General features: G+C 33.3%; 21 protein-coding genes and 1 non-coding gene across 30 annotated transcripts in view; 9 read left to right on the forward strand and 13 right to left on the reverse strand.

Annotated features, from left to right (window-relative positions):
* The window catches only part of LOC107010468 (heavy metal-associated isoprenylated plant protein 26), a 3,877-nt gene extending 2,833 nt beyond the window's left edge, over nt 1-1,044 (forward strand). The window contains exons 2-3 of one of the 2 annotated variants that reach the window (XM_027914508.1): nt 293-372; nt 440-1,044. In XM_027914508.1, the coding sequence (XP_027770309.1) occupies nt 461-826 (366 nt within the window). In that variant the 5' untranslated portion in view covers nt 293-372; nt 440-460 and the 3' untranslated portion in view covers nt 827-1,044. Of the gene's footprint in view, nt 1-138; nt 373-439 lie in introns of those variants that run through there. The other variant, XM_015209753.2, reaches the window with a different exon arrangement.
* Nucleotides 1,045-2,601: 1,557 nt separating this feature from the next.
* LOC107010560 lies at nt 2,602-4,671 on the forward strand. The gene is made up of 5 exons (XM_015209848.2): nt 2,602-2,686; nt 2,920-3,273; nt 3,809-3,881; nt 3,983-4,113; nt 4,238-4,671. Exons 2-5 carry the CDS (start codon nt 3,106-3,108, stop codon nt 4,355-4,357), a joined length of 492 nt encoding a protein of 163 aa, XP_015065334.1. The 5' UTR covers nt 2,602-2,686; nt 2,920-3,105; the 3' UTR covers nt 4,358-4,671.
* A 1,323-nt stretch (nt 4,672-5,994) lies between these two features.
* LOC107011362 (vacuolar protein sorting-associated protein 35A-like) lies at nt 5,995-15,426 on the forward strand. The gene is made up of 22 exons (XM_015210829.2): nt 5,995-6,259; nt 6,343-6,439; nt 6,539-6,662; nt 8,386-8,571; nt 8,716-8,803; nt 9,002-9,058; nt 9,157-9,246; nt 9,350-9,472; nt 10,258-10,332; nt 10,409-10,468; nt 11,086-11,202; nt 11,470-11,709; nt 11,795-11,860; nt 11,981-12,070; nt 12,978-13,067; nt 13,339-13,428; nt 13,701-13,769; nt 13,849-13,929; nt 14,038-14,145; nt 14,235-14,338; nt 14,475-14,588; nt 14,680-15,426. The coding sequence occupies exons 1-22, from the start codon at nt 6,167-6,169 to the stop codon at nt 14,888-14,890; spliced, it is 2,373 nt and encodes a 790-aa protein (XP_015066315.1). The 5' UTR covers nt 5,995-6,166; the 3' UTR covers nt 14,891-15,426.
* A 137-nt stretch (nt 15,427-15,563) lies between these two features.
* On the reverse strand, nt 15,564-17,036 carry LOC107011363 (ubiquitin-conjugating enzyme E2 10-like). The gene is made up of 4 exons (XM_015210830.2): nt 16,671-17,036; nt 16,449-16,576; nt 16,277-16,381; nt 15,564-15,998 (listed from the first exon to the last, which is right to left on the reverse strand). The coding sequence occupies exons 1-4, from the start codon at nt 16,738-16,740 to the stop codon at nt 15,855-15,857; spliced, it is 447 nt and encodes a 148-aa protein (XP_015066316.1). The 5' UTR covers nt 16,741-17,036; the 3' UTR covers nt 15,564-15,854.
* A 1,408-nt stretch (nt 17,037-18,444) lies between these two features.
* LOC107011022 (rac-like GTP-binding protein RHO1) lies at nt 18,445-21,801 on the reverse strand. Its single transcript, XM_015210335.2, has 7 exons — nt 21,203-21,801; nt 20,367-20,454; nt 20,138-20,247; nt 19,993-20,056; nt 19,143-19,207; nt 18,974-19,039; nt 18,445-18,881 (listed from the first exon to the last, which is right to left on the reverse strand). Exons 1-7 carry the CDS (start codon nt 21,299-21,301, stop codon nt 18,780-18,782), a joined length of 594 nt encoding a protein of 197 aa, XP_015065821.1. The 5' UTR covers nt 21,302-21,801; the 3' UTR covers nt 18,445-18,779.
* A 1,659-nt stretch (nt 21,802-23,460) lies between these two features.
* LOC107011021 (3-dehydroquinate synthase, chloroplastic) lies at nt 23,461-28,629 on the reverse strand. Its single transcript, XM_015210334.2, has 8 exons — nt 28,117-28,629; nt 25,984-26,134; nt 25,727-25,894; nt 25,361-25,587; nt 24,791-24,914; nt 24,317-24,379; nt 24,014-24,157; nt 23,461-23,931 (listed from the first exon to the last, which is right to left on the reverse strand). The coding sequence occupies exons 1-8, from the start codon at nt 28,434-28,436 to the stop codon at nt 23,800-23,802; spliced, it is 1,329 nt and encodes a 442-aa protein (XP_015065820.1). The 5' UTR covers nt 28,437-28,629; the 3' UTR covers nt 23,461-23,799.
* Nucleotides 28,630-32,954: 4,325 nt separating this feature from the next.
* Nucleotides 32,955-39,968, forward strand: LOC107011020 (cell cycle checkpoint protein RAD17). Of its 2 annotated transcripts, none has more exons than XM_015210331.2 (12): nt 32,955-33,475; nt 34,305-34,362; nt 34,716-34,795; nt 34,876-34,923; nt 35,646-35,699; nt 35,814-35,916; nt 36,023-36,330; nt 36,690-37,020; nt 37,980-38,105; nt 38,621-38,819; nt 38,905-38,965; nt 39,550-39,968. In XM_015210331.2, exons 1-12 carry the CDS (start codon nt 33,260-33,262, stop codon nt 39,763-39,765), a joined length of 1,800 nt encoding a protein of 599 aa, XP_015065817.1. In that variant the 5' UTR covers nt 32,955-33,259; the 3' UTR covers nt 39,766-39,968. The 2 variants fall into 2 exon arrangements, with proteins under 2 accessions (XP_015065817.1, XP_015065819.1); XM_015210333.2 differs by having other exon boundaries at nt 32,956-33,475; nt 34,305-34,352.
* Nucleotides 39,969-40,975: 1,007 nt separating this feature from the next.
* Nucleotides 40,976-44,396, reverse strand: LOC107011019 (nitrate regulatory gene2 protein). Its single transcript, XM_015210330.1, has 4 exons — nt 43,308-44,396; nt 43,040-43,224; nt 42,729-42,952; nt 40,976-42,124 (listed from the first exon to the last, which is right to left on the reverse strand). Exons 1-4 carry the CDS (start codon nt 44,023-44,025, stop codon nt 41,338-41,340), a joined length of 1,914 nt encoding a protein of 637 aa, XP_015065816.1. The 5' UTR covers nt 44,026-44,396; the 3' UTR covers nt 40,976-41,337.
* A 6,349-nt stretch (nt 44,397-50,745) lies between these two features.
* Nucleotides 50,746-54,757, forward strand: LOC107009391 (L-ascorbate peroxidase 3). Its single transcript, XM_015208717.2, has 9 exons — nt 50,746-51,160; nt 51,238-51,362; nt 52,062-52,111; nt 52,264-52,329; nt 52,428-52,476; nt 53,269-53,351; nt 53,451-53,530; nt 53,627-53,729; nt 54,271-54,757. The coding sequence occupies exons 1-9, from the start codon at nt 51,048-51,050 to the stop codon at nt 54,469-54,471; spliced, it is 870 nt and encodes a 289-aa protein (XP_015064203.1). The 5' UTR covers nt 50,746-51,047; the 3' UTR covers nt 54,472-54,757.
* A 2,103-nt stretch (nt 54,758-56,860) lies between these two features.
* LOC107008867 (L-ascorbate peroxidase 3-like) lies at nt 56,861-59,259 on the forward strand. Its single transcript, XM_015208070.2, has 8 exons — nt 56,861-57,233; nt 57,365-57,414; nt 57,526-57,591; nt 58,131-58,179; nt 58,280-58,365; nt 58,470-58,522; nt 58,615-58,708; nt 58,860-59,259. The coding sequence occupies exons 1-8, from the start codon at nt 56,996-56,998 to the stop codon at nt 59,100-59,102; spliced, it is 879 nt and encodes a 292-aa protein (XP_015063556.1). The 5' UTR covers nt 56,861-56,995; the 3' UTR covers nt 59,103-59,259.
* Nucleotides 59,260-59,285: 26 nt separating this feature from the next.
* On the reverse strand, nt 59,286-61,641 carry LOC107008866 (protein POLLENLESS 3-LIKE 2). The gene is made up of 4 exons (XM_015208069.2): nt 61,334-61,641; nt 60,796-61,008; nt 60,518-60,673; nt 59,286-60,422 (listed from the first exon to the last, which is right to left on the reverse strand). The coding sequence occupies exons 1-4, from the start codon at nt 61,499-61,501 to the stop codon at nt 59,529-59,531; spliced, it is 1,431 nt and encodes a 476-aa protein (XP_015063555.1). The 5' UTR covers nt 61,502-61,641; the 3' UTR covers nt 59,286-59,528.
* A 1,279-nt stretch (nt 61,642-62,920) lies between these two features.
* On the reverse strand, nt 62,921-65,391 carry LOC107010797 (ATP-dependent DNA helicase PIF1-like). Its single transcript, XM_027915090.1, has 4 exons — nt 65,193-65,391; nt 63,657-65,106; nt 63,130-63,578; nt 62,921-63,030 (listed from the first exon to the last, which is right to left on the reverse strand). The coding sequence occupies exons 1-4, from the start codon at nt 65,341-65,343 to the stop codon at nt 62,996-62,998; spliced, it is 2,085 nt and encodes a 694-aa protein (XP_027770891.1). The 5' UTR covers nt 65,344-65,391; the 3' UTR covers nt 62,921-62,995.
* A 74-nt stretch (nt 65,392-65,465) lies between these two features.
* Nucleotides 65,466-68,381, reverse strand: LOC114076013. The gene is made up of 5 exons (XM_027914219.1): nt 68,360-68,381; nt 68,164-68,286; nt 67,879-68,034; nt 66,887-67,780; nt 65,466-66,676 (listed from the first exon to the last, which is right to left on the reverse strand). Exons 1-5 carry the CDS (start codon nt 68,379-68,381, stop codon nt 65,466-65,468), a joined length of 2,406 nt encoding a protein of 801 aa, XP_027770020.1.
* On the reverse strand, nt 68,153-72,664 carry LOC107009584 (replication protein A 70 kDa DNA-binding subunit D-like). Of its 5 annotated transcripts, none has more exons than XM_027914489.1 (13): nt 72,445-72,664; nt 71,424-71,452; nt 71,020-71,216; nt 70,669-70,933; nt 70,509-70,593; nt 70,299-70,423; nt 70,132-70,213; nt 69,925-70,042; nt 69,685-69,842; nt 69,430-69,550; nt 68,562-69,336; nt 68,360-68,468; nt 68,153-68,286 (listed from the first exon to the last, which is right to left on the reverse strand). In XM_027914489.1, exons 3-11 carry the CDS (start codon nt 71,188-71,190, stop codon nt 68,803-68,805), a joined length of 1,659 nt encoding a protein of 552 aa, XP_027770290.1. In that variant the 5' UTR covers nt 71,191-71,216; nt 71,424-71,452; nt 72,445-72,664; the 3' UTR covers nt 68,153-68,286; nt 68,360-68,468; nt 68,562-68,802. The 5 variants fall into 5 exon arrangements, with proteins under 5 accessions (XP_027770290.1, XP_027770293.1, XP_027770289.1 ...); XM_027914492.1 differs by having other exon boundaries at nt 71,424-71,455; XM_027914488.1 differs by having other exon boundaries at nt 71,020-71,452.
* A 668-nt stretch (nt 72,665-73,332) lies between these two features.
* Nucleotides 73,333-76,728, reverse strand: LOC107009329. Its single transcript, XM_015208643.2, has 3 exons — nt 76,620-76,728; nt 74,827-74,940; nt 73,333-73,729 (listed from the first exon to the last, which is right to left on the reverse strand). The coding sequence occupies exons 1-3, from the start codon at nt 76,635-76,637 to the stop codon at nt 73,601-73,603; spliced, it is 261 nt and encodes an 86-aa protein (XP_015064129.1). The 5' UTR covers nt 76,638-76,728; the 3' UTR covers nt 73,333-73,600.
* A 55-nt stretch (nt 76,729-76,783) lies between these two features.
* TRNAI-AAU lies at nt 76,784-76,857 on the forward strand. Its single transcript has one exon. It is a non-coding gene; the product is annotated as a tRNA-Ile (tRNA).
* A 4,246-nt stretch (nt 76,858-81,103) lies between these two features.
* On the forward strand, nt 81,104-81,886 carry LOC107011349 (E3 ubiquitin-protein ligase RHA2B-like). The gene has a single exon (XM_015210814.2). It carries the CDS (start codon nt 81,176-81,178, stop codon nt 81,674-81,676), a length of 501 nt encoding a protein of 166 aa, XP_015066300.1. The 5' UTR covers nt 81,104-81,175; the 3' UTR covers nt 81,677-81,886.
* On the reverse strand, nt 81,687-87,354 carry LOC107011348 (histidine kinase 1). Of its 2 annotated transcripts, none has more exons than XM_015210813.2 (13): nt 86,946-87,354; nt 86,574-86,816; nt 85,705-86,496; nt 85,366-85,613; nt 85,067-85,226; nt 84,729-84,855; nt 84,550-84,639; nt 84,187-84,369; nt 84,008-84,077; nt 83,825-83,867; nt 83,450-83,590; nt 82,236-83,303; nt 81,687-82,165 (listed from the first exon to the last, which is right to left on the reverse strand). In XM_015210813.2, exons 1-13 carry the CDS (start codon nt 87,210-87,212, stop codon nt 81,950-81,952), a joined length of 3,648 nt encoding a protein of 1,215 aa, XP_015066299.1. In that variant the 5' UTR covers nt 87,213-87,354; the 3' UTR covers nt 81,687-81,949. The 2 variants fall into 2 exon arrangements, with proteins under 2 accessions (XP_015066299.1, XP_015066298.1); XM_015210812.2 differs by having other exon boundaries at nt 85,705-86,499.
* Nucleotides 87,355-95,062: 7,708 nt separating this feature from the next.
* On the reverse strand, nt 95,063-97,853 carry LOC107009315 (protein EARLY-RESPONSIVE TO DEHYDRATION 7, chloroplastic). The gene is made up of 4 exons (XM_015208625.2): nt 96,756-97,853; nt 96,164-96,330; nt 95,799-95,883; nt 95,063-95,584 (listed from the first exon to the last, which is right to left on the reverse strand). The coding sequence occupies exons 1-4, from the start codon at nt 97,694-97,696 to the stop codon at nt 95,395-95,397; spliced, it is 1,383 nt and encodes a 460-aa protein (XP_015064111.1). The 5' UTR covers nt 97,697-97,853; the 3' UTR covers nt 95,063-95,394.
* A 232-nt stretch (nt 97,854-98,085) lies between these two features.
* LOC107009314 (alpha-mannosidase) lies at nt 98,086-106,488 on the reverse strand. Its single transcript, XM_015208624.2, has 29 exons — nt 106,200-106,488; nt 106,036-106,119; nt 105,820-105,908; nt 105,565-105,739; nt 105,296-105,415; nt 105,122-105,211; nt 104,956-105,027; nt 104,724-104,837; nt 104,328-104,428; nt 104,150-104,243; nt 103,285-103,452; nt 103,094-103,180; nt 102,777-102,842; nt 102,636-102,692; nt 102,207-102,426; nt 101,925-102,058; nt 101,305-101,364; nt 101,148-101,207; nt 100,897-100,968; nt 100,728-100,775; nt 100,528-100,647; nt 99,946-100,011; nt 99,751-99,863; nt 99,566-99,650; nt 99,294-99,404; nt 99,066-99,161; nt 98,932-98,979; nt 98,624-98,692; nt 98,086-98,488 (listed from the first exon to the last, which is right to left on the reverse strand). Exons 1-29 carry the CDS (start codon nt 106,419-106,421, stop codon nt 98,300-98,302), a joined length of 3,030 nt encoding a protein of 1,009 aa, XP_015064110.1. The 5' UTR covers nt 106,422-106,488; the 3' UTR covers nt 98,086-98,299.
* Nucleotides 106,489-110,186: 3,698 nt separating this feature from the next.
* Nucleotides 110,187-116,516, reverse strand: LOC107011568 (26S proteasome non-ATPase regulatory subunit 4 homolog). 2 transcript variants are annotated; one of them, XM_015211119.2, is made up of 11 exons: nt 116,340-116,516; nt 116,129-116,242; nt 115,896-116,001; nt 114,069-114,183; nt 113,779-113,988; nt 113,345-113,654; nt 112,769-112,892; nt 111,798-111,901; nt 111,614-111,682; nt 110,691-110,768; nt 110,187-110,589 (listed from the first exon to the last, which is right to left on the reverse strand). In XM_015211119.2, the coding sequence occupies exons 1-10, from the start codon at nt 116,349-116,351 to the stop codon at nt 110,718-110,720; spliced, it is 1,215 nt and encodes a 404-aa protein (XP_015066605.1). In that variant the 5' UTR covers nt 116,352-116,516; the 3' UTR covers nt 110,187-110,589; nt 110,691-110,717. The 2 variants fall into 2 exon arrangements, with proteins under 2 accessions (XP_015066605.1, XP_015066606.1); XM_015211120.2 differs by having other exon boundaries at nt 110,224-110,589; nt 110,691-110,765; nt 116,340-116,514.
* Nucleotides 116,517-116,689: 173 nt separating this feature from the next.
* Nucleotides 116,690-119,900, forward strand: LOC107010129. The gene is made up of 4 exons (XM_015209382.2): nt 116,690-117,680; nt 118,031-118,581; nt 118,688-119,298; nt 119,400-119,900. Exons 1-4 carry the CDS (start codon nt 117,097-117,099, stop codon nt 119,838-119,840), a joined length of 2,187 nt encoding a protein of 728 aa, XP_015064868.2. The 5' UTR covers nt 116,690-117,096; the 3' UTR covers nt 119,841-119,900.
* The last annotated feature ends 3,457 nt before the right edge of the window (nt 119,901-123,357 follow it).

A 123,357-nucleotide genomic window follows, 5' to 3' on the forward strand; every position in this document is an offset into this window, starting at 1 on the left:
TGACATAAACCATTTTTTATTTGGGAGGGCCATTGCAAAACATGCAATAAGAGGATAAGACTAAGATTCCCACTAGATGAAGTTGTAGGGACCCCAGAATTGCCACATATAGTTCCGTCTGGCACCACCCGTGGCTTATTTGTACAAGCTGCACGTACAAATCAACTATTTGATAAGCTGCTGCCCCTACTAATTATATATATACTCTTACACCGTCTTGGTTACTGTCTATATATATATATATTGGTATTTTGTTGCTGATTTGTGTGCACCACGGAAATGGGTTTTCTAGATCATCTTTCTGAGCTCTGTGAATTCCATCGAGGCACCAGCAGAAGGAAGCTCAGTAAACTTTGGAGAAATCAACTTGAGGTACGTGCATGCTTCAATTTAAACCAAACATGCTGTATGCATCTGATAATATATTAAAAATGTGTAGACAGTGGAGATACGAGTGAAAATGGACTGCGAAGGGTGCGAAAGGAGGGTGAGGAAGTCTGTAGCAGGGATGAGAGGGGTGACGAAAGTAGAAGTGGAGCCAAAGAAGCACAAGCTGACAGTTATTGGTTATGTTGATCCAGATAAAGTATTGCGACGAGTAAGACATCGTACGGGAAAGAAGGCTGAGTTTTGGCCATACGTTCCTTACGATCTGGTGGATCATCCCTACGTGCGAGGCGTCTATGATAAGAAGGCTCCGGCAGGATACGTCCGCAACGTCTATGATAACCCGCAGCTTTCGAACCTGGCGAGGGCCACTTCTACTGAAGTCAACTATATTACTGCTTTTAGTGATGAAAATCCTCAAGCCTGCATTATCATGTGAGAGAGAGCAAAAGGAGCTAGTCATATATTATATACTTTCTTACTGTAGAGTAGGGACTTTTATGGATTTCTTACTGCAAGTGATGCGTGCAATAAATTAACTAGTCTTATTAAACTTGTATTAATAAGGTTTACTTGTCTTGTATGTAGTATGTTAAATAGTATGACAGTTGTATAATATTAATCTAATTTCATGAATATTGATATTATTTTCATGAATCTCTCTGGTCTGGTTTCTTTTTACAATGTTTCATTTTTACTATGTATACATGTAATGGATAGTACCCTTAGATAATAGGACTTCATCGTTGAACGACTTGGAAGGACATGTATATAAGTAGAGCAAGTTATTAATTATTAAATTTATCATGCGATCTAATATATTTGATTTCCTTTTTCATGTCAATAACTAAATTGAATACAAATATATTCTTTTTCATTTTATTTTTAAACATAGAACTTCCTTCTAATTTGACTACCTATCTGATATTTAATTATGAGATGAAACATAAAACATGTTTTTTTAATGATATATGCATAAAAATGAGGGAGCAAGTGATACTATGCTTTTTAATTCACAATACATGAAGAACAATATTTATATTTATATATATATATATATATATATATATATATATATATTTCTCCGAAGCAGAAAAACATTTATAGAACAGAAGATAATAACTAGAGGGACGAAGGTGGATAAAATATGAGTGTTCATACTTTAATTTAAAGTATTTAAATTACATAAGAACAAGGGAAGAAAAAACATTCAAACATCGTGGAAAAATTAAAAGCAATAAAGTTACCATTTAATTTTCTATCACGTTCTATTAGATATTATATTCTTTACGTATTAATTTATATCCAATGACATTTACCTTAGTTTTGCATCTCTGAGTCCTGATCACCATCGTCATAGATATTTGACAATTTTGGATCACTCATTTTCATAGTTTCAAAATATAATTGACTCATTATGTCAAAGTCTATTTAATTTCTAAATATTCACATTCAACCAAAAATGCAAATGTTACTGAGGAAACACTGCTAGGACAATATGATATTTTCTGTTTTGCAAATTTTAATGATCTTTATTTTAGAAAGTAGTTGTAATAGTTTATGCTACTTTGATTTTAAGGTTATTTCTTAAAAAATACTATATACTAGCACTAAAATAAAGGAATACCTCACTGGAAAATGTCCAATAGCTACTCCTTCATATATATTTTGATTGAATTAATAAAAAAAGAAAAAAGAAAAAATATCAATAATTTTATATGAAAAATTTGGAAATTTCCTTCTATTTTCATTAAGAATTTATATTCATCACGTATTTTTTAAGTGAACTACTTTTTTATGAAAGATAAATGAAACATTTTTATTTTAAGATATATATATTTTTTCATTTATTTGCAATGATAAAAATATTTATTTCAAGTATGTATATATTTTGATTGAATTGATGAAAAAAGGAAAAAGTTAACACTAAGGGATCGTTTGGTAGAGTGTATTAGGAAAAATAATACATGCATTAGGTGTGTGTATTAGTAATACATTGTTTGTTACATTTTTTTTTGGTCATGTATAACTAATGCAAGCATTAGTTATACACAATATTGTGTATTAAGTTGTGTATTACTAATACCAAGAAATTTTAGGTATTAGTAATACATAGCATTTTTACACTTGCATTAGATTATGCAATTACAAAAATACCCTCAAAGCCCTTTAAAAAAACATTTTCCATAGTACTTGTTTCATCTTCTCTTTCATCTTCTCTGTACTTTGTCAATGAAAATTCAAGAGTAGGTTTTTCTTCCTTTTGCTCAATCAAACATTGTTTGCTCATCTTCATAAGGTTAGTACTCTTATCTTTCATTAAAATCTGTATTTTTCAACATCTCTTTCTTCATTTTTATTTTCTCTCTCTTTGCTCATAGTTTTGAGCTTTAGTAAGGGCGATCCAAGCTTTAACATTCCAGAATAATCTGAATTATCATTTTTTTTGAATCTGTATCATTTGTTTTTTATTGATTTAATCATTTTTGTTGTTGGATTTTGATTAATTTAATTTAATTTTTGTTGATAAAGGTCAGCTGATGTTGGTGAATTTGTGCTGTTTTTCTGCGATCTCGATTGGTGAAGTTGAGAAAATTTGGAACATTGGTGAATAGGTGGGGAATTTGTGTGAAGTTTTGTAGAGGTTTTTGGGTGTGTGAAAAGTGAAAAATCTTTGAATTTTTAATTTTTTTTTGTTGGATTGGAGTATTTATTTGAATGATTTCTGGTTGGAGTAGAGATGGAAGGAAGGGGATAGGTTTAGGGTTTGATGGTGGAGTAGAAATGATGGAGGAAACTGAGCTTGAAGAAGGAGAGGCTTACAGTTATGATAATTATAAGAAGAATGATTCAACCATTGACCCTGATGTTTCTCTATCTTACCTTGTGAGTTTTCTTATTTATTTATTTTCTGTTTAGTTGTGTTGATTATCACTGTTATGGATTTACAATTGAGATTGAACCATTTTTCTTTTAAGTTCAATTGCAATTGGTTCATTTTGTGTATTTTTTGATTTTCTAGTTTGCTAGCATGTAGCTTATGTTGTTTGATCAATCTATATACTGTTTGTTGTGTATGTCTCCGTTTGCTTGATATAATTGACTGTATAAAACCAAATCTTAATAAGAGGCCTTATCATGTCGAGAGAAACTTGATAACGAGAAACCCTGCGTTTTCTCATTCTATAAAACCAAATCTTAATAAGAGGCCTTATCAAGTATACTGTGATGTTAGAGAAACCCTGCGTTTTCTCATTCTATTTTTTGCTTATAACTTCTCTATCTAGAGTTGGTTTAGGGGCTAGTTAGTGAGTCGGTGTAAGTATTCTGGCAGGTGTTGTGTATTAGTGATAACTGCATTACGACCTCTGATAGCAACTCTCTTCCAGTTTCTCATATATCTATCTCTTACTCTGTCAAGGATGAGAAACTTTACAATGTTTTGGGACATTTTCAAAGCGATTTTGAAGGTGAAGTTTCAGCTGAGAATCTGGGTATGTAATACTGGAAATAGGGTATTCCCAGAAGCACAAGTTTAACAGTGACAAGGCTTATGCCATGAGCTGATGATTGTTGACTTTGCATATATTGACAGGGTCGAGATTTGGCGGGTATGGTTCATTTTTACCTACTTATCAGATTTCTCCTTCTTGGTCTCATCCGAGGACTCCACAAGAGGCCAACAAAAATAGCAGACAAGTATCACCAAACAATCTGCTCCCTGAGGTACGCAAACTTTGAATGACTCCTTATGATTTCTTTTATGATAGTTTACTGCAGCAAAGAAGTAATATGATTTTACATTGATATTCTACTTTTACCTAGCAATATGCATCTTCCAATTATACAGGGTGGTCGACAAACCACGTTAGGATCTTCAAGCACTTCTCTGTCAGGAAGGTTTGCAGCATCTTCTGCCCGTTCAGCAGCAGTATCTGCACTTATCCCCCCTCTCAAACGAGTTGATTAGCTCGTACGTGTGTCTTAAGATTATGTGTTCTGCGAAAATACAGCTTCTTGGATGAAAACTAAGGATCCCTACCTTTGCATATGAATAAGTTGAACTTTTGGACTTATGGTGGCAAAATTGTGAAGATGTTTGACATCTTCTTCTTCTTTTTCTTTTTTAATCTTATTTCAATGTAGTAACAACTTTTTAATTTTATATTTGAAAAAGAAGAAGAATAGGAAGAAATAATGTTTTAGCAAAGAAATCTTTTTTTGATGTTTTAGCAAAGAACCTTGTTGCAAAGAAAGTATATAAAGAAATAAAGTGTAAAGGGTATTTTTGTAAACATACACTTTTTAAATAGAAATTATGCAAGATTTGTTTTTTCTAATACATCAAACCAAACAGTATATAAGAAATAATGCAGACATAACTAATGCAAGTATTACTAATGCAAGCACTAGTAATGCAAGTATTACTAATACACCCTATTTTGCATTGTTCTTATACACTCTACCAAACGACCCCTAATATTTTTATATGAAATAATTGGAAATTTCCCACTATTTTCATTAAGAATATATATCCACTTCTTCGAGTGAACTCATTCAATGAAAAATTTATGTTTTTAAATGGTAAAAATATTTGTTTTAAGTATATATTTTGATTTAGTTGATGAAAAAGAAAACACTCATGTTTTTTGTATGGAAAAATTAGAAAATTTCCTACTATTTTCATTAGTATTTATATATATTCTATAATTTTTCAAGTGTACTCGTTTGATGAAAAATAAACAAATTTTTTTTCTGAAATAAGTTTTCACTTATTTGCAACGACAAAAATGTTTGTTTCAAGTAGTGTGTATATCAATCTTTTTTTATTTCTGAACTTTATCGATCCTTCCCCATATTTAAGAAAAAAAAATAATTACTCTGATTAAATAAGGAGGAAATTTCAAAAATAGCTAATACTAGAAATATTATCCTATAAAATAGTTATATTTTGGTTAAATTACGAGTTGTAGCTACATGTTAGATCAGGGGAGAGAGGTGAGCGAGATTAAGAAAGAAAAAAGAGAGATGAGGGAGAAGAGAAAGACGAAATGTACTTGTACATCTGTTACATAATTATATATGCATAACTAGTATGTATATGTATCAATTATATTGCATTTGTATATTTCATGAATAATTGTATACATGTAATTAGTATCTGTATGCATTAACGAAATGCAATTTATATAAAAAAATAAATAGATAATATCAGTGAAAACAACTGTATCAATTTAACATTTTCTATCACTCAAAATACTTTATATATTTGAGAGAGAAGAGAGAAAATAATTACAAAATCCTTAACTAGAGCTATACTTGTGATTCTTTTAAAGTATAATAGTGTATTATAAGTATATATTAGATGTTTGCTTAATTAGATAATTTTGTTATTATTATACCCCTACAATACAATTAATATGATCTTTTTGAAGTTTAAACAAATATAAGATGTAGTTTTATTTTTCAAGAGTCTAATTTATATGATAAAAGGGTAAAATAATAAAATAAAGTAATTTATTAATTATTTCTTAATTACCATGTGTAAAATAGAAAGCCATCTAATATGAGAGGGGGTGAGTAATAATATAAACAAAAAGAAAAGTAAATTTGACTCCTGACAAGAAGAAGGAAAAATTAGAAATCGGTCTTAACGTTTAACAGAGTTCACAATCAATCTTGGAATTGCACGACCACTCCAATACAGAGAAGGATCCTCACTAGCAGTTGCAGCAAAAGCAAACTCCAAATCTCCCAAATTTACCAGGAACGATCCAATATGATAACTAATGGAGTCGAAGACGAAGAGAAGTGGCTTGCCGCTGGGATCGCCGGCCTTCAGCAGAACGCATTTTACATGCATCGCGCTCTTGTATATCCTCAAAGCCTCTAATTCAATTTTTCATGTTAAATTGAGATTTTTGGTGTTCAAAACCCCTAATTTTGAGTTTTCAGGACTCGAACAATCTGAAAGATGCATTGAAATACTCGGCTCAGATGCTCTCGGAGCTCCGAACTTCCAAGCTTTCTCCTCACAAATACTATGAACTATGTAAGTTGTTTTCACTGATCCGATCTGCTCGTACTGTATAAGTTGGAACTCGAAGATCCTTTAACTGCAGTATTGGAATTGTGCTCTTTGATTTGTTAGATATGCGCGCATTTGATGAATTGAGGAAATTAGAGATCTTCTTCAGAGAGGAGACAAATCGTGGCTGCTCCATCGTTGAGTTGTATGAGCTCGTGCAGCACGCTGGCAATATTTTGCCTAGATTGTAAGTTGTTATGGTGATTCACTTGTATGTTCCTATGTTACTCCTATTTCTGAAAGCTTAATTATGGAAGGATAGGAACTCAAGATGTTCTGTAGGGAGTTCTAATCCAGTTTGGAATGTAAACCCTGTATAATTTTGTTTTCCAATTGGTATGAAGTGAAGTATGCAAATTAGGCTGAAGCTTTGTGAGACACTACATAGTCTTCACAAGGACAGATTCAAACATATAGTTTTTTCTTTTTAATCCTATTTTAAGTATTCCATACTGCTGTTCGGTCATCAATGGAATCTTATTTTACTGGTAAAAAATAATTTGCTTAAACTTGTAGTCTTAATATAAATATTTAATCTGCTAACACCATAGATTTAGAACCAGAATGGGTTAGTCAATTGGGTTTCAACCTACATTGGTGAAGGAAGAGGCGACCAGTTGGACATTTCGGTCCTTACAACTCAGAGTATCATTAGACTAGCTGGAAAACCAAATTCCACAAACAACACTTCCACATTAAGCAAAGAAGTAACTACATTTGACTAAACCTCATAAGGTGTTCACCACGAGGAGGACCTGGTCGAGTAATGACTTCACCACAACTTGGGAAGCAAGAGACATTGGTCTTACTACCAATCACATGATTGTATTCTGGTCCATTTGACTCGTAACACTAAAGTGCTTTTGACCTTCTGGTTGTTTTCTTTTAAACTGTTCACTGACATCTGTCTCTATGTTTTGTTTAGCACTAAAGTTGACTGCAAGTTTCACTGCCCTAGAAGCTCAGGAACTGAGTATCTGCTTGAAGTTGCATTTAGAGTATTTCTAACTGGAAAACGTCCATTATAGATATGAATTTTTAGGAAAGCAAGCATATGGTAATTAGCAATAGGCCAGTATCTTTTTACAAAGTAAACTTAGCAAATCTTTTGTGAATTGGTGATTGCTTTTCATACTGGGAAGAATTTGTAGGTATTATGCTTGCTTTGCAGTACTTATAGATGGCAACTGGAACAGGAGGTTGTTACAAGTATAGCTGAAGACCTCAAGTTTCCTGTCCAGGGACGCTGAGATACTGTCCCAAATTTGCGTTATACATTTTCTTTTCTTGATAAAGTAACATTTTGTTGATATCCTGGGGAAATGAAACCTTGTTCCACGTAGTATACCAAAAAGTAGGGAACCTATATCATTACTAGTATAATAGGACTGGTTGCTTTCAAGATGATGATACAAAATGGTGGAATGCTTATAAGGACACTTGATACCTTTGTACCTTTACTTTTTCGGTTACGTACCTTGAATAAAACGAAATGCTAATACTGTTATAAGGAACTTGATTTCATTATTCCTGTGATCTTGAGTTAAGAGAATTGAAATGCACTCAGATTGGTGTTACTAGTATACAAGTCACTGGCACCCAAGGGTGTGGCCTAGTGGTCAATGAAGTGGATCAAGAACCATGAGGTCTCGGGTTCAAATCCCAGAAAGACAAAAAACTAGGTGATTTATTTCTAGCCTTGGTGGACAAACTCCGGTACCTATCGTGGGTGGTAGGTAGCAACTATCCCGCGGAATTAGTCAAGATGGGCGCAAGCTGCCCGAATACCACAGTTATCAAGAAAAAAAGTATAGAAGACACTGGTTGCCTTCTAAATCTTATGCTAATTCTGTTCTTATATCATTTGCATGTCTGTATTCAGGTTTTCATACCTGCTTTTTCTTCCTTAGGTATCTCCTTTGTACAGTGGGTTCAGTGTACATTAAATCAAAGGAGGCTCCTGCCAAGGATATTCTCAAAGATCTGGTGGAAATGTGCCGTAGCATACAACATCCATTACGTGGTCTCTTCCTAAGGAGTTACCTTTCACAAGTCAGTAGGGATAAATTGCCTGATATAGGATCTGAATATGAAGGGTAAGGGCATCACCAAGCTACTTTATCATTGGCTTTAATTATTAGATGGGTCACCTAGCAATGGTCAAGTTGCAAAAGGTGCTCTGTAAAAAAATTCACAAAATGAACATTTAGTTGGATACCCCTGACATGCTGTATCCACAGGGATGCTGACACTGTCATGGATGCAGTAGAATTCGTGCTCCAAAATTTCACAGAAATGAACAAACTTTGGGTGCGAATGCAACATCAGGTTGGTTCAAATGTCTGTGAATGCTGTAATTTCTCTCATACTTTGACATGAATAATGCCACAACGCCTGCATGTCATGAAGGTAAAAGAAAATTATGAAGGGATACTTTGTGGTCATGCAGGTGTTTTAATGCTTCTGAATGATAATACTCTTTGCTGATCATGAGTTGAGGGTTGCATCGGGCTTTCTGGTCTGCAGGGACATGCACGGGAAAAGGAAAAACGTGAAAAAGAAAGGAGCGAGCTTCGCGATCTTGTAATGAGCTGTTATTTAAGCATCATTACTAGCAACTGAAATTAGCAACGGATGTGCGCACTTATGTGAGGATTTCGTTTTGCTCTTATATTTGGTAGGTGGGGAAGAACCTGCATGTTCTAGGTCAAATTGAGGGCATTGACCTTGATTTGTACAAAGATATGGTGCTTCCAAGAGTTTTAGAGCAGGTATTTGCCTCTGGTGGCTGACTGGCCCGTTCAGTTTATTGTACTTGAGCCAAGAACAAATAATCGATATTCTAATTTGTGGTGTACCTCATGTTATCTCCAGGTTGTCAATTGTAAAGATGAGATTGCACAGGGATATTTGATGGATTGCATCATTCAAGTCTTCCCTGATGAGTACCACTTACAAACTCTTGAAACATTACTTGGTGCTTGCCCCCAGTTTCAGGTATGCCAGCTTGTTCAATCATAAAATGGGATTTTCCTCAACTTCAATATCAAACAGTAGAAGCAAAAATGTCATGCCTGGTGGGATCCCAGGGGCGTGACAATGGTTTACCGTCTGCAAGAATGTTTAAGATACTATTAAACCAAAATATTGGTTACGGAGGCATGACATAATGCACTTCTTTTCTAATGCTAGAAGATAGGCTGTCAACTTAAGAGATTAGGTATGCAAAAGTTTGATATTCTTTTATCTATTGAAAAAAAAATTTAAGACCAGATCTGCATCACTTATGTTCAATCATAAAATGGGATTTTCCTCAACTGCAATATCAAACAGTAGAAGAAAATGTCATGCCTGGTGGGATCCCAGGGGTGTGACAATGGTTTACCGTCTGCAAGAATGTTTAAGATTCTAGTAAACCAAAATATTGGTTACAGAGGCATGAAATAATGCACTTCTTTTCTAATGCTAGAAGATAGGCTGTCAACTTAAGAGGATTAGGTATGCAAAAGTTTGATATTCTTTTGAACTGTTTTTTTTTTTTTTTTTTGAACTGGAAAAGTTTGATATTCTTTTATCTATTAAAAGAAGATCTAAGACAGATCTGCATCACTTATGTACCCATATTAAAGCGAACTCTTGCTACTTGTAAACTATATCTGTGACAGTTCTAAATAGTAGACAATCAATGGTTCTTTATTGTCGGAACTTACATTTGCTATGTCAATTGTGTTATCAGATCAATCCTATGTCTTTATTAAAAAGTTATGTCTTTTTGTTTTCAGCCATCTGTTGATATCAAGACAGTGCTTGCTCGTCTGATGGAAAGGCTTTCGAACTATGCTGCTTTAAGTGCAGAAGTTAGTTACAAATTCAAACTTCTCTGGAATAAGAGATTTTTATGCCTTCCGGTTTCTGAATAATTTCTTCCTGCAGGTTTTACCTGAGTTCTTCCAGGTTGAAGCTTTCGCAAAACTTAATAGTGCCATAGGCAAGGTAATTGAGATTAATATTCTTAAATATATTAAAACTGCTTTATGGGTTCTGGAATGCTTTGAGAAGAAACTTTTTTTGTATCGTGGATTTTCTACCTCCACCTTATAGGGATTAGTGGATATTGCTTGAAGTTTTAGAATTTCAATAAGAGATACTTACTGACCAGCAACTATTGCATTCTCCCTTGTAGGAGATTTAGATAAATCTATGAAACAAGTATTTTCATAGCTTCGTAGCAGAAAGTTCCATTCAGAAAGATTATTGTTTGTCACGGTAAAGATTGATCATACTTTATTCATGACCAGATGATTTCTGATCTGTTCTCCATTTGGGATATTTGACCAGAAAGTGTTCCAAGACATTCTTGATTGTTTCATCTTTGCTTGAATAAAGAACAATACTGTTGCTTTCTGAAGGAATTATCTGGTTCTCATAAAACAAAAACTTAACGTAAAAGCTGTTTGAAGTGCACGGTAAACAGATTCTTAAATCATATTAAATTACAGAATTGAAGTCATTGCACCAAGGTTTTTCCTACTGATCGTAATGAACTTTAGCTATGTATTTCTTTGATTATGATGATGTGCTCCATTATGCCTGTCTCTCTGTTGGTGCAGGTGATAGAGGCTCAAGAAGACATGCCTATTGCCGGAGTGGTGACATTGTATTCATCCCTTTTGACATTTTCTCTTCATGTCCACCCTGATCGCCTTGATTATGTAGATCAGATTCTGGTAGGATTCTCTCTTTCTCAATAACTAGTTGCTATACGCTCTATGGTTTTACGTTTTGTGTTTTCCAAATAAGTGTATCACACTTATTAGTCTGATGCTTTTTTTGGATCCAAAGTGAATATGTGAAATTTATAAGACGGTACACTAAAACAAGATATGTTGAAGTTGAAACTTTTCATCCTTTGAAATCTATGTCTATTTAGACGATTTTCTGGCCTGCCTGGTTCATGTGGAACCTGTAACGATCACACTCTTATTCACTTGCAGGGTGCATGTGTACAGAAACTTTCTGGAAAAGGAAAGCTCAAAGACAACAAAGCAACAAAACAGATAGTGGCCCTACTAAGTGCTCCTCTGGAGAAGTATAAGGATATAGATACTGCACTAAAGCTGTCAAATTATCCTCGTCTTATGGAGAATCTTGACGATTCAACTAGTAAAGAGATGGCTAATGTTTTAGTACAAAATATTTTGAAAAATAAGACTTGCATTTCAACTGCTGAAAAGGTTTGATTCTAGTTAATTTTGTGTACTTCAATTTATTGCTTACAAATGTTACCCATTTGTTTCTACGAATTACTTGTCTTATCAGGTTGAGGCACTTTTTGAGTTAATGAAAGCACTAATTCGAGATTTGGATGAGGGTGTTGATGATGAGGTGGACTGGAAACTCTGTGCTTGCATAAAAGTTCCTTAGTTCTTTCTTATATTTTCCTTTCATCACATATTTAAAATTAGTTTGTGCTGTGCCTTCAATTCTTTATCCTCCAATTTTCAGCTTGATGAAGATGATTTCCAGGAAGAGCAGAATTCTGTTGCGCAGCTTATTCAAATGCTTCACAATGACGATCCTGAAGAGATGCTGAAGGTAATTATGATTTACTTTCTTTTGAATTACTTGTATACTCCTTTTATGGATTAATTACTAGCTCTTGCAAGAGAAGACAGTAATATTCCCTATTACCCTCTAAGTTTATCAGAGAGATAAATAGGAATGAGCTCTTGAGTTTTGACATTAGTTGCAACTTGTATGTGATGAATTGGATGTATGTATAATGATCTACTGTAGTGTTAAGTTTTCACTTTATTGTGAAGGAGGAAAAACAAAATAAGAAAATGATGAAAAGTCACTGCCAACACTAGGGAAGAACTTTAAGATGATCATGATTTGCTAGTCTTATCTTTTCAATTGGTGGATGATTTTACAGAAATTAGAAAGAAAAAAGACGTCAAACACATAATAGTCTTGACTATGTGTCCCAGATTAGTCTGTATTGTAAACATATAAAAGTAAGTATAAGAAATAATTAAATAAAAACATTGGCATTTCCATTTGATTAAAATTTGAAGGTAACATTATTAGAAGTGTGAATCTCCAGCATATCCTTAATGCTAAGGAATACAACAATTGCAGTTTCCAAAAAAAAAAAAAAAAACAATATATGAAGTGTGAATCAGTTGCTGTAACATGTGCTTTCTGTGTGAGCTATCTTCAGGACAGTATGCAGGGTCCATCTTTTGTGGACTCTGCAACTTCTCAGCCTTGTATCACAAACTGAGCTTGTAACCAAAGTGAACAGCTCCTGCCTCTTGGCTCTGGAGTTATCCCCATTTTCTTTTATATGATTGTTTTTGCTCAAGCAAAGCATGCATCTGGTGATAATGTTGTATGGTTTGTTTCTATGTGGCTACAGTGTTTGTTTTTGTAGTTGTATAAAAAAGGTGTTGTTTTCTTGCTTCAAGTTCATATAGTTTGCTATTTCATTGAATTGCAGATTATTTGTGCTGTGAAGAAGCACATTTTGACAGGAGGGCCAAAGAGACTTCCTTTTACCGTCCCTCCCCTTATTTTCAACTCACTAAAGGTTTGAATCTGCAACTTAAGGGCTAGAAGAGGAGGCTGGTGCTCAAATTCCTTTATTTTTCTTAGTGCAAAGCTGATGAAGGGGACTTGTTCATATGTAGCATGTCGGGATGATCCTTCACCTATGGAACTACTCACTCTAAGAACAATAAATATTATATATTATCCCCCGTTGGTCCCCATTAAAGAGAATAAAGAGAGGATTGAGTTTCTTCGCAAATAAAATTTTCCTACTTTTGTTGCACTGCTGATGTATTTTCTTTTGTTTCTAGTTTGTTAGGCGACTACATAGTCATGATGAAAATGTTCCTGAGGAAGAGTCATCTGCTATGCCTAAGAAATTCTTTCAGATTCTGAATCAGGTATGCTAACATAACGAGGATGCTACGTTATCAGTGTAAATCTTGTTATGTGAGTTGCGTTGTCAAGACTGGTAACTCATTGCAGTTGAACCTGTTAAGACACACCTCTATTATCTGCAGAAGAAGAAGAGAAAAAGTTTCAGCTTTTCTTATTCTTCTATTCCTTCCATTATTTAGCTTCCCTTCCTTCATTTGCAGTAATTCGTACAATTCTATAATACTCGTGAATGTTCTGAGGTATTTCCGTTACTTATAAGCTACCCTTGGTTTAGATTATTGAGGCGCTCTCAATTGTTCCTGTACCTGAACTAGCACTGAAGCTGTACCTGGAGTGTGCTGAGGTACTGGATTTTCCTTCAAACTGTGGAAGATAATTTGTGTTTTTTTTTTTACTGACAAGCAGTTGTCTGTGTTGCTCAGGCTGCCAATGACTCTGACATAGAGCCTGTTGCCTATGAATTTTTCACTCAAGCTTATATACTATATGAAGAAGAAATTTCGGTATTATTTTATTGTGTCTCGATTTATATTATGGAATTCCTGGCCTGCTACATGTTTGCCTGAAAGCTTTAGTTGATTTTTCTAATGTTAATTCAATTTTTTTGGCAGGACTCCAAAGCACAGGTGACTGCAATACACTTGATAATAGGAACTCTTCAGAGAATGCACATCTTTGGTGTTGAGAACAGGGACACGTTAACGCACAAGGCTACAGGGGTAATTATCTTAGCATCTCCTATTTCCTTTTGCTGAGTTTAATCTATTACAAATTAATTATAATCACTGTTGCCCTTTTCACCCTCCAGTACTCTGCAAAGCTCTTGAAGAAACCTGATCAATGTAGAGCTGTGTATGCTTGTTCGCATCTTTTCTGGGTTGACGATCAGGACAACATCAAGGATGGAGAAAGGTTCATAGCTGTGCCTTGCGTATTTAGGGGATAAAATATACATTCAAATATGCTATGTCTCTTTGGAGTTCCTTTTAGTTTCATGCTTTTCTGCGGCCATCTTCTTATGTGTTACTTATTTCCCCTATTGATTCAGGGTTTTGCTTTGCTTAAAGCGGGCCTTAAGAATTGCAAATGCTGCTCAACAAATGTCCAATGCAACCCGAGGCAGCAGTGGATCTGTCTTGCTCTTTATAGAAATTCTAAACAAGTAAAACCAACTCTTCATTCCTGTTTTTTTTACCTTCTCAACTACTGTTCTTTTGGAAGTCAATTTTACAAGAGAATCGTTTGTACAACAGGTATCTGTATTTCTTTGAGAAGGGGGTCTCACAAATTAATGTTGCCTCCGTCCAGAGCCTGATTGAGCTAATCACAACTGAAATGCAAAGTGAAAATACAACAGCAGATCCTGCAGCAGATGCCTTCTTCGCAAGCACCTTGCGATACATCCAGTTCCAGAAGGATAAAGGTGGTGCAGTTGGGGAGAAATTCGAGTCCATCAACTCATAATCAAATAGCATTTCTCAAAGGAATTACGTTCTTGGTGTCACAGAAGCAGAACATTTTTCTTACAAAGTACAAAATTGATTCCTTTTCAACTTGCTCTAGAGAAAAATGCATTTGACAACGGACTAGCAGAAGCAGCTGAAAAGATGCATATATCCTGACTACACCCCTACGCGGTATATCCTAATAAAGATTGTTATTGTTGTAACAATTTGCTCTCCAGCTATGACTTCCGAGTGCCTGCCACTGTTACTTTTTTTTTTTTTTTTTGGTGGAGAGTAGGTTTTCTTTTGAGGTGGAAGAGACAAGGAGTGGAGAAGTAGTTCATTAATTTGTAGTTCAGAAATGTGATTATGACGAGTACTAGAATAATTTGTCCTTCAGTTTTGTATAACATGTTCTGTCCCATTTAACCTTTTGCTTAAACATTTCGCAGACTACCAATAACTTTTAAACAGATATTGCTCTAATGGTTATTGGAGCAATCTTTTGGTGGAAAATATGATATCATAAGGAACCAAGGAAGTCATTCATTTGAACCAATCAGTTCTGTTTACATATTTTCTATATGAACATGTTTGTCTAGAAAAACATCACACGCATTTCTCTCTATAAGACCTTAAGATTATTCAGTGGTCAATAAGAAATTATTTTGAAGCAGAAAGAAGAAACAGTGTAGTTCAACAACTATTTAGACTTTAATTTAAGAAGGAATTCTTGTGAGAGAATCCTACTTCCAAACTCAATCATGTACATATGACTTGAAGGAAAGGATTATATGCATCATCAAGTTGAGTACAATTCTCTTGTTGAATAACAGAAAAAATAAAATCACCCTTTTTATTTAAAACGAATCCCGATAATATAAATACATCCAACCGTCACTGAATTCTCATTTTCATAGAGCAAAAGTTCTCCTGAACATATTATACATTGCTTGTAGCAATAATTTTGTGTTTGTTGAGACTCAGTTCATGGCATACTTTTGAGTCCAACTACGAGCCATTGACTCGTACTTGGTTTTATCAGTCTTGCACATATGAGCAATTTCTGGAACCAGTGGATCATCTGGATTTGGATCTGTTAGCAGTGAACATATGGACAGCAAAACCTGCATCCACAAAACCAACAGCAAATTTAGAAGTTTATACTATATTGTTTTTGCAAGTTACTGGTCTTATTTTCAGGTAACTAGTTCCGTTTATATATGAACAGTTACTTATAGTTATCCTTTATGCGACTTGGATTTTATTTTTATGTTAGCCGGCAACCAAACACTAACTAATGTGTATTCCAACTTTTTATTGTAAAGAAAGTGAACATTTCACCCTTTTGATTCATGAAATAGTAAATCATTGAGGAAAAGGAAGAGCTAGAAAGCAGTAGCACCTTGGATATGGTGAGGGCAGGACTCCATTGATCCTTCAGTATGTCCAAACAAATATTTCCATTATTGTTTATATTTGGATGAAAAACTCTGGTCCTGAAAGCCACCTGTCAATGTTTATGAAAACTTAATATCACCAGTCCCTTTGTGGAAAGTGATCAATTGAAAACATACCTTGGGAGGTTTGAAAGGGTAATCAGGAGGAAAATGGATGGTGACTTGGAAAACACCACCAGCATAAGGGCTATCATTTGGACCAATAATAGTTGCTTGCCAATGAAACATATCCTGAGCTACTGGACCTGAAAAATATTAGTATAACAAATCTTCAAAACGATCTTCTACTTTAAATTTGGGAGAATTCCTCAAATTACTAGTTGTAATATTGGTGTGTACCTGCACTGCATGAAGTGGGAGGGTCTCTTTGCAAGTCTTTTAGCTCCTTTTGAATTCTCCTTGATGCCATTAATAATGAGAGGACTTTAAAAGTTAAAGGAGAGAAAAGATGTTGGTTTTATGAGTTATAGATATCCTCAATAAGTGGTGAAATGGAAGGGTACATATAAAGAAAGGGAAGCTAAGAGAAGAAAAAGAACTTTGTTAAGTGGTCACAAACATTGACATTGTGGTATTAGATTCTGTAGCAGAAAACAGTCTACTCTACAACTTTAAAAAAGAAGAATAGATGATTTTTAGCCTAGTGAAAAAACACAAAAAGATTATTCTTCAGCATAACTTTATTAGGTTTTCCAAACAGACGAAATCCAATTTCAAAACAATTTAAATTTTCCTTGCTAGTTTCCACTTTCCTCATTTTGCATCATTATTGTATATAATATATATTCCTATTTAGTCATCCATTTCTCAAGAAATACTCCGTGCCCACTAATTTTTAACCTAGATTTTTATATTGTTTTCAAATCAAGAAAACTTTAAGTGAAAAAAATCAAATTTAATTATGTCTGTTTTTTTTTTTGGAATCCGAAGAAAACCTAAAATCGCTGCCACAAAGAGCATTCTCACTGAAAACTGGATAAACTCTCACTATATAATAGCCTGTAAACAACACATGAAATCACTCCGTCCAAGTTATTGATGGATATTTACAAGATTTTGTCCGCTTATTGTTGATTGGATGCTTAAAATCGTTATATAAAATATACTCTAGATAAGAGATTTTAATTGATATTGTTTTTAGAAAGGGAGTGGGTGGGGGAGGCATAATTTTATTTAATGGACGCTATAAGTTATTCAAATATTGTGAGGCTACAGAATTTCACTCCATTTTTTTGAGTGAATATACACCTTTCATCCCCACCTTTCTGTACCATTTGCCTAATTTGAATAAAAAAAAAAAAAGACCATACAAGTGCCTGAATCAAACAACTTTAGCTTTATCATTTGGCACCATTACAAGTTACAGGATTACAGCACCCATATATTCCACTATATATATGATTTGCACTATATAAATGGACGTAGAAAAATCACTTGTAATTACTTTACGAGATTTATATGTGTGTAGCAGTTTTTTACGCTGCCAATACCTAAACAAGTTATATTCTTTATCATATATTAGCAGAATCTCGTAATCCAAATATTACTACTACTAAGTCACAGGATCGACACATTTTATTCTCGATTAAAATAGGAATTGTACCTCGCCAGCTAAGAAGAATCTAATCAAACTGTATAATTTGGTATCTGGCAATCAAGTTGCCATGTTTGTAGAGTCAACATTCCCTATTTCATTTAAATTATGTAATGACAATATCATAGGATCTTGGTCAACTAACGTATTTGTTGTCCACGACCATATTATGCAAGTAGTGGATCACCTCGAATTAATTCTGTCCTTTAAGATTTTTACAACTTCACAAACTTATATTCCTTTTCCCTTCTAACATAGAAAAATAGAAATCAAATGAAAGGCAGAAAGGTAGCTTCATGATCAGGCCAAGAAAATAAACAGAATCTACTTCAACCGATATGCCTTTAGGCACACGGCCATACATAACATAGCAAACGATCTTTTTTCCCTTTCTCGTACCATTTACAATAAGAACTTAAGGAAGAAACTGAAAAATTTACGTAGAAGCAAGAGCAGAATGATACTTGAAAGAAGGTAGTAATATATTTGAATGCAATATCTAAAAAGAAATGTTTAATATGTTCAGAGAAATATGATGTCAACATTGCCGGGAAAATTTCCTCTTTTTTTTTCTAATTGGATCATTAGGTCATTAAAATACATATAAAGCAAATCAGAACAGAGAGGGCACAATACAGTGGCCTACGACAAAGGTGCTGTGTGACTAAACAATTAGAGATCACACAGCATTACACAGAAAACCGAGCCACCTGACAATTCAAGAGATCACTAGTAATTTTAAATGAGACATACAACATGGACCTCCTACTTCCTCCGAGACAAATGACAAAGGAATACGAGAGAGAGGTTACAAGGAGAAGTGTGACCAGTAATAACATTGGACCTACTGTTGATCACAAAATAGAACATGCCTTTTGGGACTTCCCCTTCTTTTTCTTCTGCTTGGGTGGCTGGAGCACGACCTTGATAGCGGCATCAAAGACTGCTTTCACGTTCTGCATCAAGGACATTCCAACCACACACTTACCAAGATGCATCTAAAAAGTTACTTCAGCACAAAAATAAGATGCTGCCATAGAAAACATACCTGCTGTGTTTTTGAACTACATTCAATGTAAGCAGGTGCACCAATTGTTTTCCTCAGCTCTTCACCCTAAAAATTGAAACAGGGCTGAGTCAAAATAATAGGGAAAAAAAAGCAAGGTAAAAAAAATTCCAGCAAAGCATCAAAATGAGGAAGAGTAAGTGATCCTTACCTGAGCAGTGGTAATTGGCACAGCACCAGGATGGTCTACGAAGAATTGCTTATCATCCCGAAGATCTGCATCCAAAACAGGTAGAAAGTAGGATAATTAGGCTTTGAGATGCTTGAAAATCGTCAGCAGATAAAAAGAGAAACAAAATAACAACAAATGAAACACAAGTTAGACACAAGTCACACAACACAAGTCATATCTTTCCAGTTCACGCTTGCCCAGTATAGTGAGCAGGGATTGCACTACTCCACACAAGGTGGCGGTTGCATTCAGATTCAAATTCAACTGCCATGCTCCTCCTTGATTTAACTTTAACTTTTAAAAAGAGAGATTAATTCCTATATATCAATTAAGCATTGCATTGATACCTATAGGGAGGAGTTAATTCCTTCAACTCAATCATAAATGAGTACATTGAGCAAAAGCAAAAAGATTACCACATCTACTACCCACAAACCATTCACCAGCTATACCAGATAGAAAGCCCGCCATTCTCTTTATTCTCTCTTCAGCAGTTACCATAAATTTTGTATGAATTACTAAAACCACTTAGATCAATCAATCAATCAATGAACTACACCTTAATCCCAAATCGGTTGGGATCGGGCTATATGAGACATTTAATTTCCATTCTATTTACGCTCACACAACTATAGGTTTCAAAGTTCACTCAACCAAGCAAGTTAGGTCATATGTGCTGAAACATCCTTATATTTCTATCGGACTTGGTTCTTTTTACCACTCAGAATTGAAGAACCAAGAAAAAAGCTTATAGAGACCAATTTGATCATCATCATACGCAGATATATGAAACAAAATAAGATCAGATCACGCTTAACGGAATTCTCACCTAGTTTTGTTCCAACAAGCACTATTGGAACACCGGGGGCATAATGCTTCAATTCAGGAATCCACTGTAAATATATAAACAAAACAAGCTTAGTATAGGAAATAAAAAACTCATCAATGCAATTGAAACAGAATGAGAAGCTCACCTTCTTGGCAACGTTTTCATAGCTGGCTTTACTAATGAGAGAGAATGCCAAAATGAAAACATCAGCTCCACGGTAACTCAGAGGTCTTAACCTGTTGTAATCCTCCTGTCCTGCAATCCATATAAAACTCATCAGGCTCAATAAAATGTGGGAACAGAACTTTTAACATTAGATATATGTATCAAATCAGAAGCTCAGGAGCAAACAAAATGGTGTCTAAAATAGTTACCAGCAGTATCCCACAACCCTAGGTTGACAGTGCTCCCATTGACGACCACATTTGCACTGAAATTGTCGAACACGGTGGGCACATAATCCTGTCAAACATTTCAATTAACAAGAGGAAAACAATTGATGTCGAGTCTTAAAGAACATGACCGAAAACCTTCTCACAGTAAACAAACATATGAAATACTCGAAATGATAACACCACAACTTTCTCCAAATCCACAATGAAGTATAGGCACCAACCAAAGAGGAAAATTAATTTAATGTTCCAAAAATCATCAATTTAACGTAAGAGAGAATTATAATCCTTGGTTTCCTCATACATAGCACAAATTATCACAGATAGGTTGAAAAAAGGCATGTAATAACTTTGCAATAATGGAATAACTCAGCATATAATTACAAAAGGTGGCACAAAGCAGACAAATTTTGAGAACTAAGAAACTTTCTCCAAGAGAACAAAGAAGATGCAATTTTTATCACCTAATAAATTTATAATAAGACATAAATTATGCATAGGTTAAAAAGTGGTCTGAAGCAAACAAACTTGTGAACCTATAAATTTCTCCACGATACCTTCTTTATACCCCATATAGAACTTGAACAACAAAAGAACAAAACCCCACAACCTTGCAAATAAACAAACAACGATTAACTCCCAATGCTCCACTTGGGCTCATTTCAATTCCATTACTCAATAGTTGAAAAAAGAAACAAGAGGCACCAATTTCTTTACAATGAATACCGTCAGAAAATCAATCAATTATTTAATCAAGAACCACATAAACTAAAAAAGATGCATAAGGGAAGAAACTGAGTAAAGAAAAAAATACAAACCGTGGGGAAGGTATTGCTGGTGTAAGAAATCAAGAGACACGTCTTTCCAACGGCACCATCGCCGACGGTAACACATTTGATAAACCTTGAAGCACTCATTTTTCCCGGCTATACAGAAACCAACAATAACCCTCCTCTTTTCAGATCTTCTTGAGAAGACCTGATCCCAGAAAAAATTTAAAAACAAACAAAAAAAGAGATTAAAATGTGGTATGTTGGAGCTTCTTGTTTCCGTTTCTTTTAACCTCTCCAATTCCTTTCAATGTCGTTTCTTCAGAATGGCTTGAAAACCCAGCAGAGAAGAAAATCGAGACATGCCAATGGTGTTCGCTTTGGTTCTCTTGGTGAAACCCTAACCCTAATTCTACGAAAGGGAAAGTTCAGAGAGAATTGTAGAAGAGGGGAAAGGGAGTAAGGTGAATGAAAATGAGAATAGAGAAATGGTAAAGAGAAAATGAGGAGAAATTTAGGGATCCCAGATCTAGAAAGAGAAAGTTTGAGGTAGAGAGAGAAAGGATGAAAATAAATGGGTGTTCATCTCTGTATTTTTTTTCCTTTCTGAGTCAGTATTATAAGTAACCCTTTGTTTTAGCCGGGAAATAATGCCGTTGAAGTTTTCATTCAATTATGTTTCTTTTTGTGGCTATTATTTTCCCTTATTCAAATTCAATTATTTTTTAAATGCCTCGACCATTAAATTTAGCTTTATATGTTAATTAAATGTGGATTTAGCATCTCTTGATTATATGCAAAGATAATTTTTATACCATTATTATAATATTGAATTTTCGTATAATCAAATATAAATTTACTGGCTGTCTTTTCTATTATATATTTATATATTGTCTTATCATTGCTATGATAAATGAGAAAATATTTATCAATTATGAACATAATAAAATTGTCATTTTCAATTCTAAGTATTGAAATAACTGTAGCAACATACTAGGGACATAATTTAAATTCAATAGTCTTTTATGTAAGTAAAGAAAATAGTCAAAATACTTTGTGTCTAATCTTGCCAAGGCCTCTTTTAATTTTCAAATTAAGGCGCGCTCTCACTTTAAACAGAAATCATGATTTTTGTGAGAAAATATAATTTTTGATCCTTTTTTTAAAAAAATAACATCTAATTTATCGTATTAGAATCTAACTTTACATCAGGTAAAGTCTTATATGAAATAACACTTTCTATTAAAAAAAAAATTACATAATTTATATTCAAAATCTATTAATATTTTAGATTCAACCTCATCCATTACACTATATTCTTTCAATGGTAATTCTTCTTTTTATTGCGAAAGGTCCCACAATATCTTTTCTAAAAACAAAAGTAATGGTGAGAGTGTTGTAATTAATTCCCACCAACTAGTTAGTGCCTTGTATCAAAGTAAAAGTAGCTGAAATTCCAAATAATCATTTAAACATTATGAAATTGATTTGCGCTACCTAATCATAGTACTGCTACAAATTGGAGCTTAGTGGGTAGCATTTCAATGAAAGATGTGCACCTACCCTTTTCTTTTTCATTTTTTTTTCCTCACATGCCATTCTTCCATTGAAAATCGAAAATTAAGTAATATTATATATTTTAAAAGTTTAAACTATAAAATGACAGAGCTTTAAATACGAGTGTGACCACCGCAATAATATACAAATTTGATACTACAAGTTTTATCGTTTTTTGTTAGGTACAAACTATATTAGAATGAAAATTTGGTGCAACAACTACATCCATGTTCTCGTGGATTTGTTTGCTTAATTTAGTGGCTAAATTCCAGCTGTTTAAAGTGGGGGTACATAATGGTTCACAAGAATTCCCAACATAGAGTTATTAATTGAAAGGAATATTAATAGTAGTTATCTAAACTCACTTTCTTGGTAAACAATTAGTTTTCACGAAGGAATATTAATAGTAGTTATCTTAACTCTCACTTTGTTGGTGAACGTTTAATTTTTTAGTGGTAATCTCTCTTCCATATCCCCTTCCCCTCACAATTTTTTTTATCTTCCATATCCCCTTCCCCTCACAATTTTTTTTTAATAAAAAAGTTAAGTCAATCGAAGTGGCCAAGTAGCAAATTCCTGCACAAACAATTTTATTTCCATGTGTCCAGCTGACTGACCCCCTTTCCTCTATAAATAGCTGTGTTAGCTGTATGAGCAATAAGTAAACATTTTTGACCAAACATACAAGTACATGTGGTTTTATCACATTTGGGGAATAAACAGTTATAGAAGATGCATCAACAAGTATATTAGTTGAAGAGACAACTCATCCATTATGAATATTATTAGCAGATGATGGGGCTCCACTGTTAGGCTACAAGTATAAAGAAGATTTGACAGCGGAAAAATACACACAGAAATGCTGTATACAAATATTTGAAAGCTCAAGAAAATATTACACTAACCAAAGGGTAAGAACTAGCAAAAAGGCATCTTGTATTTCACAGAGGGCATAAGCATACCTCCAAGCGCTAACAGAGCTGCCTACAACCTTGACCAACCTTTTCAGAATAGGACTAAGGGTTTTAGCAGATCATAAAACTTGTATTTTTGTCGAACAATTGCTTCTATGTAACAACCCCAATTGCTTAAGATTTGGAAAATGCACGGAGTGTTTCATCGAGGGCCTTCTGGTCATAATCACCGGTAAAAACACAGTTACCAAGTGAACCTTTTAGAAGGATAAGTCTTAGTTTCCCATCTGCCACTTTTTTATCAACCTGACACCCAAAAACAACACAATCAATGATTAAAACAATGACTTCTAGCTATTAGGAGCTTAAAAAAACTATTGACTCTTACAGCCATGATAGACTTGAACATCTCCACAGTCATAGTTTCAGGAGGTGAAGTCGGCAGCTTTGCCTGTTGTAAGATCTTCTGCACCCGCTGTACCAGTGAGTCATCAATCCAACCAAGACGGTGTGACATGTCAACAGCCATGACCTGAAAAAAAATTATACCTAGTTTATGCATCACGTATACAAATATGAATTTATCCTCTTCATTTTCTCATGTTTTCTTCTTTCACGTTTCTCTGAAGAACTGTCCAGTAGGGGGGAGAGAACACTTGGATAGGAGGTGATGAAAGTATGAAACCTATACCGTGCCAGCAGCAACTGCTTCTCCATGAAGCCACTGCCCATAGCCAACGCCAGTTTCAACTGCCTGCAAATAATAGCTATTCTAGTGAGAGGACATTCTCTCAGAAATGACCTTAACAAGGCTATGTAACAGTCAATATTTTCTTAAGATGCAATTTGACTGTCACACCATCAAAAAAGCATTCTTTTTCAGACAAGGAAGTAGAGACTTCCAGACAAGCATCAAATCCCTTGAGAATTTTAAGATAAAGAGAAATAGAACAACAATAGAAACTTATGAACTTCGCATAAAGCTGTAGTGACAATCTAGTTTCCCTGACCTACGACAGTTTTTATTTTTTTGAAACTGGTAACTTCTTAACTACTACAGTCTTACAGGCAAACAAACTATTAAATGATGAGACAGCATGAGATGGTCATCGAGCTCATGTAAAATATCAGCAACAGGAATGCACAACAACTGTTTAACGCTTACATGACCAAAGGTATGACCCAAGTTCAAAGTTGCCCTCACTCCGCTTTCCTTCTCATCTTGAGAAACAACATCTGCTTTGTTTTCACAGGAACGCTTGATAGCATAGGTAAATGCAGTGGGGTCCCTGGAAAAGGATAACCACTTTCAGTAACATGTGAAATCACATCAGATAGCCAGGAAACATTAATCTTAGCAAGTATGAAAGCTTCAGGTTATGATACGAGTTCGAGTCATACAAACATTGCTATATATACCTGTGATACCAGCTTGATCTTTAGAATGACAGTTACAACTTATCCATAAAAGGTTATGATACTTCAAATTGAAGCCCAATATAAAGGTCAAAAGACTTGACAAACTCCTAAAAATGGGTGGGGGTGCGGAGGACACATAACTCCTCCACTTGGATACCTTATTTCTCATCAAGATATTCTTACATTCTTAATGGGTCATATAAGATTGTAGAAAAATTGAATTTTGTGCCTATGTAAGTCTCTTTCTAGAGATGGAAGCTGGACAAACTAAAAGTTGGCAATTCAACTACTCAATGACATACAAATGATTGTTTACCTTGCTAATAATAATGGCATATTCTGTTCTTGCCACTCGAAAAACTCAGCATCTCTAATGAGTCCATATTTTATCACTTCTGCGAGGCCAGATGCTAATTCTCTATTTGGTAAAGTATTCAGGGTATCCGTGTCTATAAGCACACATTGTGGCTGGTAGAATGCTCCAATCATATTTTTACCAAGTGGATGGTTTATTCCAGTTTTGCCTCCAACAGAAGAATCTACCTAAAAACAGTTGGCCAAAGAACATGATACAAAAGTTAGTATCACTAAATATAAGAATCTATACTCATCAAACTAGATAAGATAATGTACATTTCAAGTCACATGTAATTTATTATAGAAAGGAGAAAACTCATAGAACCTGTGCCATAACAGTGGTGGGGATCTGAATAAAATTAACTCCACGAAGGTAGGAAGCGGCGGCATATCCACACATGTCACCTATAACTCCACCACCGAGAGCGACAAATGTACAACGACGATCCAGCCTTGATTCGATGGCTTTATCAAAGACTTTCATAAGAGTTTCCTGAAATAGCATATTGACAACGTCACATAAACCTTAAAGATGAAATATTTCTCTTGAAACTCATATTCGTAAAACCCGAAGCTGCTTACCATGTTTTTAAATTGCTCACCATCTGGCAAAATGACACTTTCTACGGTAACATTAGGGTTTCCATCTGTCAAAGCGCTTATAGTTTTATCAAGATATAGAGGGGCAACTGTAGTGTTAGTAACGACAAGGACTCTCTTCCCATGAATATGTCTGCATATAAGACGGCAGGAAATTAAACATGGAAATTCACAAGAAGTCACAAACGAATATAAAGACAAACAGACACACACACAAAATAAAATAAGTTAACATAAAACTGGAAACAACTCCAAGTTATGCCAAAAATGTTATCATGATAGATCAAATTTGTTTCTTAACAAGTAAAAACAACCAACCAACAAGAAAATGAAACCAAGACCCTAAGATGTTAATATTTCTTTCTGAAACCTTATAGTTCAATATCCACATAAATCAGCAAATGCAACAATAACCATGAAGAGAAATATCTTGTATCAGTGCTGACCAACCCGGACGAGCACAATCAAAAATTACTTGGTCCTCCCAACTAGCTTGGCCCTCTTTCACAGGAAAGTGGGGCTCACCATGACTGGCAACAGTAAACATTCGTACCTCATTGTCTTTTTATTTTGTTGTTTTCTGTGTCCATTTATACTTGGTCATTTTTTGCTACAGAAAACAAAACCTATTGATGTAAAGACATCCTAGGATATACTGTTTGGATGTCACTAAGTTGATTTGAATACATCTCATCTTGCAAAGTGGCAGATTAACTAATTGTGACTCACTTTCAAACTGTACCAGCTTGAAATGGACTATGTTTTCATGAAGATCATTGATACAAATAGAGGTGGTTTCTGGAGATATTGTTAATGTTTATTCATACGCGCCTTCACCGACTAATCTTTATATGCATCATAAAAATAACACTTCTTTGAGCACACTCTGTTACCCGCTTTAACAAACAAAGAAGACTATTAATAAGTCAATCCAAACCCATCATTTATAACTTCCTTTTTTATAGGTAACCCATCCTTTATGACTAGCATCCAATGTGAACTTCACCAATCTCTGCTCACGTTTTGTAACATACTTGCACAGTGTGATGAAAGGTTTACAGGAAAAATATTGATGAGTTTGATAACACTATCAGTATATTGTGAAAATACATCTAATTTGATCACTCTATAAAGACGTAGCTAAAATTCCACTGGAACCAAACTATAGGAACAGAAAATGAAGAAACTTTAGGTGGTACTGAACTCATTGCCCAACGAGTACGCCCTTCTCTCCCTGCTTTATTTGTAAGCTGGTGTGGCATGTGCCAGGAAGTACGAAAAGGAAAGTAATCAGTTGCTGTCACACTGTAAAGTGGCCTCACAGTTTTGAGCGGTAATTCTCTTTGTTCGACATCAATGAAGTGCATTCGTAGACAGTGTAGGAGGCTACGGCAAGTAGGAGGACTAGGATTTTGGGGAAAGCATAATGGAACACTAGTCCACTATGCCTTTTGTTTATATGAAATGAAATGAATGGGAAGATGTTTCGAAGCAACAAGAGAAAGCTTAAATAACACTGTTTCTATAATTTATACTTTAGTGTGAAGAAATTATTTTTGTATAGATCAACAAATGAAAGGATATTTCACTTATCAAAAAATAGAAAGTCCAACACACTCAACCACTACCACCAAACGAGAACTTCCCTCTATACAGCCTATGAAAACTGAAAGATATTGACAATGATGAGCTAACACCTAAAAGCATAAGACATGGGGCATATAACGAAACATTTGAATTGAGGCAGACATATAAGTCTACCCTCTAAACTGCCTAGGATATCACCAGAATGATAATTGAGAATGTCATATAAACATGTCATTTTGCCTTTAGAAACAATCAACTAATCTATCCCGCACTCTATTCCAGTTCGCTGGGTATATTATGCTAAGAGTTCTTCTTTCCCCACACGGGCTTTTCAGGGAAAGACTTCCAAGTTCCTAATTTCACTTAACATCATCCAGTATTCCATTAGAAGTAGCTCTATTCTCTCTGTCAGTCAAACTAATACTAAAGAACGCAAAAGTTTTCCTTTCATTATTACAAACAAACACATGTGAATATAATCTAAGCAATTTGATGAAATTCAAGCAGTAGATAGCACAAGTAAGTCACCTTTGTAGGAGGTCAGGTTGATCAAGAAGTCCAGCCCCAATATAAATCGGGTAGCTCCGAGTACCCAGATCCACTTCAACAACTGTAGGAGCCTGTGAACTCGCTTTACTGGACGACTGATCCATCACCTTCGTGGCAGAAGTTGCCAACACCTTCAATCGGGTGGTGGTTTTCGACTTCAGCCCACACCTGGAAGAAGGTGAAGAGACAGGAGCAGGGAAACGAACGTGTATGTCACGTGGAATTGCTCTGGATTGGTGGAGTTGGTGGGCCGAATTGGTGAAAGATAAAGCCTGTTTTGGGCAGAAAGACGACGCCATGAAAGTTGGTGTGGCGGAGGGAAGGAGAAAAATTGTGGCGTCGACGATTTGTGGATGGCTGGTTAGGTGGTTATGGGACTTTCATTTCATAGTGTTATAATAAGATTAAAAAAATTTATTGTTTAGGTGGGAATAGCGATGGAGGGCGTGGTAGGTGGAAATTTGGAAAATGCTTTTTCTGGTACAAGTTTTTTTAATTTTGACTGTAATACAAAAGTGCACAAATTGTCCTTTAATAACTACGGGGAAACGGTGGATTTATCTTAATTATGTGAAATAGATATGTTTTTATTATAAAATAATTCACATGTATTCTTATATAAGTGGTTCATGACAAATTTTAAATCTCTGTAAACTATCAAATCCTAACTATAGAACTCGAGTTAAGAGTTACAAATTATTTAAAGTATAGCCATTGACATATTTCTCTAATTACAGATCAAGAAGGGTTACAAATTATTTGAAGTTTAGCCATTCTCATATTTTTCTTATCACAATCAAGAAGATGTCATAGTTTATTTAGAAGCAACTACCTAATGCTATATTGACTAATATAAGTTTTTACGTTGTTAAACTTTTTTGCATCGTTAAATTTAATTGATATATTATATTACCATGTAGATTTTTATGTTTGATAAATTTGATATGGTAATTTAAGATTAAATAACAACGTGCTAGTGTTGATTTAGTTGACATAAAATCATAAAACTTAGACATAATACATAAATATGATCTTTAATTTGGCATTCACAAGCTCTAACTTTGAATATACACTAATAGGCAGCACTTGAACTATAATAAAATTAAAAGAATAGACACATCTGTCTTATATATAGCATGATACAAAATTATCACGTAGGATCAATGTGTTCATTTGCTCAAGTTTATACAAGTTAAAATGTTTATTTGTGCAAATCAAATATTACGGTCATAATTATCAATTGACATCAAATTAAGAATCATATTTACGTATTAATTATTATTATGCATAAAATTTATTTACACTATTTGAGTACAACCAGCTTATACTACTATTGAAATTTTTTACTATGAATGAGGTATACCAACTCACATTTGTATGAGGGTATTTTTTTTATTAATTTTAATGTGATATATCGGACCTACACAATGTCAATTCAACTTTTCCTTAATCATTTTTTTCTCTTTCCTCACTTTTCTCTTTCATTATTGTTTGATTTTCAATCATAGTATCTATTTTGAAATCAATTTTATTACTATCTCATTTTCACTTTGCTTATCATAAAAATAAAATTTTCTTTTCTCTTATATATTTTATCAAATAAAAAATAAAATTTATTTTAAATGTTATTTCATCACTAAATAAATGCATAAAATATCAATATTCAAACATAATATTTTAAAACATAAATAATAAAACTAATTTAATAAAATAAGCCTCTAATAAAAGGCAAGTGAATTTATATATAAAATAAATAGTGGAACACATACTATTAAATTATATATTATTGGCATAAAAATTATTATTATTATTATTATTATTATTATTATTATTTGATCATAAATTCAAAATATATATTTTTAGTTACAATTTATGGAGTTGACATTAAAGATGAAGTTGTGTTGGTTATATATTTTGTAATGAATATTTAAAATGTTCCTTTTTTAAAGTACTTAGATACAATTTTATAAGTGAACAATGGATTTCAAAATAGATTATTAGATGTTCAAGTTTTTTAATATAACTTTAAATATAATAATAAATTATATTTCAAATTTTAATGATCAAACATTGATTTTAAAAATAAACTAAAATATTATTACGAAAAATGATAATTTTTTTATGTTGGAATGGATCCTAAAACTAGAAGTTGAGAAACATACGAGATATAAAGATGATTTAATTTAAAATACGATAAATGAAAAAAAAGAAGGATTTTCGTAGAAAATTTTAATAATAATAATAATAGTAGTAGTAGTAACAATCATATTTTATATGCCAACAATATACAATTTATTAATATGTGTTCCACTATTTAATTTATATATAAATTTACTTGCACTTTATTAGAGGTTTATTTTATCAAATTAGTCTTATTAGTTAGGTTTTAAAATATTAAATTTGAATCTTAATATTTTATTCATTTATTTAGTGATAAAATAATATTAAAAAATAATATATTTTTTTTATTGAAAAAATATGTAAGAGAATTTATTTTTTTTATTGTAAGCAAAAATAAAAATGAGGTAGTAATAAAATTAGTTTCAAAATCGATACTAGTAAGAAGATAGAAAATGAAACAAAACATGAAAGAGATGTAGTGTGAACCCCAAATGCATATTTATTTAATATTTTATTAATATATTTAATAGAATATAGCGTGAATCCCGTATTTTCTTTTTAACTTCTCAATCAAAATTTATATTCTCACTCCTTTGGTTTTTTTAGCAAATTTAAAGGACAAATTGGGCCCACAATTTCATGTGTTAAAATGTGAGTGAAATCTGTTACAATTATTGTTGATTGTACCTCGCTCTAAATAAAAAATTTCACAACTATTAGATTGGTTTGTTTAGGAAAATGTATAATTGCACACAATTGGAACAACATGAACTATTGTGTCATTGGCATAGCTTATACAATGTTATAGAATTATTCGTGAGAATACCAAAGGAGAAAAGGAATATTTATGATTTATAAGCATGAAAATATAGTTGCAAACGATATCGATCAACAAATGACACATTAATAATGTTGATTCGTCTTCTCGGTCATATAATCGAGAATGTAATTCAACGTGAGGAAATTATCCATATTACGTGGGAGGATTGTATTAAAGACCAGTAAACTACGAATTGTGTTCAGTTTATTTTTATTGAATTAAAGTTTGATCAATTAAAATTAGATGAAACAATTACTCAAAGGGAGAACAAACCTTTGTAATAATCTATTATGCGATCTTATAAATTTTTGTTTATTCGGTAAGATCGAATAATCAATTTCGGCTATTTTAATAGTTTATAACTTCTGAGATTTTTATGTTTATGAGAATATAAAATAAGAAAGTTCTATATGACATGTCCAAAATAAAATTTTTAATTTCATCTCGTAATTTCATATTATGATATCATATCATGATTTTATATCGCATGAACAAAAATTCTTTTTTTCTTTTTCTATAAGGAGTACCTATTACTTCTGAGGGATAAATAGAGTCCGAAACCAAAATGTTAACTTTTTTTTTTCAAAAGATCAAAATGACACATAAAAAGAAAAATAAATTAACCAAAAGAGAAATCGCTTCATGGGGAGTGATTTTCTTCTCACAATTCCGTCGTTAAAAAAACATAAATCGCTATCTTTGAAGTGATTTTCTAAAAAAAAAAAACAGCAATTTTGTTAAGAATTTTTTTTTAAAAAAAACGCTGAATTAGATAAATCAGAAATTTCTCTTTTTATGGTTTTAATCTTGCCACTTTTGAACTTTCTTTTAGATTCAATATTCTTTTATTATTATTATTTATAATATAAAATTCAATTTACCTCGTGCTTCAACAATTTTATTGAACATAATGTCCTTGTTAATCAATTCTATATTATTAATAATTAACAATAGGAATAAAAATTAATAGCACATTAAGAATAGACAACGCTGCCCCTGCAGCGATTTAAGGAAACTAAAATCGCTGCCACAAATCTTTAATTAAAAAAAACGATCTTTAATTAAAAAAAAAGTTTTTGGACAAAATCGCTTTGAGGGCATTGATTTTAGTCATTGTGCAAGAGAAAAATCACTTCGTCAGAAGGGATTTTGCCCCTTTGATTTTATAAAAAATTAATATATCATTTTGAAAATTTTGATAATTTTTTTTACCTTTTTGGCTCCGAACTCGGGATGAATACATGAGGGTTGATGTATTTAATTTTTTGATAAATTTAAGTCTTGCATTTTGTATCCTAATGTATAGTATTAGTATATTATCTTTTGCAATTTATATCATAATTTATTATCTTTAATAATTTGCACTATAGTTTCTTTATTTACTTGCAAACACATAATTTGCAATTTATTAAATTGAAAATCAGGCTATACTTCTTTTATAATTATCATTGTTTTAGAAAAATCAAACAATTCTTTGACCATCGAGAAACGGCAAAAATGACCACTTATAATAGAGATAGGTTCAAAATACTAGTCTACCGAAGATACATTTGATTAATTCTTAACTTTCACAAATTATCTAGACTTAAGTCTTAATGAATTGAGATGTCTAAATATGCATATTATAAAATATTAAAATTAAAGTATTAAGTTGCTAGATTAAATTTACATATTTGTTTGTGTATTATGTTTTAAATAATAATAGTATAGTTTACTGCATATTTGACAAAAATAAAAGAATGCTCAGTTTTCACTTTTCACAAACTTAAAAGGACGAAAAATGGTACTCACCTTATTTTTAACGGACTAATCCGCAGTTAGCCTCAAACATAAAAGACCATTGTTATTTTCTCCCAAATGCTCCTTTAGTTTTCTTTAAATAAAATTTTTTATTTTTTTTTGCTCTGCCAGACAAAAAAACGCGGGCATCAGCTTCTCCCTTACGCTTGCGGGTTTTGCTCTGAAAAACACCCGCCGTTTTTGGCTTTCGAAAACAAGTATTTCTACTGGAGAAGTTGCCCATCTGCTGTCTGCAGTTATGTATTTGGCTTAGTTTTATCTAGGGTTCAATAATCTCAGTCTCGTATCATCCTCACCTTAATCGTGCAAATTCTCTGATTTTGAAACTCTTCAAAGTTCTTGGTATTTTGAAAAACAACATTGATAATCGTTCCCGTGGTAATGAAGAAAGTCAAGAGGAATGTCGCCATTGTAATTTCGTCGTCTGATGACGATGAAGACTTCTCAGTCAAGTCGAAATTCACCCACACGAAATCGAAATCGAAATCGAAATCGGTATCGGCGTCAGTTCCGAGGAGGAACCCTAAAAGGGCTAAAACGGCGATACTTTCGTTATCATGTCCACGCCCATCTAAAGAGGGTAGTGTTTTCGATGAGGTAATACATAGGACTCATTCGATTTAATTATAGTATTGTTTAGTAAATAGGGCTACTATTTCTCGCTGTGCTTTTCATTTGAGTGAACGTTAGTTGTATAAACGGGAAACCCTGTAGTAGATGTTAAGTAGTGGTAGTTGGTGAGGGTGCATCCATTGCTTGCGGTTTGATCTGTGCAGATATTAGTTGAAAATTACTTATGGATTCCCTCATAAGTTATGTTGGGTTTAATACTCGCAATAAAACAGTAGATTAGTTTTGTGAAACTATTCTTCCTATGTGGAGATTGTTTCGCCAAAAAGCGAACATTGTATTACTTATGCAATATTGTGTGCTGGAATATCTTTACTCATCAAGCCAATCAAATGGCCCCCCTTATCAAAATATATTAGCCTCAATCTATGGATGCTTAAGAAGGGCTCGACACCTAGTTCACATGAAGAGGAACAAACATAAATAGACTCAGCTGCTATGTTTAACAACCATAGAACAAACAACCCCCCCAAAAAAAAAATATCTTGTCTCACAGAAGTGAAAGAATGCATGTTAAGTAGAGAACATATAGGAGTAGATTACAAATATACCTTGAACCTATGCAAGATCAAATAAAAAACTCCTGGGCTTTACTGAATATATTTATTTAACAGTTTTATTTAGTAACCTTGGGTGATGTTTGCTTTATGGATTAAGTTCTCATGTCTCGACTAAACTGATTTTGTTGGTGGTTCATTAGCTATATATTCTGTTGTTTCTGGGATACTCACTGCACTGTACTTTTTGCCTTTGAGTAACTCAGAATTTTAATGGCATATGGTATAACTGATTGCAGATGAAACGGTTTTGTGAGGAGTTTGATGACGATTTCACGGGTATCAAGGTATCTGCTGGTATGCTAGTTTCAAAAGATTTGGTTTTAGTATTTATTTGTATTAATGTCAATAATGAACTGTTTTGGGGAGTCGGATATGGTTTTCACATGTTAAAATGTTGGAGCTGAACCATGACTCAAGTATCATTTAACTATGCAAGGTTTTTTGACTTCATGTTGATAATTCAGTTGGCAAATGCTTATTGGTCTGCATTTACAGTGATTTACCCTTCAACTCCTCCTGATTTTGTTTTGTTTTGATTGCCAGCCCTGTCTTCTCCATCAATGCATATGTTTTAACAGTCCTCCGAACCTCTTCTTCTTCAGTTAGTCATCATTCGCAAAATACTAAATTTTATGAAACTGAATCAGGTCGTCGAAGCAACAATGACATGTGGATCGACAAACATAAGCCTCATTTCCTGGAAGAGCTTGCAGTTCAAAAGAAGAAGGTAAAGAGCTGTATGTTTTTCTCATAAATTTTCTCAGATGTGAAGGTTTTAATGTTTGTTTCCTGTGCTTGATTTCGCAGGTCGAAGAAGTAAAAACATGGTTTGAAGAAAGGCTAAAAGCTGCAATGGTACATAATTAAGAGTGTTTTAAAAAGCCTTATCAGTTTCTTTATTTTCTTAGACTTCTAATATTCTGACAACACATGGTCATCAATTCCTGGTTCAATCAAGTGAATATCGCATATATACTTTCCTTTTCCCTAAAATCTTAAAGAAGTTCACTGTTTCTTATTCTTCGGCAGTGTTCTTAGAATTGTTTTTATGATATTGGAAATAATTTCTTATTGTTGCTTTACTTGGGAACCTTGTCTTGTAATGAAGTTTGGAGTGCTCAGAATAAAGTCTCTTTTTCTTGTTTCCCTGTTTGCAATGTGTTGCCTGGAGATCCATAGGGGTGTGGGATATAATTGGGATTTTACAACAACTTATGATCGCAGGTGTGTCTTGGTTACCATTCTTTGTTTTTGAGAAATCGGTAATAAATTTTTGTATCATAGTTTGCGCCGGCTTGATCCAAAAAAAGTTTGCACTTGTCCTGGTCATTGTTTAGATGTGTAAGTGGAAATGGTAATTAGTTATGGTGCTAAAAGGAAAAAGTTTGATCCAGGAAATTGTTGTATCATAGTAGTATTGGTGAACTCTCCTGGTCTGACATTTAGCATCTGTAATTTTGAGGGTTTGGTCTTTTCAGGTGCACTTGTTTTTACAGTGTTTTTGACATGACAAGTGTTTTCTGCAATGTTCAGACTTTACATGGTCGGAACTAAGATTTTTCCTCTGCTGGTTGCAGGATGGTCATAGTAATGTTCTTCTCGTTGCTGGACCTTCTGGTGTTGGAAAAACTGTATGTCACTGTTTTCCTTAACTATTCTGAATCAGGAGTGCCATGTTTGAAACTTGTCTTACTCCTTCAAGGACTGTAAAATTGCATGATCATTGGGTGCTTGTCATCTTCTAGGCAACTATTCATGCTATTGCTTCGAATCTTGGTGTCACAATATGGGAGTGGACCACACCTACTCCAACAGTTTGGCCAGAGCATTTGCATAATTCTAATTCAGGTACATATTCATGTGTTGGAAAACGGAGCTTCTTCAAGCTATCAAGTGCTCGTTCAGAAAAGTGGATTCATATTATCATTTCATATTTTTTTTAATGTTAATATAGGGTTAAAATACATGTCAAAACTAGATGAGTTTGAAGGTTTTGTTGAGAGGGTGAGAAAGTATGGATTGACTTCTCCAACGTTGAAGGGATCACAGGCTTCAGTCATACTCTTAGTTGATGATCTTCCTGTGGTAAATGTAAGAGCTGCGTATGGAAGGCTTCAGAGGTGTTTGACCCTTCTTGTGCAATTAGTCTGCATTCCAACAGCCATAGTGATCACAAACTATGACAAGGATGACTCTGCAGACTTTAGCACACGCTGCTGGGAAGAACTCCTTCTATCTCTTCATAGTGCTGGGGCTTATAAGGTTGCGTTCCTTGATAGACTTCCTTTGGATTTTTGAATTCTTTTCATTTGCTTATCTTGAATCAAATGTCAAACATCCCCTATGAGTATGAAAACATGATAAATTAGCTTCCTTGGCTAATTTTAAGCAATTTGACATGGAACATGCCAACACTATCCACGGCCTGCAGGCCAAAGGGTACAAAATAGTTCACTCTTGAAATCTGCAAATTGAGTTAGAGGATCTTTTCTTGTCTTTGACATTAAAACACCAGGGAAGTTTATCATTTTTCAAAGGCAGGGGAGGAGGCGGTTATCCAACATTAGATTCTAGGTTACTAGAGTATGCCAACTTTTTTTACTTGAGTTCATGATTTTCAGGTCAACTTCAACCCTGTCACTGTCAATTCAATCAAGAAAACACTTACAGCTATATGCAGAAAGGAGCAGCTTGAAGTTGGCGCTGATTCGATTGATCTAATAGCCAAAGCTAGTGGAGGTGATATCAGACAGGCAATTAATTCTCTGCAGTATCTCTGTCTTAAACCACATAGAAGGCCTATTCTATCGTCAAAAGAAAGACTGGATAATACTAGTTGTTTGGATGATGTGCTTTGTTTGCCATTTGGAAAAGATGAAACACTCTCTCTATTCCATGCATTAGGCAAATTTCTACACAACAAAAGAGAAAGTGTGCACACAATTGCATCAGGTACATCTGACTTAACTTCATTCTCAGGATACAGTGAGTTGCAAGTGCTTACAGAACTTAGTAACTGTGTGCTTCCACACCTCTTCTCTAGCCACAAATTACTCCATCTTTGCTAGGGATGGCAATGGGGTGGGGTAAATGCGGAGTGGGGCGGGTTTAAGGCTATGCGGGGCGGGACGGGTTGAAGTGGTTTTTATTTAAAACTAATGCAGGGCGGGGCGGGTTGCGGGTATATGTGATTTTATGTGAGTGTATACGTAATTTTAATTTTTTACATGTTGTAAGAGTGATAGAGCATTATTTATTAAGATAATTTCTTTAAAACTACTAAATATTCAAGACTATAATTGAAAATGGTTCACTAAAAATAATTTAGTTTCTTACATGTTTTCCAATTGACCTCTAAAAATAAAGTTTTAAGTCACTATCCCAATAAATTAATACAGCTTAATGAAAAAATGAATTTATTTTTAGTATCAAGTCATAGGGAATGCATATCTTAGCATGTACTTGAATGGTCTAATCTTGCAATCTTGGTTTCTAATTTATGAGTCACAATATGCAATAGTGTATCTTTGAAGAGTTTTTCAATTGCTAAATGTGGTTTCAGCACTTGTAGACACTACTCAAATAAAGTTGTTAAGCTGATTTCCTGAGATGTAATAATGAAACATTGTTTAAGAATGACTGATATGAGCATTGGTGATTGTCCAAGGAGTAGTCTCCCAAGTAATGGTAATTAGAAGAGTAGAAGATTAACATTTTCACCTTGTGTAAATTACTGCCATAGGTATGAACTTACACGTTATATGTGAGTTTTTTTTAATTACAAAGCTACAGCTCTTCTTTAACCATGTGGAGTAAGATATGAGAGTTCTCTACCAAGTGAATTGAAAGTGAATAATTGAGAAAACTGTCTTTGGCAAACCCTCTGATACAGACTCATTTTTTTTTTGTAGATAGAGACACATTCCTTCTGAAGGAAAAATTTGTCAGGTTTCCTCTTAAAATGGATGCTCCAGAAGTTATTCTTTGTCAAGCACATGGTCAAGCGACGACTCTTTCTGATTTTCTACATGAAAATGGTACTTTTTTTTTCTTAAGACGGACGGGCTTTCCAACTAATCTGGTCTGTTCTTTGCTTTTTGCATTTCTTTTGGAATGAACTTAAATGGTGGCAATGCTGGACTCCGGGCTACTTTTTTCTTTTTGTTTTTAATTCAAGAACCTAAATCTGCCATTCTGTGACATAATGCTATTTCCATATCATATTCGACCTGCTTTATTTGTGGGCTATAACAAACAAATTAGATTCACCACAGGTCCCAATAGCTTTAACTTCTGCCTTTGTGGTGAATTTCACCGGCAAACTAAATGTTGGCAGAGCTTGTTTTTTTAAATCTATTTTCCAGTTCCTTAGATTAGAGGAGAAATACTATTCTTTTGTTCAACTTGCATTCACTACCTAATGGATTGTGCATGAATGGGGTTATTCAGAGCCATCATATCTGCACATAGAAATGTAAAGTATGTTATTGTCTAACATTTATAGAATTTGTTGTTTGTCTTATTCAACTATTGATTTTCAATTTTGTTGCAGTTTTAGACTTTTTGAGTGAAGACGCAATAGATGATGCGTGGCTTGTGGCATCATATTTAAGCGATTCGGATTTTCTTCTGTCTTCACTTAGTGGACATCTATCTAGAGACTTTGGAGCTGAGAAAATCATTCAGTCAGCTGCTGCTTCAGTTGCTGCTAGAGGAGTATTATTTGGGAATGCTCATCCAGTGCCTTCCAGGTATAAAAACATTACCTGGTTCGTTATGTTTTGTTTATATAAAGTACCTAAAGATAATATATTGCAAATTCCTGTGAGAAATCAGGTGGCATGCTATTCGACGTCCCAAACTGTGGGAGGTTGAACAATCATCACGCCGCAATAAGGTAAGACTCTTCCTGTCCCGTTCTCTGCATTTTGGTCTTGATCTTGCTCACATAGCTTCTTATAACATGGATTTATCTGAATCAAGTCCTGAACATAATGTTTCTCACTAAAGTAGTTGCTGAGGAAGCACTAGTGCACTACCTATAATTTCCTAGTGATCCTTTAGTTGGTGGTGTAGGAGATTTAGTCCCCACATAAAACGCAACATTATTTTTTTGTAATGTTTTGGTTGCTATTTTGTTTACCTTGTAACTAATACATACTTATGCATGTGAGAACCTATATAACATTTTGTGGGATATAATGTAGAATAAGAATGTGGGTATTAGTAATACATGGATTAAGAACAATAAAATGACAAAAGTAATCCTCATATTAGTAAAACAGCCTCTTCTTTTTGTATAAAAATGTATACATATATTTTAAGCAATTCACTGTAATTGTATCAAACTAAACATGCTACATGACAATAATCCCTATATTGCTTAACTGCATTTTTTGTCTTTTTTAAAACCAAACGGCCTCATGTTGTCCACTGATTTTGGATTTTAATTTCATCCTAACTAAGTCGATGTGTTTGCAGCGTCAAATGTTTACTCAGAGGGGTGACTTGTATAATAGCCTAACCACATCAAATCAGATAGTTATGGCAACTGAGTTTAGGCCTTCCCTTAAATGGCTTGGATGCAGAGCATCTGAAAGTTTCCAAGCAGACAACATGGTTGAAGATGACTCGGATAGCACCTATTTGCACGAGAATAAGCTGGATTTGTCAGACGATGAGATAGAAGATTGGTAGTTTGAAGCAGTGTTTGAGTTTGTATCAATATATAGTCCATGTGGGCTCTTTTTTCACTTGTAAATTATGTATATTGGTGAAATTCTGTAAATTTTTTAGGGGAAACAATACAACTAGTTTATACTCATTGAAGTAGTTTTTTAATAGTGCAGGAATTTGTGATGAAAGACCTTTGTTTTATAATTTGAGGAATATTAAACAAACGGTTGCTAGTTTACTAACCTATCACTTTTCAGTAAAGTGAAGTGGAACTGGAAAACTATGTTAAGTTCTACTTTAGTAAGAGAAGAGATATGGACAAAAGTACTGTTTTGTCACTATCCCTGATGGCATTGAAGAATTGAATCTGAAATTTGTTTTGATAAATCTCACAAAGTTATATTCCATGAAAGGAAAAAAGTTTATCTCACCGATAGTATATTTGTTAGTTTTATCTTCTATTTATTTAATCAATAAAGTACTTTAACCAATCTCTAGTGTAAATTTCAAATAACCTCAAACTGAGAAACAAGCCAAAATGATAAATCTCATAAATTTGTTTTGTTTCGTGAACTTGTGTATTTACTGAAAGTTCAAAATACTTTCAGAAAAGATGCAAAAAGATGCGTCAGTCACGCATTCTAATTGGTGAGCTTTCAGTCACGCATCCTAATCGGTGAGCTTATTCTGGCTATAGCCCCTTCCCTGCTCTTAGTTTGCTTTAAAGGCACCATTCTCGCAAGTAAAAAAGAAAGATATGGTTAATCAAATAAATCACAGGTTGCTCACGATCTGAGTTCTTTCATTCGCTCCTCCAGGCTCGACTCCAATTTCTACGGGTTCAGCAGCAGCTTCTCAGCTTGAGGCTGTTCCTGTTCTTGATGCTTCAACAGTATATGAATCTGTCTTGGGCGGCTCGGTTCGACCGAGCCCATGGACGTGGTGTTTCGTCTCTAGTTGGATCGTTTCACTCCACATTTTTGTTTTGCAGTTAAACAAATATAATTATTTATTTATTCCTCATGAGAAGGTAAATTTTACTTGATAATAAATGAAAGCAATTACTTCTTTAAAGCCACCTGTCAACCTCACCTCACAAAAATAGGGGTATTTGTCAAACTACGCCCTGCCTAAGATGATGTATTGTAATCCCATGCTCCACACTGGTTTAGGACTTGAAAGTAACAAGAGAAACCATTGAGTACACGATTCAAAACAACAACACAGAACAACATATAAATGCAACTTTTGCAAAACTTTTTTTCCCAACATTTGATCCAAAAGGACAAATGGAAAACACTAGTAACTGTTTCCGAGCAAAGCTAAAGCATACTTTAAAAATCCTAACATCCTCTTAACGCCAAAAGCTACCAATCTATATCATCTAACTCCATCAGCCAGCCATACTTACACTATCGATGATTGCATAAACCTTAATCATCTCTTTCGCTCACTCTCAAGAAAATCTGCATTTCTAAGTTACCCAATAAATTATAGCACATACTGGGAAACCAGTAGGGGGAAATTCAAGAACACATATATACATTTTTCCTGCTGGCTGCATGGACCACAATAAAGCGTGCACTCTGTATCTCAAGGCAAAATCCTCTTCATTTCATGCACCTGATCAGTATTTTTGGCTTGATTATATACCGACTCAAATGCATGTGTCCATACATTGGCAAAACCTGTCACAGCCTGAAAGACATGTGGCAAACCCATCTGTAGATTGTTCAATGTCATCGCCCTTGTTACACTCACGGCTTTGTCATACTTGGCCTTCTCGTCCTCAGCTTTTGCTCTTATTGCATCCACCTTAGCTCGTTTGTCAGTCACAGGATTCTTGTTCCTTGTACTACTGCTAGAGGAATCAGGTATAGAATACGGGCCATACTTGGACTCTAGCGACCGAAGCTCAGAAGATTTCTTGTCAAGCTCTTTAAATGCCATCTCTGATTTCTTCTTTTGTTTGATCTCTTCTGATTGCTGCACCACAATGGCATGGATAACAGTTAGTAAACTGTTGATTCCTTCCGATGCTACTTTGTCTGGAGCATTATTGACTGCAAGATGCCACTCTTCACAAAGAGAGTAAACTGCATTGTCCTGGCTGGTCTTATGTACAGGGTTGTTGCCAAGCTGGAATAGGCTAAGACGGAGCCAGCCGGTTAGAGACTGAATATAATCCCGGTGAAATTTCACTAGGTTGCAAAAAGATAGGTGCCATTGTTCCAGTTCAAGCTCAAGTTGTAATGTTGATTGTCGATGAAGCTCAGAGGTAGGATAAGTTGATGGCACGGTATTGAGATACTTCAACTGCTGCACTATATGTGTTTGAACATGATGGCACTCATACATGCTTCTCCACATGTACATCAACCTGTAAACCACAAACAGTAAGGAGACAAAAGATAGAAGGAAAAGTTCAAATGATTCTTGCAATATTATCCTTTTTGCTGAAACTCGAGTTTCCCTTACTCACAAGACACTAGTTTGTACATTAATTAGTAGTGAAAGTTAATGATTGTCCCATGAGATATAAAGGAGCAACATTGAATTTCATTAACTTCATCCAGTATTCATTTTGCAACTGAATATAGTGGGCCTTTGTTTCTAGCTAAGTACTGGTCTTTAACTTCAATTTGACCCCACCAGAATAAAAGAGGGTGACCTTAATTTCAGTCAACACAACTGACCACTTTGAATAATTTCAGTCCCACTCTTAAAGAGAAGTTGGCCTTTTCACAGTTTTTAACAGAAGAGCAGACTGTTGTTGTATGCTGCTTTCGTATATTTTTAGGACATGAACCGAATCAGTTAAAGGAGTCAAAAGTTTCCAATTCTGTACGGAGAGCCATTCGTTACTTTTTACTACATATTGCTATAGCTGACTTTGACCCCTCAAAATTGTAAAAATACTGCACAGCCAAAACAATATTTTTTTCCCCAAGAGATGAACATAAAGGATGTTGAATAGAACTAACCCTTTGACTAGATCAACAAGCTGTGGATAGAGCTCTGACTCCCTTAATTTGATGATTTCAGCTGATGTAGTTTCAATAGCTTGTGCAGCAACCATCATTTGTGATTCCAACTTTTCTACTTCTTTCTTGGCTTTCTCTGTTTTCACATAATCAGCCCTCTTCATCTCTAGTTTTCTAGCATGACCTCCCCTTTTCTCATGCTCCAACTTTAATGCCTCAGCATGCTATAAATCATAATCAAATAATTCATAAGAAAAAAATATAGTAATTGAGTTGGGACAACAATATAATATATTAAAGTTCAATTTTACCTTGACCTCAAGATAGAGTTTTTTCTCCCAAGCATATAATCTTTCCACTGTGGAACAGTGGGAAGGTGCTTTGGCACCATTTACCCCATTGATGGATTTGTTCATTGGATCATCACAAAATCTTCCAATTCCATTCCATCTTGAACTCCCACCAAATGACCATGAAAAAGGACTCATCAACTTATCTACAGAATCCCAAAAGAACCAATTTTTATACTATATTTTTGGGTAAGCATGTTGTACCTTGTGCAGTTATATATATACATACCTGAAGATCTTTGTTCGGAAAAAGCACAATTGGGAACTTCCAAAAGCAATGAGAGTTGTGCACCAGCATCAGCAGCATTAAGAAAGTACTCATCGAGTTCTTTGATGATTTCCACCAAGTCTTTGCCTTTAGTAGAGACCACCACCGCAAGTTCACTTGTTGAGGTAGTTTCTTTAGAAAACTGGCTCACCGCCGACGGTGGAGCCGCCACGCTCGCCGCTCCTACCGTGGTGGTGACGGCAGCCTCCGATGTTATCGTTGTCTCGTCCCATTCCTCCTCCGTGACTGACCTCGAAGATGACGGAGGAGGCACAAATGGGTCCCAGAAATCCCAATTTGACGTCGCCGGAGGAGGAGGTGGAGGCGGCGGCGGAGGGGGTGGTGGAAGGGCGGAAGATGTAGTGGTGGAGGTTGTCCAGGATGTGGGACTCATCGGCGGTGGAGGAGGAGGTGGCGGAGGCGGCGGGTGAGGGGTGGTGAGTCGCCGTGGTGGCGAGGGTGGAAGTGGTGGAAGGTGGTGGTTTTGTGGGTGGAGATCGGTTTCTCCGGTAGCGAACTGAAGCAAAGCAGAACCAGTATTCCTCAATGAACGCAAGTACATAGAATGAGAAGCAGAAAAAGCTTGTCTTGATTTTACCAACTGTTTCATATATCTCTTTCGAGCTTTACATCTTGAAACCAATTCTTCTCTCTCTAATCTTGAATACCAACAACCCATTTTTTTGATCTAATTTCTCTCCTCTCTTCTCTTTTTTTTTAAAAAAAAAACACAACTCAAAATAGAGCAAACCAACCCTCACTTTAACCTTTTCTCCTTTCTTGAACTATCAACCATGTTCCATGTGTGTTGTACTCCAAAGACTGACACACCAATTTCAGACCAAAAAGAATTAAATAAAAAAAAAAGTAGTACTCTTCTTTTTGCTTACTCAGATAGATCAAAATTGAATCTTTACACCAGCTATCCCCAATTTGAGAACACCAACAAAATCACCATTTCAATGGGGGAATGTGTGAGAGAGAGAATGAGGGGAGGAACATAAATTTGGAATTGTACAGAGGCAATAGGTGTTGGACAGAGTGCCATTTTTTTTTTTAAATTTATAGTCCTAAAACAGAGCCAAAATGCCCTATTTGAGAGATGTTGTGTTATTTACCAAATTAGACATTACGTTGTCAAATGCATGAAATCTTGTTATGACCTGTGTTGAGGAAGTTAATGGGTAGTTTGGTAATATAAATAATTCAACGGACACGAGTCAATTATAAGGTAATAAATTGAGTTTAAATTCCGGAGTGGAGGGGGCGAGGGGGTTGGGTCATGACTCATGAATGGGATGAAAATGCATCGGTTACGAGGTCATTCTGGCTAAGGATTAACAACCCATATTAATCTTATTCTCTCCTTCTCTTTATTTTTACTTTCACACATCTATTAAAGGAAAAATATTTAATTAATATTGACTATTTTATTATATTATTTTTATGTAATATTAAATTTTGAAAAATAATAATTAATATTAGGAATAAAATTATTTTTAAAAAGTATATTTAAAACAATAAATAAAAATAAATTCCTTTTTTAAACTAGTGGACAAGTATTTAGTTATTTATCCCCTTCGTCTGAAAAGGGAAAAAGAAAATAAGTAAGATTTACCTCACTAATATTTTTTCCAGTTTTCTACATTTTTTCTTCTTTACATTTACTTCACTGTTTTTTTCTCTCAGTTTTGGACATTTTCGAAAGAGCTTGAACCTTTTAGAAGAGAGACTAGAAATTGTACTACTTAATCATACTTTGATAGAATTTTAACATATATGCAAAATTTGAAATAAAGCTATTAAATTTAAATGAATCAGTGTAGTACTAGAATTTTATTTAAAAAAATCATTATTTTGAAGTGCCTATAAGTATCATAAGTATCATATTGGTAAAAAAAAACAATAAGAAATATCAGATTGTAAAAATTACTCTATTTGTCTTATATAAGTTATCTACTTTATCAAATTTAGAAAGTGTTAATTATTTTTTATATTATTATTGTAATTAATTCTTTTTTTAAATATTTTTATTTATAAAAATTAAAAAAAAACTTTTTTAAAAATGAATTAGTAAAGTTATTTTTTGACTTATTAAACACTTCAAAATGAAAGTGATCAAGGAAGGAAGTGTATTTAAGTGTATACCAGTGTACTATATTATTTCTAATAATTTTATTCTTTCTATTGAAAACATGCAACTCTTGAACATCTCAATAAAATTAATTCACCTTAATTGTCGCAAGAATTAATTAGAGAAAAGACAAAAATAAATTAATTGAGATAACTTATTCACATATACTGTTCACGAAAAATTCGAATCAGATTTGATAATTATAAATAAATTAATACATAATTTTATAAATATGAAAATTGTGAATAAAACATTTTCCTTCTTTTGCCGTTCAGCAGGATAAGAGGTGGTTTGCATGAGAGAATGCGGTGAGAGGATTTAATTGACATTTTTGCCCTCACAAAATTCATTTACAAACTATTCCACTCTCTAATCATAGTTATTTATTATTTGACTTTTTCGCATATAAATTAGAAGGGATAATTCTATATTTTCTTATTCAACAATATTTGTTCACATTTTATAATGTGAGCCGGTCCATATGGACTTACTCTGACCCAAAACTTATCGTATCAATTCAGTTTACAAATTATCTTTTAGTAAATTTCAAATCTTAATTAAGGAAAATACTACTTATTTAATTTTTCTTTATTTCGTTATTTGAAGAAAAGAGAATCTACGTAACTTTGCTTTTCTTTTTGTCTTCGTCCTTGTCCTATTTTTGTTCTCCTTTTCGATGTTTTTACCAGATTAACGTTTCCTTTTCGAAATTGAAAAGTAGCAAGTTGTTTCATTTTGTTTTTATTTTGATTTACCGTTATCTTTATTAATTAATTTAATTTATTGTTTATTCTCTGACAAACAAGACAAAGCAAAGTACTTTTCCTTTTTTTTCTTCCTTATAATAATGGTAATTTTGTCTCTATGCCCACTACTTGAAACTAATTTCACTCATAAAAAGTTGCTGCAACAAAATTGAAAATAGGGAAAAAAGTCTCATATCTCCGTCAATTTTGTCATTTAAAGCTGATATATCTCTCTTTATAAAAGTGATTCATATATGCTCTTATCGTTATATAAACGGCTCATATATATATATCCCTATCATTACAAAATGACTTATATATACCCTTCATTTAACCGAAGTTAAAAAATTAGTTTTAAATTTATATTTATTACTTCTAATTTTTAAAAAAAAATTATTTAAGGGTATATATGATTTTTCTGTCAAAGTTCAAGGTATATTTTAATTTTTCATACATAAATTATTTTTTGACTTCTTTTATCATAATTATTTGAGTTTCTTATTCTTATTTTGTTTTTTCTTTCATTCCTTAGTTTAAAAAGAAAAAAAATTAAACTATTTTTTTGTGTGTATTGTAATTTAATTTCGTATTCAAAGAAAAAATTTAAGTCATCTATAATAAGTTTTACAAGAATATTAGTGAAATATAAATAAATTTGATTATCAAAATAATAATTATAAATTAGTCATTGAAACAAAAAAAAGTCAAAAAAATATGTTTGACGAGAATTAAATTTACTCATATGAGATTATATTTTTTAGAAAAAAATAATAAAAATTTAGATTAAAATTATTTTTTTTCATTTCCGTTAGAGAAAAAAGGTATACGTGAGCCATTTATTTACAAGTAAGGATATATATAAGTTATTTTCATAACAATGAGTATATCAGCTTTAAATGACAAAGTTGAGGGGTATATCAGACCTTTTTCCCTTGAAAATATACTATTGCAACATTTCACTTTATAGGAGAATTGTGCGGTGACTGCACTATTAAATTAAATTAGAGTACAATTATTCACTTTTTCATATTTATTTTAATTCATCGTATTTGAAATGAGACGAGTGTTTTTTTCAAAATCTTTTTATAAAATTTGATATATAATTTATTTTCTTCATATATTTGTTAGAGGTAAAATGCTTCTCAACAAATATAATTTTATATATAAAAATACTGAAATTTAAAATCTTTAATTAAGAATAAATAAGTATTTATCACTCCACTGTAATTTTTCTTACGAAGGATTTGTCACTCTAGTTAAGCTTACGTTGCGGAGTAGTAGTAATATTTTTTGGGGAATTATGACTAGGACTGGACGAGGTAACACGTGAGCAGACCTGCAGCAGGCTGCAAGTGGTAATCCAATTAATCTATTAATTAAATACCAGATTGGAGTAATTAATTTCTACAGTAATATAAACTCTTGCCAAGGTATATACTATTAAGATGGTCCACATATGACGAGGATCAACTAAGATTTTGGGATGATTTGTGACTCATTTCTCTAGAAGGTTCTACTTTGATATTTGCAACAATTTGAAATATCTGAGATGTTTCATTCATTAAATATAACTAGTAAAAAGCACTATAATTTCTTTTATATAATACAATTGATGTTTGATGATAATGTCAAAAAAATTTAATGGATTCAAAATACCACTCTTGCTGAGATTGTATTTACTTTAGAAACTCTACACTGAAGAAATTGTAAGTTAGAACATAAAAAAAGGTTAATTGAATATGTTACTTTCAAGTACTCGAGTTAGAATTGTATTATAACCTATAGCCTATATAAAATTGTACCATAGCCTATAGCCTGTACAACCATATGTAATTTTGGACACTATGTGATTAAAGTTTTAGTTTTGTCAATCCCAAATTCAAATACTGCACATTTAAAAGGGAAAATTATATAAAATAATAAATTATTAATTTAAATTGAATATTGTAGCCATAGTTTTATTTGAGTTTAATTTGTAGAAACACTTGTCATTTATATTTCCCCATAAATCTCGCTCGTCATTTTCCCTGATCTCGTTCACTACTTTTCCTCACCTCTCACTTTTATATAAACATAAATATTAAATTGCGTTTGTGTTTATATAGTGCGAGAGAAAACTATATACACAAATATAAATCCCCCCTAAACTTGACAGCAAAACTCACTTTAACACTTAAACTATACGGGTATTTAAATACCCCCTTAACATCTTTCAAATGAATTTAAATACACTCGAATAGCTGATGTGGCAAGTACAAAAAATCACTGCGCGTGAAAAAATACTAACTGGCCCCTTTTTTTTATCCAATAATCTTTCTTTCATTCATCTTCTTTACACCCCGCCACCCCAAGTTCTTAATACCACCATCTCTTTCATCTTCTTTACACCCCACCACCCTCTCCCACTCTCAACCCCACTTTTACCACTTTTTTCTTCTTCTTGACCCCCCACCCCCCCACCTCATTTTCCTTTTTTGAAACCTCCATCCTTACCTTATATCTCATCTTTAAACCCCCCATCACAATCCTTTTTCTTTCTCTTCGGACTAGCCGCCTCAATTACCACTTGCCTCGTCTTTTTCTTCTTCTTCTTCAAAGAACTTTCCAGCTTCTTTCTATCTCTTTGAAATATCCCATCCCACCCTCACCCTCCCCCCCCCATCCCCCATTTTCTTTGTATCAGTAAAGGGTGTGATGAACACAAAAAAAATAAAATACAAAAGTCAATAATTTATTTTTGCTTTTAAATTATTATTTATGGAAGAGTTTGAATGTGATGAAGTTGGAGCTTTTGTTAATGAAAAAAATCTACAATATTTTCATCTTAAATTAAATTCTCATTCATTATTTATTGTTTTGATAATGTCTTCAAAATTGAATGTTTTTGTGAGATTGTGCGAATATCTTTGAGATTTTAAATTAGTATGACTGAGTTTGTTCAATTGCAACTGTGATTGAGTTTTTTTTTTTTTTGGGGGGGGGGGGGATTGTGACAGTTGATGAACAAGCTTTGATTTTTTTCTAAAAAAATTGTTACTAAATTTGTGAATAAATAAAAAGAAAAAAAATAAAAATAAAAATCTAAATAATGTCCTATGTGGCAATGATGTGGCCCTGTATCAATGATTTGGAGCGTGTGTAATATACTTGCCAATGTGAAAGTGGTATTATAATTTTAGGGTGATATTAAATTCACTTGAAAAGAGATAAGGGGTAAATAACTATCCGTAAAATTAAAGTACTAAAGTAAGTTTTGCTGCCAAGTTCAGCGGGGATTTTATGTATTTTCTCATATATATATATATATATATATATATTTCGTCTTATACACTTATAAGTATACAAATACAAATCTTCCAACCAGTTCTCTTTTGCCTAGCTTTATAAAAACACAAACTATACAAATAACAATGTATAATTTATGTTGTATAAAGCAAGAGAGATATTTGATACACAAATATTTTATTTTGATTCAATTGTATACAAATTCAAATTTTATGCAGATATACAAATACAATCATAGATACATATAGATAGCAGTTACATATATACAGTTATCTAACCGATATACATATATAATCGCTGCTTTTTATACAAAATGCCTGCCTGTAATTTATACAAATTCGATGCTCCATAATAAACATTAATTTTGCGATGAAGCGCAATTATACAAGCTGCAATTATAGCATACAAATATGATTTTTATGTTTGTTAAACCTAAAGTTGACTCTATTTTTAAATAGGAAAAAATTGTATACACTAACAAACTATTAATTAAAAATAAATGTTATAACCACAGTTTCATTTAATTCTAATCCACACTCGTCTCTCTCCCCATAAATCTCGCTCGCTATTCCCCTCGCCTCTCACACTTTATACAAATATAAATGTATAAATTGTGCTTGTATAAAGCGAGAGAAAGATATATATACAAACACAAATACAAATACAAATACATATCTTTACGTCCTGTACACTTATAATTATGCAATACAAATACATATCTCACACTCTCGTGCTTTATACAACACAAATTATATACATAACAATTATATGTATATAATTATCTGATCAATATATACATATACAATCGTTGCGCTTTTATACAAACGAAGCTGCCTACCTGCAATTTATACAAGTAAGATACAAATAACAAAATTATAGCTATAAAACGCTAATATAATTTTTATATTTGCTAAACTTAAACTTAAAATATATACATACAAAAATTCAAAAAATTGAATAACACGACATCAAATAAACTTTCCCGGTAGATTTTTACTATGAAAACACTTACGGTGGGCTAAACAAAAAGAAATGGACTCGTACGGCCTTTTTCTACGGTCCGAATTCTAAAAGCCCATAAACCATTAATCGTCATAGATGAAGCTGGTGTAGTGAACAACAAAATAAGCTGACGCCAAAGAAAATGAAGGTTCGTTAGATCGGCCAGCTCACGAGCCTCATAGGGTAGCCAATAGATAAGAGCCATAGCAGTTAGCACGCATATCAACACATTCTCCAACAATACCCTACGCTTTTCAACTCTCACGTTTATGCACGCGCCAATCATCTTCCTAATTATGACGAGTGTTCTTAACGTGCTTTCTGAAAGCGAATGGGATAAATTTTTTTGGGTTTTCCCTCCATAATAGAGAAGAAGTAAATTCGTTTCTTGTGTTCTTCCATATTCATTGTTTATCTTTTCACTCATATAAAAAATTCTCTTTTCATCTGTTCTTCTATATATCCTCCAGTCTCATAATTCCATTATTAAAAGTTTACGATATCAGTGTCCTGTTTTATCGAATTATATTATCAATGGCAGCACCAATAGTAGATGCAGAGTATCTGAAGGAAATAGAAAAGACACGAAGAGATCTTCGAGCTCTCATCTCCAGCAAAAACTGTGCTCCTATTATGCTTCGTTTAGCGTATGTATGCATAATTATCAAGTTTTGTGTTGAAATTGATTTTTGATCTGACATGATAAAGATATTTTAATTTGCAGGTGGCATGATGCAGGAACCTATGATGCTACAACTAGGACTGGAGGACCTGATGGATCAATCAGGAATGAGGTCGAGTACAAGCATGGCGCTAACAGCGGCCTCAAAATCGCAATTGATCTTTGCGGTAAGCTTTTTAGCCTTTTGCTTTTCTGGAGTTTCGCGTATATAAGAGATCTATTGATAATCTGACGGAAATGAATTTGTGTTCATTGATAATGTAATGATTTTAGTTCAAATATATGAGTGCTTTTGATTGATTTTTTTGGATGTTAACAGCGCTAATCACGTCATGTTTTATTATATCGCTTTGCATACTGTTTTTGAGTTCACATTGGAAGATGAAAAGCTTATCATATCATATTTATGAAATTCTGTTAGTTTGTTCTGCATTTAGTTGGAGTCTTTCTTTGTGGTGAACAGTTTCTTATGCCTCTTTCTTTGTTCCTAGTACGGGAAGTGAAATTTACTTCGTACTGTTATCATTTTTCAGTTGAAAGCATTTATGAGAGGTTAGAATTTGTTTAATTTTTACACAGCCACACATAAACTCCCTTACTAGAACTGTAGATCATGAAGCGACTTGAAAACTTTGTATGTATCTATCATCTCCTCCCTGTTTAGCAAAATTTTTACTATTTTCAAGAAAAACAGACAATTTCTAAGTTTTCTCTAAATGAAGATAGACTGGTCCTTGTCTGCTGAGTACACATCCTCCTCCTATGCCATATTTTGTTTACAACAAGTGCTTGTTTTGTCAGTTTAATTAACTTTGAAGATACTAAATCCTATCTTCTAATAATCTTTTGTGTTATATGGAGTACAGAAGAAATTAAGGCCAGACATCCTAAAATTACGTATGCTGACCTCTATCAGGTGAGAGTACTTGTGTCGAAGATCTGTTTAAAATTTTGGGGAAGTTTTGTTTAATATTAGTTGTATTAGTAGTAGTAATGCAGAGGAGCAAAAGTATTATGGTTTTTACGGATTTGCGTTGTGCGTAATTACCTTTTTAATCTGGACTGCAGCTTGCTGGAGTTGTTGCTGTTGAGGTAACTGGAGGTCCTACCATTGATTTTGTCCCTGGTAGAAAGGTACAGAAAAGATGAAGATATGCCTCCTTTTACTATTTTGAACTTCAAATTCATTTGATGGGCTTGTCTTTAATTAGTAAATTCCACCTTTACATCAGGATTCATTAAGTTCACCAGAAGAGGGGCGCCTTCCTGATGCTAAACAAGGTTAGTCTTCTAAAAAAGTTGGCTTGGCTGATCTATTACTTGAAATTAAGATAAAAGGTAATAAACTCAATTTTTCCTCTAATTTAAATGTGAAGTTTACCCTCTGGGATTCTTCTCATTTGATTGAACAGGTAACTTACTCTATCAGTATCACAAATTGACTAGGATCCTCATCCTCTTGTAGGGAAGGAATCCATGAGAATAGAAGATAAAAATAATGAAAAATAGCTAGCTTGTTTAAGATTTAACCTTACTGGCACCTGAGGTGCGAATGGAATATTGAGTTGAACTTGATTAAGTGCATAAAATCAAGTGGAGCCTCATCTATCCTAGTTGCTTCAATTATCCTCATTATGCCATATCCTGTGCCTGATTATTGTTGTTGTATCATTTTGTTTTGAACAACTTGAATATAATTTTTTTTTACTTGGTTCTGCATCTATGTAGAAGTGATGTCAATAACCTTGGAGATGTCTCTTTGCTAATTTGCACTGGTTGCCTCCTAAACATGTTCTATGTGGCTTCCCATTATTCTAAAGAAAATTTTGTGAAGGAAAATATATTCCAATCGGAGAGAGCTCTTGAATATTATGAACATTGAACTGGACTTGGTGATATCCTATTGCAAAAATTGTAAATATTGCTAAAACAACAGCCAGCTACCTTTGACTAATTAGAAGAATTGGCATGAATTTCTGAGAGGGCTCTATAACTCAGTGCTCTGATTTTGAAACATAATTCTCTGCATGTTGCTCATCACTTACTTTGTTCCATGTTATAATGCCTTTTTAGGTCCACCACACCTGAGGGATGTCTTTTACAGAATGGGACTCTCTGATAAAGATATAGTGGCATTGTCTGGAGGACACACACTGGTATTTTGTCTCATGAATCTGCATTTAGATATTTAGATATTTCTCTCAAATGACAATGCTGTTTGTCTTAAAGTTCCTCTTTTGTGTTCACTGTTGCAGGGAAGAGCACACCCAGAGAGATCTGGCTTTGAGGGCCCTTGGACTAAAGAGCCTTTGAAATTTGACAACTCATACTTTATGTAAGATTAGTATATGCTGGAACCTCTTTTTTATTTCATCATTGTTAAAAGAATGATTTCATGACTACTTGCCCAAATGGTACAATGATCTCTTAGGGAGCTCCTCAAGGAGGATTCAGAAGATCTCTTAAAGCTTCCCACGGATAAAGCTTTGGTTGAAGATCCACAATTCCGCCCTTATGTTGAACTTTATGCAAAGGTATTATATCTCATATTTCCGTGCATTGTTTTAATGGTCAATTGTTGCAACACATGGTTTACATTTGTAACCACACTACATTGCATAATGCATGGAGGAAAATAACATAGAAAACCAGCAAGGCTGACTAAACTGTGGAAGTTTATCTCCACTCATTTGTCACTCTGTCGATATACATTGATGATTAAAGGATTTGCATGCTAGACTATTATTTCCTATTGATGGTTTGACAAACACTGAACTATGTGAGGGGTACTGGAATATTTTGCAACCTTTAGTAGTTCTGGTTTGCTGTGAGACACTTGATATTTAAGCCTATGGTACAATCCTTGACTAGTCCACCCAGCACCAAGGTCTTTCACTCCCATATATGTTTAATTTGTAAACAAATGAATACACAACTATCTAGTAGAATCTTTCCTCCAACTTAACCACAATCAAATATGTCTATTTGGCTAATGAGCTGCACTATTCTTCAAAAATTTTGGCGATCTCACTGGTAAAGTTTTCTGCAATAGCTAATATCTAATTTGTGTGACAGGACGAAGAGGCTTTCTTCAGAGACTATGCAGAGTCACACAAGAAGCTCTCAGAGCTTGGATTCACACCACCTTCATCTTGCTTCAAGTTAACAGTAAAGAACAGCACGGTGTTGGCACAAGGTGCCGTTGGAGTTGCTGTTGCAGCAGCTGTTGTAATATTGAGTTACTTCTATGAAGTCAACAGGAGAATCAAGCATTAGTAAGCACACAAGTTCCATAAAGCTCAATATTACATTGGGGAACTCAGTTGAAGCAAAATGGAAACTGAATAGCTCCATAATTCAATGACATCAAAATTGGCGATTGTTATTGGCACCGCTAAGAATGATGCTAGTATTTCTTTATGTTTGATCAATAAATCTTGGGATGTGCTGATTGTAGCTACTCAAGTGTAAAATAACATGTCACTGGTGGCTTTGAAATCATGTTTCAAACATATTCTCTGATTGAGAAAGAATTGTTCACGGATTGGCATCACATTTGTCATTCTCTGTCTTCAACTAGTTTTATGTCACTCATTATAGTTTATCGCACAAGAGCATAAAAGAAATTAGATATACGTTGTAATTTTAATCTCATATATGTGACAAGTTTCCACTATCAAGTCAAAACTCCATCGAGATATCTGTAAATATATAGCCTTTAATTAAATCCAAATGCTTGTATCAATTTTGAAATGGCAAAATGGGGGTCGTTCTAGTCCAATCAATGCAATCGACTATTTTAGTCGTTTGTTTGTTCGTCATTTGGTAGTTCTCTGTTCATTGTAGGAGTAGTAATACTCCATACAATGTTGTTTCTCTAGAGTATAAAATTATATGCTACTAGCACAGCAATATTAAATCATGTATTACTAATATTTATATAAATTATGTGAAAATCTACAATTTAAAATGTTAAGTTTAGATTTTAAAAATTACAAATTTTGGTGACTCTTAGCTAACTTGGCACTGAACTCACCGTCCAATATTTGGGTTCGCAGTGTATTTTACATTCGCAATAATGTTGAAGTATCAATTTAATAGCGCAAGTGGAAGTCAAGGGATCAGGAATATATGAAATTGTCCCAAAGTTCGATATTGTGACAACTCAAATTACATAAGTTGCACATTTCAAAATTTAGGATTTTTGTGGTACTCTATAGATGTCAAAAATAGCCAACTAGAGCTAATTCGTTTAATTCACAATTTGTCCCTTATAAGTTTCTAATGACCAAAATCCCTCAAAATATACAAAATCACGGATATATAATAGGGCTGATACAATAAAAAGGTGACGGATACATTATATATTTTTTATCACATTTTTGTATTCGCCTCATTTTTTGTCACATTTTTGTATCCACCTCGTTTTTACATTTTTGTATCCGCCTCATTTTATCACATTTTTGTATCTGCCTCATTTTTTGTCGCATTTTTGTATCCGCCTCATTTTTACATTTTTGTATCCATCTGATTTTTTATCACATTTTTGTATCCGCTTCATTTTTTGTCACATTTTTTTATCCGTCTTTATTTTTGTCACATTTTTGTATCCGCCTCATTTAACTTAAAAATGAGGGATTTTAGGTATTTTTAGAACTAATAAGGGATAAGGGTAATACTTAAGGGAGAGATTTTTGTCATTTTTCCTAAAAATAATTTAAATTGGGTTCAATCTTAACTCATTCAAGTCTTAGCCATGTTAAGATAATTCTCAAGAATTGATACTCAATTTAATCTCTAATTTCAACTCATTTTAAAACTCTTTATTTGCATTGATGTAAAGTATGTTACCATATTGAAGATATGAATTATTATATATTTTATATCTTTTAAGATTTATTTATCCATTTGTATTTTCTTTTTAAAAATTTTTCTTGATTTAATTTTAAATTATGGTTATAAAAATTAAATAACAATATATAAAATTATTGAAATTAAGCAGTGCATGACCTAACACGACTTTTAGTCTATTTAAATCTAATTTATTTGAGCCCAAAGTAAATTTGAATGGGTCAAAACCAACCCAATTTCTATTTCAACTTATTCTAATATCTCTAGTTTCAACCAACCTTCAATTTGACATCCTAAGGCCCTAATCCAATATATATATAAAATGACGCGGGGTTTCACGCATAAAAGTTCCAAATAATGTATTGAAGTTGTTAGATTTTACTCCCTCCTTTTAATTTTTAATTGTCACTTATTTCTAAAATAAATACATTTTCCCAAATCATTTTCTAAGACATCATCTAATAAGGGATATTTTCGTAAAATATTTATATCATTAATTATTTTCTTAATGGTGTGCCAAATCAAACTGTAACGTGAACGGATAGAGTAATTTGCTTCAAATTTTATTTCCGCATTACAAAGAGCTTAATTGTTGAATAATTTTGACATAAATAATCAAATATTAATTAGTATTTGCCTATTTTTTTCCGTCTTACAAAATCACAAATGATTCGTTTCTTTTTCCTCCAATAAAATGCCTACGTCAACTTCCTTTTCTCCTCCATGTTATTCACGAGTCATAATCATTGTCATACGTAAGAAGCAAAATAACCAATTCGTTTCTTTTATTGTTCTATATTCATTGCTTCTATACATCACCCTTACAAAAATCCCCTCCCCATTGCTAGCTCTATATATAATTTCCGTTTCATATCTTCATTCATCAAATCAAAATTAAGCCAAAAGGCGAAGATCATTTGGCATAATATATAGTTTCAGTGTACTATTGATGGCACCACGAGTAGATGAGAAATATCGGGAAGAGATAAACAAAGCACGAATAGAACTTGGAGATCTTGTAAAATCGAAGGAGTTCAGTGCTCCTGATTTTCTTCGTTTAGCGTACGCATCCCAATTCACAATTGCTAATTCTCATCATAATGATGATGCAGCAAATACTACTTCTACTCATGATGCCACAAAAAAGAAAACTCAATCTGCCAATAATAATTCTCTCAATACAATTGGTAAGTTTATATTTCATATGAATCGATTGTTGGTGTATCTTTTTGAATCAGACTAAAAAAAGAAAGTAAGAGAAACAAATTGAAACAGAGGGAGTACTATGCACCTTCTTATTAATGCCTTTATATTGCAGATAAAATCAAGGCCAATCATCCCATAATAACGTATCCTGACCTCTATCAGGTGAGATATGTATACTTGTATTATCAATAATAATTGTCCATTTTGTAATTTGCTAATTAATTAACACCAGATGCATGCAAGCTAGTAATTGTTGAATATTTGGTCCTGCAGCTTGCTGGGATTGTTGCTGTTAAAGAACTTGGTGGTATAGACATCGAGTTTGTCCCTGGTAGAACGGTACGCAAAGGAAATATGAAAATTTATAATCGTGTCGCAATTTATGTCATACAGTTTAAGAAAGACTTTTAAAAATTGTGGTTTTAAACCTGTTTCACCGGGTGACTATAAATCAAGGATAAGAAGAGAATTTAAAGTTAATATTTCTAATTATAGAAAGATAACATTATGTTAGGAAAGGACTAAAATGAAAATTGTACCACATACATTGGGACAATACTAACTAGTATACTACTCCCTCTGTCCCAATTTATATATGACACCTTTTATGTTTTGACAGTCAAACAATATAAGTTTGACAAGAATTTGCGCATGGAATCTTCAATTTTTTTGAAATGAAATTTATATATTTGTAAACTACGTAAAATGTACTACGAGTCATAATAATTGATAATTCAAAATATTTAAAAGACCTGTGAAAAATTTACGATCAACAAATAGACTTGCTTGACTCTTGAAATCTGAAAGGTGACATATAAACTTCTTTACCCTATAATTTATTTGAAACGCATCACTAAATTTTGCTACCTTTCTACCAGGAATCATTAATTTTACCAGATGAAAACTGCCTTCCTGATGTCAAACAAAGTAAGTTATATGTAAATTAGCTGATCTATATATCATTTTGAAGTTGCTATATTCCTCCATAAGTCTTGTTGTTTACTGTGTTTCGATGCTGGTTTTTCAGGTCCAGAAGAACTAAGAAATGTCTTCCGAAAAGTGGAAATCTCTGATCCCAAGCATATAGTAGCATTATATGGAGGTCTCAAACTGGTATATGCATATATAGATAGATCTGCATCAATATACTCATATTTCTCACACGTATATAAATGCTATTTCGTCTTATCGTTCCTCTTCTCGGTTTGCTGCTACAGGCCACAGCTGGAGCTCAGGCTACAAATTTGAAATTGGACAACTCATACTTTGTGTATGATTACTATACACCCAGACTTCTTCTATATTTCAACATTCATTACAAGGAAAAAAATGTGATGTTTGCTTTTCCAAATGATATCTTAGGGACCTCCTCGACAAGAAGAAGAGCTTAAGTCCCGCGGAAAAAGCTCTGCTTGATGATCCGGAATTTCACCACTGCGTGCAATGTTATGCAACGGTATTATGATAGCTCATGTCTATTCTCAAAGTTCAATTGTTGCAACTCATCATAAAACTCTTTAACATTATAAACATATCTACTGTGGACTGTGGCCCCTAAACAACTGCATTATCTCCAACTTTCTAACTCAATGATTTTTCATATTCAGCATAAAGAGGATTTCTTTGAGGACTATGAAGAGGCACACAAGAAGCTCGCTGATCTTGGCTTACCATATTCAGCATTTATTAAATCAACATTAGAAAAAAGCGCATCACAAGTGAAGAAGGTGCTGGCGGCACAAAAGGCTGTTGGAGTTGGAGTTGCTGTTGCAGCCGCGGTTGTAATATTGAGTTTCTTCTATGTAATCAACAGGAGGACTGCTAAGCATTCGTCATATCAGTACCAGTAACATTGGTGGTGAACTCAATTGAAAGAAAAGATATGAACAGTTGGACTCCATGGTTCAGCAATAATAAATCTTGGATATCTCCTATCAATAACCTCAGTTGTAATTCAAAATTCTATAAAAAAGCTTGAATTGCTTTTGTGCAAAAATTGTTCACAAATTGCATTTCTTGGAGAAATCTAGTACTGAAAAAGAAGAAATAACTTTTTATTGAAGAATAATTGCCATAGGCACCAACAATATCAATAATTAGACGCTGCCTAAAGACATTAGGGTGTTACCACATAACCACCTTCTTGAGGAAGTATGGAGTAAAGGAGAACAAGTTTATCTCCGATGATAGTTAAAAATCAATGCTGTTACCGTAATTTAAAAGGGAAATTAGACCTACTAATCATATAGCTAAAATAAATAAATAAATAAAGTTAGTCAGGCTCGTGGACTCATCGACAAAGTAATGTCTTGAAAAACCCTCAATCTTTTCTCAACTTTCCTTGGAAGGATTCCAGTATCTTTGCTTCCTTCCAGCTTGAGTGTTTCCTGATTTGATCCCAGAGCGGCTGCAATTATAGCATCTTCAAAATCCTTGCTATCTGGCAGCAACCCTGCCCATCTGTTTTCTGTTTTCTCTGGTGAAATTGACTGCTTTCTCATCTTATTTTCTGGTTCACTGATGATTGTCCCAAGGGACTCGTTTCTCATTAGTTGAGTTGCGTTTCCAGATCTTGTTCTCTTAAGACTCTCTGGAATCGGGACATTTGCTGGTTCATTCGTAGTCTTGGTCGAATAAAATGGTGGAGCGTCGATATTGAGTAGGTTCCCATACGAAATATTTGGGTTCATACTCTTTTGCAGAGAAGGAGCTGTCTGGTTTCTGATGATGTTAGTAGAATTGATGTTCTCATTAGCAAATTCATCTTGAGGCTGGCTTAACTTGGTAGGTTTACTCAAAGTGCTAGTATTATGTTCCTTGCAAGGCTGAGGCTGCCAGATAGCAGAAGAGCCCAAGAAGGCATCAAACAGTTTCCTTTGTTCAATTCTATCACCACCTTTATTCATCATTTCAGACTCGAGATCGCGGAGCATCTGCTGTGCTCTTTCGTAGGCCTTGAGATGGGAATCTACACCTCTGGGGCCATCTATCACCGCTGGTTTAACTCTCCTAAGTGTCTCTTTTGCCTCGCCTACTCTCCCTTGTTTCATTAAGCAGATGCCCAAATTGCACATTTTGTTGTTGTCTGGTGCAATCACTAGTGCCCTACGATAAGCATCCTCTGCTTCAATGTAGTTATTTTGTTGCATCAGCGCCCACCCTAAATTCCCCTGGAAGATTGACAAATAATTGTTATCAAACAATATTCATTTTCATAGGTGAGATCCAAAACTATGAAGTACAAGTCTCACAATTGTGTATTTACCAGTAATCTAGTTGCTTCTTGCTCCACAGAAACCTGAAACTTCTTCCCCTGGGATCTCGCAGTCTTCGTACGCTTTCCATTAAAGGCCAAACCTTGTTGTATCAAAAACAATTTGTGCCTCAACAGGACTATTTGGTCATCCAATCTTCCACATCTCTGCAGATATCACAAATTAAGCAGATATTTAAACGGAGGATAAAGAAGAACTGCATTTATTCAAACAGTAATACGCTTCTCAGATACTAGAGATGATAAATTGTTATGAAAATGTAGCAGACCTTATATAGGTCCAAAAGGATATTGTCAAGAGCTTCTTGTGCTTGATCTGAACACCTAGTTCTCAAAGACTTAACAGCTTCAATGGCTTCTTCAGCCCTATTTTGTTGCTTCATTACAATTGCCATATCTTTGAGAGCGCTATCAACTCTGTCTCCTGCGTTAATAGCTGCCCAAAACAATGGAATCGCCCTTTCCGGATCCTTTTCGACCAACTGAAAATATAAATGAAGAATAAATCACATTACTTTCATTGAAGAACCAACCAACAATACAATGATTGGACTTCTCCTTTCAAAGATAAGAAAAAATGTATCTAAACAGAAGTGGGTCTGGGATTTAAATAGGGCTGAGTTCAAAGGGAATAAATCCCATATCTTATCCCCAAATACAACAACAACATACCCAGTATAATACCACAAAGTGTATGTAGATAACTGTAACTCTACATTTAGAGGCAAAGTGATTGTTTCCTCTATATCTTACACCCAAATGAATTTGAAAAGTTAAAATTTAAATTATGTAGGGCAAGAAACTTACTTGAACATTTTTGGCTCTAACATAAGGGCTGTCGCCAATGGGGACTTTGTGGGCAACGTGAAAGGATTCGGAACGAGTTCTGGAGACTCCGAGGGGTTTGGCCGGAGAAGATGGAGCCGACTTGGTGGGTCTGAAACCTGGGGGTGCATTCCACATATCTTGCAACATCTTCGTATATGCGAAATGTGAACAGCAAATTGACAAGAATATGTGGAATCTGAACAGTAATGGAGGGAGAGAGGAGAAGTGCTTAGGAGAATAGAACAAAAATAGGGAAGAAGGAAGAGAGACGGACTGACAAAATTTCAAGTTGGGTTTAATTTACGCAAATATTTTCAAATTTACGACCGTTGGAGGTTACCGTTCGCTTACTAGCCGTTGTCTATCTCATTATTTATTACCAAATTCACTATATATTGCTAATTTACCCTTGCATTTGGTTTTTATTTTAGTAAAAATAAAGGTTTTTAGTCCCTACGCTTCTACTAAAGGGTTTTTAGGCCCCTAAACTTTTGGTGGCCTCATTTTTTTTACCAACAAGGTTGTATGGTTTTTTTTTCTTAAAAAAATAATATAATTCCATCTAAAATTTGTTTTTTATTTTTTCTTTTGTAGGTATATATTACTTTTATATTATTTACGACAAGAATTAAAATATGTTAATTAAAAAATATGAATTCTGATATATACTTAAAATTAAAAAAGAAAAATCAAATCTTCAGAGACTATTAAAATAAAAAAATTTAGTTCTTAGAACTGATAATTTTTAACCTAAAAACAACGTCTCAAGAGAGCAATGTATTAGCTATAGTATTAACTTAAAAAGAATTATTAGCAGAAATTAATTATAAACTAATTATTTGTAGTTTCTTATCTCAAAATTTTAGAAAAATAGACATCAAATAAAAATACTAGTACAGTCTTTTTTTTTTTATTTAAGAAAATACTTGAGGCATGTGGTACTGAAATTAGCTTAAGTCAAATGAAGGCCTCTAGAATTATTTGTAGTTCTTGATCTACCAGTGCTATTAGGTAGCATAAACACCTGGCGTATCCTCCCATTAAAATTTACATGACACCAGTTTTTAAAAAGATATATTTTTATATTTGAAATAAATTAATTTTAAACAATGTATCGTATTTTTAATAAGACCATTTATGGTCGCACAAATATTATAATGTATTGCAGATCATAATTTCTTTTAAAAAACCATTTTAAATTAAACTTTATATAGAGACAAGCTGTATCACACATTTATATATACTAGTCAGGTACACGTGCGTTGCACGTGTGAGCCATGGTAAGTAATATCATTCTATGTGAATTTTTTTCTTGTAAATCTGTGTTTTAATGATTGGGTGAATTGTTATTGATGTAGTAGAAGCGTACATTGTGTTTATTATTCTTTTGATGATTACATGAGGTATTAGTGATGTTGTATATTGAAAAAGATTTGATGCATTTAATAATAATCAGTAACAATAACATGCAGTTAATAAGAAGTGTTTAAACAGAAGTACGAAAGTATGGTTATTTGTTAATAATACTAATATTTAAACATTATAATAGAATATAATGTTAACAAAGCTGATAATAGTAATGAAAGGAATATTTTGAAAATGACCCTAACGCATTGTAGAGTGTGGGTGTTGAAGAATCCATTATGCTTGTATAGGTTTACTTGTATCTTCTAAACCTGTGATTTCAAGCAATGTAATGTTGTTAGTACATAGTATATGTAAATATTTAATTATATGTGTTAGAATGACCATATATGTATATGAGATTATCGTACCTAAAACTTCCTTATAGACGATGTTCTTTGTGTACGTTCCTTTTTGACATTTGGGTTGCTCTGTTAGGACAAGTACTTTTGTTGTGGACATAGATATCCCTCTTGATAGCGCCACGTACAATTGACCATGTGAGAAAACATGTTGGGGCAAATACAAACCAACATTGTGAATTGTTTGACCTTGAGCTTTATTTATAGTCATTGCAAAACAAAGGCGTATGGGGAATTGCTTTCGAATGAATTTAAATGGATATCCTTCATTTTCTGGTGGTGATAGTTGTATTCTTGGAAGAAACACATGTTTTGTTGCAGAATGACCACTTGATATTTCTGCATGCAGGACATTTTGAGAGAAACCTCGACATATCATTCGTGTGCCGTTGCATAAGCCACTTGAAGGGTCCAAATTCCTTAGCAACATGATAGGTGCATTTTCCTTCAATTCTAACCTGCATTAAATAACATATGTGAAAATCTATCCATTTTTTTTCCGCCTCTTGTAAGTTGTAATGTATTATGTTCAATACCTATGTGGTGGGAGACCATTTGGTGTTAAAGTATTTAGATATTCTTCTTGGTAATAGTTGTTGGTGTCATCTTCTGCTGAGTCAAAGCTATTGAATATCTTGCTTTCACCTGGGAATTGAGATATTAACTTGTTGTTAATTTTATCCACATGGTCATTTCTGCTTGCTAAAATAGCTCTTTCAGTGACATATTTTGTTGTTGCAGCATTTTGTTGCAGGTTTTGAAATATCTCTTTTATTATGGATTCTTCTGGAATTTCATCCTTGGAATGTTTGATTGTTAATTGTTCTGGGAGGAGGATTAAATTTTCTCTTATTGTTGGTTCATCACCGTTACCCACTCGAAGTAAGAACTGACTAAATGTTGGATCTGTTCTTGCTCTCATATTTCTAGTAAATTGAATCTTCTCCATCAAAGGCCAGAGATATGATTTGACCAAGCTTGCATTTACAATTTCTGCTCGAGTTGATTTTGGAACTACTGGTAACACCTGCCGAAAATCTCCTCCAAAAACCATGATTTTTCCGCCGAATGGTTTATCGATGTCCATTATGTCTCTGAAGCTCCTATCGACTGTTTCTATTGTTTGTCGTTTGGCCATTGGTGCTTCATCCCATATAATCACTTTTGCTTTTCTAATCAATTTGGCAACACCACTTTGCTTTGACATGTTTGTCATAGTTGATTCACTTGTTTGAAGAGGGATCTCAAACCTTGAGTGTGCTGTACGTCCTCCTGGTAAGATTGAAGCAGCTACACCACTGGTTGCTGTTGCCAAACCTATCATACCTCTTGATCTAACATTAGCAAGTAATGCACGATATAGGTATGTTTTTCCAGTTCCCCCGGGTCCATCCACAAAGAATATTGCAGTTGTTCCAGCATTGATTGTTTGCATTATTTTTGTAAAAGCATGATGTTGTTCTGGATTTAATTGTGACTGTGCATCAATATCTTCTGGTGGTATTTGCACGGACATTTCTTCATTTATTTCTCTACATTCTGATGAACCAACTTCGAGGAAATTGTGATCTAGTTGAGGAATGTCATATATGTCTATGCTTTTGCCCATACTCTGCAAGCAATTATTAATACTATTCAGAGTAGACTGTAGTATAGTATTGTGTGAGTTGCCATATAGCCTGCTGAAGTCCTCTGACATATCCTCATAATAAGTATCCCAGAGTTTTCTAATATCCGTTGGGTTACAATGAACCAAAATTGTAGCAAACAAACTTCTAAGAGCGAATGGCATTTTGAAAACAACAGCCTCTCTCATACATTCTGATATACTGTTGTCAGACTCAAGTAACCCTCTTTCTTTGGCTGCTTCTTTGAAGGTTTGACATTGCTTGCCATTGACCGTGAGTAGGTCGTTGAATGACAATGGTCCCCTTACATGGTTTAGTAACAACCGCTCATAATATCTTTCCCCTTCTCGAGGATTAGCTGTGCAATATAATCAATATGTACTAATTAGTAAGTTTAAAAATTATGAATGTGTATGATTTTATAGCTTACTACATTCAGCTTACCGATTGCAATGCGACCAATTACAGATCTTGTTTTCCTTTTTGTCCAAGTCTTTACCTTTGAATTCCAAACATAATACTTTGGAAATTCTCTATAAAGATATGTTTTTGCTTCAGAGTCAATTGAGCACATTCTGAAATATTCGGTCAACATTGTTTGCTTGACACCATCCCAGGCGATGAGATTTTTTAAATTTTGATTTTTCCAGTAAAACACTGTGATTTTGTTTTGAGTTAGTATTTGATAATTTAATTATTTTTTTAAGTAAATGTGTATTATAATGCATTAATATGTGTACCTGAATGTTTTTCTGGCAAATGTAGTTGAAGGTTGATGACTGCAGGTTGCATTTCAGTCAAGTTGAATTCATATATTCTCCATAGTGCTTCAGGCGGTGAGACCCATCGCGCATCTTGAAATGTTTGTATTTCGTCAATAACATTTTCACCATCATCAGACTGAACATAAACTGCACACCGATCATGTCCTTTATATATATACTTGTATAGATACTTTATTGCTTTGACTCCTGAGCAAACCTCAACATTAATGTGACAATTGTATCTTGTAAGCAGATAAGGGCTATAAGGTACTACCCATTGATTTGTCATATGCATTCCACGAACAATCTCTATTCTTCCATCCATTCTTCTTTTATAAATTGGATATCCATCCTTTGCTTGGATTGATTTGTTGTTGTATGGCCTTGGATAATGATATTTACACTGTCCATTTTGCATGCATGTGTTTGTTGGACGTTTGTTTCCACATGGACCATGCATCATATGTTTGAGCACTAATTTATGCAATATAGGATACTCATATTTATCTGGAATCTCTGCTGAGATAAACCTATCGTACTGATCTCCTGATTTGATCTTGTGTCCTTCTTTTAATATGAGAAGTAGGTGTATGTGTGGTAGTCCTCGTTTTTGAAATTCTACCACGAATACATGAGCAACAACAATTCCAAATATTTCTTTCTTGAAAATTTGTTCTTTTAGATCCTGCAACTTAGCTCTGAATACTCTTGTTACCAAGTCAGGTCTATCTTGAGGAGTTTGTCCGGGGCGCAATTCTTGTTGGATTTCAATCCAGTCAGGATTGCACGTCATTGTTATAAACAGATCTGGTCTACCAAAATGCTGTACCAAAGCCATTGCATCCATGTAGCGTTTTTTCATATCTCGTGGCCCCCCAATAAAAGATGATGGAAGTAGTATTCTTTGCCCAATTCTATCTCCCCTGCATTCTCCCGAGCTGACACTATCAACAATACCTTGATAAACCTCTCTTCTAAAATTTGATTGTTCCTTTCTGAAATATTCTAGCCTTGTGGTTTCCAATTTTATGTACATGTCAACCACAAATTGTTGTAGTAATCTTCCACATAGTAGTAATACTGACCTCTCTGTTTCTCGTAGTTGTAGCTTATAACAATAGTACTCTCTGCAAGAAACATTTCCCTTTGTCTCACGGCGGACTTCTACAAGTGAAAGGAATCATATTAACACTATTTTTATTTTATGTTGGTTATCATATTGGTATAGTAGAAAAATGTATTTTCTTATAATTGTATTTTGTACGCCTTTGGTAGTATTCTTTTATATAGTATATGTGTTTTTTATCAATTGCTAACTTGTGAAGAAAATGACTATATTTTTGCTATAAGAGGCTGTAACGTAATATATTTTACCTTGATCCTCGTTGGCTAATATTGCATCAGCTGATATGAATGTTGGAATATCATTGAGTATAGGTGGTGAGTGAGCACTTCTTCTGTGAGGCAGTCTTTTGCTCTGTTTTCTTATTCCTTGATGCCATCCACCTTCACCTCTTGGGAATAACAAAGGATATTGAAGAGGGTCATAACAACCAAAATAGTGTTTTACTCTATGTTTGTACCCTGAGTGCTCATGAACAATTATTTCTCGATCAAAAGGTATATTTGGATTGTTTCCATCGATCCAAATTGCTGCTACTTGACTTACCGAGGGTCTGTTGTACACTCGTTGATCCAAAGAGGCATTTGCAGCAATACGAAGTTGAAAATTGTGGAAACTTGTTTGGTTTTTTAATTGGCAAAATATTTGTGCATATGGGTTACTCTCCATTACCTGTTTGATTTTTGTTGCAATATGGTCTGAAAGAATTCCTTCATTCACCTTCGATAGCTTGTTCGTCAATTCGTTGTCTGTATCAAAGAAGTATAGTTGGAAGTAACATGGATTGTTATCACGTGGTAGCAACGATGGTAGATCGTGATAAATTTGACCTTGTGCCCTGAATGTGTATACTCCTTTTTTTGCAGATGCTAGTTCCTTATCCAGGTTAACACCAAAAGATGTAAAAGCAAAGATACTATTATATGCACGAATATTTTTGCGAAACTCTACCGCGTCTGGAGTAGATGCCACAAACATTTCATATAGTTCTGTTGGTGCTTCAGTGTTTGCCAATTTGATATATCCGCTTGCACAACAGAATGCTGGAGGTTCATGTTCCAATCTTTTTGCAGCACAATAAATACATTCTGGGACGGCTTTCAGCACGTGCAGATATGATAAAGATAAGTTATAAGCAACAATTCCTATATATAGAAATATTTTTAGAGATATGTTAGAAATGTAGTTTGATATTATTGAACGTTCAAGTTATGTAAGATATGAATAGGGTTTTCCGATGTACCTCTAACTTCAGACTCTTGAGATAATGCTCTAAATAGCCAATTGATTTTACGCTGCTTTTTCAAACGTGGATGTTCATCTTCGAGATGTGATATTGTTTGGGTTGCTAATATATACTTATCCACTCTTTGCAATGCGCTTTGCAATTGACTTTTCTCTATAAAGGGAACATTTTTTGGTACATTTACACAAATGATGTAATATTTTTGTATGTGTATGAGAATATGTTTGCATTGTACTAAGTACTCATGTATGTTGGATTTTACATGATTATGTAAGTTCTTACCTGTGTTGGTTGAACTTTTTTTTATATTGTTGTCATGCTGATGAGTTTTACTGGTAGAAGGAATGTTTTTTCCTTTATCACCTGCTTGATTTGGCATGAAAGGAGTGGTTATAGTTGTATCACCTGTGAAGTGAAGTGAATAGAAGGGTTAAATTTAATTTTGAATTGTGATAAGTACTTAACATATTAGATTTACCTTGATGTTGGTTGTGTGTCATTGTTGATTTGATGGTGATAAAATTTGGATTGTTGGTGTGACACTTCTCTTATCTCTTCCTATTTAGTATATGTAATTTAGCATTGATCTAAAACATAACAGAATCATTAATGGCAATTGTAGTCACATATTTGACATATATAGGAAAAAACATCTATTATAAGGTAGGATGTATGCAAACCTTTTTTTATGTATGAGGATATACATTGCAGCAGAAGATTGTTGTTGATCTGTTTTGAAGTAATAAATTGCATACATTGAATGTTTAGTGAAACAGTTAACAAAATTCATGGATATAGGAAAGTAAGCTAAAAATAAAAGCGATGTTAGGTGAAGTTGCTTGGTGAAAAAATGTAAGTTATTTTTAAATATTAGGGAGATAATAAGCATTGGTAGATAAAAATAAGGAAACTTTAAATCAATTATATATTATTTTTTTCCTCTTTGATCTTCTTTTCCATCGGATAGGGCATGATGTTTTTTCCTTTAACCTTCCTGGTCCTTTTTCTTTGTAGTTGAATTAGTGGGGCTTCGTCGTCACTTTCATCTAGTACAATATGTTTTTCTACCTCATGTATCCTCAATTTCTGTGGATTATCATCTGCAATGACTTGCTTAATGTTGTTAGTCCTCTTGCATGTATTTTTTTTGTGTGGATTTTCAATGTCAGTTTCAACTGCTGCAATATCTTTTTCAATATGAGGTATGCCTGCAACTATTCCTTTCATTTTTTCATCATCACTTAGTATCTTCGTCCTCTTGCTTCTTTGTTTTGTAATTGGAATTTTAACCTTGGTTTGATCTGGTGGTAATTTTTTGGAAACCTCATGTATCTCCATAGCTATCACATTCATGTTTGTGTCAACATCTGGGAATTTACGATCAATCTTAACAAGTATACTGAATTCTTTCCCTTTACTCAATACCATCTTGCGATAGTATGGTGATTGTTCTTTCTGTGGAATATGAAAACGTATATATTAGCCTTACAATTGAAATAGGGTAAAGTTATTTATACAGGCCAATATTTCATAGAGTAAGTGATTTACCTTTTCAGATGTAGAGAGAACATACTCTTTTACGTTACAACCAAAATAGTATTTTGCAGCATCAAACATTGTAATGCTTAGAAATTGATCCTCAGCAGTGACATCAATCTTTAACCGATATCTAAATTAAATTGGATGTTTTAATCAGTGTGGTGCTAATTATTTGATAGCGACATAGTAAGCTCATTAGTTAATAATTTTTTTTCATGCATCTGGAGTAAGCAATATTTGTTCTTGGTTGTTTGTGTAGTTTACCTCGCCTCATAATCAACATCTTCAGCTCTACAGTAGGTACAAGTTGCAACACTATTTATAACAGTAACTCGCTTGTAGCATTTGTTGCAACCAGGATACCATGGGTCGGTGTTACTGTCAATGTCAGTAACCGTAGCATTGAACTTATAGTACATGTCCTATACGTAAATTCAGTAAATCACGTAATTACATTTGTAATATATAATTGGAGTAAAAGATGAGTGTTGTATAGGAAAGTACCTTCACAATGGCAAGTGAACCATTTAAAATATTACTAATTTTCACTTGACGGGCAGTTTGCATCAGTCTGCTTGGCATTAGACTTATGTCAATCTTTTCTGCCTTCATGTTGTCATTCCTGAAATTTTTAAGAAATGAATAAAAAATATTAATGATGTAGCATGTGGGTAGCCTCTAAATAAGTGTGATGAAACATGTATTACTTACCATTTTTGGAGATTGTTCGCTTTTTCAAATTGTGGATTTATAAGCAAACTACTAACAGGAGTTGTGGAAAGGACAAAATCCCCTATTTCAACAGGAGTAATTAATTCAGTGATACTTTTATGTACTTTGAAAATTGACTCAAATATATCAAGTGTGGAGATGTATACCTTGATAAATTGATGATTTTACATCACAAAAGGCAAGAACTGGTTTTTCACTTTCAAGGCTTTGTAACATTTGACCTTCGATTTCAGCAAAGTCTCCCCATAAAGTCATGACTTTTCGATCATACCTATACAAGTAACAAATTTTTTTTATGATAAATGTTTATTAACGTGAAATATTTATATGTAGGATGCATAAAAAGTATATGTTACCTTTCGTTTGTAACGATTACTTCGCGTCTAATGCTTCGTCCTTCTCCAGTTAGTGCTTTTACTGTGAGTAAAATACACACCACATCTATACAAAATAATGTGTTAAAAACCCTATTTTCTTAATGTATGGAACAAACAATAAACATTTTGTGAAATTTACCAAACAAACTTCCATTAGTGATTTTTTCAGCTTCATCAAATGTAATAAATCCATTTGAAAATTGATCAGTCTTAAAATGACTTTTGTCCTCAACGACCTCGGTGTTGTTCATAAATGCTAGTTCGAGCTCCTTATGTACGGATAAGAAGTTTGGTTTAGGTCGATTTAATTTTCCATTTATAATGTAGTAACTTTGATTAAGTTGAAAAGACTTGTTCCATGCATGAACATCTTTGTTGAAAAGAGTGGTTTGTATTTTTGTACCCTGTGGTTAGGAGCATTATTATTAGAATTCCAAAAGAAGTTAACATATTAAATAATGTATATAACAAAATATTAAAATAGAGTTACCTCTTCATCGACTAATATCAGTTGCCAACGAATACCTTCACCATTTGTATTTTTATACTCTTTTGTTAAACTCCGACGAATGACTAAGACTTTAATAACCCATTCTGTTGCATATTTCTTCAACTTGCTAATTGGTAGGCACTGGTTCTCGAGCTCTTCTAGACTTGTCATTGTATTGTTGTAGTATCTAGGATGTACTAATACAATATATATTTGTGACGTAAATGCTATTTGTTTTTATATAATTAGTGTTCTTTTGGTCTAATAATAAAGATGATCAAGAATGTAATATTCACAAAACATAAACTATTTTTCTTTTTAAAATTTTAAAGCGAGCAACTTCAACTAACAATAGTATAAATATCACATTAATTGAAGCAAGTTTGAGGGTGGAGAAATAATACCTATTCTTGCGTTTCCAATAGCAACAAACCTGCTAACAGTATTAGAACATGAACAATTTTATCGTTATTTCAAGTCTTCCCGATATATTGGCAAAGGTAAATTTCAGTCTAAGGTGGTTTATATTCTTTTGCAGATACACAAATATTGTTGTAAAATATTCCTATATTCTCATAAAAGTAATTAATACATACATTAGTTTTTCTTTGCCAACAATACTTTGCTTTCTGACAAAACAATGCTTCTCTCAAAATGAAGTAAACAAATAATGATTTCTCCTACATGTTCAACTCAAAAAAAAAGATACAAGTTTCTTTAAGTTAAACACATTTATAACACCTATATATCAATCATCAAATATTTCTACAGTTAATGGTTTTTTCATCAACAACATATTCTTATTTGCATTCATCTGGTAACACTTCATTTCACCCCTTACATCGTATAGAAGTAGAAAATTATAAAAAGCAGAATACACTGACTCTGAATCTTGATATTCGTCCTGCTTAGCGCGATTGTTGGTGAGGTTTTTGACTTGCTTTTCTTGTTTTTGCAGAAGTTTAATGAAGGAAGGAGATGTATTCGATGACTCATCCTAGGGCTTTATCAGTAACATTTTTACTAACAGAAAATAACAAAATTAACAGTAACATCGGCAGGCAATTGCACATAGTTATTCAGAGGCGTATATAATGTAGAAACAGCTTCAACATAACCAGCACTTTTTATGCAAGTGAAAGAATCAATTAGGTTTTAACAAATACTAAAATCTCATCCCATAAATGATAAGTTGCATTGCATACAAAGGTGAGAATATTAAGTTTGAACCGATCAAGTTTAGACCCTTCATCGACCATTGTATTTACTAAATATGGAAGACAAAAAAAAATTTAAGCAAAGAATCCACAAACGTGAAGCAGTATAAAAAGAATGTCCCTAATCTTATCCAGTAAAAATTCTGAAATATGCAAGTCATATAACAAATCAATAATCTTGCAACCAAATCTAAGAAAGACAGCTTACTGTTTTATATGCTGAGTAGTAGAGGAATTCACGGACTGTCAATGTTCCAATAAGAGTAGTTTCTCTGTCAACAAATCCCTGCAGGCAAAAAGAGAAATAATTTAATGGACAATAACATGTGATTTGAGACATTTATACAGATGATGAGAGTAGCTGAAAAGGTTTTGAAAGAAGATGATGAAACTTCATAACAGTCAGAAGAGAAGTGGAGCAGATGACCGTTTCAGAATAATTAAATTAGGGCTGTTAGGAAATTAAATTTATAATAATCAATATTAATAGATTTAACTAATATAGGGTTAATAGGTTTAACTAATATATTTAATAAATTAATATATAAATAATATTGTAGGGTTAAAATGGTAAATCAACTTTGGGGTTAAGAGGTTCATGCTTATAATAATATATGATATATTTAAAAATAGGAGGGATCGGGCACCAAGAATTGTTGACTTAAAATATCATTATAAATATCATCTCTTATCTATTTATTAGATTTTAATTTCTTTTAAAATTGTAAACGGAAAACAAAAGAAAAGATATTTTAGGCTTGGAGTTTATGCTCCGTCTATTACACGGCGGACGATGGATGCCGATTGATCTGGTAGTCTTGGTTCAAATTTTACGTATCTTAAAAATATTTTACGATTTATTAATTTAAAAATATTACAATTTAAAACACATCAACTTCAAATCGTATACGTAGATATATTCCTCCAAAGTCCACACTCCACTCTAAGCTTACTCCTTTTAAAACACTGTGCGCTCCCATCTAATAGAGCTAAAGCCCAAGACCCATTTCATTTATGTAATTCACTGCAATGACAAGTGAAAACTGCGCAGATAAGCTTAACGAGCAAAAGGGGAAAAAACAATGACAGTTCTCCATTTTTGTTTGAAAGGACGAAAGGATATTGTTCCTGCTGACTTGCAATTGAAAGTTGAGTATAGTGATCAAGAAGAACTAAAATGTGTGTGCTCATGTCATGATGAAAGAAATAATTGTCTTAAAAAACATAAATGCGACAGAAATTGCATAACCGAAGACCCTGACAAAATGAACAAGATCCTACATGCCTCAAGCAGTACAGCAACTGATAGTATATTTTTCCAGACAGCAAACTAGAAACATAGTGAACAATGCACTTCACACAATCTAAGGACCTCGGAAACTGTCTGCTTTGTCCAGTCTTGAGATACCTGAGCTTGAGGACTCTCCCATTACATCAGGAGAAGATGTTGGATGGGGTTCGCGCTTCAAAGAAGTAGGCAGTCCTGAAACTTCCTGAAAGAAAATTAGAAGGAGCAACAGTTCATTAGGCTAAATTTACACAATTCCATGATTAGGATAGAGAATGTCATGTTGCACTGTTTGCACTCAATAAGAATTCAGATGACTGATTTTCCACTCAACATTCAATAGCAAGCAATTATTTATACCATTATCTGAAGGAATCAAAATTTGAGAAAATCAACAACCCTGGCCAAATCAAAACCAGTTGCCACCGGAAATACAGGCCTTAGATATAGATTATTGCTATGATTCCTTCAGACAGAAATATCAGGTGCAGATGTAATATTTTGCTCTTCATAATGCAGTAACTTCACTATTTTAATCTTAAATGCAGGCATGTGTGCTCAGGTGAAGCACCACAGCATATAAAACCGTAAGAACTATTTCCTCTGAAGTTATCTCATCTTAGGGGTTATAAGAAGAAAAAGGTAAATGCTTCAATTCAATCGTTACAGACACAATACAGTGCTTCACTTTCAGAGATGGCCTCAGTAGCAATTGCTGTTTCCCGTTAGTCAGCCCCCAGTCTTTACATTTAGCAAAGGACAGTTTAAAATTTCACTGCAACGTAAAGTATCAACATGGAGGATGAAGATGAATCATGAACTACAAAACCCTAGATAAATGAACGTATTAGGATGCACCATTTAATAGACCTATCAAACAATTCTTATCAAATTTGGATGACATAATAAATGAAATTTTTGTTGGAAAGAACAATTACCTGTATCTTTTATTGTTTTATTCAGTTTCATTCTAAGTTGGAATGAACCTTATTTGACATGCTTTTTTCCTTCCAAAGCGAAATAATCACTCCGTCGAAAGAAATGAGATTATCGCGAATACACACATTAATTAACCAAATTGCCCAACAAAAACTGTAGCATAGGGTTTCATGCAGCGTCCTTTCATTGTTAGGTTTTCATGCAACGGTTTATGCAAAAGATGGCAACTTACAGAAGAATACAAGTAAGAAAGAATAACATGGCTGGGGTCCTCAAACTTGAGAGCTTATCACACAACTATACTCATGACATTGTTCCCATGTGACACTGATATAGCGAGAAAAAGTCATTAATGCATCTTACCTTCATCAAATGCAGTCTCAAGTCACAAGGCCGAACTTGATTACCAATACAGGCCATAACAAAATTTGAATATTGAAACAAAACATCTGCAGCAGCTTGCTTCTTTTCTTCGATCTGGAATTGTAAACGAGAGTTAAAAGCTAATAACACAATATAGAAATAAAAACTGCAAAAGTCTCTTGCATATTGCATGGTAAATGGTAATCAAACTTTTAACTTTTCAGCAATCAGTTGTCACTCCAAAAATAAGGAGAACATTAACAGTTCACTGAAGTCGCCAATAATATCTTACATTATTTTCCATCTTAGATGGGTTAACTCATTGATTTACACACCAGTGGCATTCCAAATACATGTATTAAAAAGACAAATGACAGCAAATGCTTAAAAAATCATTAACAATCAAATCAATCTTGAATAATTTTTTTTATAAGGTAAATAATTTAATTAATGTAAAAACTCCTGTAAACAAGCTTAATACAAGAATAATAGAGAAACCCACAATGATAAGCATCTGTATGAACGTCACACAATCTTCTGAACTAATAAGAACTTCATGGTACACCGAAAACTAAGTAAAAATAAGAGACTATTTCTGAGAATAAAATATATATGCCTATATCTCTATATTTCACAGTCAAACACTTCCATCAATCCTCAGAGATATGAAGAAAACTCTCATTTAGTGGGGATTTCCACTTTAACATTATTAACAATCAAAATTTCCCATACAAAATTATTTCATGGACAAAAAAGGTTCACTCTAGATTATCATTTTTCACTTTGATCCGATTCCTTTTTTTTGTTTCTTTAGCTAGCACTTTACCAAACTTAGTCAAAGTTACAATCTGAGGAATATACCTCCTTTTCTTTATCTTCCTGCTTTAAAGAAAGATTAAGGGTAGATTTGCCACTTCTTAAGCCTTCACTGATTGCAATTGCCTTTAAGGAGGTGATCTTTTGCCACAGAATGCAAAACTAGAGTCTAGAAATCGATATTCACTACTTGCTTAATCAAACTAGGTGATTAATCAAACTAGGTGATTTCTTCACATTTGTCGTCTAAACCTTGATATGTAGAATTACCCAGTACCTGTGTTGGTAAGAGGTAGTAGGGTAACCAGTGGAATAGTAGAAGTGTGCCTAAGCTAGACATGACGACACCATAATTAAATAAAGACAACATAACACTACTTTCTTTAAAAAAAGAAGAAGAGAGATGCAAGAAGAAGCTCCTTAATTACTCAAAGAATTGATTGATTACAAACTTAAACCAATTGAGATATCACTAAATAATATTCAGAATTTCAGCATTTGGAATGATCATCGAATTTTGATAAATTTGATTTCTACCCAGTTTAGATATTCATTGTAGACTTAAATACTACCAACAACAAGGGCACGGGATTTCAAAATCCAAGGTTCAAGATTCTTTCTTCCATTCTTATAACTACTTTATGTTTGGTAATACTGGTTCAAATTGATCAAAGATACCGACTTAATCGTAATCTTGTATGTATATCACTTCTTCCACCAAAACAAGAAATTGTTACAATTGTTCAACTGCATCCGATACAACGACTAAATTACTTGCTAAAGACTTGAAAGAAAAACCCAATAAGAAGATCCGATTAAGCTTCAAAAAACCACAAACAATGTCGAAAGTCTATTAAAAATCAAAAGCAAAAGACCTAAAGTCGCAACTAAAAACTCAACAAAAATTAAAAAATTAGGGGTACAAAGCAAAAGGATAACAGACTCAGGATAATGGAAGAAAGCAGAAAGTTCGATACCTCGTAATCGTCCTTCATGGCTGAAATGGGTTTCTCCTCCGTTCTGTTTCTCCCTCAAATAACCTCAGTATATATAATATAGATTATAGAAACCATATTAACATCACCTCATTAAGTCGAGTTATTTTGTTAAATAGATAAAAACGATATAAATAGTCATCAGGGGCCCATTAGCTCAGTTGGTTAGAGCGTCGTGCTAATAACGCGAAGGTCGCAGGTTCGAGACCTGCATGGGCCATTTTTTTTATATCTTTTACAATTAAAATTTCGCATGGCTGACATGATCCGTTTTAAATTAACTTTCTTCTTTTTCAAATAATAGAATTATTGTGTTTCAAATTAGGGAGTTTGAAAAATAAAAATATAGTGTTTACAATTTAAATTTGAAATCTAAGATTAATTCAAAATGTTCTTAATGATTGAGCCAATATCTTATTTCATTAGAAGATTTAATTTGTAAACAAAAAAAATTTTTTTATATAGAGAGCAATTTATTTTTATCAAAGGAATTCGAATGAACACATTCATCTTATAAAATGAATAAAAATCTCATATATAGAATACATTCATCTTCTAACGTCTTATTTCATTAGGAGATTTAATATGTACATCAAAATAAAAATCTTATATATGGAGCAATTTATTTTTGTCAAAGGAATCCAAATGAACACATTCATCTTCCCGCCTTCAGTTGTTTAGTAGATTCAAGACGAGATTAAATTTGTAATTTATACATTAAAGGAAGTTTAGAAATTAAAAGTTAACTTTCACATATGTCAATAAAAATCTTATATATAGAGCAATTATTTTTGACAAAAAAATTCGAATAAACATATTCATTTTCCCACCCCCAGTTGTCTAAAAGATTTAAAATGAAATTAAATTTATAATTATACGTTAAAGCACGTTTAGAAATTAAAAGTTAACTTTCACATATGTCAATAATAATTGAAAAAATAATCTTTTTATTAATCCTAGAATTTCGAAAGGCTATAAATTTGTATTAATTAATTTATTCTTATAGCATATTGTGATTATAATTTTTATAGATGAAAAAGATAATACATAAAATTTAAAATACAATTTACAACTAAAGATGTGATGTGATGGTATTCATGTAGTTCTAGAAAGTATAAAACAATATTTTGAAATATTTCATTATAAAAATGAAAATTACAAAGTTAAAAGCTTTACATATCTAACATTCATTTTAATTGTTTATTTTTGTTGACAATAGTTAGATATCACATATAATGTCTTCGTGGCACTTTGTGTTGTGACATTTTAAAAATTGTTAGTCTTTCTTTTGTACTTTGTAATTTTCTTAGCCGGTGATTTTTATTATCATATCATATATTATTATAAATGAAAAGAGCATAATTCAAAGTTAATTTATTGTTTTATTTTTATAATATTGATTAATATTAATTTAATAAAATTTTAATTTATTATTAATTTGAGCCCTAATTTAATTTTCCTTCTTTGGATTATCATAATTGTCCTTTTTCATCGTTCAAGTTTCATAGCTTTTATTATCAGTTATTCCAAAACCTTTTCAGATACTCAATGATCTATATAAATATCTCTAACAATATGTCATTGTTTAATTAATCTCTTTTTTTTCTCTATGCCTCATTCAAATACATCATTGCAGATAAAAAAGATATCTGTTTTTCCTGTTTACTGTGTTTTTTTTTATCCATATTAATTTGTTTCCTTCACATTATAACGAGTTGCTCTGTTCTTCATGTTGTTATTTGTGTTATCTCGCGTAAATTTATTTTCTTCTTAGTCTTTCTGTTTTAGAAGATAAATCGGATAAATTTCTGTTTTATTTATTTGCATCTGTCAGTAGTGCTTACTAATAACAGAATACTTGAAATGGCCTTGTACAATTTTTTGAAATGTGGTTGTTAAGTTATAGAACTAAAATGAATGGTAGATTGGTTACATCTACATAATTTAAACCTACTGCATGCCTGCAGATAGACACTAGAATTCTTCGAAAGTATATATGCTATAAAAAAGTCGCCGCTTATTTCCGCTTCTATAACCTTGTTGAATCCAATACATGGTGTCACAAAAATTTATCTCATTGATCAGCAAGCAATCTGGTTATAGACAAAGCCAATTAGAAATAGTTATTTCATGGGATACATTATGGCGCTGAACCATAAGGGACTAAGAAAAGAACATTCTTATACACATTTGCGGACAGGACTCTTCAGAGATCCTAACCTCAAAGTTGATTTATCATTATACTCCTATGTTGTATTATAATATCTAATTGCTTCCATCTTAAAACTAAAAATTAGCTGAAAATTAAATTGTAGACTTGAGTAACAAAGAGTTGTAACGTAGGTGAAGGGTAATGAAGAGTCAAATAGTATGTTAAAGAGCCAGTTAATTCTATAAATTTTATCTCTTTCTTTTACCCAAATTTTCCAATGTTTTGATTTCTTGCAAGCGTAAATATAACTCATATTGTCAAATCTGATAGTTTTGTTATCAAGAAGCCCGATCAGTTTATTTTAGAGTATAGAGATAAAGAGACGGACCTTGTCCAAATGGAACAAAAGGGAAAAAGAAAAATCAAGGGAGAACTGAATACACCAGCTTCCAACTTTTTGTAATACGAATTGGAAGGAACAGTGATATGCATATATATATATATATATATATATATACACACACACACACACTAGAACAGGCAAAGCTTTATACTCTTTGTGGTTGCAAAAGATTTTCAGTAGTCTCTTCGTAAAGAAAAAAAATTAAAGAACAGTTGAGATTCTACAAAAGGTGAACCCTTATGTCAGATATGGCTACCCAAATCTAAAGAGTGTCAAGTATTTGATTTACAAGAAAGGTTACTAGCAATGACATTTTTGAAGCCAGTATGACATTATATGCTTAGAGGACGGTCTGAGAGAGTTTTATAGTATTGGTCCAGGACGATACAATGATTCTCGCAGTTCAGAAATCGTGAGAATCACATCAATGAGTTCATTTCTAAGACGAATTAGCATAGACACTCAGGTTACCTGATCAAATTTTTCTTGTGTTATCAGTTTTAGTATGAACTATTGGAAGACGGAACACTTAAATCCTAGGTGCTATTCCTTTTGCTCCATCAATTTATGTATCTCATAAGTTTACTAATTGGTTGTTGTTTATTTATACTTAAAAAAGTTTTGTAATACATTTTTATTGATCTATTTTTATTATGTAAGTAGCCATGTAAATGGAAATTCAATAAATAAAATATTTATCACATGATCGTTTTTCCTTCATAATATTTGTTGGTTTCTTTTCCTACAATGTCTTATGAATTTTACTTTTTATCCATGACATGTTGCTCGAACAAGATAGTGTTTGTGAGTGTGAGTTATATGGTTTTCAGGAGTTGTTTCCTATAATTATGTTTGCAAGTTTTATTAGCCACTCTTGTTTAACATTTGATAATGGCACGATTACTCATCTTTTTTTTTTCATGAACATAGGGAGGAGAAACTATTCTCTTCTTTTGCAGTTTTTATTTCTTGGCATTTTCCTTTTGAGAACGACAATATCAAATTGATGCTTCGATTTTTTAATACATCTCAAAGCAATTTTCTCTTTAATTTTTTTCTATATAATTTCGTCCAACTCATGACACACATATTCTAATTTTATGCATTTTATTTTAACTCAAATGTATCAATTAATATGAAATATACGTGTAACACATGTGTTCAAATACTAATTTAATATTAAAAAGTATGAGTTGGTGTTCCTTTGTTAAGGTGGATGATCTCCATATTTGAATTTATTAATTTATTCTATGCAAAGAATTTGAAGTGTCCCCAGATTTTTATTTACTTTGATATAATAATTGAATAAAAATTATTTTAGTTATACAAAAATATTGAAATCTTTCATCATATAAATAATCGGAGAAATTTACTTCTCACAAATATACCTAGATCATATATTATTTAATCATGTATATTATATATTTACCAGCCATTTTTAATTTAATTGAACACCTAATCACTAAGTTAATTCTTATAAAAACTTATATTTTATTCTAAGAAGCGGCAAACTTTTGCTTCTTTTATTTTCAAAATTGATATATAATGTTTCTTTTAAAACATTATTATTTATTAATATGACAAAGTAGCAGTTGTTATTTTCTCTGTCTCTATATAGCTGTCTGTTTTAGATGTTTCATATATATTAAGACATTAATTATTACTAAAAAAAGGTTATAATTTTACTTTTAATTTAAAAGATTATATAATTTCCTAAGTTAATAAATGTATTTTTTGGTTTCAAAAAATATGCATTATAATTTAGTAGTACTAAAAAAATTTTCGAATTAAATAAAGGTATATTAAAAAAATTATTATTATTTTTTATTTTTTACTTTTTAGAATGAATAAATAATAAAAACAGATATAAAAGGAAAAATGAACAAGTAAATAGAAATAGAAGAAATATTATTTATATATATTTAGGAAAGTGATGACAGTTGTGTTTTTCCACTAAGAAAGACTTTACTCTTTTTGTGAGTGATGGGGTTCCTATTCCATGTGATTGAATTACCGAAATTGGCATTCTTATGGAGATATCTCAAATTAACGGTGATTGTTTTCGTTACTCGGCTGGGACTCTGCAAACCTCCCCCTGAAGAAGACGATGCGGATTCAAGCTACAACCCCAATAGTTACATCCTTCTATTAGACGGCACTTGCCCTTCCCTTGTCACCGTTCCAATCGAGGTCGCCACCGCCGCCGTCAAGCTCAAAGTCCCCATACTCCTCTACAGCGATTACCTCATCTGCCGCCGCCGGAAATGCGGCCAATCAGTGAAGGGATGCTCGATCTGCCTTGAATCGATGGAGCTAGATGAGGAGGTCAGAGAGCTCATCACCTGCAGCCATGTCTTCCACAGGGGATGCCTTGATACTTGGGTGAACGATGGACACGTCACTTGCCCCTTGTGCAGATCTATGTTGCTACCTCCTAAGTTGACCTCTTTCCGATCTAATTCTCTAAATCCATCCATTAGTTAGTTTTCGATGCTTATTACAAACTTCTGCTTTAACTATAACAGATGCAAAATTAGTGTTTACAGACATTTCCTGTACAGATTTCCATACTTTTTCTAATAAAAAATCTGATAAACTTATTGAGACTTTTGCATAAGCTGTAGAACAGTTACAAAGTTAGTTTCCTGTACAGATTGCAATACTATTGCTAATCAAAGCTCTGCTTTAAGCTCATGAGTTTTCTGAGCTCTTCCATTTTTGTTTGTTTCTTCCGTTTTTGATAGAGAGGTATGATGGTTAGGTTTTTCTTTTAGTCAAGGAAAGAATGGTGGAAACCATCAACTTGCTGTCTATGGGCTTGGTTAAATAAGCATCCATACCAACCTGTAAGCATTTTGCTTCATCTGATGACATTGCATGAGCTGTCAGTGCAACAATGGGAATGTGTGTTCCCGTCCCCATTTCTGATCTTCTAATTGCCTTTGTTGCTTCATAACCATCCATCTTCGGCATCTGTTAAGAAGCAATTATATCAGCAAACACACAGCAGTTTCTTATAACCGTAAATTCATGCTCTACTTACTTGACAATCCATGAGGATCAAGTCATAAGGAAGGGAATGAGAGCCTTCAGCTTGGGAGGTAATTGAATTATCATCTTCCTGAAGAGATTCATTTCTACATTCATCTGAATTAGGCACGGGTTTCAGTGCTTCCACTGCCTGTAGTCCATCTCCTACAACAACCACTTTAGCTCCCAATTTTTCCAGCATTATGGTAGCGACTCTTTGAAGAACTGGGGTATCCTCAGCAAGCAGTATACATAAACCTGCTAGAGATTTCTGCCCTGCTACCTTATTTGAGCAGGCATTTGTGACCTCTTTGGTGGAGGTGCTTGTTAAATTATGTTCTCCATCCCTAGTTTGTCCCAGATGAGTCCTGTCAGGAGCATTTTCTTCCAGATCTACGCTATTGAAGTCAATGAAGTAGTTGTTTAAGGTCCCATAATGTGAAAGAGAGGCGTTGACAAAATTTTCTTCCCTCTTTTTTTCAGAAAGGAATGCAATTGCACATTTGTCATTTCCATTATCTGACTTGTCAGAATCATCCGAGCAGGCGATATCGGAGTGGTTAGGATCAATTTCAAGGCATTCATGCGAATCTCCTTCTACTGGTGCATTACCAAAAGACTGCAGCTCAAGAGTTTTCTCTTTTATAATAGCTTCCAAAATCTGAATCATTTTCCCCTTATATAGTGGTCTATTGACCATAAGTAGGTGTCTCCTTCTCCGGAGTTCCATCTTGATGGTACTCGATGTATCATGGTAAAGAATCCATGCAAAATTTGCTCTTCCATGGTATTTATCAAGAAAATTTAGCTGCTCCTTCCATATACTTGTGCTCAAGTCAAGGATGCCAATGTCAACAACTATGACAAAAGGTGATGAGGCATCAGGATCTTGAATGCTCAAATCTTCAGGTTCTAAGCATTCACAAGTTGTGTCTTTCAAATGGCCTCTGGATATAGAAATACCCTGAAGAATTTGAGTGAGCTCATTCCAGTCAGATGCTCCCCAAGTATGCACCCCATTTCTCTCTAACCACTGGGACATTATAACTCTACCCATTTTTCCGTTGAGTGCAAGCAACACCTGATGGATGTGCGGTAATACCGCATTATACAAAATTAGAGATGACTGAATCTACAGAGAATGATAAATAACACCTGTAATACTCTATCATTCAAGTGAATCTGTGAGTTGAATGAATACATTTAGTCCATGAAGTTTATACTTACCCTCATTTTATGTTCCTCGAAACTAAACTGGCAGTGCTGCCCAGCGACTTCTGCAGGACAGTTTAGTTGAAGGCATAATTGCATCACTGTTCCTGGTCCATTTTTCTTTACAACTTTGATCTCTCCACCCATTTTGTTAACCTGTATAACATCCTATCATCATCAGAAGCTGTCAAAGCAGTCAATATATCTTCGCTTATATGCGTAAAGCCAATTCCAAGGGAAACATTTTAAGAAATGATGGATAGTGGAACTTTGCTCAGAGAGTTGTTGTTCATGCCATCCTTTACCTTGTAAGGGGCTTAAGACCACATCAAGTCTTAGAAAATCACAAGGTAGAACCTGAAATTTATTTAGAAAAAAAATTGAACTCACCAGGGTACGTACAATGCATAGTCCGAGGCCAGTCCCACCATGCCTGAGTGTGAACATTATCAAACGATGAGTTTTTTCCTTCCCAGGTACTAACTAGCTTTTAAGGTAGTAAATTCATGATGTAATCTGTTATTTAACTAAAGAAGTTCACCCATATATGAGAACAATGTGAAAACTGCTTACAAGCGAGTGGTAGAAGGATCAGCTTGCTCGAAACTTTCAAATACAGATTCCCATTTACTTGGGTCAATTCCTAGAGCAACAAAAAAGGGAAAATCCAGAGAATGAGAGTTGGTATGCAGTAGCAGAAAGTGGGAAAACAAGGTAACTGTTGACTTTATGGTTATTTTGGTGATTCTTACCACAACCAGAGTCCTCAACTTCAAACCACAAGATCATTTTGTTATCTTTCTTGGAGAACTTTTTTCCCTGGCTTTCTTGTCGTTTCAACTTCACTTTAGGAGCAGACCAAGAGTCTTTCTGATTAAGTGGAAAATTCCCTCCACGAGCACTTCCACACCATCCGCGAAGAATGATGTAGCCGGCTGTAAGTTATTTCTCAAATTAAAATCACCAAAATCATGACCCTAATCTCTTCGTTTTATGAGAGCTTATATTAATATAGGGTCAGTAGAGTCACTCTGTTTGATTCGTGCAAGGGCTTTTCCAATTATGAGGACAAATAGAAAGAGTTGAAAATGTATTTATTAAAAAGTTGCACTTACAGGTTGTGAACTTGAGGGAATTGCTAATCAGATTTGCGAAAATTTGAACGACTCTGGCAGAGTCTCCTTTAACTAATTTTGGCATATCATCTACAGATAGAAAAATGAGAAAATAATATGCATTCAGAAAACAATGTGAAGAGTCTCGAAATCAATTTGTAAGGAGAACAATGATGTACCAGAGAGATCTAGAACTGTCTCAACATTGTGATTAATGCACTGGACAGAGAACATATCAACAAGTCCTTCAAGTTCTCGAGCCAAGTCAAATTCTGTTTCTTCCAACACTAGTTTTCCAGATTCTACCTGCCCAATGAATATTATGATTTTTCTCAGGTCTAATTAAAGCACTCTTTTGAGTAATGGGCTTAAGCTAGCTGCAACATTACCCTAAATAGTCTATTACCATTTCATCTATGCCATAATTTCTCCGAGGAACAGTAGGGTGACCTTAGTCAATCAAAGAGTAAACTCATTCGAATAGTATCATCAAAAGAGTTGTTAGTGTGCATCTTACCTTGCTGAGATCCAAAATGTTGTTTAGAAGCCGAAGCAAGGCAGTTGAGCATTTACGAATCTGAGTAATAGTTGCATACTGTTCATTTGTAAGAAAACCATCACTTATAAGAATGTCCAGCAAGCCAATAACTGCAGCCATAGGTGTTCGTAATTCATGACTGTGAAAAAACAAAGCATGAAGTAACTGTAGAAATGTACATTTTGAGAAACTAAAAATTTAAACTGAGAATGAGTCTTTCGCAGAGGCAAGATGTAGAGTAGAAGAGCGGAAGTAACAAAGGACTGATGAATATTCACCTCATGTTCGCTAGAAATTGGCTTTTGTAATTGCTCGATGCCTCTGCTTTCCTTCTTGCATCTAACTGGCTTATCAGCTCTGCTCTAAGTTTCATTTCCTTTGAGACTCCATCTGTTAGTACGAAGATGCAGACACATCCAATGATTAGGATGCATATTGATGCTGAGATCAATATTACAAGAGTCTTGATAGCCCTCTCATCTACCTTTCCCATTATATATTTCCTTGGAATGATGATAACTCCTACCTGCAAAGTTTGCACATCATTAAACATCGACAAATCAGCAGAACACGCTTATCCAATCATGATACTGAAATGTACTGAGCTAACAATTTACCATTGGAAGTCTCTTTAACTGCAGGTAAAATGAGTCAATATAATAGAGCTGATTCCCAAGTTTAGCATTCTCTATGTGCACTTCTTGACTTGGGGTAAGCCTCTTTCCATATTCCTTCTGTAAGCACTCAGCCCCAGATCGTATAACGGGGTCTTCAGAATCAATAGCCATCATTAGCTTTGGTCCTTTTGTAGTATTCATCAAGAGAGGGCTATTTGTGGATGTAGCGAGCAACCATCCTTCTTGAGAGGTTAAATAAATGTGACCACTATGAAACTCAACAATTTCTTTCATCAATTGACCTACACTATACAGTGCTGTAGTAACTCCCACAACAGCAACTATGCTTTTATTGGATGGATCCCAAACTGGCAGTGCTGCTGAAAGCAACGGTGAATCTGTATACTTGCTCACAGCCACATGCCATGAAGCTGCACCATCTGGTACTTGTGATATACCAGCAATGTTGATCAACTCGTCTGGTGGAATAATGCTTCTCTTCCCATTCCTTTCTCCAGTTGAAGGATCTAAAGGTTCTCTGTACCAAATTGCTGAGATGTTGTTGTGTATAGTTTGGTCATTCCATCCTTGACGAGACGATAACAAATTTACATCATATGTATTACTAATAGAATAATTGGCAAGATCAGAGTATATGTAGAATGTATTGTTACTCCTGTGATCTCTATGGAAAGCCTGAACAAAACCATTTTTATAGTTGATGGTTAACGAATTAAGAGCTTTCCGACTAGCAAACAGAGCCCAGGTTACATCCTTCATGGATTCGTACAGCTGCTGAGGGGCAAACACTTTAAATTAATAAAAGATAACAGTACCAAATAAGTTGAGCAAGAGAAAAAAGAAACAACCTCAACTTGTTGAGCTTGATCAACAGGCTTGCTATACTTTCTGATTACATACTCTGATAGCTTAACCTGAGCTGTAGTTATTTCAACAGTAGAATTCAAAATATTCCACATCCTTAATATTGGTCTCTGCAGAAGCTCATGACGAAGACCAAATGCAAGTGTGTTTAGTGATTTTGTTGTGTAAACTCTAGTAAAATGCCATGTTAATAAAGTTAGCATTCCAATCAAAATAGCTAGCATGACCTGCATACAACCATACAGAAAAAAGCCCAAATCAACAATCTGAATCAATCGAGATTCAATTTTCAAAATCAACAAAAATTGGAGAGCAAAACTATAGAACAGCAAAAAATTATCTCTATTGTTGCTTACCATGATAGCAAGACGAACAACGAAAACACCACGATACGATGAGTGACAAATACTACTATCAAATGGAAGTTCTTCATCGACTTGATAATTTCTTGGGGTACCACTACCACTACGCGATGGAGATTGGTTTCTTTTGGAAAAATCAGCAAATCCAAGCATCTTACTGAGAATTCTTTCAGGCAATGATCCTTTTGGTGTAATTGGAGGTGATGAAGATTCAATGCTCAGAGTAGTAGTAGTTCCATAAGTTGCTTTATTATGTGCCATTAATATTCTCTGTTCAACTGTATAGAAAAAGAATAAATCATTAGAGTTAGAGGAGGAATTTTGAAGCTGATAGACAGACAAGTAGTGTAAATGACAGAGACTTAAAGAAGGACCAGTCTGTGTTATTATATAAAAATACTGGTGGAAGTGAACCAATGTCAGTGTGACACTGAATAGTGGGAGTTATGTGTGTTATTTATTTACTTTGTTCCACATCCACATAACATTTTTTATTTTTTCTTCTATCTAAACCGGTCATTTGTTGGAAACAAATTATTTCAGGATCAGAATAATATAAATGAGATAAATTATTCTAAATACGATAATAAAACAATTTATCCCAATACTTTTTTCTTATTCCATGACTAGTTATAAGCTACGTAGTTTAATTATCTTTTATTTTAGTATTCGACCAACCACCAAACTAGTAGCTATCACCCGTTATGTTAAAGACTTACTCATACTTGTGTTTATATTCAATTAAATAATTTAAACTGTAATAATTTAAAAATTAAGTGAAAATACAAATCATCTTATCATGATTAAGGGATGACTGTGTGTGAAAAAAGTATGTGTCATGCAATCCTTAATATAAAAGATTTTATCCTTTTTTATCACTCATGTTGCTGCCTGAGTAATTTAAATTCAATCTTGACAATACAATTCGCCCGATTTAATTCTTAGAATTTGAATGGAGGCATATTTATTACTCCTTTATAATTAGAAGGGTCAAATACCCTTTTCCCTTTTTAACAATATGCGGGTTGTCTAGAATAACTTTAGTACAATATGTACCAAATATTTTGAAATATTCCAAATGGATAGAATGCAATCTACCTTAGGGCAGAAAGAGTATATAGAGTAACTGGTAAAACTTTTACCCCAGGAGTACAAAAAAGAAAAAAACTTGTATAAAGTTAAAACAGGCTCAGAAATGAAAAAACTCAAAATGTTTTTTAATCAATATGTTTGATATCAAGAACCTCCATATTTAGGATAAATCCTTAATCATTGATCCCACCACTTGAAAACCTTTTCCCCTTTTCTTCTGTTAGTAGCTAGTACTTTTTATCATACGTAACTTCTGATTTAATTGTACAAATGTGACCCGAAAAAGAAACAAGGTTCTGTTGCAATCATAAAAAGGATTACACGGTAAAGTTAAAATATACTTAGTTGTCTTAACTATCGTTTTAGATAATTATCACTTGCGATCAATATTTAGTGATAATAAAGTGGGTTAAGGTTTCAAGTTCGGAATTTATATAATTTTTGTATATGTAATTTTGTATAATATAATTTGTGTAATGTTTAAAGTTTTAATATTTGTATTTGTACAAAAATAGTTCAATTATACAAATGTACATGTGAATTATACAAACGAGAGAATTTAAACGATCGATACAACCAGCACATATGCAATTATAACTATGAAATATAATTAAATTTATTATTATAGTGACTATTTGGGAAAATTCGCCGAAGAAAAAAAGAAGGAAAAGTCACACAAATTCCTCAAAAATTGATAAGTCTTTGGTTATTATAAGGCTCTTTTTTGGGGGTATATTTTTGCTGAAACATACCACTTGATAGATTGAGACTAGTGACAAGTGAGTAGTCACCATCGAAATCTTGTACTGGCATTGGCTATGCAAAAATGTAGTTGTCTTATAAGACCTTAATAATTGATTTTAGAGTACATACATTATTTCTTATGGTCTACACTGCCTTGCTGTGTTGAACTGGACTCCCTCTTTCTTGTTTTTATGTTTTGTAACAAAACTCGTGCAACATCCCCATTTACAATTGCTCAATAGTTGGATTATGTTTCCCCTAAGGTGTGTCAAAATTTGTCTCACCTCGGTTAGCTCGAATGTATTATTAAATTAAAACGGAGAGAATAATAGCTAATTTAAAACTTATTATGAATTTTACTCTTTTTTTTCTTTCTAGAACCATAGTTATATAAGTAGAAAAAAAGTCTAACGAGTTCATGACTCGGCTTGTTGGTCTAACTTGTACTACAAAAACGCTTTGTTAGGCTCGACTCAACTTGATAACTCGGGTCAATAATATCACAAGTAAGATTAGGCTATACTAGTACTATAAATTAAACACTATATACTCTTAAAAAGAATATCTCCATATATTTATCGTGAATCAAGGTCACTATATTTTGGAGAGAAATTATATGTAATGTTGTTTATCTGAATAGAGAACACATATGCAAAAAAAAAAAGGATTAATTATCAGAATTGCTCTATGCAAAAAATTATACTATATTTATTTGAGATTAAAGTTATATATATATATATATTCTCCTTCATATATTTGCAGACACGTCATAAAGAAACAGTGTTCTTAAAATAGTCTTAGGGTATAACAAAAAGTGTTCAATCCTACAAATCGACCAATTTAAGACCATATTTGTGCAAAATGAGGAGAAGGACGACCCCTTTACACTTTTTTCCCCCACTGCCAAGGACCTTTTAAAGTTTGCATTATTTAAAGGACGATTCCATATTAGAGAATTGAAAGAGAGAGGTCATAAGTTCACCATATAAATCAAAATTTTCAAGAACCCAAATATTCGAATAAGCAGACAAGCCATATATTTGCAAGATTGCAAAATATAGGAGACACAACACGTGTATTTTTTTTTGGAATTACACCCAGCAAAAGGCAAAAAGGGTATCTCTCAATTTATTTTAAAAAACACTCATAGTGCTAAAGAGGCTGCGTTTCTGTTCACTCGTCTCAATTTACTTGACATATTTTTTTATATGAATTCTATTTATTTGACAAAAAAGCCAACAAAAATGTATTCTTCTATTAAAAATTCATTTGTTTTAAAGAAGGTCTAACAAAGTATTTTTATATTAAGTAAAATTTTATATTTAATTAAATAAATTGAGATAAAAGGAATTAATTGTTATAGAACAAAGATATTTTAAACTATACGCTAATTCATCCCAACTGTATGACCAAACAATCAGTTTGACACTATATGCTTTATTCATCATTAAAAAGAATTGAGATATTTATATATTAGTATAATTTAATAATTATGCTATCGTTTTGCTTTCATAGTAGGTTCCACTTCATAAAAAGAAAAGTAGTTTGGTTGAATTAAAAATATTATAACCTTTTTAAAGTATAGTTTATGAATCAAAAGTTTTTATTTATTTTCAGGTTGTGGTGCAACTCCTTTTGCCGATATTGGACAAAAATAAGTAATTGAATTAGAAAAGGTAAAGCTCACAGAGCATAAGTATGATATGATGTCGCGATACGTAAAGGAAGGAGAATTCACGGTTAGATTTTGTTCGATACGTATCTCAAATACATTTCGAGATGATTAATATCTATCTGTATTAAGTATTTACATTTGTTAACAAATTTAACTAAACATGTTTTAGTGATTAATTAAAGTCTGAAAACAAACACATAACACGTTAATCTATATACCGAGACCGAGTATGTTAGCCTATAAACCAAGTAACCAACATTATTATTAATTATTTCATCTGTTTCATAATACTTGATTCTTGTTGACTTCATATATTATTTAATAAATAAAATATATTTTATTGAACTAATTTTATTAACGATGTTTTGAAATTCCAAGTTATAGTTGGTAGTTTACTAAAATTGACAAATAAGATAATATAGAACACTTATTTTTAATAGGGTAACTTTCACGTATAACAAATAAAAAATTTATATTTGTATGCTATAGCAAAGTTTGCATAATTGCGCTCCATAACAAACATAGAAACTGTATACTTCGCTATACATATACAGTTGAAGCAAATTGTATAAAACGAAGTGTATAAAACAAGAAAGAGAAAGACACTTGGGTAGAGAACTGTATAAAAACAAAGTGTATAAAACGAATTGTATCATTATAAGTGTATAGAACGATTATATACAATTTGAATTTGTATAAAATGAGAAAGAGAGAAAGACAAAAGAGACTTGACAAGGAATATACAATTGAATCGAATTGTATAAAAGAGAAAGAGAGAAATTAGATACAATTTGAAAATTGTATAAAACGAGAAAGAGATAAAGGCAAAAGAAATTGGGCAGGGGAGTATTTTTATAGTTATTTATAAGTGTATAGGACGAAATCATATGTACGTGCATGTGTATATACAATTTTCTCACGCTTTATACAAACAGAAACACAATTTATACATTTCGCTTCCGTTTGTATAAGTAAGAAAGGCGATGGTGGCGAGCGAGAGCTGGAAGAGGGGAACAAAAATATATGTATTTATACAATTTTCTCTGCTTTATACAATTAGAAACAATTTTTATACACTTGTGTTTGTATAAAAAGTGAGGAAGCGAGCGAGAGATTGGAGGAGAGTGGCGAGCGAGATATTTGAGAGAAAGGCGCCTGACAATTTTTTGCTAACGTTTGCTATGGAGCACAATTAAATCAAACCCTAGCTACTCCATTTATTTTAGGTTATTAATTTGCTATTATATATAATTTTCTCTTTTTAATATAGGAGTCACGTAAAATAAAATGACGAAGAAATACGTTACTTACAACTTACTACTATATATAAAAATTTGACATCTAGGGGTACTTTCTTTAGCGTCCATGAAATGTCAAAGGTCGCACGAAAAATAGTCCAAATTAATTTAAAGATTTTTTCTTAACATAGTGGTCCGATTAGTGGGTGGTTAACTGATAAGAATGGAAACAAAGTTCATCAAATATAATTGCAAGAGGTGGCTAAAATTAATAAAATACACTTTTAGCTCTTGCTTTTTCAATTTTGGGTTTGATTTGTGCGCTTCATCCTCAAGAACAGTAATTAATCACTCACTAATAGTGATCTAATTTGTGGTCTTAATTCATTTGATTTTCCACTCTATAGCAAAATAAACATATAGTGCTAGGTTCCATCATCGTCGGCTGCACAAATTATCCACTTCTATATAGAAAAAAAATAATATCAACTAGCAATTAGTAATAACAAGCTCTAATTTACCAAAGAGAAAAAAAAAAGGGAGTAATGTAGTGACACTTTTACTTTCTTTTTTTTCTAAAAAAAAATCCCCTTTGAACCAATCATGTAGTCAATGTTATGATCATTATGGGCAAAGTGGGGAATTGAACGTGCGCATGGTGAATTGACCCACTTTGCTAGAATTTGTAGTGTGCATTAATGACATTTAAATTAAATAATTTTGCCATATACAACGAAACATCTCCTTTTAATTGAGACTCATTTTTCAGTTTAATGAAATATTTAAGGAGGTACATAGAAAAGAATAATCAAGAAGCAAAGTGTGCAATACTTTTAATAATTAAACAATCATAAGTTATAATAGGTGTAATGAAGTGGGGCTAAAGAAGTAATTAAAAAATATATATACCTAATTTTCCAGTGAAGGAAATTCAAATAATTAAACCCTTTGCGCCCTAATTCCGACTAATTGTACATGTATATAATTTGAAAGAAAATACTGAGTTTTAATTTGTTAGACTCGCAAACTCATGAATGAGTAATCAGTGGCGTATGATGATTGAAAAAAAAAACTTCAAAATGGACAAAAGAAAAGTTTGGCAAGAACGTCAATGTCAATCTTTTGACACTAAAAATGAATTGGAGTATTTGATTCGTTACTTTAGTTGTACTAGTTTGATAAAGAGTATAAATTTCTTTTTATATCCATTGGGATTTGAGAGCTTAGCTAGTAGTGGTAGTGTGGTACTAAGAGTTGGAAAACTTTAAATTCCATGCATTTTGATATTGGTGAGTGAGTTGGTATCCGCATTATACTAGAGATCGATAAAGATATTATACTAATAAATTTATTAGGACATGTCCAATGCTCATCACTAAGAGCTGCTTATCTATTACTTACCAGTGCTTCTGTTTGCTACAATGGGGAGTCATTTTTTTTTTTTTGTAGGAAAAAGGACAAGAGTTTTTGGAGAATATATATATCTAGTGTTTGGTTGCCAGAGTTTAAAAATATCTCATAAAGATTGATACTTGATTCTAAAAGAGAAAAAAAATCTTGAAATAATGTTTTAAGATTTTCTGTTTGATAACTATGTATTGTTTGTTTGTCATAACATACCTCATATATTTGTCGTTTAGACTATATTATCATCAAGCTCAAAATATGCATGTCATGTTAACTTGTGTTATGCTTTATAAAGTTCTCTCTCATTCTAATTAATATGGGATGATCACTTAAAATATCATGCATATGTTCATTTCTCTTGAGAAGCTTGTTATCCTAAAGCATATCAATAAAATCTTTTTATGTTATTTGTCCCTATTGATCTGCTCTCTGCCATGAGCATCATATACACCCTTAGCTTATTGATATTGAATTAAAAGAAGTAAAAAAAATGTGAGAAGGATAAAATATAACGAAGGATATAATTGTTATATCAGATCTAGATGATAAAATTAAGGTATATATAAGCTCTTTTCCCTTATTAAATAAAGAAAATACATTAAAGCATTTCCAAGAATATTTAATATCATACCAAACACACCAATATTTTTGACAAGAAGAGAGCGGAGACAAGGACCGAATTTGCTGATCAAATTTACACGTTTAACCGCATTGGCTTCCTCAGTAGATAATCAAATAGTGCCATGTTTCCAATAACCTACACAATATTACATGGTTTTCGTCATATGGGACCTAAAGATAACATTGTACAACAATATTTGTCCACTTATGAAATTAATGAATAATTTTATATTTAGTTTTCAATTTATTTTTATTATATAGTCATTTTCGTATTATATTTTTCAAGATAATGTATTTATTATATTCAAAGGGTTATCAGTTATGTAGTAAAATTATATATTTATTTATAATTTTTTAAGAAGCGTGCGAAATCAATAGTAGACAACTATTGTTGGACATAATAGTTAATGGACATGATTTAATCCATTAAATAACATCAAATGGGGGCACTAAGCATGAAATTTCATATTATTAATTATCGTACCCACATGTCAAGTAAGAAGTTTCTAATGATAATACATAAAACGATGTTTACCGAATTGATCAGGAGAAACATTTTTAAATTAAAGGAGAGTGATTTGTGACATAATATACGGACTCTAAAGTCTAAACCACGTATATTGTGATAGCCAGATAAGCTAATAACGAACAGACGCTAAGGGACAAGTATAGTTTGTGTTTGTATATTCTTATTTTAATAAAAAGTAATCTTACTTTGAGCAAGATAGGGCATTAGATAGCCACAAATCATCCAAAATCACAATAAAGTTAATATTCTAATTAAATTCGAGATTGAACGCAGTAAAGTAGTTTTAACATTATGCGATGGTGCAAAAATATTCAAATGCTTAATCCTAAGCCGGCCCATGATATGGATAATCATGGTGATCAATAAGAAAATCAATCAAATAACAACTTGTCAATATAATATCAAGTTGTAGTTTTGTTATACTACTAAATGCTCGGTTAGGCATAGCAGATTACTGTACAGCATAAAACTGGACAGCTAGAAATTAGGTATGAATTAATGTCACTTCCCATACCACTTGTTAATATATTCTTACTAAAAGGTAAAATGCTATTAATATTCTGTCACCATCATATGAATGTATGTATCCTGCTTTCAGAACAATAATATTTCCCTCGGGTGATATGTAATGACCCAGTCTATCCGCTCTTGGCCTGCACAACTTTAAAACATGTCACTAGTTGCTAAGGTTACATACCCAACCAACCATTTCTTTTGTGTTTTTGCTGATGTGGGACTTCTTATTTTTAGGTGTCACAGGATAAATCTGAATAACAGCAGGATCGCGAAGTAACATAATTGTACGGAAGGAATAAAAACAGAGAGAATCTCTATCATTATATCCATGATTACAACTAAATATACATTCAATTATGGATAACATGTGTCTTGTCAATGATCAACTATATCTAAGCAAGAATTGTTTTCCTGGTGTCTATTCTTTTTTAAAGATAACACAGATTGCTAAGAGGGTGAAAAAGTAGAAATTCATGAGGTGGGGCTGATGTGGGAAATTTAATTTACTGCAAAGACTAAAATCCTTATCCTCTATGTATTATTATAACATGTACAAAAATATTGAAAATATCTAAAAGAGGGCTTCAATTAAAAGCTCCACCAGTGAAAACACAAGAAAGGTCAGTACTTTGTGCTCTTGGCCTTCTTCATAGTAGCAGCTTTAGCACTAGACTTAAGTTGGGTGGCGCGATTAAAGGAACTTTTGGGGTTAAGAGCCTTTCTGATCTTAAACACAGTCCAGGCAGTCCCAACAGCATGCCCTGCTGCATCAAGCCCTTCGCTTGCCACTTTTGCTGCCTCTTCTCCATACCTACAAAAAACCCAAAATTTTACTTCGTCTAAGTTAATTACAAAAGATTAAGCAGCATGCATTCCTCTTATCGTATTGCTTAACTAACATAGTGTGTGTTCAATTAGTTGAGTTAATTTTCTCGAGATGACAGCAGTTTAAATGTATTTCTATGGTAAGACTAGAGTTCATAAATAAGGATATAGCCAGGAGAGTTCATCAAACTGAGCTTTACTTCTGTGAAACAAGTTCAGTTGTCACGGTGGATGATGTTGACATAACATTCTTTCCAGCAACTTCAACAGCATCACATATTTTGCCTATAACAAATTAAGACAAATATCAGGCTCCTGTTGAAAGACAAATCATATACGTTGACAACATACTCTTGTAAATACAAATGCCGAATGCACTGTGCAAAGCACACAAAAATTCTTTTATCTAACAAACTTAATCTGATACAGGTGTCTGTGAATGTGAAATAATTCTTTTGGTCCTAAATCTGACTCTTAGAAGAAAAAATAACTACTAAATGGAAAACATATAGACTCCGGAAGGCTACAAACGAAGTCAGAAAACAAAGGAAGCTGTTTGACTTACAAAATCCATCCAGAGTAGCAAGGACCATCTCTCCTGGCAGCATCTTGAAGAACCTTTTTCCTGCTACGGAATTTACTACTGAACTAGTGAAGAATCCTGAAACCGAGAGAACTCCCGAAAGGACTCCTAAAGCTACTTTCTCAGTCATCTTTGTTACTGTTTTAACCCTGAAAATTAAACACAGCGCATAATTTTGAGTAGAAAGTTGATTCTTCTCTTTACATGATTTACAGCTAGTCATATGTGTATATCCCTGATAACATATTCAATGTAAATGCACACCAGCAACAGCTAGCTCAAATGAAAGCTAGATATCATGGCACTTAAATTCTGGATTTCTCTTGTATCATAACTTGAAACGTGTACAGAACAGTAGGTAAGAACTATGTGAATAAACAAGGAGAAGATTTTCTTTTGTGTTCTAACTACTTTGTCTATCATTAAAATTCAAGGAGATTTGGTATAAATTACAATTACCTTGCAGAAAATTAAGAAGCCACAAACATAGAAAAGGTTAATCCTAATTTAAGAGTCAACATAGTCTAGATGAGATGAAGCAAGAAATACCATCAACATTAGAAGGTCATAATACCTTTGGATCCTCTTCAATGTCTCAGGACTAATCTCGGCCTTCGTCCCTGTAGCCATCCTTTGCTTTAAAACCTCATTTCCGCGCATCAATCGTTCTGCTGACACATCTCCACACCACAAAATCCCCTTAATCAGCTGCCCTGATCCTTGAGCAACTAATTTTGCAGCTGCTCCACTATACTCCTCCACATTGGGTGCTAACGTGGTCCAATATTGAGCACATCGTTCTTCTAACACCTCCTTCTTCTTCTCCGATTTCAAGTCATCTGGAGACAATTCCCTTGCCACAGTTCCTCCCATTGCCAATGCGGCATTTTCGTCCACTTTCTGAACAGAAAAGGTGCTGTAACTTTTCAAAATATCATCCAGCTCCTTCAACAATGCCTCCTGACCCTTTGAAGCAATCGTCAAACCATAATTCAACGAATCATCCGTCGGTCCCTTATCTTTCTTTTTCTTTTTCTTTTTTTTACCCTTTTCTTTGTCGTCATCAGTAGTGCAATCCGATTCATCCTCTTTCAGAGCTTGAAATGAGAAGAAATAATGTGAATCATCCAATTTCACCGCAGTCAGGTCCTTAGTTATCGGCCATTGAATATCATCTCCCACATTAGCAAGGATAGCAACCGTATTCTTATCTTGCAGGAGACGATACAGAGACAAATCCCCCTCAGCTAGCTCAACAGAATAATTTTTATCGATCAAATGGATGAGTACACCGGGGATAACGAGAAGGGTTTCCTCATGGGACTCAGGAGGGGGAGATGGAGCAGAAGGGATAATATGGTAATTTTCAGGGAAGAGATTCTCGGCGAGGTCAGTTTCGTTTAGGGTTGGATACAAATTGGGACGAGAAGAAGAGCTTGTTTGGAGATCTGGATCATTGTGAATGACACGTGGGTACAATGGGGCTTTTTTGAGATTAGGGTTCTGAGAAGCCATTGAAAAGCTTAGAAAAAACTATTCAGGATGGAGGAAGAAGAAAAAACAAGATTGTTTTTTTTTCTTTTTTTTAGGAATAAGAGGCGAAGATAGCGAGACACGTGGAAAATTTGTTTGGATGAATAACTGCTATAACTGTCTGGAATCTTTCCCGCCAAGTCCATTTGGAACGACAAATAAGAAACATAAATGGGACAAACATTCTATCCTAATTCATGTCCTCCGCGTTATTTACTTTTTTAGAAAAAATGGAATTTTTTTCCTTCCATTTTAGCACTCATTGTCTTTTTAGGCAAAACAATGGGATATTTCTTAGTAAAGAATAAAGTTATTGTTGACTGAAGAGAATGCTATAGAACAGATACAGAGAAAATAAAGGTCCACCATTGTGATCCATTTTGATCATCTTTTATGGCAGATTGGTACAATCGGTGGCCGGAGCTGAAAAAGACGTTCTCCTCCATTTATGTTCCAGAATATACATAATCCATTTGCTTTCTTTGGCATACATCATATTTATGAAAAAAATATTCTCCTCTATTAATGGACTCTATGAACCAGTTATTTTGACTTTATTGGGTAGAAAGTAAGAAAAAATTGTTTTCAAAAATTAACAATGAAAGTCCGTATCTCCATGGGACCAAGCTCGACTACAAGACTAGACATGTCTAACGGACCTCCTCTAATTGGTGCAGACTCACGGCCACTGTCATGTTCTATATGCCAGTTCATCTTCTTCATCTCATTCTTGCCTTGATTTGCCGATAAGCTTGTTTCCTTGATTGCCTTTATCTGAATATACAATGTAAATATGTGTCAATGCCCTCTAACAATATCAGTAGACTGTCCGGGTTAGTATCTTAATATGCATTAGTTAATCAACACAGACAGAGAGAAGTAGTTCTCAACATTATAAAGCTGCATTACCCTTTTTCCAGCAAACATTTCCTTCAGTTGAACTTTGGTTATTTTCGAATAATCAGCGTCTTCCCCAGCCTATCCACATCCACAACACATAAATTACAATGATCAGTAGTGATATCAGTTAACAAAAAGGCACAAAACATTGGTCCAACATATAATGATGTCATGTGTCACACTCTCAATTTTATATTTTTTGTTTCAGAATTCAAGTAAATGTAAGAAGTTAATGATTTTTCTGAAGTAAAGCCGCTGTTTCTTGGTGAAGTGAGGCTGAGACAAGCAAATGAGAGAAGATTTCTAGTTTATTTTACCTCGTATAGATGAGCCAAACGGATAAGTACACCTCCATTATCCAACTCCTGGAAGATAAAAACAGAAATGACTTCATTATTTCATCAAAGGAAAAGGATCATTCTAATCACTGCACGCTCTATACAATAATAACCTGGAGAGTAATCAGTGCAACATTAGGAGGTAAACTATAATTGGGATTCATGATGGTGGCTTTGGTCATATGCAAAGCTTTCCATTGTTCCTGATTCTGCAAGATCAAATTGTGCAATTTCCCGATATCAAGCAAAAATATTGATCATTTAAGATTAAGGAATATCATAAGGTGTGTAGGGCCTGCCGAATTTGGTCCTCTTCATAATATGTAGATTGTTGAAATTACCTCATGTGCAAAAGCTAAAATAAGAGGTGAATAAATTTCTTGGCCAGTTGTTCTGCGCCAACGTGAACCATCAGTGTTTTTATGAATTCCCAGATAGTAATTCCCTCGAACCTGACCAAGGGATATGAGAACAGGTAAGTTCAAAAGAAGCATACTAATCAGAGGATGCTAAATTTTGTATTTCTGAAGTACATTTTCCTAATGAGCAGCTAAGTTATGGTTGAAATCTTATTGCAGCCTAGCCCTGCTTTGGAATGCCATATCAAACGTACCGTGAGTCCCTCACATGTACTCCCTACACATACAGGCTCATCAAGGGCTTCACCCACTCCTCTACCATCATCATTGATCAAGCGCCTGGTATAATTTGAAATCCATAACATTTGGAAGTCCAACAATTATATTAAGCATGATATATTTATAAACAAACTAAAGAAAAAAGTTCAAAGATTTTAACCTGTGCAACATGAGTTCTATTTCTCCATCCTTTATGCTGGCTCCACCTGTTGCACGATCCACCAAAACAGACAATTCTGATTTGTTATCTGTTATGTACATTCCAAGATTTATCTGAGAATAAAGAAAGTATCAATACGTGAGCTCAATCATAAAAGTGCAATTTCAATTCAAGAAAGTCTGTTGGGAAAGTAACTGGATAATAGTTCCCAGCAACAGGTTGAGTAACTTGGAGGTCCCAATCAGCTCTGTAATCTCTAACCTGATGAGCAACAAATTATCACTCAAATTAGCTCAAAAACAAAAAGAAAATTGAGATAAAGTGAATAAAATATGAAGCCCAGTATATTGAAATCCCTGATGACTATTTTCCTTGTTCATAAATTGCTAATGTAAAGGATGTTTATAATAACATTTTTGTTCCATCAACAAGCACATTGAGCCAATATAGCAGACAGAAAAAGCATGTTCAGCGAGAAAACCAACATCAAGAATTATCTAGTTCAAATTGAATAGATGGTGATACAACTCAATGACATTTGTTTCAATTTGTAGAAAAACACTTCAAGGAATTAAAACGGACATTGACAAAAGCTCTCAGCACGTTGCCATAGTACAAGGTAATGAAAGTCAAAATGTTGAGACAATAAACATGAACTAAAAAGGGAGAGAGAGTATATATGCACACAGAACAAAGAGACTATATTAATGAAAAACTGTCTCCTTAGGTTTTATACAGCTTAAATGTACTTAAAGAGGAACGAAAAGTTAAGCTTACTCTTTTAAGAAAGTCCCTCCCATTAGAGTCAGTGTAGAACACTTTATCAGTGGCCATATTTGCTGTCATTTTGGTAATGACCTCTTTTCCAACACTATCTTCTGTCGGTATAGGACCAATCTTCAAGTGAAGAGGTATGTGAGATATACAGTTCATAACTACCCTTCAATGTGAAATGACATTCGGCAGAGTTGACTTACAGTGAATTCGAGTTCAGCGTGTTCTTTGTCTTTGTAAATCCTAATTACCTGAAACATTGACATATCAAGACATAATAGAATCAATCATACAGTTTATAACAGAATAAATTGGAAAAGATCAAAATGATGCTGACTAAAATTGAGTTAATCAAGGAATCATGCACCACACCTGAGATATCCATGAGTTGAATTGCTGGTGGATTTCATCGACCAGGGGTCCACGCATTACCTTTATTGGAACCTGCTAGCAAAAAGGAAATTATTCTGCTATGAAGAAAACTAGATACTGTGTGAGAGATGCAAATCAAAACTTCACTGAAATAACTAATTGATTTATTTCGGAAAAGATGTAGGACCAAAATTGCTGTAATCAGTTTTACTTGTTAAATAACAGGAAAAAAAGGGAGAAAGACTACTCACTGATCTCGCAACTATGACTGGGGGTGATCCATCGGGTCTGAAAATGTAGGCACCAGAATCCTGCAATGGATAATACAATTAACATCCTAACTTACTGTGTCTCCTTTAGTAATGCTCTCCAACATTTAATTATACCCACAAGAACATCAGCAAGTACCTGATCCAAGTCCGAACTCGAGGAATACCAAAGATAGCTTTGTTGTACAGGTATATCAACCTAATAATAGTCATTTGTTAGTTAGAAGGATGAGACGGCCCTCGACATAGAAAAGAAAGACAAAGATCAACTAGATAAATACGGGGTAATATGAATTATTTTGTGTACTATAACCATCATCAAGCATGTCTGTCGCAGCTATGCACAGAAATAGAATGGAAGATCTTTTTTTTTGTTACTAAAAGTTCCTGTAATGTAATTTAGTAGATGACAATCAAACAAAACGCCAGCCTTTACTTATAAACCCACCCTTATCTTCATTCCTAAGCAATTGGGTCAAAGTTCTCATTCTACTCTTTGTTTTAGATATATTTCAGCAGATGTAATCATCCCGACCCTAATAAACCGGGGGAGGAGAGCTGAGACTTGTATGAAGAAAAAAGAGAATATAATGCATTTGATAGCATGAAATAGAGTATAACCTGTTGACAATGACCGTTAGACCGCGTCTAGGTAAATAACTAGTATGCTTTACAAGTCTTAACTCAGCAAGAAAAAAAATGGCAAGGATGCATTCAATATGCTTCCAGGTTGAGATACTGACATAATTAAGAACTTACTCCTGTTATAGAATTATATAGACGTTTAAGTTGACCAGTACTTGAGGAAAAGGACGCCTTTAAGTTCCCTGGTCCAATTTCAACAGTCTCGTTCTGTGGAATGTCCATCTTTGTGACATAGCCCGCAGAGCTCCCTGTATATTTCAGCAGACATTGAAACACATGAAGGATGGATTTATCATTTTACTTTTCGAAAACAGGCTATGCCTTCTTATATTTTAGTCATCTATGAGCATATTAGTGATGAAAAAGAGACATAGAGAGATAGAACATTTTGTATACCCTCCTGTGAAGCTTTAGAAATAAAATAAGTATTCCAGCCAAGAGGTGACACAGACACTCGAAAGAAGAGCCAATAATTGGGAGTTTGTTTGGGTGATATTCCAAGATATGCCTTAACATACAACTTTCGTAAGTTGCTGGTAATATTATCCAACTCTATAAATTGAGCCTCAATTAGATTTCCCATGGAATCTTTTACAATAAGATCAGCATCGTTGACCTGTTAAAGCAAATACAATTAGATAACCATCAACAGTGAATAAGCCATTCCAAAAAAGCATAAGAGAAAGAAAGAGAATTAGGAAAATAGATCAGTTATATAATTGTCTGAATTATATGGTACTGACATATTAAATGAAATCAGCTGGCGACTGGTCTAATGATAAAATGAGCAACGGAAAGAAAAAACAGAAAAGATTATTCATTCACCGGGATCTTGATGATATCAGTTCGATTCCATCCAAGAGGATTGTATGCCACAACAACCTGAAAGTGGGAGTATTGGTGTAAAAACATTTTTGCCAGCATATTGATAAGGTATGAAGCATCTTAATATATAGAAGGATTTACCAAATTCTTCCCCTCAGCGATATCTTCTTCAGTTGGTGGACAATAACTTATATTGAGCAGTTGACACTGTTCAAGACATGTAAAAAATTAGAAAAAAAGGACATGTCAAATAACTAGTGGTTATTTAAGACTTCTCGCCAAATTACTACTTCCCCTAAGCATATCATTTGGAAAGAAAAAACTATACAACCGGAACTTTTGAAACTTCAATAGTAACTTTTATCTACATTTGAATGTTCTAAATGTTAAGGATCTTATTAACAATTAGTTTTTAAGCTTGAAGAACTGAAGGGAAACCCAAGTAACCGAAAATTCACCTGGTTGAATAATGATGAAGTGGTAGAACATGGACCTGATTTGGAATTAACCAGGCATGATAAAGCAGAATTCACCACAACTTCAGACTGAAAATCAGAAGAACTATAAACATTAGATCATCCTAAACAAAAGCGTAAAAACTAAAGTTCAGGCAGAAGAGATCAAGTCCAAATTAAGAATAGGAGCCCACTTCAGAAGCTCCAATAGCCAAGCGTTTTGCATAGTCATCTGTTGTATGTTGTTTAGCAGTACCAGTCACAGCATCATGGTGTTGTGTAACTCCCAGTGCATCTCCCAAGCTAAACGTGTTGAAGCCATTTGATTTCCTCCCAGTTAAGAATTCAAGTTGGCGAGCCGCCTGTCAAAGGATAATCCAAGGTTAAATTTGATGCATTCAACCTATATTCTCACTACTGAACCCATTATGCTTTGGCAAATATGGACTCAAATTTAAGTATATGATAAAATTTTAGTAGTTTCTACATAGATATCTATGCTCCATGTGCAAAACGTTGGGTTTAGTTGAACCCATTTAACATCATTTCGCATGACCTTATCCTAGATTAAGTGAAGTAACGACAACAGAAACTCCAATTGTTAGCAAGATTAAGAACAATTTACCAATCACCGTGTACATTGAGGTACAACCATAATAAATGTTGACAAATAACACAATAACCACTTAAAAAGTAAACACACTTTTACAGTTTAAACTTTTAGATGAGATTAGTTGCACATTCCAACATGATACCAGAGCAAGATCGAGGTCAATAAAAAACTTAAGCCAACATGTGAGGATTGTGTTGAGACATAATATGATAGAGTATGTAAATAAAAGTGTGCTCTCTCTAATAGCTTAAAGTATTAGATCAGATGGTCAGATTCCAACTGTAAGGATATCTTATCAAGCTACTCATAGAGACCGGTAACAGAAACTAGGTTATCAAAATGGAGATCACAGTTACACAATTTTCTTTACTACATTCAGGTTCCTTTTGACTTGATTTTGTAATATGGAATCATGGAGCCAGAAGAAAGAAGCTAAGCAGGCTCACCAGATAATATCCACTTAGCATACGAATATATCGCTTTAAAGCTGGTCGACTGGTAAAGAAACCAGTCCAATAAGAATTTTCACCATCTGCATATCTGAAATTAGTTAGAGATGTTAGATAAACTCCATAAAATATTCAAGATAAACCAGGAGGTATAGAATATCAAGCAAGTGCTCACGGAAAGTAATCATCAGTTTTTAGAGGCCAAGATTCATTGGTTGCATGTTTTGCATCTACATAAATTGATGGAGTAGAGTACAATGCATTCACTCGACCGTCCTGTCAAAAGAAAATGAAAGCAAGTTAGTCTCTATGATTTTGCAAATGTTTAAACTGGACTGGAACAAAGAGAGCTATTGGTTCTCCATTAGGATTCGCTCATGAAGTTTTTGAGCTAGCTGATAAATGTACTGGACAACACCAAAACAGGCTAAGAGTCTTGTTATTACATTTTCTTGAAAAATAGAACTTACGAGAAAGATATATTGAAGCAACCACTCAGACAGTTGAAGAAACGTGTTCAAGATTTTTATCGATGATTTAATTAAATTTCTGCAGAGCCTAAAGTATTTACCTTGTTGACATAGTGAATTAATTTATCCATTTCCTTGAACCAAGATTCAGCATATTGGTATTGGAAGTCATCTCCCATGGTCCACATGACGTGATTCGTACGTGTCACGTTTGCCTACACATCACAATATTCAGCTTTTCATTCATTGCATTTACATGTAGATCTATTTCTAGCTACAGTTCTACGAAAATTGATGATTATGAATAACTGAAAAGAACTGTAATCAGGGTACTTGTGTAATTGCAGCATTGATGAAGTCATTAACCCGTATATCGACATTTACGTCAAAGATAAGAGGATCATCCTGCAATTCATATACCAAATATATCAGAAATTTGTCCTCCTTTGATATACTAAAACAAACCATAGAGAGACTAATCTTTTATTTCTGCCAGTACCTGGACTGGAACAAAATCATCAGCATCATCCACTTCGAAATGAAAACCATGTGGTGGACTATAATGTACAGGAAATGCGTTGGTAAATATCTGCAAAGGAACCACAAACAGTGTTAACCACAAGTGAGCAATGATATAAAATAAATGCACAAAGCTTAAGAATGCTTCATCAACCTGGGAGGAAGAACCAAATGTTCTCGAACCACGCCATATAACCTCAAGAGCTTTATCCTCCTTACGTTTTGCTCTGTCTTGATAATCAATGCGCGCAAAGTGAAGAGAATCAAATGCTACCTGTGAAAGTTATCCGGGAGAAGTGAAAGAAGTATCAATATTTCGAGTCAGATCAGGATGATAAACTTCAAAATAATTTATGTCAATAAAAATTTAAGTTATATATAATACACTCTAAACCACAACTTATGAACGCTCAGCTTACATACCTCTACGCCAAGAAGATAAGCTTGCACGGCAGAGTGCCCAAATGGATCGATCTGCCATCCTGCACGAGGAGTGATATTGAATTCATTCTTTATCAGTTGATGGCCTAATGTTGTCTGATCAATCATATCTATATAATGGGTAGTCGCTTCATCGTGCATACACCAACCACCATTTCTGTTCCAGAATTCTCTTTTTCATAAAAATTCACCCGAAAAATAAATAAATAAAAGTTCGTTGCAAGAAAGCTAACATACACGAATTCCAGCTGGCCAGAAGCTACAAGATTTTTCACTTCTGCTTGAATTTCCGGGCTTTGCCTAATCCACCACCGATGGAAAAATGCCTACAGAAGGATCAACAGAAACATGCCTAATGAATTGTGCATCTTTTGTTCCTTATAACCACTTCGCCTCAATACCAAATAAGTTGTATGCACACAAAATTAAGAAGGGAAAAAAAAACAGCTTTACCATTTCAGCAAAGACAAATTTCCTATTCCGATCACGACGCAACGACATAACAACAGAGTCCAGTACATTTTCAACACAGGCACCCTGCAATGCATCATCAATCATATTTTACTAACAACAGCTAAAACATAATTTCCAATTTGAATATAAGATGTAAATTTGACCTGAATGCTATTATTTGATCCAACATAGTACTGATCAACAGTCTTTAACCAGCCAACATCATCGTGTGAATGAGGAACCAAATGAACATTCAGTTTGCTTTCAACAATGTTACCCCCAGTATTGTACTTTAGGTATCCATTAGAACCAATTGCCCCATAAACACAAACAGTACTACAGAAAATGAACAGAAAAACTGAAGCTGGATTAACAGAAGTTCTCATTTTGAAACCCAACTTAGAAAACTGTGATAAACCAGTTTACTTAAATATATAGAGAGAGAAAGATTGAATTGCTAAAATCTTCTAATTTTAAATTTAGATTAATGCTAAAACATTTATTTTTCTTTTATTCAACAATATTTGCTTTTTTCTCAAATACTACATTTCAGACTACTTAATTAGCTTGACTTCTTATTTATGTAAGTTGGACTTTTTTTTGGGCAAAATATAAAAAAGAAGTCAAACTAAATAAATAGTCTGACAATCTAGTATTGGAGAAAAAAAAGTAAATATTTTATAATAAAAGGAAATAAATATTTTAGTATTAATGTAAATTTAAATTAGCAGAAAAATGCATTTTAGCAATTCAATCTCTCTCTATATATATACATATATATATATATATATATTTCAAGTACATTGATGGAATCTCAAATATTTCAAAATTCTTTCAATTTCAATTTAAATTGGACAAATTTGAGTTGATACATTCGGAGAAAATAAGATGAACAATACAGAAGTGATTAAATTATTATTTGACAAAATATTTCTTTTGTGAATTTCAAATTAGCCTACCGAATACATTAGAGAAATTGCCCGTAAAGTGTTTAGTTTTTTATCAATACATTATTGTTTAGTATTAAATATCATATTCATGTAGTGTTAGTTTATATGAATGTATAATTGCAAAAAAGTAAGTATATAGCAATAATTTATATGAATGTATCAAAGATCATTTTAGTGTATAAGATATGTGTGATACATATTTTATCAGACACATGTGGTAATAATAATCACAATGTATCATTTAATTTGGATGTAGAATTTCTTAATAATAAAGTGGGCATGATATATTACCATTTATCTATCCTAGTATGTTTGTGAAGTAATATCGTTTGCTTATTTGTGAGTGATATATAAGATAGTGTTGATTTATAAATCAAACTAACAAATTCATACAATTGATAGGATTTTGTTCGAATTTTCTTACCTTATTTGAAATTTATTTTTCTTTTAAAGAAAAATCAAAGTATTACCATAAATGCTTTAACTTTTTTCGAAAGAAAAATATAATTTTTCTCCATATTTGTTTCAATCTTTTCTTGTAGGAAATGTTTGAAGATCTATAAAATTGAAGATTCATATTCTCATAACATAACAATAGCATCCACAATGTTGTTGTTTACAGAGTTTTGTTTATGGAAAGATTTTCTCCCAAACATGTTTATGTTTTTTTTTTCATATTAGTGGTTATCATATGTAGGTCGTTTGGTCAAAGCATATTAATAATATTATGTTTAAGTATAGCTTTATTTGTCATCTAATCAATCACCGTCTTGATTGCAATTGTAAACTTTCACATGATGCCCTAATCACTTTCGAACCCTACATAAACGGTGTTGATGTATAGCATTTGATACATAAGATTCTTTTTATTAGCTTCAAAAGAAAAAGAAACTTCAAATTAAATTTTTGATACATTGAGAACAATATGTGTATCAGGTACATGAAAACATTGAGAAAAACTAAACATTATATTTTTGAATCATGTATATGATATGTTGGGACTGATACATAATTCAATAGATTATCTTGCATTTATAACTTTGATACGTTGTGAACAACTAAGCAAATATATATATATATATATATAACATCAAATAACTAACAAAATTGGAGTTTTATGTATCAAAAAATAAATGAATGATGATACATAACAATACCCCTTATTTGAGGGTTTTTTCCACAATCATTTTAGAAGTTGAAGATGTATCCTTCTCGAACTAATTGGACAAAATTAATACTAAAAAATCAACCTTCATTCATACGTATCAACAAATTTTTAAGATGAAAAAGCTTTTTAAAAAATTAAAATAAAAAACTGAAGTGATTGAAAGAACTACCTGTTGAATATTTTGAATTATTAATTGAAAAGAGAAAAGATTTGAAAATTCAAAAATGCATTAATGGAGGTAACAGTGGAGACTGGGGAGATTTATCACATGAAAAAAAAAAGGTAATATTGAATATGAGATTTCAAATTGATGTATCCAAAAAAGAAATGAGTGAGCAGAATAAGATATTTTTTTTATATCTTTTAAACAGTAGAAAAAGTTAAAAAATATGATAAAAAATGGTGTTTAGTTAGGTAAAAAAAGGGGAAGGGGAGGGGGGTTAAGTTGATTGAGAAGCGAATGCTTACTAACAAAATAAAATTTTTAATAATCAAAATTAAATAAGCAACTAAAATTTTCCCTACTAACAAATTCTAAATAGTGATATAGTTATTATAAATCAATATAACTCTTTATCATATTTTGAACCATGACAAGCATCAATATATTTTTTAAAGCCCCCACAAATCTTCATCGATTTTATAACAAGAATGACTCGAAAAAATTGAAAGAATAATCAACATGAAGTAGTGAGGTAAAATGTGACAAAACTGCATTGGTTTTTCCCATGTCATGTAGTACCAGCCTTCCTGTCACATTAGGAGGGAGGGATATTGGATTTCACGTGCAAAATGTATGGATGTTTTTTTAATTATTCCAGCCTGTTTTTTTTTTGTTTTTGTCTAATTCCCAAAAAATAAAAATAAAAAGAGGAAAATTGTTGTAGGGTCTAATTGGTTATTGTTGGCGTAAATAAATAGGTACGAAAGAAGTTAATCACTAGGGACAACAACACGAAAAGTAAGTTAAGTAAAAAGCATATTTGTCAAACAAGAATCTTTTTTTAAACATAAAATGGTATAATACCCTTTGTTCGCCTTCCTCATAATATATTGTATTGACAATTTAAATACAACATATACTTAGATTATCTCTACTGTTAGATAGATCTATTAATATTACTAACAATAAAGAGACTTAATTTGGTGTGGTGCAATAGTTGTTAACTTTCGATTTTCTTGTCTACATATTCAATTTGAGTTATAACTACAGTCCATAATAAATAATACAGTTGCTATTTCATAACCAACAAAAAGAGTAAACAACATTAATATTCTTAGTAGCGAAGAACCCATTCACCAACAATTCAACATGCACAATGAATCAAGAGGCGATATGGCGCTTTAGTGTAACAAGTTATAGTGACACAGACCTCTACATTATCATTTCAAACTCATGGGCTCCACATACTTAATTATAGCAATCTGAGGTATGTAAAGTTGAAATTGAGCATATTGTATATCGTATATACATATAAAGGTATTCAAAAGTCTTGAAGAAATTGGATTATTTCGTCCATTACCTCATGAATTGAGTTGAATATAGTCCTAATCGACTAGTCCGTTAACATAACACCAAAAGTTTCAACATCAATACTATATATTATTAAGCACATAATTCAGTTTTAATGGTTCCAATGATTGTACTGCAATTATTGATGACAAGATAAAGACGTGACACAGACACGTCCAAATTTGATATAAGTTCTTTTTCCTTTCTATACATGAATAAAATACAACCAGCAAGCGATGAACTTCTCCCATCATTCGTTATTTTGAGTAAGGCAATATGGCCATCATTCTCTTATGATGTTAGTTAGTAATTCGAAATATTCAATGCCCATAACAGCCCATTGATATTGTCATTTGGTAGTTGTTCTACAATAAATGCCTTTTAATACACAATGACGTCTGAAATGCTAGGACATCAAATTTAATTGGGCCTCTCCAACACTATTCTTAATCCCTTAAAAAGAGAAGAACTCTTGGTATAAAAGATCACGAGTATATCAATAAAGAAAGACAATCAGAAGTAATCCGAATCTGCATTTTCAGAGATCACTAAGGATGTTAATAAGAGGCTAAAATTAAATGTTTTTGACACTTTGAAACATTAATTGTCACTTCATAGATGTTTGGGGACGCATAATTTTTCACAAAAGAAAACGCTGGGTAGCTGAAGGTAAACACCATCTTGTTTCTTGCTAGGATCTGTCCTTAACGTGATTTTTTGAGAGAGAAATACAAATCATCTGGAAGCCACCACAAATGAATCTAACTGAAAGTTCCATAATCTTATAACAGTACTTTAAAGACGATTCAATTAGTCCCTCAAGAGTAATGAGATACAGCCCTACCCCACAGACATAATAAGACCCATTCCAATGAGCAATTTCAGCAGCAGCAGCATACTTGATTACCATCTGACTTCTTTACCTACAAGATTAACAGTAATGTTCATACTAGCGGAGCAAAGTAGGAGTATATATAACAAGATGCAGTTTTCTTCAAAAACAAAGCATTAAGAAGTTATATACCTGAGCTGCAAATAGTTGTACGCATCTTTACTTCTTGTCCTCTTTCTGTTCCTTATCATTGTCCTCATCCTTCTTCTGCTAGGACAAATTAGTTCATTTTTCAATTCTATTTGGAAAAACAACAGGAAACATGCTATTTTGGTAAAAAGATGACCCCTAGAATCCCTGGCTTTCCTCCTTCCACAATGAAAGATTATATAACCTTAATGAAAACACAACTGGAAACTAATGGTAAGGAAAGAAAGCAGAAGCATCAAGAGTAACATGATTGCACCTACTCGTCTTTTTGATATGTTTGTCGCCCATACTGTTTTTTCGTTTACTTGGAAATATTAAATAATACCCTAGGATCTGTTAAGACGGAGGTCTTCTAGAATGCAAAAAGGCTATTTTCATAGGCGTGGTCAGCTTTGTATCCCTTGTCTGAAGAGCACCAATTCTTAAGGGGTCGTTTGGGAAGAGGATGCATTAGAAAAAAATGCATGTTAGCTATGTTAGCTTTGTGTACTCCTTATACTTTATTTGCTACACTTTCTCAACCTATCTCTATCTGGTATTATGATGTGTGTAACTAATCCAGGGGAAACCCTGGCATTAGCAATGCAAGTAGTTTTGATGAATGCATTAGTATGGTTAAAGACACTTCCTCCACATCCTTTCCACCATTTTTTCAGAGGGTATTTTTGTAAACTATTTTTTTTTTTTGGAAATTATGTCATGCATGTTATATTCCACACCGAACGAAACACTTCATAAGGAATAATCTCAGCATACCAACATTATTCATGTCAGCATTACTAACAGTCTAACACCATATCAGCTCAAAGTACAAATACAGGCACATAAACCAGAAACAACGATTAAACAGGAAACTAAACCTGAATACGCTCTTTGATTAATAATTAATAAACTAATTAACTCACCTCAGACTGCCCTTGCATGGAAGCAAGCAAATCTTTGACAGAAGGATCGTTTGGATCAACACCTGGAAGCTGTCAATCAAATGCAAAGTTAAGTCAAAAGTGTCAGAAGATATACACTGCAATCCTTGAGGAAAAAAACATACTTTCTCTGGTGAAATAAAAGAGTTGTGTACAGAAGACTTACTGAGGCAAGGATTGATGACACAAATGATTGATCTGCCAACAGCTTACTCATATCTGTCGGATTTGACTGATCATTTGTACTGTCTTGCACAGACAGTTGAAGAGCTGCAAGCACCCGAAGGTTCGAGACAAATCAGAAGTGTGCAATAATGAGCGGAACTTGTAAGGTAACAACTACGAAGGATTCTGTGCAAGCATCGACCACTCGACCTTTTCAACCAATTGGGGATTTTGATAAGGGCAAGCCAGTGCCATGTACAGCCAAGTAATAGAGTCTAACACAACCTCCATTGGCAATTAAAGGCCAATTTCAGGACAAAAAAGGATAAGTAAAGCATAAAATAATAGGCATTTCTTAAAAAAATAAACCTCAACTACTATGTGAGCCCATTCTATCATATATTATCATATCAAGAAACACGGAGAGGAGATCAGATCGGTGCTCGTTTTTTCTTTTGATCCAGAGGAGTGGGGGCCCCGCTCCCTCTCTTCCTTCAAACATCAACTTTTCAAAATACAATACTCATGTTGTGGCACACTTTCCTTCTAAATTTGCCCAAAAAAAGAGCACTTTTCTGTACTTAGAAACAACTTAACTTTAAACCTCTCATTTTATGCTTAATGAGATGAATTATAGCCACATGAATGCCCATGACTTGTTTCAGGCCACAAGTTTTAAGTCTTCCATTCTTTCTTAAATTAAGTGCTTGTCACCCACGCCACATAAATTGAGGCAGAGGGAATAGTTGTTTTCGATCAGGAAATCCTTAGAAGTGCATAGAATAATTCTAGATTAGTTATGCACATCCTAGGTTAGGTACGTTGTGAGAAATGCAAGAAAACAAGGAATAAATATTGTGAATGAACTAAACTAGGTTAGGTATGTTGCTAACAGTTAAAACTATGTATCTATGAGGTTGTGACAGGATACCAGCATATCAACCATTTAAGACTGCAGATATCATAACGTACCAAGTGCCAAATCTTGATCTTCAGAAGCCGCTTCTGACATGTCAGTGTCTCGTGTAGCAACATTGGAGGACGAGTCGTCCATCGACATTGCAAGGGCTTGCTGTAACAAGGCATTCTCATCATCCTGTAAGAGATCCAATTATAATAAAGGTGTTATTTCATCTTGACTTCTAAAAGGCCAGCATCAAATACCCTTCAAGCTAACACCCAGTTTTATTAAAGAAGATTTTCAGTTAAACAAACTACAGGAAACAATATCCTCTTGCATGAGTGTGAACAAGGTAAAGTGAAATGCCAGAACAACTCTTACTAAGGAATTTAAGGAAGTCCAAGAAAATAGAGGATTGATGCAATTCCAGAAACCCAATGTGTAATACATGGTTCGGCTAACCAGAAGAGTCTTGCATCTCACCTCCCCCCAGAAAAGGAGAAAATGCCATATACCAAAACAATCTCAAACTTAAACAGTTGATAGGAAATATCACATTTAATTACATCCAAAAGAACGAAAAAAGTTCTTTTTTCCAACGAATATTCAGAAGTATCAGATATTAAGAATATGGATAAGATAATAACCATTAGGTCGGTTGCTTTGCTTTCAGGCTCAGAAGTTCCTGCATTGACATTTTCAGCCATAGCAACATCCTGAGAAGTACTCTGATTTTCTCCTTTCTCTTGGTTACCAGCTTCTTCTGCAGCCTTCTTTGCAGCTGCTTCCTGCCTCGCCCTTTCTTCCTCCATTGAAACTCGGAGTGCGAGAGCAAGTTCTGGATCCAAATTAGGATCTACACCAAAATCATATCCAGACACTCCACCAGCAGCAGCCGCTGCAGCAGCAGCAGCAAATCCACTGCCACCTTCCCCATCACCAGTGAAAATAGGAGTACTGCCGATGACAGATGAGGGATACAACTTATAAGGAATTGCTTTTCACAAGTGCAGGCAGAAAAATTTTATTTAGTAATGATAACAAAATGGTAGGATAAGAAGATGGTTATATCAGGGATCACCTTATGAGAACATCAGAGAGAGCATTAGGACCAGGAGGAATATGAATGATGTGACTACTGTCGTTGGTATTAAGCGCAGCAACTAGTGCCTCTAGCTTCTCAGCTTTCCCTTCATCATCTTCACCAAAATTAACCACATCAAGAGCTACACTATTCTTCTTCAACTTTCTCCCAATCATCTCCAAGACCTTCTTGTCATATTTAACAGGGCTGAATGAAGTGAAATGTCAATAGAATGATCAAAAGTTGAAAGCAGCAAAGACAAAACAGAGTAAAGCTCTGAACATCACCTGCCAGCAAAAACAATGATCCTTTGTTGTTGCTTCTTGTTTTGTCGGTGCTTCAAAGCCAACTGGGCTACCTGGATTCCAGCAGCCAAATTCATCTCACCGCCTATCTCCAATCCTGAATGAGGGAAGACAAGGTCCACTCAGCAACTAAAGAATTAATACAAGAGTTCATCGAACACCCCAAGACACTAAGAGATACTACTGTCATGCAGTAGTATAGAACTCAAGCACCACAAGGACTTCGGAACCATCTTTCTGATGAAAAAGATATATCCATTGATGGCATCAAGAAGATACATGAGTACAAAAGTGATTCAGGTAGGTCCATAATATGGGGATTAAGCTAAGACTGGAAGCTCCCAAAATCTATATAAGATCAGTGCTATTTACAAGGGACAGTTTGCTCCAGCTAAATAGACCCAATAGGCACCTAGCTTTCAACGAGTGGTTTGGAGTAGACCATCAAACATAGCACAATATCGTTCCATGTATACACACCAAAAGTACTGATGGGAGTTGGGACCATTCTCCAGATTTTCTTGATGGTTTTATAATAAAAATCAAAGCAATAATACATGAGTGTAATTATACGTATCTTTTTGTGCAAACATTTGGAGAACAATTCACAAGATACTGTAATTATGCAGTTCACTTCCTACCTAGCCCCCAATCTTGACTCCTATTTTGCTACTCTATACACTTAACAGATAATTGGCATATCATTATCCCTCACCCCCCCTTTTTTATCTTTCAAGACATCTTTTTTCCTCAGGCTCTATGCATCTGGAATTTCTTTGAAATTACAAAGTGGCTTCAACTCTACATCTAAATATTCCAGAATTTAAGCTTAAGCATAAGAGCACCTTTTTGAAATTCTTTTTTTTATTTGAACTAGTAACTTAGCGTTCCTCGGCATGCTGGTCACTTCCAAAAATGTTAACTTAAGAGGCCAATTACAGTAATCATATGAAGTCAACTAATTGAACTTCCTCGATACATTGCTCTAGACCAGAGAGCATGGAGGTCAAGGATTAGGGTAGAAGGCCAGTAGGTAGTTGAACATTTTCTCTCTATTCTATGGGAGCGCTTGGCTCTACTTTAGAGCACTTTATCTTCTCCCCCTTATCAATCACTACTAGTGTGCTATTTTTATCATATACCTAAATTTTATTGTTGTTGTTGTTCCTTTTACTTTGTTATCAATACTATTTTGATGTCAATACTTCTCTTCTTCATATTTTCATCATAGCCTTTTGCTCTTGACCTGTTTTGAAAATATTTTTCTTGAGTAGAGGTTCTAATTGGAAACAGCCTCTCTAACTCCCCCAAGGAAAAAATAAGGTATGTGTACCCCCAGCCACACCCTCTTAAAACCCCACTGCGTATGTTGTTTTTGGTGTACCTATCATACTCCTTACATACAATATTATCCTTCTGAAAAGGCATAGAACAAGTGATTAGGCACAGTAAGAAGATGACATTAAGTCACTAACAAGACCAGTGTAACAACCCATGGAGTAAGGCAAGAAGTAGTTCATCATGCAATGACAGGTACTCTAGCACCTCTAATGATAGATATCATAATCTGTCTAGTCACACCTCTTCTAAATATGATGCGTTACACCCAAAACAAAGTCCGAGGAAACTGAGCCCTTTAAGACACACTCCTAAAGACAAAACTCATCTCCACATGTCTACTCTTTTCCAGGTACCTTAATAAACCTAGCGACCCAATATATTCCATGTCAAGGTAACGAAAGCTCTGAGCTAGATAAGTCGTAATAAGTGCCTCTACAAAAAGAGTAAAAAACAAGGAACAGAGCTTACCGTGCATACAAGCTAAAATTTTTCCAAGATCGCTAGTCGGAGTGACTAACACTCGAACCCCTTTACCAGCCATCGTCAAAATTCCAACTGTATTCTCGGGATTAGACTGGATCAAAAATAAAAAAAAAAGGAACAGTTAAACCTAGGGCAATTAGTTTTCACAAAAAGTACGAGAACACCCAGATATATCATAAATCCTAGAAAGAATATAACTTGAGAAATATAATCGAAACCTGGGTTTTGGCACCACAGATTAGATTAACAGCGTCTGCTAGAGCTTGGAACCTATTGGGCGAGTAATCACCGTTTCGCATCCACTCCGAATTGTCGATGCAGATCATTGTCGCCTGATTAAAAAAAAAAAAGTTAACAAAAATTAACCCTAGTTTGCAATAACATTGTAAAGATAGAACTGAAATTGGAATCAATAAACATTATGCAGACCTCGAGCACCATGGTTAACGATTGAAGAAAAATCCAATAATTGGAAGATTGAACTGAGAAATCGTTTCGTCTCTCCCTGAAAATAAATTGGAAGGAATTTGAGTTTACTTGCGGAGGGAGTTTGTGCTTTAAGGAGGAAAAATCACAATCCGAAGAAGATACAGGATAGTTCGCGTAGCGGTGACGCGGGTCGGGTTTATTTCCTAGGGAACTTTGTAAGATATATAAGGTCCAATTAAAAGAGCGGCCCTATTATATACTGTTTTTCGACTTGCAAGTAAATGTATCTAAGGCCCAATTGAGTTAATTTATGTTTATTTTTTAGTAAAAATTATATAAATCACATAGTGTAAAACATAAATTACCTCCTATCCCTACTCTTTTTAAATTTACAAAAAATCCCTTATTTTTAATAAGTTTCTGATACATAATAAAACACTTAGATACATTATACTGTATTCCATTTTATCCGTTTGTTGAGTAATTTTGGGGATCCGTTTGTTGAGTAATTAGGGGGATTAAAAACAGAAATTTCAATTAATGCCTACTTTTTATGTGCCACGGTTATTATTCCCTTAAATAAAGGCATTAACTTGTTTTTTAAAAGCAGTTATATTCCCTTAAAATTTGTCATTAGTCATCTTCTCTTCTTTTATGCAGTAACGAAATTTTTAATTTTGATTAGTGATCTTCCATTTTTTTTGGCAGAAACCATATTCAAATTTTCGTTGAAGGTAATTTTGTATCCGGTTTCGTAATGAATATTACGATATTGCTAAGGCATTCAGGAATATGGGAGAGTGAGGTTAAATACAATCAGTACAAAAGTGATGGGATAGTGGTTGGAGAAAATATTTCATATATGAATCTAATCTCAGCAATTGCTACTGAATTAAATATTGATGAATTGAAAAAAAATATTATTATCCGATATATTGTAGAGGGCAATTCTTCTCCGATGATAATTAGGAATGATATGGGTGTGAAGCTGTTTATAGAAATAAAGAAGCAAGAGGTTGGATTCAGTATGTATCCGCTTTGCATCGATACAAATGATAAAAGTACAGAGGAGTTACAAATTTTTGATTCAAGTAGTGGTGCAATTATGTGTATTGAAGGTGGACAAAGAGACGCTAATGCTCTAAACGTTGTTGAATCAAACATTGGTGATTCTTGTTACATACCCGAGATGGAGAAAGAAAATTATATATCGGATACAAATATATCAAATGTGGAGACGAAACAATTGTACAAGGATAAAGCAACTCTTGTGGCTGTAATGATGAAATACAAAATTAAAACTAGCTTCAATTTTAGAGTCAAACGGTCAGATACAAAAAGGTATATAAGTATTTCATATTTGATTTTTCTTTACACACTTTAGATAATGATATTTTTGGATAAATTAGGATTATTTACATGGTTAGTATATCACTTGGTGTTGGATGATTAAAAATTTATTTTGTATAAGTCAAAGATGGAATTATAATTGTGACAATTTAATTTATTTTGTATTCGTTTCACTGGAAGATAACGAAACTTGAATACATGGGATCAGAAAATGTGTACACATCAATGTTATGGACGTGTCTGTGAACGTGTGTAAATATCAAAAATTTTGTATCAAATCTTAAAGTTTCAAGTATACATTTTTTCTACTAACTAACAAATTTATATTGGTATAATTGCAGCTATGTTTTAGAGTGTTATTCGGAGAATTGTTGTTGGAAATTAAAGGCGTCTGTTAGGAAAAACACTGATATATTCAAAGTAAGATACTTCAACAGTGAGCATACATGTCCATTAAGGGATAGGGTATTAAGTAAAGTACAAGCTACTGTTGGATTTATTGGTGCTTTTACAGCTCCAAAATTGGTAAATCATAAGCGAAAACATACTCCAAATGATATAATTGATGATGTTAGGGAAATGTATGGTGTTGAGATTTCTTACCAGCAAGCATGGCGTGCTAAAGAACGTGCACTAGAGTTGATAAGGGGCAATCCTGCAGATGCATATAAAAATATGCCAAGATACATACATATGTTGGGAACGGTGTATCCAAATTCTTATATACGGATGCACAAATCAGAGAAAAATGAATTTATGTATCTATTCATTGCTTTAAGGCCTTTGATGAGAGGGTTTGAGTTCTGTAGGCCTGTTGTTGTTGTTGATGGTTCACATCTTAGTGGAGCTTACAAAGGGACGTTTGTATCCGCAAGTACTCTTGATGGGGCAGGTATGTCATGTTGCTGCATAATTATAATTTTTTTAAAATGATAATAATAACATTGTTTCAACATTATGTATCAAGTACATTAATATTGTGTGTTGACTATGTTAAGGTTGCATATTACCATTAGCTTACGGGATCGTCGATACGGAAAATGATTGTTCATGGACATGGTTCTTCACACAGTTCAAAAATGCATTTGGTGAGAGAGAAAAAATGTGTGTTGTTTCTGATAGAAACGAAAGCATAATTAAGAGTGTTAGTATAGTTTATCCAAATGTTCCACATTTTGCATGCATATGGCACTTGTGGAAAAATGTTTGTACATACTACAAGAGAAGTAAAAACACTCTAAGTGATCTGTTTTATTCGATGGCTAAGGCTTATCGGAAAAAGGATTTTGAAAAATTGATGGCTAAAGTGGAAAAAGTAGATGGCAGAGTTAAAAAGTATCTTGAAGAGGCTGGCTATGAAAGGTGGTCTAGATCTCATGCAACCGTGAATAGGGGTAGAATGATGACATCTAACATTGCGGAATGTATCAATGGTTGTCTTGTTGATGCACGGCAATTACCTGTTTTGGACTTTTTGGAAGAAGCCAGAATTCTATTTGGTTCTTGGAACTGCAAAAATAGAGAAATAGCATCTTATACAAAGGAAACATTAGGGAGGAAATTTGAAGAGATATTGATTATAAATGCGTCCAAATGTTCGAAAATGAAGGTATTTATTCATATATCAAATATTATGTATCTTGCTTAAATATTTTAAGATTTTTTTTGTATCAAAAAATCCAACAGTAACTTTTTTAAAAACTATTACAGGTTGTTGCATCTTCAGAATTCATTTTTTCAGTTTATGAAGGTGGTATAAGATACATCGTTTGCCTTGAGAGAAAGAAATGTTCTTGTGGTAGATTTCAGCATGATGAAATACCTTGTGCGCATGCAATGGCTGTTCTGAAGAAGAAGAATATCAAAGATGTACACCCATACTGTTCTGATTACTATAAACCTGATGCATTAGCAAACACCTATGCAGTTCCAATGGAACCAATGCCGGACAAAAGTGATTGGATAGTTCCGGAAAGTGTTTTGGAAGAAGTTGTATTGCCACCAAGATACAAAAAAATGCCTGGTAGACCAAGAAAAAAAAGAAAGAAAAATGCAGATGAAAAGCTAAGCGGAAACACAAATTGTTGTGGACGATGTGGACAAGAAGGTCACAATAGAAGAACATGTACTTTCTTTCCAAAAGATTCATAATGATTATGATTTGAGTTCCTTAAATAAATGTAATAGTGTAGCATTTGGTTCCACTGTTACACAGAGATTCTGATTCAATAAATTTCTTTGATCATTTCGCAGTGTGTTCTCTAATTCTTTATTTTTTGTTAAACTCTATTTAAATTTGACATTATATTTATGTATCAGATACTTTATTTTATAATCCTTACTCAAACTTACTTTAATCAATATTAATTGCGGAAATTTCACCCAAATTATTTTCAGTTCTAATTTAATTTGATTTAGTAATATAGTATCATGTGTGTAAATACTTAAAAAAATTTCATATTTTGAAGGCAAATAATTGTTCGTAATATATGTAAATCATAGTACTGAATATATCTTATGTGTACAAAAGACATTAATTATTTTTTAAAAAAAAAATAGTGTGTATCAAGTTTAATAACTAGTATCACTGTTTGTGATATTATATATTTTGATATTTCATGTATCATATACATAATTTAATTACGTATATAATTTTCTTTTTTAATATCATACAATTCTTTACTTTTTGTTAAACTCTATTTAAATTTGACATTATATTTATGTATCAACTACTTTATTTTATAATCCTTATTCAAACTTACTTTAATCAATATTAATTGCGGAAATTTCAACCAAATTATTTTTAATTCTAATTTAATATAATTTAGTAATATAGTATCATGTGTGTAGATACTTAAAAAAATTTGCATATTTTGAAGGGAAATTAATTGTTCGTAATATATATAAATCATAGTACTGAATATATCTTATTTGTATAAAAGATATTATTTTTTTTAAAAAAAAAAAAACTGGCGTGTATCAAGTGTAATAACTAGTATCACTGTTTGTGATATTATATATTTTGATAAATCATGTATCATATACATAATTTAATTACGTACATAATTTTATTTTTTTTGTATCATACAATATATTTACGTATATATAATAAGTATTTTTTTATGACAATAATTACATTAGTGTAATTATTATTATAGTTTTGATACAATAATGACATTAATGTCTCACTAACAGTATACATAATTCCTGAATTCATAACGGTGATAAAAAAAATTAAAGTAATAGAATAAACCATTTTAAAAATCAAAACAGTTTCATAATTTAACAATATGTGTTGTTATGTTAATAAATACTTCAAACATCTTGTTTAACTCCAAAAAAAAATTCAAACATTGAAAACTAACTAGCCTACATTAACAATTTCATCTTCAGATGATGGGTTTAATACATTCTTCATTCTTGGAGGGTCATCACTGTTGCTAACATATCCAGCATTCATCTTGTCGAGACCATACTTCAATAAAAGAATCGCATATCTTTTGCGAAGATAGCTACTCTCAAAACTATTACATGACATATTGATTTTGTCACTCAAAAATTCTGCATATACAGCTACAAACAGTCCGCAATCACTACAAAAACAATAAGATTAATTATAAGGATGAATTAGATACAAAAAATAAAATAAAATAATAAACAATACTCACAGGCTATCACTTTTTTGTTGCATGTTGTCTTGAGCAAACTCCACATTAAACGAATGTTGTGGACCCAAAAGTTCTCCAGTTTTCATGTCTTTATATGCATCCAATGCTGCCCAATCTGTTCGCTCATTTTTTTCAAAGAAGCCACTATCATGAAGGTAGTTTGGAAGGATTTGAGACAACTTCTTGATGTCTGTAAAATGAACTCTCTTCCTTGATCCCGAAGTTGAGTCATACACCCTTATAAGCCTTTCTTTTAGAACCACAACAGCCAACACCCAATGAAAATTTTCATCACAGTTTACAGGAATGTAAACCTCATCTACTAAATGCCATGGTAAAGCAGCAGGAATAGAAAAACCATTAATGATGTTAATGATAGACCTTTCATGAACTGATACGGCAGCAGCACGAATCATGTGTTCTTGTGTGGTAATTGTATCATCTGCATGGCTGTTATAATACCTTGAATATGCTTTGTTTATATGAGACTTAAACAAGCAATTGACTGTAGTATATCTATACTGATCCATGCTTCTTTGTTTGGACTTCTTGCGGAGATAGTAAAAGATTACATCTATATGCTGCAAAATAAGAGAAAACATAATACATGGTAAAATGTATTTGATAAGTGAAAAACATATGCAGGAACTAATTTGATACCCTAACTGATAAATATATTTTAAATAATCAAATTGATACTTAATATTAATAAAAATCATATTAATAACAACATGATACAAAAAAGTGTAATAGTATTTGATACTTATTATTAACTAGATATAATATAGTAAGTTTTGAAGTGATACCTAAAAATCAAAATTCGACAAAATAATGTATATGATACCTCATCAGTCCAACATCTATTCGGCTGTGACATGGTATAAAACCAGTTCTTGTCCATAGGGAATGCGACAACAAAATCAATATAATCAACACCAAATGAAGCAGACTTTGCTCTGTATTTGTCCTCGGATTGTTTCCTACACACATATATAATTTTTAGAAACAAATTAAAATAATATTATACAACACAAAATTAGCAAGACATATTATAATAACTTACTTGTTCGCATGTGATTTTAAGAGACCTTTTTCAATCCATTGCGAGAACTCGTCGATCATACCTAATGGCAATTGTTCAAGAATACCACAACCTTCAAATGGATAGAGTGGGTGAACATCATCATCTATTTTTGCCTTGCCTTTATCGTTGGATCCAAAATCTGTCAAATATGGAGACCGTAAAATTCTTGCAGGCATCCTGTGTCGTGGTGCTGGAGTCTCAGTATCAGGAGGAAGTGAAGATTTCTTTACGGGTAGTTGGGTGGGTAGTTGGCTATCAGATAACCAAAAAGCACTCTCATTTTGTTCCACATGACTAATCAAACACAGTGGTTGGACATTGTTTTCCACTTCTGTAGATGTATCAACAGAAAACATACTTGTAGTGTGCTTTTCAATGTTGTGCTGAAGTGTATCAACATCATGTTCATCCGCATTTAAAATCTTTGTGTCTGAGTGAGAGGCTTCACCAGTTGTATAATCCTAATAAATATTTTGTTAGACTAAATTCGGACACAAACAAAAAAATTAATGTATACTGATTCATAATATTTGTACTTACATTTTCATTATTAAGAGAAACTTTTTCAATCAAAACATGACTACGCTGTGGTGAGTGTATAACCTCTACGACATCCTCCATCTGTTGTTCCTTTGAACAATCCATGTGATTAGGTGAAACAGATTGTTGGTCCACTTTATCTGTCTGTACAATACCAAAACATAATACATAATTCTATTAAATTAAAAGGCAGAAAATAAAAAGATGAATAAAAAAAAATTGTTTTTAAGTATCATATACAAACTTTTTCGATATTGATATCATTAACCTGTTCTTCAGCATCAACAGCAGATCCACCAATATCTTGATCAACATTATGTTTCTGTTCAAAAAAATAAAATCGATAAGTGCCAATGAAAATGAAACAAAAAAAAAA

The sequence above is a fragment of the Solanum pennellii genome, chromosome 2, assembly GCF_001406875.1.
Source record: "Solanum pennellii chromosome 2, SPENNV200".
Taxonomy (NCBI): Eukaryota; Viridiplantae; Streptophyta; class Magnoliopsida; order Solanales; family Solanaceae; genus Solanum; species Solanum pennellii.

Bases quoted from the DNA above. Each gene is read 5' to 3' on its own strand.
- LOC107010560 (XM_015209848.2), top strand. From the start codon at position 3,106: ATGATTTCTGGTTGGAGTAGAGATGGAAGGAAGGGGATAGGTTTAGGG. The intron at 3,274-3,808 runs GTGAGTTTTCTT...TACTCTGTCAAG, and splicing joins ATGTTTCTCTATCTTACCTT to GATGAGAAACTTTACAATGT. The intron at 3,882-3,982 runs GTATGTAATACT...ATATATTGACAG, and splicing joins AGTTTCAGCTGAGAATCTGG to GGTCGAGATTTGGCGGGTAT.
- LOC107011362 (XM_015210829.2), top strand. From the start codon at position 6,167: ATGATAACTAATGGAGTCGAAGACGAAGAGAAGTGGCTTGCCGCTGGG. The intron at 8,572-8,715 runs GTAAGGGCATCA...CTGTATCCACAG, and splicing joins ATAGGATCTGAATATGAAGG to GGATGCTGACACTGTCATGG. The intron at 13,429-13,700 runs GTATGCTAACAT...CCCTTGGTTTAG, and splicing joins TCTTTCAGATTCTGAATCAG to ATTATTGAGGCGCTCTCAAT.
- LOC107011363 (XM_015210830.2), bottom strand. From the start codon at position 16,740: ATGGCATCAAGGAGAATTCAAAAGGAGCTAAAAGACTTGCAAAGAGAC. The intron at 16,382-16,448 runs GTATGTTTTCAA...AAACATTGACAG, and splicing joins ACCCTTTCAAACCTCCCAAG to GTGGCTTTCAGGACCAGAGT. The intron at 15,999-16,276 runs GTGCTACTGCTT...TTGTGGATGCAG, and splicing joins CTGCCCTCACCATATCCAAG to GTTTTGCTGTCCATATGTTC.
- LOC107011022 (XM_015210335.2), bottom strand. From the start codon at position 21,301: ATGAGTGCTTCAAGGTTTATCAAATGTGTTACCGTCGGCGATGGTGCC. The intron at 20,455-21,202 runs GTTTGTATTTTT...AATGTTTGACAG, and splicing joins CCAGCAATACCTTCCCCACG to GATTATGTGCCCACCGTGTT. The intron at 18,882-18,973 runs GTATGTTTTCTA...TCCTTGATGCAG, and splicing joins GTAGTTCAAAAACACAGCAG to AACGTGAAAGCAGTCTTTGA.
- LOC107011021 (XM_015210334.2), bottom strand. From the start codon at position 28,436: ATGGCGTCGTCTTTCTGCCCAAAACAGGCTTTATCTTTCACCAATTCG. The intron at 25,588-25,726 runs GTTCTATGAGTT...AACTGTTTTTAG, and splicing joins CCACCACTGTTATGGCACAG to GTAGATTCTTCTGTTGGAGG. The intron at 24,915-25,360 runs GTAAACAATCAT...ATCCTTTTCCAG, and splicing joins ATGCCATTATTATTAGCAAG to GGACCCCACTGCATTTACCT.
- LOC107011020 (XM_015210331.2), top strand. From the start codon at position 33,260: ATGAAGAAAGTCAAGAGGAATGTCGCCATTGTAATTTCGTCGTCTGAT. The intron at 34,796-34,875 runs GTAAAGAGCTGT...TTGATTTCGCAG, and splicing joins TTGCAGTTCAAAAGAAGAAG to GTCGAAGAAGTAAAAACATG. The intron at 37,021-37,979 runs GTACATCTGACT...TTTTTTTTGTAG, and splicing joins TGTGCACACAATTGCATCAG to ATAGAGACACATTCCTTCTG.
- LOC107011019 (XM_015210330.1), bottom strand. From the start codon at position 44,025: ATGGGTTGTTGGTATTCAAGATTAGAGAGAGAAGAATTGGTTTCAAGA. The intron at 42,953-43,039 runs GTAAAATTGAAC...TATGATTTATAG, and splicing joins AACTCTATCTTGAGGTCAAG to CATGCTGAGGCATTAAAGTT. The intron at 42,125-42,728 runs GTTAGTTCTATT...TGTGGTTTACAG, and splicing joins CTTGTTGATCTAGTCAAAGG to GTTGATGTACATGTGGAGAA.
- LOC107009391 (XM_015208717.2), top strand. From the start codon at position 51,048: ATGGCAGCACCAATAGTAGATGCAGAGTATCTGAAGGAAATAGAAAAG. The intron at 51,363-52,061 runs GTAAGCTTTTTA...TATGGAGTACAG, and splicing joins AATCGCAATTGATCTTTGCG to AAGAAATTAAGGCCAGACAT. The intron at 53,730-54,270 runs GTATTATATCTC...TTTGTGTGACAG, and splicing joins ATGTTGAACTTTATGCAAAG to GACGAAGAGGCTTTCTTCAG.
- LOC107008867 (XM_015208070.2), top strand. From the start codon at position 56,996: ATGGCACCACGAGTAGATGAGAAATATCGGGAAGAGATAAACAAAGCA. The intron at 57,592-58,130 runs GTACGCAAAGGA...CCTTTCTACCAG, and splicing joins AGTTTGTCCCTGGTAGAACG to GAATCATTAATTTTACCAGA. The intron at 58,180-58,279 runs GTAAGTTATATG...CTGGTTTTTCAG, and splicing joins CCTTCCTGATGTCAAACAAA to GTCCAGAAGAACTAAGAAAT.
- LOC107008866 (XM_015208069.2), bottom strand. From the start codon at position 61,501: ATGTTGCAAGATATGTGGAATGCACCCCCAGGTTTCAGACCCACCAAG. The intron at 60,674-60,795 runs GTCTGCTACATT...TGATATCTGCAG, and splicing joins TCCTTTTGGACCTATATAAG to AGATGTGGAAGATTGGATGA. The intron at 60,423-60,517 runs GTAAATACACAA...TCAATCTTCCAG, and splicing joins AAGAAGCAACTAGATTACTG to GGGAATTTAGGGTGGGCGCT.
- LOC107010797 (XM_027915090.1), bottom strand. From the start codon at position 65,343: ATGTTGACCGAATATTTCAGAATGTGCTCAATTGACTCTGAAGCAAAA. The intron at 65,107-65,192 runs GTAAGCTGAATG...TATATTGCACAG, and splicing joins AATTGGTCGCATTGCAATCG to CTAATCCTCGAGAAGGGGAA. The intron at 63,031-63,129 runs GTACGATAATCT...TTGAAATCACAG, and splicing joins CGTCTATAAGGAAGTTTTAG to GTTTAGAAGATACAAGTAAA.
- LOC114076013 (XM_027914219.1), bottom strand. From the start codon at position 68,381: ATGACACACAACCAACATCAAG. The intron at 68,287-68,359 runs GTAAATCTAATA...TTCACTTCACAG, and splicing joins GACACACAACCAACATCAAG to GTGATACAACTATAACCACT. The intron at 67,781-67,878 runs GTACATCGGAAA...TTCTATATATAG, and splicing joins TCAAGAGTCTGAAGTTAGAG to GAATTGTTGCTTATAACTTA.
- LOC107009584 (XM_027914489.1), bottom strand. From the start codon at position 71,190: ATGACAAGTCTAGAAGAGCTCGAGAACCAGTGCCTACCAATTAGCAAG. The intron at 70,934-71,019 runs GTAACTCTATTT...TCCTAACCACAG, and splicing joins TGATATTAGTCGATGAAGAG to GGTACAAAAATACAAACCAC. The intron at 70,424-70,508 runs GTAACATATACT...TTACTTGTATAG, and splicing joins GTAATCGTTACAAACGAAAG to GTATGATCGAAAAGTCATGA.
- LOC107009329 (XM_015208643.2), bottom strand. The intron at 73,730-74,826 runs GTAAGATGCATT...ATTTTCTTTCAG, and splicing joins TGAGACTGCATTTGATGAAG to GAAGTTTCAGGACTGCCTAC.
- LOC107011349 (XM_015210814.2), top strand. From the start codon at position 81,176: ATGGGGTTCCTATTCCATGTGATTGAATTACCGAAATTGGCATTCTTA.
- LOC107011348 (XM_015210812.2), bottom strand. From the start codon at position 87,212: ATGGCACATAATAAAGCAACTTATGGAACTACTACTACTCTGAGCATT. The intron at 85,614-85,704 runs GTAAATTGTTAG...CAAACTTTGCAG, and splicing joins AGTTAAAGAGACTTCCAATG to GTAGGAGTTATCATCATTCC. The intron at 84,078-84,186 runs GTAAGAATCACC...TTGTTGCTCTAG, and splicing joins AGTTGAGGACTCTGGTTGTG to GAATTGACCCAAGTAAATGG.
- LOC107009315 (XM_015208625.2), bottom strand. From the start codon at position 97,696: ATGGCTTCTCAGAACCCTAATCTCAAAAAAGCCCCATTGTACCCACGT. The intron at 96,331-96,755 runs GTATTATGACCT...TTTAATTTTCAG, and splicing joins ACATTGAAGAGGATCCAAAG to GGTTAAAACAGTAACAAAGA. The intron at 95,585-95,798 runs GTAAAGCTCAGT...GGTTTTTTGTAG, and splicing joins ACTGAACTTGTTTCACAGAA to GTATGGAGAAGAGGCAGCAA.
- LOC107009314 (XM_015208624.2), bottom strand. From the start codon at position 106,421: ATGAGAACTTCTGTTAATCCAGCTTCAGTTTTTCTGTTCATTTTCTGT. The intron at 103,453-104,149 runs GTGAGCCTGCTT...ATCCTTTGACAG, and splicing joins TGCTAAGTGGATATTATCTG to GCGGCTCGCCAACTTGAATT. The intron at 99,651-99,750 runs GTTAAAATCTTT...AAATTATACCAG, and splicing joins ATAGAACTCATGTTGCACAG to GCGCTTGATCAATGATGATG.
- LOC107011568 (XM_015211119.2), bottom strand. The intron at 112,893-113,344 runs GTTATTATCTTA...GATCTCTTACAG, and splicing joins GCAAAGCAACCGACCTAATG to GATGATGAGAATGCCTTGTT. The intron at 111,683-111,797 runs GTAAGTCTTCTG...TTTGATTGACAG, and splicing joins TGTCATCAATCCTTGCCTCA to CTTCCAGGTGTTGATCCAAA.
- LOC107010129 (XM_015209382.2), top strand. From the start codon at position 117,097: ATGAATATTACGATATTGCTAAGGCATTCAGGAATATGGGAGAGTGAG. The intron at 117,681-118,030 runs GTATATAAGTAT...GTATAATTGCAG, and splicing joins AAACGGTCAGATACAAAAAG to CTATGTTTTAGAGTGTTATT. The intron at 118,582-118,687 runs GTATGTCATGTT...GACTATGTTAAG, and splicing joins AAGTACTCTTGATGGGGCAG to GTTGCATATTACCATTAGCT.